The sequence below is a fragment of the Hydra vulgaris genome, chromosome 01 (genome assembly GCF_038396675.1).
Source record: "Hydra vulgaris chromosome 01, alternate assembly HydraT2T_AEP".
Classification (NCBI taxonomy): domain Eukaryota; kingdom Metazoa; phylum Cnidaria; class Hydrozoa; order Anthoathecata; family Hydridae; genus Hydra; species Hydra vulgaris.
This window is the reverse complement of record NC_088920.1, coordinates 28,787,905-28,910,904: the sequence shown is the minus strand read 5'-3', so window position 1 is coordinate 28,910,904 and position 123,000 is coordinate 28,787,905. Positions and strand designations below refer to the sequence as shown.

At 27.8% G+C, this 123,000-nt stretch overlaps 2 protein-coding genes and 2 long non-coding RNA genes across 4 annotated transcripts; 2 read left to right on the top strand and 2 right to left on the bottom strand.

The window, feature by feature from the left end:
* The first annotated feature begins 9,051 nt into the window (after window positions 1-9,051).
* Window positions 9,052-12,481, top strand: LOC136075268 (uncharacterized). The gene is made up of 2 exons (XM_065787851.1): window positions 9,052-11,990; window positions 12,299-12,481. The coding sequence occupies exon 1, from the start codon at window positions 9,263-9,265 to the stop codon at window positions 10,088-10,090; it is 828 nt and encodes a 275-aa protein (XP_065643923.1). The 5' UTR covers window positions 9,052-9,262; the 3' UTR covers window positions 10,091-11,990; window positions 12,299-12,481.
* A 2,340-nt stretch (window positions 12,482-14,821) lies between these two features.
* Window positions 14,822-19,074, bottom strand: LOC136075267 (uncharacterized). The gene is made up of 3 exons (XR_010635786.1): window positions 15,420-19,074; window positions 15,282-15,350; window positions 14,822-15,001 (listed from the first exon to the last, which is right to left on the bottom strand). It is a non-coding gene; the product is annotated as an uncharacterized LOC136075267 (long non-coding RNA).
* A 10,529-nt stretch (window positions 19,075-29,603) lies between these two features.
* LOC100205313 (serine/threonine-protein kinase PAK 3) lies at window positions 29,604-58,266 on the bottom strand. The gene is made up of 15 exons (XM_065787850.1): window positions 57,845-58,266; window positions 55,446-55,534; window positions 54,354-54,516; window positions 50,538-50,680; window positions 46,658-46,727; window positions 46,521-46,577; window positions 46,290-46,353; window positions 43,892-43,940; window positions 43,754-43,795; window positions 37,073-37,168; window positions 36,874-36,966; window positions 36,697-36,796; window positions 36,105-36,301; window positions 35,892-36,029; window positions 29,604-30,348 (listed from the first exon to the last, which is right to left on the bottom strand). The coding sequence occupies exons 1-15, from the start codon at window positions 57,999-58,001 to the stop codon at window positions 30,262-30,264; spliced, it is 1,545 nt and encodes a 514-aa protein (XP_065643922.1). The 5' UTR covers window positions 58,002-58,266; the 3' UTR covers window positions 29,604-30,261.
* Window positions 58,267-59,261: 995 nt separating this feature from the next.
* On the top strand, window positions 59,262-121,563 carry LOC136075266 (uncharacterized). Its single transcript, XR_010635785.1, has 4 exons — window positions 59,262-60,586; window positions 60,858-61,073; window positions 95,067-95,218; window positions 121,369-121,563. It is a non-coding gene; the product is annotated as an uncharacterized LOC136075266 (long non-coding RNA).
* Window positions 121,564-123,000: the final 1,437 nt, after the last annotated feature.

Below are 123,000 nucleotides of genomic sequence, written 5' to 3'. Positions count from 1 at the left end.
TCAGATTTTTTTTTTTTTTATATAAAGAATTACGTCGTTAAATTATACTTTCTCGTTACATCACAATGTAATATATACAAAAAATAGTGTGGTTCAGATTTCTAACTCTTGAGTGAGGGTTGAGTTTCTAACTTACTGCTAGCGGTAAATGTTGTTTTGAGCAGGCGTTGCACAGTGGTTAGCTTGCTTGCCTCAGAAGCTAGAGATCCGTGGTTCAACATCACCTTAGGGAATTTTTTATAATATCGGTAAGGAAGGAGGCATGAAATTCCTTTCAAATGCTCTTTCCGCGGTGCTCTGTGATAAGACCGTAAGGACTTCTTGGAGACCTAAAAAAAATAATAATAATAAAAAAAAATGTATAGATTTGTGTAGATACAAGATAAAATAACTTAATAATTATTATTTTAAACTTTTGTTCATAAATATTTCAAATTTCAAATAAATGAAAAGGAGATAAAATATGAACGACAAAAGAAGGAAAGTTTGGAACTATTATTAGGAACAATATTTATATATTATAATGTGTACTTCATATAAAATTAATTTTTTAGAAACTCGATTATACAAAACACAAAACTATAGAATAAAAATTTAATTTAATATAAATAAATATAAGAATACATTTTTTAAAATATAAAAATAAATTTTTTAAAATATAAGAAATAAATTCTTTAGAAACTTTATTATACAAAACACAAAATTATAGTATAAAAATTGAATATAATAACCAAGAAATATATAGGTACTCACTTATTTACACATTTCTAAACACAAATTTTAGAAAACATATTATTGTTACAATTGTTTATACTTCAGATTTATAAAAATTTAGATCAAGATTAAGAATAAATATGATCAAAAATGTAGTAAAAAAAAATCTATTTAATTTATTTCCATGGTACTACATATAAGCTACTATTCATAAAATCTTTTGTCGTGGTCATTCACTTATCAGGAGAAAGTGTTCTCCAATTGGTATGTTATCTAAAGAGGCTCAAGTAACATCAAACATATTTTTTTTAATTCCGTAAACGTTTTAGTCGTAATATGTCTATTTAAAGTTTACCTCGAGGTAAGATTGTCAAAAATCTGACTTTGACAAAGGAGAATACAGTGCCGAACCTCTAAATAAAGAACTTTTTTACTGTGTTTTCTTTCGTAAAAGCCGGACATCTAACCCCCACCCCGAAGCATTATTCTGACTAAATTAATAAACTAAAGTATTTACAAAAAGCAATTAAATTGCAATGCATTTAAATCAATTTTTTAATATTTTGTTTTGATTATTTATTTAAAATTTTTAAAATTTTAAATTAATTTAAAATGTTTTGTCAGGTCAAATAAAATTTTCCAGTTAAAGTGTCGAGGGGCTTTCTTCTTTGGCTTCTTTGGCTTCTTTAGCTTCTTCGTTGGTTAGGTTCCCTGACATTTCTTCACCCTGTCCGCCACTGACTATAACTAGAAATCGCCCTCTTTTGGGTGTTATACCCCAAACCCGTAGATTCGCTTCTGGCCGGCATGCTATTAGATCTGCTTAGTTTTACTGCTAATTCTTTACAATGGGATAAAAAAGAAAAATTAGTATCAATTTTAATACCTAGATATTTAAATGAGTTAACAGAGTTGATATATTCTGTCAACTTTATCTAAAGTTCATGTGTTTATAGATTTTTATTGGATTTTATTTAAAAATAACGAGGTCAGTTTTATTAGAATCAAGAAAAAGTTAGCACAAAGCCACTGAACTAGATTAGCAAGATCATAGTAAATTTATTTGGTAATTTTTTTAAGGGTCTGTTATTTATTTATTTGTTTATTTATTTATTTTTTAAAGTGTTGTTTATTTGTTTTTTATAGGGGTTCGTTATTTATTCGTTAATTAGCATTAGCAAAGTGGTAAACCATAGCGAACTTAATAGGTGTATTAAGGTCAGTTATGTAAGAAGAAAAAGCAGCGGTCTTAATACTAAACCCTGAGGGACACCATTAAAACATTTTGCAAGAGCAGATTTGACCCATTGTAGAAACAAATGTGTTCTGTTGTGTAAATACACAGTAAACCATTAAAGGGGTATGTCTCTTATTCTATGATATTCTAATTTTTTTTAATAGAATAGAAAGAACTACTGTATCATAAGCTTTTTGTAAACTGACAAATACACCAAATTATTATTAGGAGCATTTCAAATTTTTTTTTTTTCATTGATTTGAGTACTTTATTTGCAATAACTGTAACATATGCTTAATTAAAAACTTATGTGAATATAAAAGTAAATAAATTACAATTGATTGAAAGTTAAAGAAAAAATTCTAGAACAACATTAAGATTAGATTTCAGGAACAACATTCAAAATTAGAGGTTATTACTAAGTTGATAATAAAAATATTGATATATTTTTGAATATAGAAAGCATTTAGAATCAGAAAGCAGGTGTTATTACTTAAGCCATAAGTAATAACACCTGCTTTGATTCATTTTTGAAATTCATTTTCACTGTTCCATACTAGTTTTTTTTTGTATTTCCAATCTTAAGAAACTTTTTCATCAAGTAAGGTCCACGATATTGAATTGAGTATGTAGTTAATTTAGAATTGGTTCCCTTCGGGCATTTGTTTTTGAAAGTTACGTTCTAAATGTCTTTTAAACGTTCTTTATGGAAGAATGTTTAGAAGACGTTTAAAAGACATTTAAAATACATTTAGAACGTAACTTTTAAAAACAAATTCCCGCTGAGATATAAGGACAATTTAGTTGTTATCTGAAAATTTTGTCGGGTATTTATGAACTACTTTGTCAAAATAGAATATAAAAATTTTAGCAAATTATTTAGGATATATTTTTTAGAATATTAGGTATTTTTTAGATATTTTACGATGGAAATATTTTAAAAGATTTTCAAAAGTGTTTTAAAACTGTTACAAAAAGTGTTCTAATACTCCTGTAGGAATAAAAATGATTGAAGTCATCTGCAAAAAGAATAACAATTTTAAAATAATAACAGATGTCTGAAACTCATGCAAGCATAAGTTTTTTTATCATTTGGAAAATTTGCTCAAAAGTGTGTGTAACTTAGATCTACTGTGAACAACTTTGTATATATATAGAAGTCTGTCTGACTGTGAGTAAACAATTTGACTTGTCATCAAAATTTGACTTGATATGTTTGGTTTAAAGACGTAAATAGAAATGTAATTGTAAGTAGAAGTAACAAAATTTGTTAACACCTGTAGTTATTTTACTTATATATAAAAAAATTGCTTAAATATGTCTATATGCATATATAATTTCCATTGTCGATATGATAATATGTAACAGCGTTATATACATGTTATATACGTGTTGTATACGTGTTCTATACGTGTGAATCAATATATTTAAGTACAACTATAGTGTTTGAATATTTATTTATAGATTTAAATGATTAAATAGTAATTATCAAGTGGTTAATTTAATATAATGTATTTAAAGTTTCAACTGTTCACTTTTTCTTCAACATCACTACAAAAAAAATTGAGTTGAAAGTGGCTCAATTTTCTAATCACACCAAAGATCGCTGTGGTAGTCGGCTGCGGCGATGTGCGGCTGCGGCGATGTAAAAAAAGAAGTTTTTTTTGAGGTAGAAAAAGATAAGACAGTAAAGAGGGAAGTGAAGAGGATAAGAAGGTGGTAAAGAAGAGGGACATCTTTCTTGATTTTCATAATATATCTTGCGTGAAGCAAAGAACATTTGTAAAAAAAAAAACGATCAATCGTACCTGACGATCTCCCTCCTTTTTCTTCACAGTACGGACTATTTTACGGATATTTTACGGTACGGATATTTTTCCTGTAAAACGAGACTTTAAGACTCAAAATGCAAAAATAAAGTCAAAAAAAAAAAATTATCAAGAAATGTTGAAGAGTTGTAAGTAACTCTCATAGGCTTTTTTCTTGTTAGAATTAAGTTATTTTAAAGAAGTAATTAAAAAGTATTTAACATTAGTGTTTGAAGCATATTTTTCTTTATATCATTCATCTTATGTAATAAAAACATAAATCTTTTATGTCATAACTCTATAAACTTGTTTATAAATGTTAGGAAAAAAATTAACCAGTGAAACCTTTCTAAGTAATAAGTTATTCCAGTCTTTTTTGAAAAAATCTGATTTTGTAGTAGACGATTCCAAACTTTTCATCGATGACTTTCGTTTAGCATTTAACACGTTTCAAACAAATAAAAGTGCTGGTTTTGATGATGTTAGTGCAAAAGTGATGTGTGAAACCAGTCTTTGATATAATATAATCACCACTTTTCACAATCTTTAATTTTTTCTTAAAAAACTACCAATAAAAACATTTTTATGTATTAACTGCTTTATGTTAAACTCTTGAATATGTAAGAACTAATTTAATACTTATATAGCGCCGGATTGACCTTCTAGAAGGGGATTTGATGGTGAAAGCAGTATTTAATATAAAAGAATCACCACTTTTCGTTATCTTTATTTTTTTCTTGAAAAAATTTTTTCTTTGGTCTTTTTAAAAAACCCCTTTGGTCAACAGATACAACGACTTGTAAATACAACAGTCTTTGTAATTTCGCCTAATAAAAGTGAATAAAATAATAATAACTCAAAACATTTTATTTTCAGGTTAACCATTTTTTAAATTTAATTGTACTTGTTATTATTTCTTTAGTTATTTATGTGCTCTAAAAAGTCCTTATGACAGACGCTCATCGCATAGCATCACGGAGAGCATTTAACCGGGAAGTTTACGCTTTCTTCCTTATCGATGTTGTATGAATCGCCAGATTCATACAACATCGATATACATATATATAAGATACACATATATATTACATTCATAAGATACATAATATACATATACATAAGATATACATAAGATACATATATATAAGATACACATATATATTACACTCATAAGATATTATATATATATACTTAAGTATATATATATACTTAAGTATATATATATAAATACTTATATATATTAAGTATATATATATATATATATATATATATATATATATATATATATATATATATATATATATATATATATATATATATATATATATATATATATATATATATATATATATATATATATATATATATATATATATATATATATATACTTATATAAGCTCATAATCGAAAATATTTATTCAACAAAAAGAAATTTAAAAAAATTAATACCAGAAATAATAAAAATTCAAACTCAAAGAAGATTACTTTTTTTTTCCCCTTTCTCTCATTTAAGAAAAAGAACAAATTTAAATTATTATATTCTATAATAATTTAAATTTATTCTTTTTTTTAAATGATAAATAATAAATTGTTATTAAAATCTATAAATGCTGTAAATCTTTATAATTACTTTGTTATAATATAATTTACTATAATGTATATAAATAAAGACTTTAGACCTTTCCAGACAAATAAAACATGCATTAGTAGATAATTTTCAAATATAATATTTTTATAGATAGTTTTAAAAATAATTCTCTGCTTGTTCATTATTTAAAAGTAATAGTTTTAGTTTTTGTTTAAACTGTTCAAGAGTTGCAAGTGTTTTAATATCATTACTAATTATTTTATTCCATACATTAGGTCCTCTAATAGTTATTGAGTACTTGGTCGACTCATATATAGTTTTGGGTTGAAAAAAGTTGTTACTTGAATATTTAGTCATTTATTTGTGCTGAATGTTATTAAATAATGGTTTTAAGATGAATGGTATTGACAATACCATATATCTTAAAACCATTATTTAATAACATTCAATAACAATCAATATCCCAGTGAAAAATAAAACCGCGTCCCACATGGGTTCCGCGTGGGTTTCGTGTGGGATTGATGGGATTTACGTGGGACGGATTTTCCCATGTGGTATCCGTATGGAAATTTGTCACCTTAAACCCATGTGGGTAATCCCACATGGGTTACATGTGGGAACCATATGGTATTTACACACATGGGAAATCCCACGTGGGTTTCCTGTGGGATTTGCATGGGAATTAATTTGAAAGTTGGAAACTAAAAAAAAAACTTAAAAAAAACTAAAAAAAGAATTTTTAAATCGACATTGCATCGCGTTACGTTTATATTGTGTGAAAATAATTTATATTTATATAGAGAATGGCAAGCAAGTATGTAAGTACCACGAATAATGTTTATCTTTCTTTATAGAAATAAGATTAAGATTTGTGCAAATAGACGTATTATTAGGATAATATAATAGTTATTTGAATTTAGATTTTGAGTAAATTATTTGCAAACAATTAACTGATGCAAGTTGAAATGTTGTCAAAAACCAATCTTGCATGCATGGGACACTGCAGTGTCCCACAAAGAAATGCAGGTTTGAAAGTCAAAGAATTCCCAATTTTCTTTATTAAAAAAAGAAAAAAATAGGATGGAGATGGGTTTCTGTAACTTTTTTTATGCTCCAAAACTTTTAACTTTAGATATAATAAGGTCCTTAAGACTTAAGGCACTTACGAACTACATTGAGGAACAAAAACAGGATATTTACAGAAACTTCAATTTTTAATTTGGAGTACCACAGTGTTATTGGGAATAAAGCCTCTGGGTCCAGTTTTCAGAGTAATATGATCTAAAGTAATGTTTAAATAAAATAATATGCTTTAAAATGCATATAGTTATACATATAACTCCTGATAGTTAACTATATGTATAACTAGTTATACATATAATTTGTTATAAAAACTTATTTTTTAAGGTTATGCTTGAACAAATTAGTACCAATTAATTCAAATTCAAGATTTAGTTAAAGTTCAAGTTAAAGTTCTTATTTATTCATTTTTTTTTTATTAATTTTATATTTATTTGTTCAAATTTATCAGTTAGTACTATTTTTTACAACAGTAAGAATGTTTATCATTGTTGAATGTGATTTTATTAGTAACTCAATTTTATTTTCAACATATTTTGACACCCTTTATCTTTTAAATGATGACAGCTTTACTTTTCTATTGATGTTAAATTTATTACGTTTCAATAACTCAGATTGAATCTTAACTGAATTATTGTAAGCTTTGTAGGGGTTTGTTGTATATCAAATGGTGTTGTAAATAAAGTAAAAGTTATATATGTATGTATATATATATATATATATATATATATATATATATATATATATATATATATATATATATATATATATATATATGGATATATATATATATATATATATATATATATATATATATATATATATATATATATATATATATATATATATATATATATATATATATATATATATATGTATATATATGTATATACATTTATATATATATATATATATATATATATATATATATATATATATATATTTTTTTTAAATGAGAAATAATGCAAATTGATTACTTATTTTACCTAAATCATAGGGTCATCTATGCATAATGATGTTAGATGATGACCCGTTTATTGAACACCTTCACCCTTTATCAAACTCAGTCAATTTTTTGCCATATCCCATTGAAAATGTTGTCAGTTTTTGTTATCATATTATGATGGTATATCTGAATTGTTAATATAATATAAAAAAAATGCATATACCATCAATTTTTTTCTGGTTCAATTATACATTTATTCTCAACAGTACTAAAAGTAAAAAAAAAAAACATAAATTGTTCTTTAGATAAGCAAGCTAATTTCTGAATTTAGATTGTTTTTCCTATGATCCTCTACAGTTTTAAGCAACAAAAGTAAGAAGTTTTTAGACCACATTGTTGGTGTAAATACCTCTAATTTTATGTATAAAATTTTATGTATAACTAGTTATACATATAGTTAACTATCAGGAGTTATATGTATAACTGCATGCATTTTAAAGCATTTTATTTAATTTATATATTACTTTAGATCATATTACTTTGAATACTGGACCCAGAGACTTTATTCCCAATAACACTGTGGTACTCCAGATTAAAAATTGAAAAGTTTCTGTAATTATCCTGTTTTTGTTCCTCAATGTACTTTGTAGGTCCCTTAAGTTTTATGAACCTTATTATATATAAAGTTAAAAGTTTTGGAGCCTAAAAAAAGTTACAGAAACCTCCCTATCTTCCCCCTATTTTAATAATTTTTTTTAATAAAGAAAATTTGACTTTCAAACCAGCATTTCTTTGTGGAACACTGTAGTGTCCCGTGCATGCATGCTTGGTTTTTGACAACATTTGAACTTACATCAGTCAATTGTTTGCAGATAATATACTCAAGAACTATATTCAAATATCATATGAACATGTTAGAGAATGTTCATATGATATTTGAACATCACAAATTTAATAATATTGTTGTAATATGTTATATAAATAATACCATAATAGATTATGATTTGAAAATAAGATAGGATATGAAGGCAATGATCAAAGAATAAATTTACTTATAGAAATTTAGATGTTTGTTTATTAGTTTCAGAATATTATATTATGTGTAACCACGGCCTTCTATAATAACAGGCCTTGACATCGCGCAACAAAGTTGATAAACTGAAGGCCAATTCCTAATACTGTGTTTACATTTTCATCTTTTAACATTAGACGAAAGTTTGTGTTCACACTTTTTTAATAAATCTTTAAAATTTGATTGGTTTATAAATTAGATAGCGCAACTTCAAAACGATAACCTTGTAAGGTTCAAGGCGTTACATTGTAAGGTAATAATATTGTCAAACTAACGGTTGGCTTTTTTAATAATTAAAATGCCTTTAAAATGCTGTGTATCTCTTTGCAAGTCGAACTATCTCAACTACAACAAAAATATCAATTTATACAACTACAACTACAATATCAATTACAACTACAACAAAAATATCAATACTCAACTACAACAAAAATATCAATTTATAAATTCCCCAAGAATCTAGAGGAGAGAAAAAGATGTAGTGAAGCTATCCCAAGAACTGGTTTTATTGTCACAGACTATACAGCAGTATTTCAACTTCATTGGCCAAATGAAGCACCTTTTGAAAGCAAATATGGGAAGCAACGACCTTTAAACCCACCATTTTAAAAATATTCCGCCTAGTTGTTTAGCCACACCAGCAAGTAAAGTTAGAAAAACTGTAACTTCAAGCGGTTTTCGAAGCATTTTACCAGATGAGTTAAATGATTTTCTAAAAGAGGATGAACTTATATTTGATGATATTCAATCTTTGTTAAGTGATAATAACGATGTTATTGTTTTCCAGCTTAATAACAAAAGTTTACACATACAATCGAAAATGTACAAACTTGGTGTTCCATTATTTATTTTAGTAATTTTCAATGATTATTCACTTTTAGCTAACCATAATGGCACAATTTGTAATATTTCATCTTTAGCTGTAAACAAATTAAAGTTAATAAAAACAAAATCATCTTTATTTGAAGCAGTTAGATTTTTAAAAAATAAAGAAAGTTCGCTTCAGTCAAATATTCTATTCGAACACCTTAATGCTATGAGAAAAATTAATGTTGGTGAAGTTTTATATACTTCAGATATTATATGTAGAGCATATGAGTATTTTGTTATGCGACGAAGTTTATATGATTGTTTGTGTATTGACTACAAGTTACCAAGTATAAGGATTTTAACACGATTGACTTCAAAAATAAGCTCAATGGAGGACCTAAGTTTCATAAATAGTGTTTTTATGAATTTAAATACATTGAAAAGAACTTCCATACTACTAATTGATGAGGTCTATGTCAAAGCTTCATTACTTTACCAAAGAGGTGCTTTGTTTGGTCAAGCAGTAAACTACCCTGAAAAGTTAGCTAAAACAATTTTATCATTTATGATTAAATGTCTTTTTGGAGGTCCAGAATTTATATGTAGAGCTCAACCTGTTGCAAATTGTTCTTCTGAATTTCAGTTTGCTCAATGTCAACAAATTGTTGATACGATAAATAATATTGAAAATAGTAAGACACTGGTAATAATTACTGATGGTAACCGTGTAAATCAAAGATTTTTTGGAATGTTTAAAACAGTTGATAGTAAACCATGGTTAACAACATCAGGTATATATTTATTGTATGATTATGTGCATCTCTTAAAATCTATATGAAACAATTGGTTGACAGAAAAGACTGGCGAACTTCAATTTTTGAACAATAAAGAACTGGCTTTGGCTAAGTGGAGTGATTTAGAAACTTTATATAAAACTGAGTGCAATAGTCTTTTTAAACTCTCTAAACTTACAGCTAAATCAGTTTATCCAAAACCAATAGAGAGACAATCTGTAAATTTTTGCTTGTCTGTTTTTTGCGAAGAAACAGTAGCTACATTAAGAACGCATCCAGAGATTGAAAATAAAGCATTTGAAGGTACTGCTGTATTTATTGAAAAAATATATTTTTTTCGAATGTTGTTAATGTCAAAGCACCTGGTGCTGGCATTTGGTTTAGAAATGAATTATGCGGAGAAATCCACTCAGTTGGTGATCAACAGTTACAACTGTTAAGAGATATTGCTGAACTGTCAAATTTTATGAAACCTACAGGTAAGCGTGTAAAACAGCTTACGCTAGATACTAGCAATGCAATAGCGCATTCATGTTATGGCTTTATTGATCTCGTAGAAACTTTGTTGAGTAATGGAGCAAAGTATGTCTTATTAGGTTGGTTTTCAACAGATCCACTTGAAAAAGCTTTTTCTAAGCTTTGACAGGGATCTGGAGGTACTTACTTTATAAATGCTAAATCTGTAATTGAAAAAATTAATATTCAACATACTAAATTGATATTACAACTTGACATTCCTGTTGATGGTATCGATGGTCATACTTGTGACATATGTTTTAGAGATATTTCTACTGATGAAAAAGAACTTCTGGATAATATACATGATCTTGAAAGCTCAGTTAATAAATCTACATTAGTGGCTATAGTTTACATAGCTGGCTATGTGCAAAAAAGCGAAATAAAAATTTATGATGATTCTACCAATTATTATTATAAATATGGAAGTTATCTGTATAGCTTAAACAGAGGCGGACTTGAAATTCTTTCTGATACTCTAGTCTAATGGTTATTATTTTGCTTTTTTTTTTCAAGGTGCTACTGACCCTTTATGCAGAACATTTTGTGTTACTCAGTTTCAGTTCATTGCTGCTAAATATAAATTTAAAATCACAAAAAATCAATGCAGAGTATATTCTAATATTCTGCTAAAGAATTACTCTCTAATTACCACTCCCAAAATACTAAAGCTATCATAATTTATGTGAAAATTAGTTTTGTAATTTGTTATGCTATTTACTTGTTATGTTTTTTATTTTCTCATTAGCCTATATGTCTCAATATGTTTGGATTTGTAAATATTTACCCTGTTGAGATATATTGATAAAACTTTTTTTTTGCTTGAATTCAACTTTTTGATTTTTGGTTGGTGTTTTTTATTGTTGGTGATTTTTATTGTTACCATTTTTAGCAAGAAAAAATTAAAAATACAGTTATCTTTCTAATATATAGATATATACTTTGTTATAGTTCTGCTTGTTATTGATACTATTTAATATTACATAAATATTCTTAATGAAATTTGAAATACGAAAAATATGATTATCTTTTAACAATTTTTTGGTTTTCTTTTTATATTTCCGTCTTTACTAGAGATTATTATTAGAAAACATAGACTGCCATTACACCCTACCTAATATAAAAATATATCAATATAAGTAAAAGTGAAAGTTTAATCGGCCTTCAGTTTTTACGGCATTTTGCGCGATGTCAAGGCCTGTTATTATAGAAGGCCGTGTGTGTGACGAAAAAGTAAAGATACTTTTGCATTCAGTGGCTATTGCACATAAGGTTTATATCATTGAAAAAGTAGGTTTTTACATTTTTGTTTTTGTTTTTTTGTTTAACTACTTATCCTAATTGATCACTTTTTTTCAGGATTCTCCTCATGGGTTCAAGCTCATTACGCATAATATGTGTTCAATTACCCATAATACGTTAGTCATTGTAAGTAATAAATTAGAAAATAATTATTTGTGAAATATTGTAGTCACTAATGACTTCAACCTGGCTAATAATTAAAATTGCTCTCTTTCTCTCTCTCTCTCTCTCTCTCTTTGTCTCTCTCTGTCTCTCTCTGTCTCTCTCTGTCTCTCTCTCTCTCTCTCTCTCTCTCTCTCTCTCTCTCTCTCTCTCTCTCTCTCTCTCTCTCTCTATATATATATATATATATATATATATATATATATATATATATATATATATATATATATATATATATATTTATATTTATATATATATATTTTTTTTTTTAGAAAATGTTTGAAGAAAGTTAGAAGATACTAAAAACCTTGGTATTATGCAAGCCGAAGCGATTTAATTAACTCAATCGACAAAAAACGGCGTGTAAATCGCAAAAGAAAAAATAGTATTTTTAATATTCATTTTGGATGTATTAATTAATAGCATTTATTTTAAAATAAATTCATTTTGCAACACGTTTTTTAATTTTATAAAATTTCGTTATAATAGTTTAAGGTAAATCCCACAGGTTATAAGTGGAAAACATCACATGTAAAAGATCAAAAATGCTACACATTTTGAATACCAAATGGGATAAAGTAGCAAATACCAGATTAAGTTAAGCCTCTCTGAAAGCTTTGATGATTAATTTTAAATAACTATTCAAGTAATTTTTAAATTAAAAGAATTTTAAAAATTATCATAGAAGCATTCGGACTTTCATTTGTCTAGTATTGACTACTTTTATACCATTTGGATTAAAATATGTGTCATTTAAGATCTATAACATGTAGTATTTTCCGCCTATATCCCATGTAGGATTTACCGCATAAAACCCATGTGGGATTTACCATATGAAACCCACATGGGACAAAATAATAATCCCCATATGGGTTACATATGGTAAAAACCCACGCGTATCCCATATGGGATTTACCATATGGAATCCATGTGGGATTTACCATATGAAACCCACATGGGACAAAATAATAATCCCCACATGGGTTACATATGGAAAAAATCCACGCGTATCCCATGTGCGCTTTTTCACTGGGATAACATTCAATAACAATCTAGAAATATTAAATTTGTACCAAATAAATATATATCATTCTCTAATTTTTATGTATAAATCTAATAATAATACAATAGTATTGTTTAACAACGGTCTTGAATGTGAGAGGTGGTGTGCATTTGATAATAATTTGATTTTAAAAAATAGATACGGAAAAAATAAGGAAATTTTTCACACATTGGCATATTTTAATTCGAAGAGGTTTAAAGAGATAAACAACAGACATATAACAGACATACAACAGATAAACATCTCATCTGCATTTAATTTGCTGCACAAACTTAATTTTCACGCCAATTCAAAATGCAATCTATACTTAACATATCGTACACCCAGATAAAGGGTGTCACAAGTCAAAAAGTGTCAAACTGAGAAAATCAGGGTTGAAGTTTTTGGTGTGAGAATTATGTAGACAAACCGGTACATTTCATAAAATTTCAACTTTTAAGTATCATGTTTGTAGAACAAACTCTTATTTAATGAAAAAACACTAAACACGGGCACTTAGAACTATCAGACATGTGGCAGTCTTATTCCACTATGTCATTACAATCGTCAGAGTTAGAGTGCCGTATGTCAAAATCTGGCACTGTAGCTTTAGCAATTTTCTGTAATAATCATTGCTACAGTACTACAACTAGAGCGCGATATTTCAAAATTTTAACCTACTTTTCAAAAAAACATACCTAGTATTAAGAAATAATTCTTGATATTTGCTTTATGACACATTTCTCCATGTATGTATCCATAAAAATCTTACTGTACACCAAAGAAATTTTTTTATATATAAGCAGCTGGCTAACAGTGACAAGGGACAGAGAGCAGTGGCACAAAATTTGGGTGGCCTACGTTCAGCAGTGGAAGGATACAGGCTGACTAAACAATCAACCATTTAAACTTTTGTCCTTTGCGACGGCATCAGCAGTTTCACCCAACCTTAGGTTATCAAAAAAATAGTGATACTGCTCTGGAATCAAACCTGTCTTGCATAAAGACACAAGGTCTTTTTTTTTGTCACTGGTTATAGGGTGGGTGATTCCTTTAGGATAAGCCTTCTTGTTATCTAATATATCCTACCTGCCTAATGACGTGGATATTTTTACAATAACTTTTTTCCACGCACTCTCATCTTTAAACGATGTTTTATAGTGGAACTCGCCCCCAGTGAAAAAGCGCACATGGGATACGCGTGGATTTTTTCCATATGTAACCCATGTGGGGATTATTATTTTGTCCCATGTGGGTTTCATATGGTAAATCCCACATGGATTCCATATGGTAAATCCCATATGGGATACGCGTGGGTTTTTACCATATGTAACCCATATGGGGATTATTATTTTGTCCCATGTGGGTTTCATATGGCAAATCCCACATGGGTTTTATGAGGTAAATCCTACATGGGATATAGGTGGAAAATACTACATGTTATAGATCTTAAATGCCACATATTTTAATCCAAATGGTATAAAAGTAGTCATTACTAGACAAATGAAAGTCCGAATGCTTCTATGATAATTTTTAAAATTCTTTTAATTTAAAAATTACTTAAATAGTAATTTAAAATTAATCATCGAAGCTTTCAGAGAGGCCTAACTTAATCTGGTATTTGGTACTTTATCCCATTTGGTATTCAAAATGTGTAGCATTTTTGATCTTTGACATGTGATGTTTTCCACCTATAACCTATGTGGGATTTACCTTAAACTATTATGACGAAATTTTATAAAATTAAAAAACGTGTTGCAAAATGAATTTATTTTAAAATAAATGCTATTAATCAATACATCCAAACTGAATATTAAAAATATTTTTTCTTTTGCGATTTACACGCCGTTTTTTGTCGATTGAATTAATTAAATCGCTTCGGCTTGCATAATACCAAGGTTTTTAGTATCTTCTAACTTTCTTCAAACATTTTCTAAAAAAAAAAATATAAATACAAATATATATATAAACATAAATATATATATATATATATATATATATATATATATAAAAATATATATATATATATAAATATATATATATATACATATATAAAGAGAGAGAGAAAGAGAGAGAGAGAGAGAAAGAGAGAGAGAGAGAGAGCAATTTTAATAAGGAACCTTATAAGTCGAGCAATTTTAATTGTTAGCCAGGTTGAAGTCATTAATGACTACAATAATTCACAAATAATTATTTCCTAATTTATTACTTACAATGACTAACGTATTATGGGTGATTGAACACATATTATGCGTAATGACCTTGAACCCATGAGGAGAATCCTAAAAAAAAGTGATCAATTAGGATAAGTAGTTAAACAAAAAAACAAAAACAAAAATGTGAAAACCTACTTTTTCAATGATGTAGACGTTGGGTGCAATAGCCACTGGATGCAAAAGTATCTTTACTTTTTCGTCACACATACACGGCCTTCTATAATAACAGGCTTTGACATCGCGCAAAATGCTGTAAAAACTGAAGGCCGAATAAACTTTTACTTTTACTTATTGATATATTTTTATATTAGGTAGGGTGTAATAATAATCTCTAGTAAAGACGGAAATATAAAAAGAAAACCAAAAAATTGTTAAAAGATAATCATATTTTTCGTATTTCAAATTTCATTAAGAATATTTATGTAATATTAAATAGTATCAATAACAAGCAGAACCATATCAAAGTATATATCTATATATTAGAAAGATAACTGTATTTTTAATTTTTTTTGCTAAAAATGGTAACAATAAAAATCACCAACAATAAAAAACACCAACAAAAGTTGATTCAAGCAAAAAAAAAGCTTTATCAATATATCTCAACAGGGTAAATATTTACAAATCCAAACATATTGAGAGACATATAGGCTAATGAGAAAATAAAAAACATTACAAGTAAATAGCATAATAAATTACAAAACTAATTTTCACATAAATTATGATAGCTTTAGTATTTTGGGAGTCATAATTAGTGAGTAATTCTTTAGCAGAATATTAAAATATACTCTGCATTATTTTTTTGTGATTTTAAATTTATATTTAGCAGCAATGAACTGAAACCGAGTAACACAAAGTGTTCTGCATTAAGGGTCAGAAGCACCTTGAAAAAAAAAAGCAAAATATTGACCATTAGAAAAGAGTATCAGAAGGAATTTCAAGTCTGCCTCTGTTTAGGCTATACAGATAACTTCCATATTAATAATAATAATTGGTAGAATTATCATAAATTTTTATTTCGCTTTTTTGCACATAGCCAGCTATGTAAACTATAGCCACTAATGTAGATTTACTAACTGAGCTTTCAAGATCATGTATATTAACCAGAATTTCTTTTTCATCAGTAGAAATATCTCTAAAACATATGTCACAAGTATGACCATTGATACCATCAACAAGAATGTCAAGTTGTAATATCAATTAGTATGTTGAATATTAATTTTTTCAATTACAGATTTAGCGTTTATAAGGTAAGTACCTCCAGATCCCTGTCGAAGCTTAGGAAAAGCTTTTTCAAGTGGATCTGTTGAAAACCAACTAAATAAGACATACTTTGCTCCATTACTCAACAAAGTTTCTACGAGATCAATAAAGCCATAACATGAATGGGCTATTGCATTGCTAGTATCTAGCATAAGCTGTTTTACACGCTTACCTGTAGGTTTCATAAAATTTGACAGTTCAGCAATATCTCATAGCAGTTGTAACTGTTGATCACCAACTGAGTGGATTTCTCCGCATAATTCATTTCTAAACCGAATGCCAGCACCAGGTGCTTTGACATTAACAACATTCGAAAAAAAAAATTTTTTTTCAATAAATACAGCAGTACCTTCAAATGCTTTATTTTCAATCTCTGGATGCGTTCTTAATGCAGCTACTGTTTCTTCGCAAAAAACAGACAAACAAAACTTTACAGTATGTCTTTCTATTGGTTTTGGATAAACTGATTTAGCTGTAAGTTTAGAGAGTTTAAAAAGACTATTGCACTCAGTTTTATATAATGTTTCTAAATCACTCCACTTAGCCAAAGCCAGTTCTTTATTGTTTAAAAATTGAAGTTCGTCAGTCTTTTCTGTCAACCAATTGTTTCGTATAGATTTTAAGAGATGCACATAATCATATAATAAATATATACCTGATGTTGATAACCATGGTTGGTTTACTATCAACTGTTTTAAACATTCCAAAAAATCTTTGATTTACACGGTTACCATCAGTAATTATTACTATTTTCATTATTATTTATCGTATCAACAATTTGTTGACATTGAGCAAACTGAAATTCAGAGGAAAAACTTGAAACAGGTTGAGCTCTACATATAAATTCTGGACCTCCAAAAAGACATTTAATCATAAATGATAAAATTGTTTTAGCTAACTTTTCAGGGTAGTTTATTGCTTGACCAAACAGAGCACCTCTTTGGTAAAGTAATGAAGCTTTGACATAGACCTAATCAATTAGTAGTATGGAAGTTCTTTTCAATGGATTTAAATTCATAAAAATACTATTTATGAAACTTAGGTCCTCCATTGAGCTTATTTTTGAAGTCAATCGTGTTAAAATCCTTATACTTGGTAACTTGTAGTCAATACACAAACAATCATATAAACTTCGTCGCATAACAAAATACTCATATGCTCTACATATAATATCTGAAGTATATAAAACTTCACCAACATTAATTTTTCTCATAGCATTAAGGTGTTCGAATAGAATATTTGACTGAAGCGAACTTTCTTTATTTTTTAAAAATCTAACTGCTTCAAATAAAGATGATTTTGTTTTTATTAACTTTAATTTGTTTACAGCTAAAGATGAAATATTACAAGTTGTGCCATTATGGTTAGCTACAAATGAATAATCATTGAAAATTACTAAAATAAATAATGGAACACCAAGTTTGTACATTTTTGATTGTATTTGTAAACTTTTTTTATTAAGCTGGAAAACAATAACATCGTTATTATCACTTAACAAAGATTGAATATCGTCAAATATAAGTTCATCCTCTTTTAGAAAATCATTTAACTTATCTGGTAAAATGCTTCGAAAACCGCTTGAAGTTACAGTTTTTCTAACTTTACTTGCTGGTGTGGCTAAACAACTAGGCAGAATATTTTTAAAAACAGATGGTGGGTTTAAAGGTCATTGCTTCCCATATTTGCTTTCAAAAGGTGCTTCATTTGGCCAATGCAGTTGACATACTGCTGTATAGTCTGTAACAATAAAACCAGTTCTTGGGATAGCTTCACTACATCTTTTTCTCTCCTCTAGATTCTTTGGGAATTTATAAATTGATATTTTTGTTGTAGTTGAGTATTGATATTTTTGTTGTAGTTGCAATTGATATTGTAGTTGTAGTTGTATAAATTGATATTTTTGTTGTAGTTGAAATAGTTCGACTTGCAAAGAGATACACAGCATTTTAAAGGCATTTTTAAGGCATTTTAATTATTAAAAAAACTTATCATTAGTTTGACAATATTATTACCTTACAATGTTAACGCCTTGAACCTTACAACATTATCGTCTTGAAGTTGCGCTATCTAATTTATAAACCAATCAAATTTTAAAGATTTATTAAACAAGCGTGAACACAAACTTTTGTCTAATGTTAAAAGATGAAAATGCAAACACAGTATTAGGAATTGGCCTTCAGTTTAACAACTTTGTTGTGTAATGTCAAGGCCTGTTATTATAGAAGGCCGCGGTCACACATAATATAATATTCTGAAACTAATAAACAAACATCTAAATCTCTACAAGTAAATTTATTCTTTGATCATTACCTTCATATCCTATCTTATTTTCATATCATAATCTATTATGGTATTATTTAAATAACATATCACAACAATATTATTAAATTTGTGATGTTCAAATATCATATGAACATTCTCTAACATGTTCATATGATATTTGAATATAGTTCTTGAGTATATTATCTGTAAACAATTGACTGATGCAAGTTCAAATGTTTTCAAAAACCAAGCATGCATGCATGGGACACTGCAGTGTCCCACAAAGAAATGCTGGTTTGAAAGTCAAATTTTCTTTATTAAAAAAAAATATTAAAATAGGGGGGAGATAAGGAGGTTTCTGTAACTTTTTTTAGGCTCCAAAACTTTTAACTTTATATATAATAAGGTTCATAAAACTTAAGGGACTTACAAAGTACATTGAGGAACAAAAATAGGAATTTACATAAACTTTTCAATTTTTAATCTGGAGTACCACAGTGTAATTGGGAAAAAAGTCTCTGGGTCCAGTATTCAAAGTAATACGATCTAAAGTAATATATAAATTAAATTAAATGCTTTAAAATGCATGCAGTTATACATATAACTCCTGATAGTTAACTATAAGTATAACTAGTTATACATAAAATTTATTATATAAACTTATTTTTTAAGGTTATGCTTGAACAAATTAGTACCAATTAATTTAAATTCAAGATTTAGTTCAAGTTCAAGTTCTTATTTGTTCATTGTTTTTTCACTATTTTATATTTATTTGTTCAAATTTGTTAACTAGTACTAATTCTTACTACAGTAAGAATATTTATCATTGTTGAACATGATTTTATTAGTAACTTAATTTTAATTTCAACATATTTTGACAACACCCTTTACATTTTAAATGATGACAGCTTTACTTTTCTATTGATGTTAAATTTATTACGTTTCAATAACTCAGATTGAATTTTAACTGAATTATTGTAAGCTTTGTAAGGGTTTGTTGTATATCAAATGGCGTTGTAAATAAAGTAAAAATAATATATATATATATATATATATATATATATATGCATATATATATATATATATATATATATATATATATATATATATATATATATATATTATTTAGACTATGGGATCATCCATAAATAATGCCAGTAGATAGAGGGGCAGTGTGAGTTTAACAATAATTGACAATGGGGAGGGGATGCTGAGACCAAAATAATGTCAATTAAAAAATGGAATTAAAAGAAAAAGTAAAATATTTTATTTAAAAAAAAATTAAAACAATTTATGCTAGCTATGTAATTAATTTATATTAGCTAGCTATGAGCAGGTTTTAGAGGTATTTACACCAACAATGTGGTCTATAAAATTCTTGCTTTTGTTGCTTAAAACTGTAGAGGATCATAGGAAAAACAATTTAAATTCAGAAATTAGCTTGCTTATCTGAAAGAACAATTTATGTTTTTTTTTTTACTTTTAGTACTGTTGAGAATAAATGTATAATTGAACCAGAAAAAAATTGATGGTATATGCATTTTTTATATTATATTAACAATTCAGATATACCATCATAATATGATAGCAAAAAATGACATCATTTTTAATGGGAGATGGCAAAAAAATTGACTGAGTTTGATAGGGTGAAGGGTGAAGGTGTTCAATAAACCGGGTCATCATCTGACATCATTATGCATAGATGACCCTATGATTTAGGTAAAATAAGTTATCAATTTGCCATATTTCTCTTTAGAAAGTGTAAGAAAAAAGCACTGTTATGCTGAGAACCTACCTATTGAGCAAGCTTTGACCACCTATTTTATAAATTTGAGAGACAGAAGTGGAAGTGCAAAGCACAAAAGAACTAATAACAAAGCTCTAAATTGATTTTAACTTTGTAGACTAACATTAATATAGTATTTAGAAATAATAAATGAAGTTTACATGATTTTTATAATTTGTATTTATTTCCATTAATTATCGTTGTCAGTCTCTATTTTATAAAATGAATTAAAAAACTATTTATTTATAATATAATAATAATACATAAATACTAGTTTCCTAATCATCACAATGTTAATGGTATTCGTTTTAAAGTGAAATTTTGTATCAATTTTATTGTTTTTATGTTTTATTTATATATATATATATATATATATATATATATATATATATATATATATATATATATATATATATATATATATATATATATATATATAAATTAGTAAAAAACACTTATCTAACTTTTATCTTCGACTTGAAGTTTCACCATTGCTGGTGAAACTTCAAGTCGAAGAGAAAAGCTGGTGCTGGATCATCAGGAAGAGTTCCTGGTGATCCAGCAATGGATCACTCCACAATGGATCACACTGAGCACTCTTCCTGATGATCCAGCAATGGTGAAACTTCAAGTCGAAGATAAAAGTTAGATAAGTGTTTTTTACTAATTTATTATTGCTCTGTTCTTTAAGAACATTGAGCACTCTATTTGTAAAATACACTAACATAATTTACATATATATATATATATATATATATATATATATATATATATATATATATATATATATATATATATATATATATATATATATATATATATATATATATATATATACATATATATATATATATATATATATATATATACATATATATATATATATATATATATATATATATATATATATATATATATATATATATATATTATTTTTACTTTATTTACAACACCATTTGATATACAACCCCTACGAAGCTTACAATAATTCAGTTAAGATTCAATCTGAGTTATTGAAACGTAATAAATTTAACATCAATAGAAAAGTAAAGCTGTCATCATTTAAAATATAAAGGGTGTTGTCAAAATATGTTGAAAATAAAATTGAGTTACTAATAAAATCACGTTCAACAATGATAAACATTCTTACTGTAGTAAAAAATAGTACTAACTGATAAATTTGAACAAATAAATATAAAATTAACAAAAAAAAAATGAATAAATAAGAACTTTAACTTGAACTTTAAGTAAATCTTGAATTTGAATTAATTGGTACTAATTTGTTCAAGCATAGCCTTAAAAAATAAGTTTTTATAACAAATTATATGTATAACTAGTTATACATATAGTTAACTATCAGGAGTTATATGTATAACTATATGCATTTTAAAGCATATTATTTTATTTAAACATCACTTTAGATCATATTACTTTGAAAACTGGACCCTGAGACTTTATTCTCAATAACACTGTGGTACTCCAGATTAAAAATTAAAAAGTTTCTGTAAATATCCTGTTTTTGTTCGTCAACGTAGTTCGTAAGTCCCTTAAGTCTTAAGGACCTTATTATATCTAAAGTTAAAAGTTTTGGAGCATAAAAAAAGTTACAGAAACCCATCTCCATCCTATTTTTTTCTTTTTTTAATAAAGAAAATTGGAAATTCTTCGACTTTCAAAATTGCATTTTTTTGTGGGACACTGCAGTGTCCCATGCATGCAAGATTGGTTTTTGACAACATTTCAACTTGCATCAGTTGTTTGCAAATAATTTACTCAAGATAAATATTCAAATAACTATTATATTATCCTAATAATAAGTCTATTTGCACAAATCTTAATCTTATTTCTATAAAGAAAGATAAACATTATTCGTGATACTTATATACTTGCTTGCCATTCTCTATATTAATACAAAATATTTTCACACAATGTAAACGTAACGCAATGCTATGTCGATTTAAAAAATTTTTTTTTAGTTTTTTTAAAAAATTTTTTTTTTAGCTTTCAAATTAATTCCCATGCAAATCCAACAGGAAACCCACGTGGGATTTCCCATGTGTGTAAATACCATATGGTTCCCACACGTAACCCATGTGGGATTACCCACATGAGTTTAAGGTGACAAATTTCCATACGGATACCACATGGGAAAAACCGTCCCACGTAAATCCCATCAATCCCACACGGAACCCACGTGTAACCCATGTGGGACGCGGTTTTATTTTTCACTGGGCCAGGACTTAAGATTTCGAATTTTCTAGATATCTGCCCATAAGACCTTTTCTTTTTCATTATTAATATTAAAATTTGTGCCTATCTGCTGGCACAGGTCCTTGATGTCCATTATAGCGCTTGTGGATTTGGAGAAGGCAGGACGGCTTGTAGGTCATAGCATACAGCTATTATAGACCCATCTTTGGATCTCTGCACGTCCCTTTCCTTCTCCAGTCTACAAAAATCTTTGTGTTCATCATGCTTGTCATATTGCTGTTGCAAGATAGTTTTATCTCCAGCCTGTCTATATGACTCACACAATGAACACTGATCTTTTTTTGGGACTAAAAAACCCGATATTGAATTCATTATTGAATATTGTTAAATACATGTAGAATGTCCCACATTCTTTTTTTTTGCCTTTATAATCTCCCAGGTACATGCGATACATAGATGCGATTGTGAGGCTACCATCAATATATTGCCTGCTGGATTGCTTTTGAATATAATGTGATTCGATTTTTGGGAAAGAGAGGATGTGACTCCGAATACAATTTTTTATGTCATCAGACACTGCTGTATGATTGGAGTGACATCCTCTCTTATCCATCTTCAAAGCTCCAGAAGAAAATTTTGTGATTGAGCTTATAATTGTCCCCTCTATTTGAGTTATGTACTTTATATTTGTACATTGGGAACACTTTCTCCATATGTCGGTTAATAAAAAACCCTTTGGAAACTTATATTTTCGACATGCAAAAACTCCTTCAAAATTTTTAGTCTCTCGTCCATGTTCAGGTTGTTGCTGCAAGCCAACCTGCAGCGTGTATCACAGCCTTCCTTGAGACATCGGGCAGGCTTTATCTTCCCAGTCGTCGCTTCATATTGTTCGCCAGCAAACATTTTTGATCTACGTATATTGTCTCTGGCTTTTGGAGTCTTACTCTGGTTGGTCCTGAAAGAAATTTATAATAAAACCTTAGTTAAAAAAAAATTAAAACACTTTTTTTTTTTTGTAAAAATATGTCACTATGTAATATTATGTACCAGAGTTTGTAGATGGCTCAGCATTAGCACCTTGGATTGAGGCCCCTGCTTCAATTTCCAATGGTTCACCCTCAAGTTCAGGAACAATCTGTAACCATAGATAAATCATTAACATCCAAAAATATTTTTTTTGATAAAATATTTAAAAGTAGTTGATAAACGCATGACAAAATAATACATAGTTCAATCTCATGCAAATTGGAAAGATCCCACTGCATAGACAGCCTGTTCTTCAACACCCTCCATAATCTGAAAACAAAATCTATGCAATAACATCGAGGGAAATAAAATAAAATATTGAAAAGCACACGAGAGCAAACTATACATACTTCATTCTCTTCCAAATTGGAAGTCTCCACTACATGGACTCCTTGTTCCCCAACGCTCTCCACATCCTGCGAACAAAATTATGCATGAATATCGAAACATATTTATTCAACAATTATTGATAAATACATGAGAATAAATATTACATGCTTGGTTTTCTTGCAAATTGGAAGTCTCCAGCACGCAGACAGCCTGTTCTTCAATGCCCTCCATAATCTGTAAACATTGAATAATGAATTTTTACTCAAATAGTACTTTGTTGAATGGATATTTGATCTGATTTAATGGATATAATATCAGTGATTTCTGAATCCTTGATCTTTTATAAATACGTATTTACCATCAAAATGAAGATACATCTTTCTGGCATAACGTAGAATAATTAAACGACACCTCGTCGACTTTTAGCTATATGAAAAGAAAAACTAAAAGTGGGCTTACGTTTTTCTGACTATCTAATGCCATTTTTAGCATTTGAACAGCACGACTATTCCCAATAAACATTTTAATTGTTGTCTTTACGAAGTCTTTAATAACAATAAAACTAATATAAACTAAAACTTAATAAACTAATACGTTAAACTATGATCTTAGATAAAAATAGAAAATTACCTAATTTTTTTATAAACTAACACAATCACTTTAAGAATACACTGAGGCATATTCGTTTAGACGCATCAATTTTTTTCTCTCTATCTTAATTTTTTTCTATGTATTGTCAACTGATATGCATGCAAGTTATTATCAAAATAATTGTTGTGTTGTGGGCTAATAAAAATCACAAAATGATTTTTTCTATGTGTCTTTAATAACATGAGAGTATGTTTAATATACAAAAGCACATTTTTTAATTGGAATATATCTATAGACGCAATCAGGTTAATAACGGTAATTATTGATTTTTAATCACTTTTACATAAATAAATTGATAAATTTTAGTGTAATTTGATCTTTTGCTCTGCCAGTATCATTTTTATTGCATTTTACGAAATGCCTAAACAAAAGTATTTGACAGGTGCTGAAAAAATACAAATTTATTTATATCGTGGCTCAGAAATCTCACCAGCACTTTCTATACGAAAAATAGCAAGAAAAATTGGAAGATCTGACCATGTTGTACGAAACTACATTGCAAAAGGTGACAATTACGGTGTAAAAAAAGCAACAAACGGCAACAAAGTATTAACAAATCGGCAAATTAATCGAATTCGCTTCGAAGCAACCAAAAATAAATTGAATGCAACACAAATAAAGGATAAATTATTATTGCCTGTCACCAATAAACATGTTGCACATATTCTACGTACAACACCAAACGTAAAGTGGAAGAAACCACAGAAAAAACCAATATTAAAAAAACACCATAAAATTGCTAGATTACAGTTTGCTAAAAACCGTATGCATTGGACTCATGAGTGGCAAAACGTAATATTTTCAGATGAAAAAAAGTTCAATTTAGATGGTCCAGACTCTTACAGTTGTTATTGGCATGATCTAGGAGGAATAAATGACCCACAAACAAAACGAAATTATGGAGGAGGAAGTTTAATGGTTTGGGGTGGATTTTCTTATTCAGGAAAATTGACTCTGTGTTGTGGTTTACCTAAAATGAACTCGATAAAGTATACAGAAATGTTAGATGATGTTCTCATAACTTATATGGATGAAAATATGGACGATAATGCCATATTTCAGCAAGATAGTGCTGCAATTCACACATCTAGGCATTCTATGAAATGGTTTAGAGACCACAACATCCCGGTTCTCGAATGGCCAGCTTGTAGCCCGGACTTAAATCCAATTGAGAACATGCGGGGAATGCAATCAAGAAAAGTTTATGACGCTAAAGCAGCCGGACACCAATTTAAAACTGATACTGAGTTAAAGTGTAAAATCCTTGAAGCATGGTCCGAGTTGGATCAAACTACACTTCAACGACTAGTGGAGTCAATGAAAGGCAGAATTTTTGAGGTGATCCAGTGTAATGGAGAACATACGCATTACTAATTTCCATCTTTTAATGTCAAAAATATGACTGCGTCTATAGATATACTCCAATTAAAAAATGTACTTTTGTATATCAAAAATGCTCTCATGTTAATAAAGACACATAAAAAAATTTTTTGTGTGATTTTTATTAGCCCACAACACAACAATTATTTTGATAATAACTTGCATGCATATCAGTTGACAATTCATAGAAAAAAATTAAGACAAAGAGAAAAAAATTGATGTGTCTAAACGAATATGCCTCAGTGTAGTTTATATAATATATCCACTAATTACAATGTTTTTTTTTTTTTTAAATAACGCATTAGATCTTGTCTTTTAGTAACTTATATTCACAATAAAAACACAACGAGCACCAAAATACAACAAAACATCAAACGAACCCTGTTGACAACTATGCAACTGTTGAGCAATATAGCGGTACGATACGGGACGCCGCGTCTAATTGCAGTGTTGCAAATAGATAAACTGCCACATTCGGAATTGTGGCAGTCTTAACTATTTCTTTTGGCGTTCATGGGAATATTCAAACTGCTGCATCTGGTGTTATAGCGGGCTATCATTTTTAAGTTTTTAATATTTTTTTCCAACTAAGAGTGCCATTTGTATCTGCCATTTTGTAAACATTCGTTTTACACTTGTGGTATTTTGTCACCATGTACAACATATAACATACTATCAAATGACATTCATTACTCAATATCCATATTTTTTTACTTGTGGCACCCTTGATTTGGGTGTACGATATAAATACATCTTAACGCCCGTATGCACTCAAGTTAATTGTGAACGAGTATTTTGAAAATTAAAAAAATATTAAAAACTGGTTAAAATCAGCCATGAGCCAGTTCCTCTTCAATTCATTACTTCTGATAAGTATTGAAACAGTCATGCTTCCTGATCATAAAACTATTATTGACACCTTAGCAGTTTAAACTCAAATAATTTGGGAACTGTTTACATAACTTATGATTGTGCTGATGTGACAGTTGAAACTGCTTGTGTTTAGTATATTACATAAATGTATAATGCATAATTTATATCGTATTGCCATAGCTCAAACAGTGTAAATTACTAATACTATTATACTTTTTGAGCTATTACTCAATATTTCAGTTTTGGAACATTGTTATAGACATTTGTAATAGTTTTTATTTAAAAAAAAAAAAAATTAAACTAGACTTTCATTTAAGTTTGCTAATTCTAGATGATAAAAATAATAAAAGTTGGGCCCCTTATCCCCTAGTCCGCCACTATACTGATATATTATATATTTTTACAGGACTTATATAACTTTTTGTCGTCACTAAGAATGAAAAAAAAATTTACATGTTAATGTTTTCTTTGATAACCAGTCGAGTACGGTAGCTTATCATACGATATATATGCAAATTTTCCCTGCTGAATCTCAGTTTTCATTTTTTCTCTCAAACCATTTCTTACTACATTTGGTTGAAACCAAATAAAGCTTCATCAATGTAGATACTTTCAAACTTTAATTTAATAGGTTAGTTTTTTAAATTTCTTTAGCTTTTTTTTTCTCGATAGATTCAATATTATTTTTACCATTTTTTTTTACGAGTTCTTGAAAATTTAAGCTTTCTTTTATCTCAAATACATTCTTTTTGAGTCTTTAAACTTTTTTTACACTGTCGATAATATTTATTTCTGCTTTTTGTCGTCGGTAATTCGTTATATTTGCATTTGCACTAATGAGTTTAAGAACAAACTAAAATTAACAAGTAAAATTTTTTTAGAGGTGAAACATTTACAATTACTACTCATGGTAGACCACAAAGTGGACACAAGAAGAGTTTTTCTATAATACGTATTAATGTGTTTTAATACGTCTTAAACACGTCTTGTGCCCACTATGCATTGACTCTTGTAGCTGGGACTACGTCTTGTCGTGCTAGTCGTAATAGAGTTTCATGTGCAATATTTTTCATGTAAGAAATAATATTTTTCATGTAAAAAAGAAGAATTTTATATAAAATTCAAAATTTCATTTAGAATTTTTTATATTGATGAACTTATACATGTTATAATCATTTAAAGGAATTTTGAACTTATTTCTATAGGTTTTTTAAAAGTCACTATAAATGCTTTTAATCCGCATTATAAAACTAGCAACCAATGTAGCAATGTTTTATTTTTATGTTGCAGAAGTAAAATCTAAATACAATGGGAATTTAAGAAAATTAGGTGATCTTCCTAATTTTTAAAACATTAAGTATTCTGTTGCATTTGATTTAAAGCGTACAAACTCAATGTTTATCATTAGAAGCAATGCTGGAAAAATACAGTTTTTTGTGGTGTTAAGATGAGTGTTTTGGTTGGTAAAGGAAAACCAAAATCAAAGATGGCCGATTGTAAAAATATAATTAATTCAAGAGTTTTATATCTTGAAGAGGATTTAGACACAGTTATAGAAAATTTTGTTCCAGTACCTGAGTCGGATACATTAATTAGTTCCAGTACCTGAGTCGCATACATTAATTAGTTACAACTTTTAGAAAACTATTATTAAAACATTGGCCTGGCAGTAAACAATGGTTAAACTTAAGTTACATATATTTTGTAGTGGTTGCATTAATTTGATAGTAAGAATATCAATAGACTTTAGATAGTAAGAATATCAATAGACAAGATAGAATTGATGGTCTTGCTCGTGATGTTGCTGTTTAAGGAAAACTTTATTTATTTCCGGTTATTGAATGTTTCAAGCAATTAAACAAGCTGTCTTTGAAAAAAAAATTATTTGTGATATTAGATATGCTGTTATGGACTTGAAGACGCTCTATGCTAATTTAATGAAATATATCATTCATATTATTACTTTAAAAATATCTCTTTAAATGTATCATGGGAATTTCATATTGAACCATTTCTAAAAAGTACCAATACTGATAATGGAATTTACTCGGAACAAGCAAGTGAACCTGTTCATCATGTGTTCAAAAAGTCACGGATTTAAAACAAGAGACAACAAAACATTTTTTTTTTTGTTCTTTAAACATTTTAGTAAATTGTTGTAAAATAAAATCGTTAACGTAAAAATAATAAAATCATACAATAAGAACTAAGTAAAAGATAAAATAGTTATGCAGGTATTTAATTTTATACTCTGACTATGCTAAGCAATTGTCAAAATTATTGTTATAAAGTACTTTAATAGAACATAAATGTGATCGTTAAGTATTTTATTAAATAGTCGGAAACGTTGGCCCTTGTAGTGTGTTTGCGGGGTAAGGTCTTTTCACAGAGTTTGAAGGTGTTTTCTGTTGTGATTATGCGAAATAAAATATAACGAAAAAAAAAAAAGGATGTGGGAGACTTCAAATCTAGCGGAGGTTACTGGTTTACAGTATTGGAACGCTGTTCCGGCGCGTTTGAGAAGAAAAAAGCACTGGTAATCGTTAAAAAAAATTCCGAATCTTTCTCAACAGTTTTTACAATTTTTATTTTTATCGTAAAAAAAGTGTCGAAAAAAGAAACAAAAGCGTATATACTAATTCTAAATATTGACAATTCACTAGATCAAAAATCTAGTTAACTAAATTTTATATTTCAAGTTCGCAAAATTGTTCTAAAGAAAATTTACTAAAATTAATTTAAATAAAAACATCAAAAAGTATAAAAGAAAAGAATGTGCGAAAAATTAGGCTCTATGCAGCATTTTATAAATTTTTTATCTTTCAACGTTGATTCAAAAATAGAAAATAAAACCGCGCGCAAATTCATCACTAAAACCAATCAAATTTTGAAAATTTATTTTTCAAAAAATTTAAACGGAATTTTTTCAGAAGTAAAAAAGTGCTTTTATTATTGATGAAAAATATAATGAACTATAAAAACAGCGAAGGTATACAAAGCGTTAAAAAAGAACTCAAGTCTGCAATAAAAACGAATGTATGTACAAATTATTATGAATCTTGCATATTGTTGCAATTAATTGCCTGAAATCTAATTTTTAGAATGTCTATCAGTATATTCGTTCCTACTTACAAGATCGTATATGCTTTGATTCTTGCTGCATTACTATGTAAACCAAGAATTACCACATAAAGACTATCCATGTCGTGCTGAAGCTTCTTTGGCTGCCATTATTAATGGTTGAAGACTTGCTAATGGTTTGGCTTGACGCAAAAAGGGATGCTTAAAACAAAGTTTTAAGTTATTACCGGCTATCGCAATAATTGATACACACACAAATTTTACGAGTAAAGATAAAACATTTAAATAAATAGCAACTAAATTCCTATTGCAAAAAAATACTCCATGCATATTTGTAAAAAAGTTTTGAAAACATGCAAACCATGCCTTAAAATTAACAAACCAGTTAAAGTTTCATGATTCTTTTTACTTTCCAAAAGAAACTAATGACAAGATAATTTTTTTTTATTTGAAATATTTTTAAAAATTTTAACACACATACTTTACACTGAGAAATTAACTTGTAGATGCTTTATAATATCGTAATTGTAGAACTTGTAATACCTTTTACACAACTGTTTACATACATACATACACACATACATATAAATACATTCACACACACTGTTTACATACATACATAACTGTATATGGTGTGAAAAATTTGAATCTAATATTTATTAAAAATATTAGATTCGTTATATATTAATGAAATTATATTAGATTCTAATATTTATACTTTATAAAAATCTTCAAGAAAAGTCCAAATCTTCGTCTAAAATGGAAAGTGTAAATTTTACTTAATACCATATCCGCAGTAACAAAATTTCTATTTTTAGCTGCCTAGTATCTGAAAATCAAAATGTCATAATGCGGACGCGTCTAAGGATAAGAAAATCGATGAATAAAAAATTTCAAAACATGAACTGTAAGTGCAACAATGATAAACAATCATCATTATCTTTGATAACCATTATTTTTCTCAAGTTGAAGGAAATAACATCATAATTTATAAAAGTTACATTTTAAAACTTTCCAAACTTCAGTCAATTAACAAGAGCTTTAAAAATAATGCTATTGAAAAACAATCTGGATCTATATCTGTTGAAAAACTGGTCATTGTAAATGTGATTATATATATATATATATATATATATATATATATATATATATATATATATATATATATATATATATATATATATATATATATATATATATATATATATTTTATTATACCAGTCCGATTACACAAGAGCACATAATACCAACTTTAACCTAATCTTAATATATGAATCATATATAACTTATGCAAAGAGTACTGTTAGAACTTAAATTGAGATTCATGTTAAAAAAACCATCTACTAAAACACTTTAATTTATATATATTTTCGTGCCGTTATTTGAGAATTGCGCCGAATGTGATTCTCTTAAATTTGTTGACAAATGAGACAAATAGGAATACTGGTTTTATGCACGTTTGGGATGAAGCTATGGCTTCATGTGGTTCTCAATTGGTTCTTGTGTTGAAGGTGTGTTTGAAGGTGTTTTCTGTTGAGATTCATGTCTGAAGATGTTTTATCTTCAGACATGAACCTCAACAGAAAACATATTGCATTGTACAATGATACATGTACTGGGCTAAATTAAAATATGTAGCTTGCATTGATGCTCATAAATTATTTCAAAGTAAGTTGTTGGAATCGTAATGAAATTATTGATCATAAGTTTTAAACTTCTTTTTAACCATACAATTTTGGTTCCATAGAAATGTATGCCAAAAACAAACTGATTTATTTTTATGAAAATTAGTATGAAAAGGTAATCAATCAACATCATAGTTGCAAAAGCAATGGATAAGAGTTTTTAAAGAAGAGACATGGTTTGTATTGCAAGGAGAAATTACAAGACGACATAATGTTTTCAAACCTTCACTTGATGCCATCTAAAATAGGAAGACCATCATCTCTTGAACAAGTATCTGTTGACAACCTCTACCAGTGCCCAAGGCCAGCTGTTAAAAAAAAAATATACTTGAGCTTCTCCTTACATACCTGATTCATTATTATGAATTTAAAAAAAAAAAATTAACCGGATGTGATACAGAAGAGGAGAGACCATGACCATTTGCTGAGCCGCCTGAAAATTTGTAACATAAAAATGCAAAATGACAAACTTTGTAATTTTGTTTTCTGGAATTTAAAACAAAATGTTTTATTTCTTAGTTAATAAATACTTAATATACTCAATAGTTTTTTTAATTTTATTTGAATTTTAGTTGAAATATTTGAATTATATTAAACATAATGTCATTGAAAAATAAATGTTATCTTTTAATATTTGTGAAATTTACTTAATTCTTGTCATAAGTCTTAAAAATGTTATTAGCTAAATTGCATAGTGGAGTGCATTATTTTTCAAACCTCCTTATTCATAAAAGGGTGGAAAACATCATACAAAATTTTATCACATTAATAACTTCATTTAATCTAGGTCTGATAAGAAAAGATTCAAATCTAATGCCTCAATCTTGCTTGTTTTGAACCACTGAGTAGCTAACTTCAATGTGTGTTTTGGAACCTCATTCTGTTGAAAGGTGAAATTAGAAGATAAATCTGCACTTCTGGTGTTTCCCTTTTTGACATACTGCATATATGTTTAAAAAATAATAAATTAAAAAAAAATTATGCTTAACCTTTAGATATCTGATAGATTGTAGTAATGAATGATAAAATATTACTTTAAACTAATTAAAATTAAAGCTAAACTTTGCATGAGATAAAATAAATACAAATTATGACTCTGATTCCTCAGGCTATTCGTTAACAAACTCATAGATTTGTCAGTTATTGGAATTGTCAGTTATTGGAACTAGCAGTTATTCAAAATTTGCTCTCTTAATGTGATATTTAGTTTTCCTTGACAAAATGCATGAGAAGTTCTTCTTTGAATTTCACTACATTGCATTTCAAAACATAACAAAAAATTTTTTGTAAAAATTTCAAAATGAAAGTTAAGCAAACTTTATTTAACAAACCCAACAGCAAAAAATGTGGCTAGTAAAAACTGCCTGTATTGGTATGTGATTAGAAAAACTGTAGTTAGTAAAAAATGTGGTTAGTAAAAAATAAGTAATAAAAATGTGGTTAGTAAAAACTGCAAAACATTTTTAACACATCTAAAAAACATTTTAACTTGTTTCAATACATTTTTAAGGTGACCACTATTAAAAATCAAAAAAATCATTTTTTTAATTATAAATTTTTTAAGTAATATAGCTATCGAAATTACGAAATTCAAATTAATTTTATGAAAAAAAAAAGCTAACACCATTAAAAATCATTTTTTAATAAAGCGATATAAACTTTTTTATTTTTCTATAGCAATGCTTTGTTTATTCTGATGCTATACAGCTAAAAAGGAAATTATATCATAATTATAGCATATATTTTTAATATAAAACACCAGATGTGGTGATTGAAACTCAGAAACTACTTTTTGTTTGATTGATACTTTTGGTGCATTTGGCTAGATGGGTTTTATTTCCAACTATAGTTGCTGTTTTCTTTATCTCTCTAGATTTGTCCTTTGATTATTTAACATTAGTAATGGTAAATAATGGAAAAAAAAAAAGAAAAAAGAAATAAAATAAAGCATAGTGAAAAACTCTTTAAAGGAATCAAAACTCTTAAAACACCAGAAAAACTTTTACTCTTTAAAGGAAACCAAAGTCAATCAACAAAAAATGCAGCTGAAGAAAATTTGCATGAATTTGCATAAAATTATAACAAGCATACAGTAGTAAATATTAATGTTAATATAACATACACTGCGCAACATAATGATAAGACACCCTAAAAATATTTATAAAACTCTACTACACATTTATATTTAAAAACTAATTTTTATAGTAAATGAGAGCAAAAGGATTACAAGACTAAACATTTAAAAAAATTTATTTTAAAGCTAACTCACATTTTATTAAAAAAAAAAGTTTTTTTTTAGTGCGACAAAATTATAAGACACTTTTGGAAAAAATTCATAAAAATTGTCAATCATATAAAAAAACGTCTCAATTTTAAACAATCAATAGTGGGTACTTTTACCAATTTTTTGAATCACTTCAATCATAGAATCTAGAAGGTAAAGAATCATACAACTTTTTTATGTACGAAATGTCAATTGCATCCCATGCAGATGCAATTGACATTTCATACATAAAATAGATGGATGATTTCAAGTCAGCTAGTAAACTATGTTGTTTACCACCTTCAAACACTATATGTGACAGCTGTGCCCAAGCATTCTCAATAATGTTCAGGTCTGGAGATCTAGCTGGCCACTTCAATGTTTCAATTTTACTGCTGTTGAAATATTCCTTTACTATCTTTGCTGTATGAACGCTAGGATTATCTTGCTGAAAAACAAAATCTATTACAGATACTTCACACCTTAAAAATTCTTGAACAGTTAAAAGATAATCCTAAGCCTTCATTTTTCCATCAATAAAATGAATTTTTGATTAACCATGATACCCAATCACACACCAAATTGTTGTTGACGTTGTTACTGGTTCTTTACGCAAATCATGAAAATAATAATTCCATCTATCCGGCCCATCAAGACAAAATCGTTTTTCATCAGAAAATACTACTTGTTGTCACTCTTCTTTCCATGTTATGTGGTCCTTTGCAAAAGTTATTCGATTGTTAATGTGATTTGTTGTCAAATGTGGTTTTCCCTGAAGTTTTTTGTGCAAAAGGTGAAAAGCATTAGGAATAACTCGCTGAATTATATGTAAATTAGCAATCACACCTGCTTCTGCAGCAATTTGACGTGCAGTTAAGGAAGAATTTAAAGCTTGCCTCAAAAACCTTTGCCTATCACGGTCACTTAATGTTGATGGATGTCCAGGATTTTTTTTTATTCCATACATATGAGGACTATTAACGTAGTTTTTAATCACAGTTTGGCTGCGTCCAACAGCTATAACCATGTAACTAACAGAGTGACCAGTGTTGTTATGGATGTCCTATACCACTTTTATGACAATATGATAATCTGATTCAAAAATTTATAAGTCCAAATATGGTGAAAAATGCCTTATTTTTTGATCTTTAAGTGTTTTTCATTAAAAAAAAAAATTAAAAAAATCTGTTTGGTATATTTTTTTGATTTTAGTACAGGGTCTTCTTTATCGTATTAAAAGTAAATTTAAAAAATTTCAAGTTAATAGCACAAATAGTTTTTGAGATAATCACAGCGCAATGAAATGATTTTGGGGTTTCTGAGACCAAATTTCTGAAATTAAAAAAATTTTAACTTTTTTTTTTTTATTTTGTCAATAAAATTTAATCAATTTCGATGTAAATAATATCCAAAATGTAATTTTTGAAGGATTTGATATAATCAGTGGTCTATTACCTTAAGATATCTAAATCATGCCTTGTCTTTACTGGTTTTATTTTCTTCATTTTCTAGTTTCTTAGTTCCACTTGAAGTGAATGTGTACATGTACCCCACACACAAAAATTATTATATTATAGATAATAACTTTTATATTTTGTTTTATGTGTATAAAGTTTAAGTTTCATAGTGTAAAAATGTTTTAGCTTTATAGTGTGAATACTTTTAGTTTTAGGGTGTACAAAGTTAGGATGCAAAAAGATGTTAAAAAGGTGTCAGTTAAAGAAAAAGTTGTTAATTTACACTCTCTCTCAAACACATATAAGGCATGCATACATCTTGTAAAAAATTAAAATTACCATTAGCAGTTCACGAGCAGCAGGTCGTTTATCAACGTCCATTTCCAATGTTTTGTTAAGAAAATCTCGAAAAACAGGAGATAAACGTTCCGGATGTTGTAGTTCAGGTGTTCCATTTGTAGCAATTAAATATAAAGCCTACAAGTATATAAATATTTTTCAAAACATTTTTTTATAAAATACTTTAATAAAGCAGCATTATTTATAACTCACTCTTAGAGGATTTTCATTTAGATAAGGAGGCTCTCCTTCTATCATTTCAATAGCCATGATGCCTAAACTCCAAATATCAACTTTTGGACCATACTGCTTGCGCGTGACAACTTCTGGAGCCATCCAATAAGGTGTTCCAACCATGGTTGATCTTTTAGATTGCTCTGGCGTAATTGTGGCACAGAAGCCAAAATCAGCTAAAGAAAAAATTCTTTGGTAATAAATAAACCTATTAGTCATACAAAAAAAGAAATTTTGGTTTGTAAATAAGCATAAAAATTGAACAATGAGAATGTGTTTCAACACAAACTATTGTATAAATATGCAGTAGTAGACTGGTGGTAAAACACTCAGCTTACAATCCAGAAGAACAAAATTCAAGTCCACCCTAAGCTTCTAGAAGTACAGCGCTCAACCTGTTTCTATGCACAGCAGCCTTGTCAAAGGTTCATGCTTTGGAGTTTAATGTGAAAAAAGAGTTGCAAACAAATAATTAATCTGCTTTCTTGACTATAGTGGATTTCTATGGAGACTTGGAATAAAAAAAAAAGAAACAGACAAAAAACTTAACTAAAACAACACAGAAACTTACTTAACTTGATACCACCATCAAGCCCAAGAAGTATATTATCACTTTTAATGTCACGATGGATGACACCATTGCCATGTAAAAAGTCTAAAGCTTGCAAGCACTAAAATAATTGTTAAAAGTACAAAAGAAATTTTTAGTAACTTTGTAATAATTTTTAGAAACATAAGCTCCATTTACCTCTCTTGAAACAGAAGCTATCTGACCTTCATCCATACATGTTTCAGTAACAACATCTGTTAAAGATCCTCCAGCTAAGAACTCCATGACAACCTATATGCAAATAAATTGACAAACTATATGCAAGTAAATTACTTAAAAAAAAAAAAGATAAATTAGAAAAAAAATAAATTTATATATTTAATTAATGTGTACAAACCCATAACTCATCTCCAACCAAATAACTGTCAACATAGTTAACAATGTTAGGGTGTTTATTTTCTCTCATAACAAGAATCTCATTAATGATAAGCTCCTATAAAAATTTGGTTGAAAATATTATACACAATATATTTATATATATCTATAAATATATATAAATACATATATCTAAATATGTATATATGTATGTATGTATGTATGTATATATGTATGTATGTATATTTGTATGTTTGTATGTACATATGTACGTATGTATGCAGTGCCGCATTTGTGGCTATGGCGTCCTTAGGCATATGAACAGTCATCGCCACATTATTCTCAAAAGAAGTTTGAAAAAAAAAAACATATTTCCAGTAAAAACTAATTATTGGTTGTTTTTGTTAATTTATTGTTTTCATAAAAACTAAAAATACACTGTGAAAGTAGTAATGAAAACCAGTACTTATGCACAGACATCTAACCCATAAACCATTAAGACCATCTATAGACAGTCATCACTAAAATGTAATACTATTCAAATTTGTTTTTAACCACTAAAGTCATTTTTCATCTATAAAATTTCCTACAAACAACAACATTTTTGAACACGCCCTGACGCATAGTTAGATTGTTTTGGTTATTCTTGTTGAAAATTTTCTAATGACAAAATTCAAGTTATTTCTATTTCAGTAGTTTAAGGGTTAAGTTATGTAATGTGAGTTTTTGTGCTTAGGTTTTTCATGTTAAGACACTCATAAATTGTATTGTTGCTTATTGCATATTGTTGCTTAAAATCTTTGTTGTTTATTTTAAACTAAGCATAGGAATAGTTTAAAAAAATTCAAACTAATTAAAAATTCTGATTATGTAATTAAAATGAATATTTAAAATTTTTTTTCAAAAGTAAAATATAAGCACCCTTAGGCAATTTAGGGTCAGCATTTGGCAACTTTTGCCGACATCAAAATTTTAAAACTTAACTTTATTTGTTATTTCAAATAGATTATAACCGCAAAACGAACGTTTTAATTTATTTTAACTTTTAACAACAAAATAATGACAATAAAAAAGCAAAAAAAAAAAAATATTTTATATAAATTCTAAATAAAATAATGACAATAAAAATGGAAAAAAGCCTGTTTATTATCCGATTTATTAAATTTTTTTGACTTGGTGTTTTTCATTTTAGTTACAATGATAATAATACTTTTGAGAGAAATATATATATATATATATATATATATATATATATATATATATATATATATATATATATATGTATGTATGTATGTATGTATGTATGTATGTATGTATGTATGTATGTATGTATGTATGTATGTATGTATATATATCTAAATATTAATACGGTAATGAATAGTGCGCATATTTACGCCTAATGTTTCGCCTATTGTTCGTATTGTTATTTACGGTTCTGTATTCTGTAAAATACACTATTTCTTAGTTTTTAAGTAGTTTCTAGACTTTTTTATGCGCGGTTACATTTTCCATGCGGTCTTTCAAGTTAAGTCAGCTTGCGAAATTGAGATGATGTACTTTTATTCTCAAGAAGAGTTGATGTTGTTCATTGTTTAAAACAAAAATTTAAATAATCGTTTGTTTGTTGTTGGTTGTTTTTATTTTTCTGTTTTTTTTTTTAGAAGAAGTTAAAACTAAAATGACTGGTAAAAAAATTTTTTTTAGTACAATGTTTCTTTTTTAGTAAAGTGTTTCAGTTTTGTCTTCAGTCTTTTTAGATCATTTTAAGCAAGTATTGTTTCATTTTTTTAGAGCAGTTAGAAAAAGCTGAAGGCCTTTTTAGTAAGTATATAGTGTACAGTAGTTTATCATTTAGATTTTATTTGAGTACAAATGTAGCATTAGCAATTTTATTGTATATAATTTTATCTCAATTTTTATTTTTAGACAGACAGGTAGAACTCAGTAAGGACTTAGATTTTGTAGATTTAAAAACTTCTTTTGAATATTCTTTTAAAGCATTGAATATGTTTTAAATATTTTAATAAATTTTTTCATTTAGGTGTGGTAGCATCATCAGTTCAAATAGTAATGTCTTTTATTTTATTTTACAGCAAATAGTAATGTTTTTTAATTTATTTTAAAAAGAATCAATAAATATTGTTTATTTAAACATAATCATCAGGATAAAATAGATAAGATAGATAAAGTAGCTTTTTTATTTAATATTTTTTTATTTAGTTATAACTTCAGTTGCACCAGCCACAACAGGTAACTTCGTACATTTATTTTAATATACTTGAATTACATTTGTTACTTAACTTTTCAAGCAATAAATATTGTTTATTTCAACATTATCGTCAAGATTATATAAACAAACTTTTTATTTGATAATTTATTTTAGTTGCTTCTGGATCAACTTTAAATAATGGTAACTCATTAATTCATATTTTATTATAGATAAATGTAGATAAAAAAATGTAAGTTGGAAATTTTTGTAGATTTAAAAGCAGTAAGCTTTTTTCTAAAGGTTCTTTCTATTTTTGGATTAAATCCACTATCACTACATTTGTTCTACGTTTATATAATGTACTTTAATAATTTTTGTCATTTGAAAAAAAATATATCAATGTTAAATTACACCAGGTTGTCGAAAATAGTTATAGTTTAATGATAATGTTGTAGACTGTTAGAGCAGATTATAGATCTTTGATCTATTTAATCTATTTAATAACCTACTACCAAAGGGAAAATTTACTATCAGTTGTTTGTTTGTTTTTCTGTTTAGTTGACAACAATGAAGAGAGAGGTAGTATGTTTAAAAGGATTTTTATTTTTTTATAAAGTAACTAAAATGTTTTTTAAAATATTGTTGTTGACTTAAAAGTAAAACAGTAGGTTTTTATATTTTTATACAATAAGCCCAAGAACTTATAGTTCGTGGGCTTAACTAAGGTAATACTTAAAATTATATTGTCAATAATAGAGAAGAAATTTAAAATTCTCAGTAAGACAGCTTCTTATTATTTTATCTCAAGTTAGTTGAATTAAAATTTATTTTCTTTAGTTGATCAAGAGAGAGCTAATAAAGGTATTAGTTACATTAGTTTAGTGAATTTATTTTTAAAAAGTTAAGTAGATATTTTAACGTCTATATATTTAAGTGCTTTTATTGTTTAGACACAGAATTGAAGACTGAAATAAGTCAGTGTTTTTGCTATTAAAATAATTGTTAATAGGAATTTGTTTATTTGCACTGTAACTGGAATTTTAAAACTTCAAGTACTAAAGCTTTATTTTCTTTTTTCTTTTAGGAGAGTTGGAAAAAAAACTAAGTATAAATTATGTGATTAGTATAGTTAAATAAAGCATTTATATCTGTACACTCAGTAGCCCAAGTCAGTTGTCACATTTTAGAAATTGTCCAGGAGAGAGTAAATAGTAATATAATTAGTCTTTATTGGCTTTTTTATTCTTGATGGTTAAATTTATGTTTTATTTAATTTGTCTTATTTAATTTGTCTTGAGGCACATGAAATATAATTTTGACAAAAATAAAAAGTTAAATAAAAAAAGTGAAAAGTCATTTCTGAACTACAGACGTTTTTCCTTTGAACATTGTGGGGACACCAGACCCTTTATATTGACCAAACTTTGTTTCACATTGTTGCAGGAAAACAATCTTTATACCTATGTAGATACTGAAAAAATTAAAAAGGTCTCATACATAACTCATTTTCACAAAAAACTGGATAACTGACCTTTGTCTTCTGAGGTACAGATATTAAAATTTAAAGTTTTTTTTAGTTTTGGTTTAGTTAATAGTTAATTTTAGTTTAGTTTTAATTAGTTTTAGCTTCAGTTATCTTTTATCTTACTTTAGACAACTTTATGGAAGAAATGAGGGGAATAGGTAAAAAAAATTATAGTTAAATATTTATTTATATGTAAATATAATTCTATCAATTATTCTGAGGTATATTTTTTGTCTTTAGTGTCTGGTAGAAGCATAACTGGTAGGGCTGTGTTTTAAATTTTATATATTTTTTACGGAGAAATATGTGCAATAGTTGAAAGAATTATTTAATATAAATATGACATTTTTAAACTGTTTGCATTTTACTCATATTTTTATTAAAATTAAATTTCTCACAAGTTTAACTTTTTTTAATTTAATTTTTTTTTAATTTATTTTTAGCATCCTCTTCATCCTGTGAAAATGGTGAGGTTATGCTTTATATTTTGATTAAAAAAAATTGTAAATATTTTTAAATTTTATTATATCCTTCTATTTGTAATTTTAGAGTCGTTAACATTTGAGGAATACAAAAGATATTGCTCCCAACACCCAGGGCCTCTCTCGGAGAGGTCCTTCAATAAGTGGCAAAGTAATGGCGGTATGGATGAGCCATCCTTCAAATGGAGGGCTCATCCATACTTAAATTAACTTAAATATAGTTAAATTGATTCACTACCCAATCATCATAATATGATGCTACATTCTATTTGTTAAAAATAATTAATTGGTAGTTTAATTTATTGAAAACACTGCTTTTAAAATTTACTATAAGCCAAGACTATTTAGCTATATAAATGCAATTTATTTATATTTATTTGATTTTTTATCTTTAATGTTTTTTATTTGGCTCCTTGAAGCATTTTTTTTTTCTTTTTAATTAAAATACTTTAAATCTATTGTAATGTCTTTTAAATATAACTAAAGTTTACTAAAAGCCAACGTGAAATAACGTCATAAAACAACACCGACAAGTTGCATCATGACAGCAGTTTAAGTATGACAACAGGCTACCGAAAAGCAGGTAAATTGAATTCCAGTTGTTTTTTTTGCTTTGTTTTGTTTTTCTTTTATGTCTACTTATCTGTTACAATTTTTATTTTAGGTTTGTCATATGACGCATTAATGCAATATAAAAGATCAAAGTTTACATATTTTTTACAATTTGTAATACACATTAGGGCAGAGCGATTTTGAAAATTTTTGAAATTTGATTTGCCTGAGCAGCAAATCAATATCTTTTGGTGAAAAAAGAACCTTACTCTTTTTTTTTTAGTTTAGATGAGTTCTTGAGGTTCCTCTTTGGATTCTAAATTTTTGATGGGTCCTAAATTGTTTAAATTTTTTTTCTCTAAACTATATCAACTTGATACTTAAAAGAAGCAAAATAATATACTGATTTTGAAAATAATAGTTGTTTTTATTAAAAAAATTAAAATTAAAAAAGTAGAGTTGTTTTTTTCATCAAAAACCCCCGTCCTCAACAAAACGGGGGTTTTAAGGTATATTTTTGCAAGTATTTTTTTTACTAAAAAATTTTTCTAATAAAATTATTATTTATGAAACAAGCATTTTTTTCTGCTTTTTTTGAGTCCAAGGTTGATATGGTTTAGAAAAAAAAAATTCAAAAATATTAGGACCTGTCAAGAATTTAAATTCCAAAGAGGACCCTCAAGATCTCATCAAAATCAAAAAATATTTTTTTACTTTTATCTTATAATTAATAGACATTGATTCGTGTCTCAGTAATATTGGTTTTTAAACTCTTTTTTTTTTGCTATGAAAATCGCTCCACCCTAATACACATGTTTGATTGTAAATCGACTTTTTTTTGTTTGAAACATATTTGTACTCGATTGCTTAGTTATTTATAATAAATTTATTTAGTTGTGTGCATATATCGTTTTAAAGACAATTTCCTTTTTTAAAGAAACATGTATCAAGGGGATACCAAAAAATTAATAACTCATAAATAAATTACGTTCACTTCATATTAATCTTATTAATTAAAGTTCATGTTAAAAAAAATATAACAAGAATTTAGCTTTAATCTTTCGTCAATTTAAGACATGATGAAGTGTTATTATTTTGTGTCAGTAAAAACGTATTGTGTTGAACTTAGTAATGTCTAGGAAAATGGTTCGGCCATACACTGATATGACCTATGTCAGTTGTAAATTACTCAAATAATGTTAAATAATTGGTAAATTAATTTATTTTAATTTTACAGATGGTTTAATTTTTTAATTTGAAGGCGTTTTTCTTACAGGGTATTAGTTAAGGTTTCGCAACTTTAAATTGTGGAAAACAGCCACTATAAATTAAGTAACAGACCGACTGTAACCCGTATTACGGGTTGCTTTCTGCTAGTATATATATATATATATATATATATATATATATATATATATATATATATATATATATATATATATATATATATTTATATATATATATATATATATTTATATATATATATATTTATATATATATATAAAAATATCTTTAATTCATATTTACCTACCTATATCATAGGGCAAGTTATTTTGAGGAGATTACTCTTTTCTTCAACCCTCGGAATAAGGAAAAATGTTAAAAAAGCTGTTAGAGGTCGGTATCATATTGGCATAAAAAAGTTGACTCAAAGGTGTTACCATAAAACATAGAAACAAGGTCAGCGATTTTTTGGCAACCTTTAACACTTTAAGGTAGGTAGTTAGGCTGGCATTGCCGAATGCCAACTTTAATTCTGAGAAATGTTTCTTAGTATGTTTTTTTTTGGTAACATAAACCTTGAATGTCGCTGCACAGAGAAACAGTTGAGATAAAGGTTATTTAATGCTTAGTAAAACAGAATTCATAGATAATTCAACACAATGGTGAAAAAAAAAATAAATTAACATAAAAAATACTTAGAAAGCATATTACTTTTTTAGGCTGTTGGGACAGATTCATCTGTTTAATTGCCACCTATTTAAAAAAAAATTGAGAAAAAATTAAAAATAAATAAAATAATAAATTAAATTGTAAAGATATTTAAGTATTTATATTGTATATTATTTTTACCTCATTTCCTGTAGCAACTTCTATTGCTGTAAACACAACACCTGAAGCACTAAAAAAAGTCGATCAACAATTAATATTCTTATTTTTAAATCCTAAACTTAAAATGAGATTTGAATCACATTTTTATTCCTAAATTTCGCTTTGCGTGTGGGTGTGTAAACTTTATTCATTAACTCAAAATTTTTTCCAAAATTTATTTAAACTAGAAGTAAAAAGTTATGATTTATTTTGGTTTTTTAATCTAGTAAAACCAATGCTCTCCCTTTCACCGCAAAGTTTTACTACAATTTACTTACTTTTTTAGTATAACATTATTATGCTATCATTTCATTCATTAAGCAGTTTAAGTTTAGATATCAATAAATGTTAAACTTTCATATTTCAACCGATCTAAAAAATTTTTTGGCTTGGTTATCCTTTATTTATTGAACACCTGTCTGCTTAGGGGTCGTCCACTAATTATGTCACGCAACTTTTGACTACTTCTGACTCTTTCCCCTCATCACAAAATTGTAACTCTTTAGTAACAAGTCCCATACAAATCGTCACAAAACCACTAACCCCTCCCCCTCTTAGAGAGTGATGTAATTTATGAATAACCCCTTATCTCACTTGAATATCTGTTTGTCAAAAATCAAAACTTTAGTTCATTTTTTCTTAACTTAAAGGATCTTAAATGTTAACTCTACCAAAATAGATGTACTTAAATCAAAAGATTGCATGCATTATTGAATTTGTTGTACCATGTTTTTGGTTGTTTTTTTGGTTGTTATTATTTAAGAACTTGCATCGCAATTTTTTATTCAAGTAAAAATAAAAAAAACTTTCTTATAAAAAAGTCAAACTTTGTTATATTGTTTGTAATTAGTGTTAACAAGCTTTGAAATATTGTAATAAATTATTTAAAATGAAATGAATAAGAATAATATTTTATAAAAATGTAAATTACATGATTTCATAAATATCACTTTTAAATCAAATACAATTGTAGAAATGTCATATTAAAACATCTCTAACTTAGTATAAAAAGGTGTGTTCAAGAAGTAAGGTGACCTAACATTTTTATAAAAAAAAATGTATTTATTGTTTATTATTCAAGTCAGCCCCTTCAAAGTAACCCTTCTCCTCTTTAGGATGTAATACACTATTGCTAATGCTTTTTCCAATCTTGAAGAAATTCTATTTAACACTCTACAGTATAGCTTTGAGTTCTTCCAGCAATGCCGTATTTATTTGTATTTATCGTATTTATCAATTTCACAAGTTATGGTGAGTGACATGATTTGTTTTTCCACAATTCCAGACCTTTTTTCTTCTATTGATTTTTGTAAATGGCGCATAACTTCAGAATAAAACTTCTTATTGACTGTACAACCTTATGGTACAAACTCCTTATAAACTACACCACAATATTTAAAGAAAACAGGGAGCAAAACCTTGATATTTAATAGAAATTAGTGTGCTTTTTATTGGTAATGGCTCTCCTGGTTATTTCCATTGGAACAATAGTTTCAACATCATAATTATATTCCCATAATATGCTAGTTATGTTTTAAGCAAATCAAGATTAACATTTATGTCATTCAAAAGGTCCTGGGTAAAACACATGCAGCAGCTCCTCTGGTCCAAAATAAGTAACTTTGCAACTAACTTTTCCTTATACTCAAAATATCCTTATATTTGCATGACATGAGCCAACCAATGTTATGCTTTAAAAGAGATTAACCATATCTCAAGATAGAGCACATAACTCTATTTTTCGTGCAAAATTTGATGCAAAATCATTGATCTATTTTTATTTTTTTTACACCAGATAATTGCCAAGCACACTAAAGCACATTTAATATTTCACCAAGCACACTAAAGCACATCTAAACAAACAATATGCAGTTTTTGAAACTGTAAACAAATGTTTGGGACATGTGTACCAACACAAAAATTCTTTCTTAAAATCTGAGAAAATTGCTTAACTTTTTAAACACACCTCATTATATTCACATATATTTTTAATTGAAAAATATCAAATAAAGTATTATGTAATTGATAAAGGTCTGAAGGATTAAAACATTTATTTTCAAACGAAATTAATTTACTTTAAACCATATTATTTTATATATATAAAAAAAATCTTAAGAAACAACAACAGCACAAAATATAAATTGAAAGAAATAACAAAACAGATCAAAATGAATACATTTTATTTATGTTCTAAAGTAATGCAGTCATCTGTATATGTGGGCAGTTCTCAAATTTATTTGATGCAGTCACAGTAAACCATCTGCAATTTAGTCAAATAAAATGACTGTTGTTTGATTCAAAGAACATCAGATGGATCTTTGAATGGTTCAAAGGGTACCAAATAAAAGTATGAAACAAAAAAAATATATTCAATACATACCCTTGACCAATTTTCTCAAATTTTGAATATTTTTTATTAGGATCACCTACAGTAACAATGGTCCCTAAAAGTTTTATACAAAAATAAGTTCATAATCTTAATTTATTAATATAAATGTTAATTTAATTATAAGCATACACGTTAATTTAATAATGTATATATGTATATATTACTTTTACTACTGCATGTATATTTAAGCATGTTTTTTATTAAATTCAAAAATAAACTTACTGAGCTTAGCCATAATTTCTTCATCTGTCATTTTACGCCTCTTTACACCTTTTGATGCTAATTTCAAAAACATTTTTTTTTCACAATTTATCATAATTTAATAAAATATTTAATAGCCCAATATATGTTAATTTTACCATCTGTTTCTGAGTTTGTTGGAGATAATGGTTTAACTCCTGACCCTGCAAGTTGATCTGCTGTTATAAACTAAGAAAATAATAATAATAATAATTTAAACATAAACCTGTTAATATAAAAAATTATAGAAAGATCTTGCAAATTCTAGAAACAATACTATATACAGGGAGAAATCATAAAACTTTTTTTATGTATGCCCTATAGTGATAAGTCTCATTAATACAGTAGCAGTGTCTCATTCCACATACAACTGTCATATTTCAAAAATATTGAATTTGAATATTAGGGGCAGATTTTTTAAAATTAATGTATAAAAGATATTTATAATCTGGTAGCCATTTTAACTTTTGATATTAAAAACTATATATTTTAACATGAAGTTGTTTTAAACTTTTTATTTTTTTAAATTTTAAAATCTTTGATAAAACTTAACTTTAGTTTGTATATTTTTAAATAAAAAAATGTACTTTTCAACTGTGAAGATACAACAATTATAACAAATGTAATTTTATACAAATAAAGTTTTATATTTTTTAATTTGAAAATATTTAGCAAAAACAATTTTGTTGAAATGATTACCTAATATTGAAAATGAATTAAAAGTTTTTTTGTTTTAAAAAAAGAAAAGATCTGTTGGTCAGATATACCAAACATGAAAGGAAGGGCAAGGAATTTAGTATCAAAACAAACTTTTTAAACTTTGTCTAGCTCAAACACTTACATATTTAGAGAGGCCTCTGCAATTTCAGATTTACCATATAATTAAACACTATCAAGTGCCTGTTTACCCTCACCAAATAAATAAAATCATAGATAATGAACTAATAATTCACTTTGATATTAGCCTACTACAATATAAACTATAGCTATGTTTATATAGAACAAGTTCAAAGTGCTTTCTGGGGACATTGCCAAATAATGTTTACTGTTGCAACTTATGTCAAAGGCTTAATAGTTGCTTATATTACTAAATGCAAAACATGTCAGTGTTTTTTCTTTAAAAAAAATAAAATTATTTTCCTTAAATAACTCAATATTTACAGCATTTTAATTTAACTTAGAGAAATGCAAATGACTAGTTGAAACTGTTTTTAAAGGCTTACAAGACTCATTCAAACATGCAAAGAGTAATGATTAGGACTGATCTCCCCTCCACTCACTTCAAATATTTAATGAAATTCTTAAACTTTTGTCAAGAGACTTTCAATATTTTAACTCTTGATTAGAATTTTTTTTTGCTAGTCTATTGAAAAGAAGCAATGGATGGAGTAAGGAGAACTCTGGAAAGCATAGCATTGTAAAAACTTAAAGCAAGAGAAGGTGTTAATCATTACTCTATTGTTAGCTATGTGATGTTTTATTGTTAACAGAAAAGGCTAAAGACTAAATTTTAGGCATTTATAAAGAATTTTACCACTTTCAGAAAACTAAAAAAACAAACAATCATTATTTGATATAATGACTGATTGAGCTTATTAAAATCTGTCTTTAATATTGCAATTTGATAAAGATATTTTTCACACATTTTTTTTAAAAAATCAATTATTTTTTTTATATTTAAATTGTCAAAAGAAAAGCTAAAAAATTTGTAAAGTTCATATAGATTCTTTTGGTATTGCTAAAATATACCTTGAAAATACTAAAAATTCAATGTCATTTGTTAGTATAATATTTTTTCATGACCGCAACTTTATGGTTGACCCTTATATAGAAACACAAAGAAAAAAGAATAAGAAAAAACAATTAAAATATATTTAATACAACTTGTTCTTAAAAATCAAACCACATTTTCATTTCTTTATTCAATTTATATTTAAAATACTCTCAAGTTGTTGAAAGTTTTATAAAAAATACAAATAGACTTGAATAAGTTGCTTTTATTGCGGCTGTTTACTAATTTCATTTTTGCATAGAGATGCATTATATAACATCAAAGTTAGTATAAATCATCTAGAAAGTATTATGTGACTGGTAGGTACACACAAATATATATATAAAAAAGGCTACAAACAAAGATATTAGGTTTATTGGGTATACCTTGTCTATTTATTAACTCTTAACAATTGAAATGTCATGACTGGAAAAAAAAGAATGCACAAGTAAATGTTTTAAAAAAACTGAAGAAAAAAAAACTTTTGTTTTGCCAGTGTATTTTGTTATCTGTCAAATATTTAATTTTTTTTTTTTTTATAGCTAATTGTTATTGCAATAATTTAGATCTTCCTATATTTATGAACAGTAATGTATTCAATGAGTCATCTACCCTTTATCTCCTAGGACTAACTCTTACTTCCGATCTTTCTTGGAAACAGTATATCAAATCCATTGCAAAATTAGCATCTGCTAAGGTTGCATCTTTATATCGAGCTCAACACTTTCTTACTCAGGATTCTATTCTTTATCTCTATAAATCTCAAATTTGTCCTTGTATGGATTACTGTTGCCATATATGGGGTGATCTTCTAATGATGCCCTTTCTCTTTTAGACAAGGTGCAAAAACGCAAATAAACATAGTTGGACCCGCTCTTGCAGCCAACCTCCAACCAATATCACATCGTCGTAACGTTGCTTCTCTTTCTTTTTTCTACAAATACTATAATGGACACTGCTCTAAAGAGCTAGCATCTCTTGTGCCATCTATTAAAATTCATTCTTATGTTACTTGTAATTCTATTGTCTCACCCTTTTCGTAAGTGCTCCAAAAACTCTTATTTGTCTAGTTTTTTTCCTCGAACATCAGTTCTTTGGAACTCGCTTCCTTCATCTTGCTTTCTTGATTCATACAATTTGCAATCTTTTCAGTCGCCTGTCAATCGTTATCTTGCTCTACAAACTTCATCTTTTCTCTTCCAATAACTTCCAACTCTTATAGTGGTTGCTTACAGCCTTGTTGGAAGTGAAGATGTGAAAAAAAAAAAAATTTAAATATATATCAATCTTGTTGAAGCACAATTTTATCTGATTGTTCAGGTTTCTATATTTCAGAGTTAAAGGTTTGCGAAAGTGAAAAAAACTTACTACTTAGTACAAGCATCTCTTAATTAATCCTTGGTACTTGGTACTAAGCATCATGGATAGTGATATACACTTAATACTTTTTGTTTTGTTTTATATTGCTTGAGACCATGATCCTGAAAGGCAAATACTATTTTATGATTAAAATATTTTATTTTAAATATTACCAAAGCCAATCACACAAACACTCTTAGCACACAAAACTTTCATGGATTTTTATTGAACACCTAAATAACAGCAACTATTTATTTTCATTACTTTTTGTTTTAAACTTTTTTAAATATAAAAATAACATTCAATATATATATATATATATATATATATATATATATATATATATATATATATATATATATATATATATATATATATACATATATGTATATATATATATATACATATATGTATATATATACATATATGTATATATATATATATATATATGTATATATATATATGTATATATATACATATATATATATGTATATATATATATATATATATATATATATATATATATATATATATATATATATATATATATATATATATATACATATACACACACAATATTATACTCAATACATATGCTGTGTTTAATTTTTTAGAAAAAGAAGAAAAAAACAAAGAATAATGAAAGAAAAGATCACTGCCTCATGCCAAACCCTCAGTTGTTGTACAGCACTCCATTGCGGGTCAGGCTATTTGATAGTAAATGTACTGAAACCCATATATTTTATATACATATAAAATATGTATAATATATATATATATATATGTTGTGTATATAAATATACACAACAGGTACCCAGCTAGAGTAACAAAACTATCTTCTAAAAGCATTTATAATATTTATTATTTACCCTAGATTTAGTATGCTCAGGTCGTGTTGGCAGAGCAGGTGGACCATCTCCTTTTCCTTGGTCCACTTTCACATTATTAACTTTAGGTCGATCCTCCAATGGACCATCTTCAGGAATTCTTGCTGATTTAGGACCAAATGTTGCTATAAGTAAAAAAAAGATTTGTAGGTGTTTGCTAATTATAATAAAACTTTTTTGCATGGCTTAGTTTGAAATATTTAAAAGAAATTTAAAAAAATTTATTTAAAAATTTGATTTGCATTTGTTTAAAAAACTTTTTGAAAAAAAAAACATTATTGTAACTGAGCAAAAAAGGTCACAGCTTTCCCAGGGAGATGCATGCAGTTTTTCATCTTATTTGTCTACAAAAAAGTTTTTTATTTAGACAACTTGGTAACAGCCGTTTGCAAGTTTTATTATGTTTAGTCTTTAAATATTTTGCCGAAAAAACTTAGCATTTCCTACAAAGTATTGACAAAAACAAAGAAAGTGAAACTAACAAAATAAGAACTTAAAATCAATTTCAATAGGAAAAAAAAAAAAAATGAAAAAATCAATAATTTAAATAATCTGTGTACTGTTTATTTTTGTTTTTTTAGGGTGGTTGTTACTAGATATATTATTTAAAAATATATACTTTTTTGGAATACATACACTTAATACATTAACATTTATCATTCACAACCAGACTCAAAAATCAGTTACTTTAGTGGAACACATACAGCTGCAGGAGCCTCAGAGAAGGGAAAAAATTAGAGTAAGAATTATTAAAAGGTTTTGGACAGATGTCCAGTATAAAATTTAAGCAAAAATTTATTTTAATAATTTTTATGTTCATTTCACTAATAACATAGTAGACCAAAAGAGAGGGAACAGGTTGAACTAAGTGCACTGAGCCGAAAGTTAAAAAAAAACAGGTATCCAAAATTACAAAGCGCTACAAGATTGGGGATAAAAATTGTACAGGAATAGAAAGATAGTATGAAACAATTAAGGCTATGTGAAAAATGTGTAGAAGGCATTAAAAACTATGTATATGTGTGTGTGTGTGTTACTCAGAAAATACACTGAGAGGCTTGAATGGTTTAAGAAATCTGAATGTGAACATTCTGTTTTGTATCATTCAAAAATATGCAGCAGAAAGATTTTTTATATACAAAAAAAGAAAAGATAAATGGCAACAAAGCAAACATATGAGCAGCAGGATTTAAAAAAACAATGAAAAATTGGATAGTGACAGGATTCAAACCACGCCCATTTTGCATATGAAGTAAACACCTTATCCAAATAAGCTAAATTTGCATATACTGACAAACAATCAAATTTAATTTATAATTGATATAAGTGATAAAATTTATATAAGTGATGCAGAAAGTAAAGCCTATGAGATAAATATGTATATATGCATACATGAACAAACCAACATATGAATGCATATAAACATACACGCATGCATTACGTAGATGTATTCATATAGGGACAATATATATTTGTTACATACATTAAAACTATACAAATATATTTTACAAATAGATAAGAATTTATATTTTTGCCTTTCTCTTCAAAAAAACAAATAAAATATAGGAAAATTAGTCTTTTAAATGTCAACTTGAAACTGTTTTTTTGTTTTTTTGTCTTTGCCTTGCCCTATTTCATTGCTGAAAATAACAACTACACTAAAGAAACAAAAATAAAAACAGTGCACAAATGATTTAAATTATTAATTTTATTTTTTATTTTTTTCTATTTAATTTTCTATTTTATTTAATATAATTTCCTATTTTGTTAGTTTTGCTTTGTTTGTTTTTGAAACTTAATTTTTTCCACTAAGTATTAAAATGCTTAATATAATAAAACTTGCAAACAACAGTGACCAAGTTGTCTAAATAAAAAACTTATGCGTGCACAAATGAGATAAAAAACTAAACACACTCCTGGGAAGGCTTGGTAGTACAGTAGACAAAAAAAAAATTCATTATAGCAGAAAAAATATAATCATTTCAATTAATTTTTTTTAATTTTATTTTATATCATAATTTAATTGTTTAGATTAAAAATTTAATTAAAATAAATTTTAATCAAAAATTATAATTATAATAAACTAGAATTGCAAATACTTTAGCTTATATGTCTTAACATCATGTCTATTAAACCATATATTCATATCAACTATCAGAGGTATTTTACTTACAGAAATGAATTATTTATAGAAAGAAAAGAAAGTTTGACTTAAAAAAATTATTTTTCAAAAATCATTTTCCATTTGCATCTAATATATTGTCATAAGTGTAAGTACTGGCATTAGCAGTACGTTTCAATTAAGATATATTTCAAAAATCCAGTAATATCACTAATGATATTCTATTTTAGTGAAGATTAAGCTTGGGAGTTATTATGACAGACAACATATTTGACATCATAGCTATTAATACTAATATAGCTTTAATTCTTTGCGTATGTAGATTTCATTTTAAAATATTTTAGCATTCGAAAATTATGACCATATAAAGTTTAAACCCCCTTCAATTTGAGGAGGTTGCAAATTTTATATGGTAATAATTTTTAAACGCTAATAGATAATACTATGAAACTTAAAATTTATCGATGAATATAAGTCTAGTTAAGAATAGAAAAAAAAATACTTCATCAACTTGTTGCTCTCACGTTTAGGGCAGGGGGGGGGGGGGAATTTTGGGGCTTTTTTGTTCCCAGCCTCCAATCATCGCAATTTTTTGCAAACCCTCATTATTTGACATAAGTATAAACATATAAATGTTTGGAGTTTGCTCCATGTCTGGAAGTTACCTATCTCGAACACCAAAAAAATCTTTCTACGCCTATGTCTGCATTGTTTAATATTTTGATAAACATTAGCAAAGTTTTTTTGAAAATTAAGAGCTAAAGAGCAAGTGATCATCTGATTAAATATAATTTCCTAAATAAATTTAATTAACACATAAATTAAAATTAGAAAAAACATCAATATTAAACATTGCAATATAAAACAATTTTACTTTGTTGAAAAATAGTAAAACAATTACTATAAACAGAATAAGTATTTGTTTAAAATGTTCTTCTTTTAAAAGTTTCAAAAATTCAATAACTTATTACCAACGAAAAAAAAAGTTTCACAAACGTTTTTCTGACAACTAATATAGCATAAGAAAAATTCAATAATTCATTATCAACAAAAATTGTTTGGTATTCTGACAGCTAACATAATATAAAAAAAATTTATTATCAACAAAAATCTTTAATATTCTGACAACGAGCATAATATAAAAAAGTCAAAAAATATAAAGAAACAATTAAACAACAAAATACAAAGCGTAACAAAGTGTAACAAAGCGTAAAACGTAACAAAGCGTAAAATGTAACAAAGCGTAAAAACGCAACAAAGAAATTATCAAAAGCAATTTATATGCAAGAAACAAAAATAAACTACATATCTTTTGATTTAAATGATGTACATTTAAATCAAAGTACTTACTTTCAACTGGAGGATCTAAACTATAAGGGTTTTGCTCGAGTCTAAAACTAGACTTTTTTTTTTTTTTTTTGTTATTCACCTCCTCAAGGCCGAGAAGGCTACTACAGATGAGGAGGCTACTTATTAGTGGTTATAACCCTCTCTCAACTCTATAACTCCGAAACACGAACCTTAAGGAACAAGGCCGATGGGCGGAGAAACAAGTTGAGCGCGGTACTTAGGTAAAAACTCGAGGAACTCTATTAGCATCAATTACTTTTTATGATCAGGACTGGTTAAAAATGAGCGAAAATAGGTTAAAAATTAAAAAAAAAATACACACTTACGACTAACAGATTTATTAAAGTTCATAAATTTGTCATCTACTTGATTTTTTGTGCTAGAGTCATAAAACTTTAAAACATCAATCACAGCTTGAGGATTCTGTTTTTGTTCTTGTTGTGTTATGTTTGAGACAGAAAGAAGTTTTGCCCATGAATCAGGCATGCCCTAAATAAATTTCACTTACTATTCAATAAAAAAATTTTTTTTTTAATTCTTTATAAACATTTTTTATATTTGTTGCAATCTATAATGATACTTGATGATACTAAAATGACTTTAATATAGGAAATTTTGTATAAAATCACAACAAATATAAAAATCAATTTGGGAGATCAAACATCATTTCAAGCGCTGATATTAAAAATAGAATTTTAATAAAGTCTAGTAAAAAAGTAACTCTATGTAATAATTATAAAATATAATATATATATTAAAAATTTGTATATGTGACTGAACTATATCCTTTTAAAAATTGAAGCTACTTTGTTACTTTAAAATGACAGATGGCCTTGTTAAAATAAAAATTAAAAAATTTTATTTATAAAAAGTGCTACTAGACTAAAGTAATAAAGACTAATTATGATAAAACAATTATTTATATGCCTAGATATTAGTAATTACTTGATTAGAGTAACCAGAAATAATTAAAATAAAAATATTTTAAAATTCTGTAATGTTTCCCATATTTGTTATAAATTTTATTGTTCTTTTTTAAATAGTGCATAATAATTTTTTACACATATTAAAATGCTAAATAATAATTATGTAAGCAGCTTAACTATAAAAACAGTTTATTAAATACATAAATTTAAAATCAACAAAATCAATTTCAAAATTAGCTTAATTACAGTAAAAAAATTTCTTGAACTGATTTTCAGCTTAATCTTATATATTAGAAATAATGTAATTTATTTTCTTTATCAAAACTTTTGCTTAGTTTTTGCAGCTTTTAAATGTTTGTTTTTGTTTTCAAATAATATACAACTCTTAAAATACTATACTGAACAATTAAAAAAATTACAGAAAATTCTAAAGTTAAATAGTTTGAAAATTATAAGAAAAATGTTTTAAATAAAAAAAAAATTCTTGCTTACTGTGAAATCTCCAGTTACTGGATCAAACCCTACATGGATGGTATGTGAAAATTGTGTTGGCAATGATATTTCTGGCTTCTTCTTGATGGCTGTAATAAAACATTATTAAAAAAATATAAAACAACTATCTATATCAAATATAACAAAGAATAAAGATATAAGTACGTTGAAATTAAACTTACTTCATTCAGAATGAAACAAACATAATCACTATTTTAAAATCATTTATAAACTTATTTAGATCTGACATACTATTTCTGATACTGTTGTTATGGAAACTTCATTAAATATAACTTGAAATAAAACTCTATTTATATAAACTCAGGCTTACAAGACTTTCCTTACAAGAAATTGTCAACAATTGACATCTTTAAAGATAATTAACAAGTAAAGCAATTTATTAACTTTATTTCAGAGCTTACTTTATTATTTAACCAAACTAAAAATGTTACATTTACATTTTTTTTTAAAGTTGCAATTACATTTTTTTAAACTTAAAAAAATATTATATAAAAAGAGTTTTTCCAAAAGTACATTTTATTCATTAACAGGCTTGCATCAGAGTTTAATGTTTAATTACTTTACAATATAAAATCTTATTACACGACAAAAAATTTTTAAAAATCAACAGCAATTATAATTATAATTGAAGACAACTTTTTATTAAAAACCTTTATAGTATATACATAAAATTGGCAAATAAAGTTTAGCACCAAATAATTAAACTATTCCTCTAACTATAACTGGTCAGATTTTTCTTTTCAACTTAAGGTGAGGTTTATTCCAATGCTAGTTGAAGGAAATATTTTCATTGAGTAATGCAGAATCTCGGTCATATAAAAATGCCATGCCAAACTTATTTTTAGTGAGAAACTTAAAGTGCTTTGAAATTTATTAATGTACTTTGCTGGCAACAATTTCGTTTCAATAATCTCTCATATTTGACAAAATGTCAATGACATTAGGAGAAACTTTGATTCCAGGTAGTGTTATGTTTCACTGTAAAACAAGCAAGCATGACAAAAACAATCAAATAGGTTTGATGCAAGTTTGACAAATTCTTGCACATGAGTTAACCTGATATGTTGGTATACTTGCATCCAGATACAAACTGTGTCGACAGACATCTTATAACTTTTCAGAAATATTCCTGCTCAGGTTAAATGATGAAACCAGAGCAGTTAAGGTATATCTAATATAAATAGTAATCATACTGTAGATAACTGGGAAATTGCCTTCAAAAAAGTTTAACTGGTCAGATTTCAAACTGAATAAAGCCACTTTATAGTTTATTACTTGAAGAGTTAAAAAGTTCATGTTATTTCAAAAGTCAACTAAATAATAGTTCATTAATAAAAAAAAATATGAAAGTGAGAATTAAGCACACAAGTAGTAATCTAGAATACATCAAAGATAAATCACAAAAAGGGATGCCAGACATGTAATGTTGATAATATATTGACCTGTAAATATTGCTCAACCAGACAGAAATTTTGAAGACTAAATACCTGTACTCATTGAACATAACAAGCTGTGTGTTGCTTTCTAGAATCTTAAAATTTATATCTTTGCGTAAATATTTTGGCATCACTTGCATCACATAATATAAATAGACATATTAATAACATTACATATTACATATTGCAGGAGCTTTAGTATATACATAAGCTAAGAACTTAGTATTAGGCAAGGATAATAAGAATCATTTTATAATAGAAGAATCATTCTATAGTCAGGAGGAAATATTTTTGGCAGCAAAACAATGTTTTTTTTCCATTAGTTATTCTTTTTTTTTCTTTGTCAAAAAAGATTGTTTTGCTTGAAGTTGGCATTCAAGTGCACAAAATATAAAATAGTAATGCCAATATTAATCCACTAAAATAAGTGTACATTATTCTTTCTCTCTCTTTGAGTGTGCCTTTATATATATATATATATATATATATACATATATATATATATATATATATATATATATATATATATATATATATATATATATATATATATATATATATATATAATATATATATATATATAAAATATATATATATATTATATATAAAATATATATATATATACCAATATTTGAAAAAATTTTCCAAATAAAAGGCTTATATTTGATTTAAATTTACACTGTACTCATTTTTTGCAAGCTTAAGATTTCAAAATAAACGCTTATAATAAGCGTTAATTTCGAAAACTTAAGTTTCCAAAAAATGAGTACAGTGTAAATTTAATTCTTTTTTTAAATTAATATTATACACACACCTACAACTTATTATTACATAATATAATATAACGAAAAAAAAATATCCCATAAAAATAACGAAGTATATATAAAATTAATTAAGTAAGAGTGTAAATAATGCAAAATATTAGTATGTAATTATACATACTTTGTGTAAAGATTTTGTTGAAACCTTTTTTTTTTCTTTCATCTTGTATTGGTGCTATGGGCAACGGTTTGCTACCAGCTTGAACAAATTCATTAGGATTTTTTTGAGAAGCATGCCTAACTGGAGGGGCTGGAGCCCTTTCGTCTTCTCCGTCCATATTTTATGCACAAAACTTTTTTCTGCTAACAATTTTGAAGTTTTACTGAACAAAAATAAATCGCTTAAAAACCCATAGCTAATAATAATAATATTTATATTTCTAAATAATGCTTCAAAAGAAATGTGATAAACAAAGCAGTGAGCTCAGTATGCTGATCTGGTCAATTGAACACTCCCAATAAGAGGAATGGTTCGAGATGTAATTAACCGTTTTGGCGCGCCATTATGGCCGTTTATTTCTTTTGCAAGCATTTCACGCGTATGAATCGATAAGATCGGATTACATTAGATATCCATTTATCGTTGTCAATTCTAAAATCTTAGAATGTTAATAAATTAAATAAATCAATAATAATTAAGCATAATTTAATAATAATAGTAATATTAGATAAATATTCGAAATTTATAAAATTTTTGTATAAGCATTTTTTTTTTAATCTCTAAAGTTTTATTTGTTTATGCCAAGTTATATATATTTCTGATAAGCTTTTATAGATGAAACACAGAGTAAAATGAAATATATATATATATATATATATATATATATATATATATATATATATATATATATATATATATATATATATATATATATTTATATATATTTATATTTTTAATACGCATAGATAGCTATTTTTTACAAAGTTTTGTTTGCGTCAATCCTCCCCTCTGATGCCAATTAAAATGTGCCCCTCCCCTTTTTATTATTTTTGACGATTATTAAAAAATTCATAGATTTAAAAACCGTTCACTTATTATATCTTTGTTAAAGCTTATTCATCAATTGATTACTCATGTGTTGTAAAAAGATTCGAGCATAACATTGTCAGATGATATCGCAACTACTTTGTTTTACATTAGAAACGATAATAACGAGAATTTACATTTGAAACGAGAATAAAGCTATTTCAACAAATTATTACTTTTTAAGATAAGAAATTTAATTACATGACAGCAACACGTATTTGGTTTTATTATTTATTCTAAAACGACAACAATCTTAAATAACATAATTTCTTTACAAAAATAACAAACTTAAAAAGTTGACGTTGTCATTTAATTATATCTATAAATATTAAAATATATTGTATTATAACAACTATGCTATTTCTATTGCTATTTATAGTGTGATAATGTAAAGTATATATATATATAAACATATATATATTTATATATATATATATATATATATATATATATATATATATATATATATATATATATATATATATCTTTATAATAATAAAAGTGGTATTTACTTGTCTTCACTATAAATAATAACATCATTTAAAATACAAAAACATGCTTATGTATATAAATCAAATAACAGAAACAAATATTTTTTGTTTGTTTTTGTTTTTTGTTTTCAACAATTTCACTTCAAACAAAGCTGCAAGCAATCACTAACTACGTTAAACGCTAAAAAGCAAGAAAACGATTGACAGAAGTCTTAAAAAAGCGTCAATTGTATACGTAATTATGAGTTAGGAAAACATGAAGATGGCGGAGAATTACGAAGTACAGATGTTGCACGAAGAAAAAACTATGAATTAAACTATTTTGAAAAATAAGACGCAATTTTTGCAAGAGATGCAACTTTATTACAATAATACGGAGGCACAAGCTAAGCAGATAAAACTGGTTCATTTTCGAACTATGTCTAAAAAAGAGATAGTATCGTTAAAAAAACCAACTTAAATAGAAAAACTGAATATATAGCCCAAAGAAGATTGGAACCAAGCATCAGTTTTAAGATTTTTTTGATATGGTGGATGCAGACAATCTAGTTAGGGCAAGGGTGCCAATTAGACCATCTTGTAAAAGGGAGAGGATAATTTTTTTGGTTTCGTGATTTGTAAGCAGGCAATCCCAAAAGACACAAAATTTTTCTGATTAATTTTTATTAGAAAAATTAGAATCTATCTAATTTATAGATTATGCTATGCATTGATATACCAACAACCCAATTTAAAATGTGCAACTTTTAAATAGCTTTCCTTCTTTTGTTTCAGTTTTCTAAAAAAATTATACTGAATTAAATTTTTAGAATTAGAAAAAAATTTATTTTCAAAAAATCTTAGAAAAAGAGTAGGAGATGTAATTGTACCCATCGTCCCCTTATGCCGTCCGCCTTTGGGACAACAGTATTTTATAAAATAACAAATAAGCGATTTATAGGGAAGTACAATAAAAAAAGCCAATTTAAGCAGATGTTAACTTTGCAATGCATTGTGTATACGGTTGATTAATTTGTAAATGACAATCCGAAAGACTTAAAGTAAATGGTTCAGTATCTTTGTTGATCAGTTTAAGAATACTAATGATAATCTGATAATTATGAGCAGTAAATGATTCTAACTCTGTAAACTAATAAAAACTAGTTTTGCTCGTGCCTCCGTTTCATTGTAATAAAGTTGCATCTCTTGCAAAAGTTGCATCTCATTTTTTAAAATAGTTTAATTCATAGGTTGAAATTCACCAGCCACTGCAAGCCCCAAGCTGTCACAGAAGCAAAATCAGATTCATGATTTGACTACTTGTTCTAAGCATTTATGATTTCTAATTGTAAAGCTTTTTTCTTTGGTAAAATGTTTAATAAAACTTAAAAAAGATATCTTATAAAAATAAGTTTATTAGATTAATATGATATCAAGCAACTGTAGTCATAAGTCTGCAATTAAATTTTGTTTACTAATTGTAGACGTCCGAAAGAAGTATTTTAAAAGTCTTTAACATGTTAAAATGTAAATTTGAATGAAAAGTTTAATCAGTATAAAAGTTTGTAAATTTTTAAATGGTCCTTGTCATAAATTAGTCATATAATTGTCATAAAAAAACAATCTTATTATTTTAGACATTTACGACAAGAAATAGAAATACAACGACAAGGAATAAAAATACATTTATGGGACTATAGTGCAAGAAGACACAAAACTTCATCACAAAAGTCATTTTCGGTTGTCATGGTGAAAGTGATTTTGTCTTGTCATAATAAAAGACATTTTTGTGTTGTTTTTGAAGAATTTTTTTTTTTATAAAAACAGTATGAATAGAGAAAAGGAACCTAAAGGTAAGTTTTAATTCAGTATTGGCTTGAAGGTACGTTTAAAAGATGTCTAAAACACGTCTTGTGCCAATAAGGTATAAATACAATGTCGTTAGCTTAGAGGGTACAAAATGAACTCTGAGATTCCAAACAAACTGCCGCCCCCTACTTCTGCCTAACAATTTTGAATATTTATCCCTCCTAAACGGAAGATTTTTAGTTGTACTAATAGCGTATTTTTCTACAATTATCATTACTACTATTGTATTTGTTAAATATTTCTCTAAACAAAAAAAACATTGTTAAAGTAATATTTAAATGCAGAGGCCATCAAATAAAATGTTTTTAAAAACCTTTATGTATTTAACCTTTATGTATAAAAATATTATGTATATTATGTATAAAAATAACCTTTATGTATAAAAAATTTTTATGTATTTAAACGATACCGTGCTGATACAGTGTTTGTTATCAGTTTTTTTAGTTAAACACAATTCTTTAACAATATGTCATCAATTAAATATTTATATAAAACTTTTTGTATTTGATTTAGTTTTTGATAAATGAGGAAATTTTTTACCAAAATACTTAAAACAACCTTTTTAGACAAAGCTTTTCAAAACTGTTTCATTATATGAAATGGTAATAGAAGTATCTTTTTAGAGTCTTTTAAAATTTTTTAGAAAAAGTCCATTTTGCCAGATGCCAACATTTTTCTAATTTTAAAATATCGATTTTTTGTAAATCTAAAAAACGTTTTAATCTACACCCCAAGCGGCACATCTAGTTTCACATTCGGAATTAAAACCCGTACAGAGACGCGTTCTTCGTGACTTCGGCGTCAACTAAAAAACACGTTGATTTCACGAAAGTTTTACTCAGGTTCAGCCTGTGTCTTATGAGATTTTATAGTAAAATTTAAATGTTGCGTGCTTCTTTTACTGGTTCTGCATTCGCTACAGAAACTTAGTATAATATTCTTAGAAAATTGTTAGTATTTTTATACTTTTTAAAATAAAAATAACTTTTTTTTTAATAGAATCACTTTATTTTTTATTCAAGACACTGCTAATCACTATTACACCATCGTGTGCACAGAAGCAGGTTTTTCTATGATCATGTTCATTTATTTACTTCCATGATGATATTTCCACTCTACATCAATCTGCTGTTTTGAAAGTTAGTAATAAGTTGCAAGACTCATATTAAACTTAAAACAGCATTGTCTATTTAATCTTTTTCATACTTTAATGGGAATGTAGTGACACCATATCATTATGGCAACAAGAAAGTGGAACGCATTGTCATTTCCCTACAGTCAATGGAACTGTTGTTTATGGATATTGACCTCAAACCACTATATTCTATTGAAACCACCAAAAAGAAGTACTTTTAAGAAAGTAAACATAGTTAGAGCGTAATATTTTTCAAAAGTTATTCCTTGTCATTTATGACACTTGCTCCGTTAATGCATATAATACCTTGTATTTTTAACTTTATGCATAATTTAATGAATAATAACATTTTATTTAAAATAGAACTGGAGTTTTAATGTTTGAGTTATTTAACAGACCTAGTTTTATATACTTAACAGTTAAAACTTTTTATTATGGGTTAATGCTCATAACTTGGACTTTGTTTAGAAAAAAAAAAGATAATTTTCTAGTTTAATTTTTCTTAGACCATCAAAATCACTTTCTCTAACTGATTTTAAGTTTATAAGGAAATATAAAGCTGGGAATCCGTAATTAAGAAAGTTATTCAAAATCCTGCATTAAAAGTTGTATCCGCTTTCTGTACAATCTTGGAGAGATAATTATAGTCTACAAGTTAGGTTTGTTTCATTTAAACTTAATTTTTCAACAGCAACAATATGTACAAGGGCGCATCTAGGAAAGAAATGAGGAGGGGGGGGGGTGAGTTATTAAAAGCTGTCGACTGCTTATTAGAAAAAAAGTCTGCCAACTGAAACTTGTGATATGCCAAATCACCGGCTATGTTCCTTAAGAAGCCGACTATAATTTAAAAATAGCCTTCTTTGGGGTATCCCATCCAGCACACACCCCTCTTAAAGTCACCCCTGGATATGTGTACAAGCAATAAAACGTACACACAGTATAGGGTAAAGGAAGGTATGTTCGTAATAAATTAACTAGATGTGTAATTACAAAGTCAATTTCAGTAATTTTACTTAATTACTTTAACTGTTTGATGTACATAGAGTAAAGTTACTAGAATCTATGCAGTTTTGGGATTTTAAGTCATTTGATAAGTTTTTATAAAAGCTCAAAAGTCATTGAGAAAAGTTAGGTAATTTTGTGATATGATATTTAATTTCGTGATAGTGGTTAGGTAATTTCGTGAATACACAATAATATTTAAATTTTTCTTTATTAATTAAGTATAACATCTGGTATAATATAACAAAAAATATCAACACTTGTTTTGAATTCATAACTATTCAATCAGACTTTAAGTTCATAAAATATAAATATAGTCAGGCTTATAAGTTAACAAAATTATAATAATACTTTCATTACTTTATATTTATATATAAAAAAAATATACTTTTAACATAGGTAGCTTAGAAAATAAAATAACAGACCTACAAAAAACTCTTAATATAATAACTATAATATTAACCATACTTATATCTGATTAACTTATTTTTCTAAATCACATTCTTGTTGATAACATGTATCACACATAAATACTTCACCAATGTCCTCATATGTTTGACAACTCTCATGATAAGGTACTAAACAATAGGAACACTGCACCCATTTTTTTTAATGCCACTTTTTTTAAATGCATTTTCTATATTTTTTTTAGAAAAGCTTTTAATAAATGCTGGATTCAATATTGTATGAAAAGTTGTCCGATTTGGTTTTTCTCCAGGATTTTCCCTCATAAAGTCATTTAAGCTAGTGGCCCAGTTTGACTTAAGTGGCTTGTATATTCCTACATCTAGTGGTTGCAAAAATATTTGCAGATTCGTATAGAGAAAGATATTATTATCATTTAACTATATAGTTATATCGTGCTTAAAACAATTTTTAATGTCATTATATTTAATAAAAGAAACATGATTAAAAATGTAAATTCATTTGAGGTGAAAACGTTAAGAAAATGTGTAACTGCGATAAGGAATCATAAGTTATAGGAAGTTAATAAAAAAACAAAAGTTTTACCATTAAATCAAGCATCTTTTCTAGTTTAATATTTGATAAAAATAATTTACTTACCTTAAAACACAAGTCTGGAAATAAAAATGTTGGACAAGTACTCCAAACAAATGTGCTGAACGCACGTTAAATAATGCTAAAGAATGTACAAACTGATAGTAAACAATTGACGTATCACACGCACCCAACGACTATTTGTGAATCGACAGTAGTACCCCGGGGTACCATTTGACGCAATTTCGATGTTTTTGACTAATAGGTATGTTCGCTACAAATGCCGAGCGAAATATCACGAAATTACATATATCACGAACATACCTTCCTTTACCCTACGTTTTATTGCTTGTTTTTCCAGGTTATGCATTGCTTTTCTGCACAATTTTAATATTACTATTTTACCCAAACTGGAGCTGTCAACAAAATTGTCATATCCTCACTCAGCAAAGGTGGACTAATTTATGTCACACTCGTCTTATTTCTAATTTCTGAAGAATAACCATTATTGTCTGAAACCGCATAGTTTAAAATGAGGAAAGAACAGGGGCATTTCTAGAAATAAAATGAGAGATACAAATCTTTAAAAAGAGTCCACAATTTTTTAACAAAAAACAAGGTTCTCGAAACTAAAAATTGCCCGATTAAATTGGGTTAAATGTTCGACTAACTGGCTATATTCCTCAAAAAATCTTAAAATTACCCCTGGGAAAGAATCCATTCAGAAAAATCTTTAAACTTTAAAGATTAAATTCTTACCCAGAGAGCACTCCAAACTATAGACATTCGATGTAACCAGGCTAAAGTAACAAAGAATTTATAATTTACGTCACGAATTTTTTTTTTTTTTTTTTTACTTTTTTCACAGTAATTAATGTTTTTGTGCTTTTTAAACTCATAGCATAAAGTTTAAACTAAAGGTGGTAGTTAGGGGTAATAGTTACTAAGGGTGGTAGTTAAGTTTTAGTTTAATCAAATTAGTCAATTTAATTTTTAGGTCGCTAAAATAAGTCGACAAACTTTATATTTAAACTTAAATTTAATGTTTTAAAGTAATCTTTAAGTGTAACTAAAATCAGTCTGCTTAAACGAGATTTAATAATAAAAAAACTCAAAAATCTAAGATATAAAACTTTTTCAAACTAGGGTAATTTACTTGGTTGGTTTACTTAATCAGTTGAATACTATTTTGTCGTTTTTAACGCACTTTTTTAATTATAATTCTTAGGGTCCAAACAAATCAAATTTATAACGCTAAAAACCATATAAGGAAATACTTTCACATATGATATGTTGCTATCTATTTTGCGCAAAGTTCAAATCGAAGTTTGAAAAAATTCGTAAATTAAAATAAAAGTTAAATAATTATAAAATATCAGACAAAGTATCGTTTTATACTTTCATTATATTTATCATTAAAATTATACGTCCACCCGCAATAAAAATAAATAAAATTTTAATTGATAATTATTTCTACTTCAAAAGTTCAACTTCATCTCAATATAAATTAGTTAAAAAAGATACTAATCCTTTTTGAACTTTTTTCGAACTTTTTGACATTTCGTACATTCGATTTAAACAAAAAACAAACCTTTTAAACGTTTTACTTTCTACCAACATAAGACAGCAAGCAATAATGAAAATTAAAAGACTTCTACCGTTATTTATTTTTTTCGTTATTCTCTTTTCGTTATTTTCGTTTCGTTATTTTCTTATCGCTATTTTTCTATGACATGCTACTCATCGTTATTCTTACTTTCGACGTTATTGTTTCGCGATTATGTTTAAGATGGTAATCTAGAATATTTTTTCATTTTTTACTCGAGTACGTTTTAGATCTGTAACTATTAAATTGATTACATCCAATGTTTCTTCCTCAATTTAGTAATATTCTTAAGTAGTATTTGTTGTTTCTTCAATCGAATGAGTATCGTTTTAATTTCGTTTTGACAAGATGAAAAGCCTGAACTGGTTTTGATATCCTAACCATTTAAAGAGTTTTTTTCAACCACAGTCTTTTCTTTTAATGCATCCACAGTTATTCCTTTTTGGTCACCCATAGGCTTTTTAACCTTTTTTTAAATTTGAATATTGGAGTTCCATTTTCAATGGAAGAAAACATATTTTTGTTAATAGTTCAAACAACTCGATTTTTTATAAAAACTTTTAAAAAATTGTTCACAATAACTATTATCTTGTGTACAGTGGGAAGCGAATGCTAAGTTATTACTTAAAAAATGTTGGATTAAAAAAACGAACGAATTTAATGAAAATTAATACAGTTAAATCAATTAAAAAACATTTCTCAAAGTGTGTTGTATTGTTATATTATGTAAATCAATATTATTTATGACGATTAGACAATGTAAACAATTTTTTTTTGCACTAAGTGAAATTTCTGTTAATGAATTTAATAATAACAAATTTGTTTGTAAATTAATTCGCTTAAAAAGCAGCTGATATTTTACACAGTATACCTAATTAATTATTAAATTTTTATTTAACGAACTTTTAAAGAAAAACAAAATGGATAGTTGAATAAACTATACTTTTAACTAATAAATACAGAAATAATAAAAATGTTTAAGCGTCTATTATTACAATTCGGGATTGCAATCCCGCACACTTTTTAATCCCGCGGGATCCACGCGGAAATTTTTAATTTTTGTGCCAATCCCGCGCGGGATAGGTAGATTTCTTAAGCACTTAATAAAAGGCAAAATGACAGTTGCATTTTTCTTTCAAGTATTTCAGAAAAAAATATACTCAACTTATTAAATTGAAAAGATGAGGTAAATAAAGCCAAAAAACACAATTCATTTGTAAATCAATATACTTAATCTCAAAAATTAGGTTCTCGTGACTTCTGGAGAATCTTTAACAGCATCTACAACAAAAGTAAATCTGTTATTCCACTTCTCTTGTATGGTTCAGATTTTGTCACCTCACCTAAAGACATCATCTCTTGATGCCACTAGTCGATGCCACTAGTTCTGTCTGATATAGCCGACAAACAGGATGATCTGTTGCTTGACATTTGTACCACTCCAACTTCAATATCTAAACTGATTTTCTGCTTAGACTATTCCACAGTTTGTGGTCCGAATAACATACCTGTTATAGTCTTGCAGAAGTGTTTTCTGGAGCTGGTAGATTTCTTATACACTTTATAAAAGGCAAAATGAAAATTGTATTTTTCTTTCAAGTATTTCAGAAAAATATACTTAACTTATTAAATTGATAAGATAAAGTAAATAAAGCCAAAAATCACAATTCATTTGTAAATCAATATAATTCTTAACATTTAATGAACAAAAAGATAAGCCAAAATACGTAGAACATCTTTTAGCTTTACATAGAACGTCTTTTAGCTTTATTTATTTTTTAAAATATCAAATATGAGAAAATCATTGTAAGAAATGCGCTCTTAAGAAGACCCTCCTTAAAGTATCATCACTTAATCTACTCCTCAAAGGATTGCATATATAACCAGCAGCTGAAAAAGCTTGCTCGGCCTCTACGCTTGTTGGTGGTATGGTCATCAAGTAACTATACGCTATATCTAGAAACTTGCCTCTTACTCCGTTACTTTCATAGGCAGACATTTCCTGCTTCAATAATTTATCAGTCTAAAGAATCTAAATTTGGTATCTCCTTTACATTTTCTGTCCAGCTTTTCTTGTCTTTCTGTATTTGATTTTCCAATTCTTTTTTCAGCGATAGAATTGTAGGAGTAAGTGTTTGGAAAATGTTAATAGAATCTACAGCTTCTTTTTCTTCGAGTTCATTTTCTTCGTCTTCATTTCTTTCAATTGTATAAATTCTTATCAATATTTTTTTTTATAATTGACGCATAACGGTTTTCTTTGGCATTGAAAAAGTATTTTCATTTTTTTTTAACTTCTTGTTCATATTTTTTAGGATTTTGTAAGTAAACGAGTAGTCCATTTAAATTCTTATTACGACGTTGTGTAAACCTCTCACAAAGTGCCGCGGCTAAATCTATGCTCAAAAGCGATGATTGCTTTTGTAATTTATCTAACATAAATTGAAAAGTTGTTTCCGCAGTGACAAGATTCGATTCTCCCCTGCATAATAGTTCGAGACCAAGTTTTAGTGGTGCCAGACAAATAATTAAGTTATTGATTTAGGACCATTCTTCTTGGGTGAAACAAATTTCTGACCCATCAATTAAGCCTTTTTCAATACACACTTTTAGTCTATGAAATCTTTCTAACATATCGAACATACTGTTCCACCTAGTTTTACAATCAAGAATCAACTTAAACTTTTTCCCGTGTTCTTGTAGGATATACTTCTGTAAATATGTATCATTTTTGACAGGAGAGTTTTTAAATATTTTCACAACCTTTCTCACTTTTTTCATAAGATCTTTGTAATTGCTAACCAATTCAGCAGATAGCCGGTCCATAATTATTGTCAAACCATATTCTTTATTTATAACTTCATCATCATCAGTGTTACCATATTCATCTTTTTCTTCACAATTTTCATATGTAGTAAGCGATTCTTCGACTTCTCCGTTGTTTTTTTTGAATAAGATATCAATAGCTGCAAGTTGTATTCCATGAGCATAGCATAGTTGTTGATAGCAAGACATCATTTTATCGACTTTCACCATCACACTTGCTCCATCAGTGGTTATGGCGATAATGTCTTTTTTGGGGTCAATATCGAAGCTATTTAGCCTTCGTGCAACTAACTTGACGCAATATTTTGCATTACGCCATCCATGGATTCGAATTAATCCAAGATTTCGCCTCCATATGTACATTTAAGTTTAAATATCTCTGACTATTTTGTAATGCCCATTCGTCAAACGTTATTGAAAACTTTTGATTTTACTTTTTTAGTGATACGAATTTTTGCATTTTATCGGCTTTTACAGAATCTGAGAATTTAATTGCCGTCGATCATATTGTATTAGGTAAAGTAAGGAGCCGGAAACTACTCTTTAAAAACAAATACCGCAAATCTCAAGATGTGCAAAACTATTAAATGTAAAGCCACCTTTAGCACCCATGCGCGATACCATTTTTTTTATAGAAATTTCTTTTACGAAAAACGTGTCAATTGTTCTGACGTTTTTTCGATAGAATTACTTTTTCGTCTTCGCAGTCGATGTATACTTTAGGCTCTAGTTCAACTGATTCATGCTGTTTTGAAGTTGAAGCTCTGTCTTGTTGTAAAACGTTTGATTTTAAATCGGTGCCATGTTTAGTTTTTAAATGGATTAATAACCCTTTAGTTGATCTTTGACTAATTTTTAAAATAACCGAACATAACATGCACTTCGCATTTTTTTCTTTATCATTTTTTTAAAAATAGTTCCATATAGATTTAATTTGCGACATGCTTAGTTGGTACTTTTGTTTTAAAATCTTGATGTAAATAATTTTTAAAGTCTTTTTAAAAAGCATATTTTTTATTATTATGCACGCACGTTTTCAATTTCACGTTTTCAACATACTCATTAACAAAAATTTCAACATACTCATTGGCGAAAATTTCAACATAATCATTAACTAAGCAAAAAAAAAATTTGAACAAGTTTGACTAATGTTTTGCTGAATAATTGTTTATTTTTGAATGATTTTTTTATATTTATAGCTTAGAAAAATATTTTAATAGCTGAAGATATATATATATATATATATATATATATATATATATATATATATATATATATATATATATATATATATATATATACATATATATATATATGTATATATATATATATATGTATATATATATATATATATATATATATATATATATATATATATATATATATATATATATATATATATATATATATATATTAGAAGTAAAAATAAAAATGTTGACAAACTTAGACAGTTTCTGATAAGTTGCTATTACTTATTTAATAAATAACATATCGTTTCTCAGACAGTTAATAAAACATTTCAAGTAATCCTGACTCAGTATCATCGTATCTGAACATTGTATAGAAGTTTTTCAGTAAACACTTCATTATGCATTGTATGACTAGTAAATTTTTAAATGGACTTTTTTAAAGTATGTCTCGCATGCTCTAAATTAATGCGGGATCCCGCTATGCGGGCTTGCAATCCCTAGTTACAATCTTGTTATCGGTCACTGAAAATAACTGGGTTTTTAAAAAATTAAATAAAGACCGTATTATTGTCTCGTAAAATCGTCGGTATGTTTTCTAAAGGAAATTCGAAAATAATTCTGCATAAATTAGTCATATTTAAATAAAAAGGTTCAATCTATTTTTATTTTTTATAAATTGATTAACATTTAATGTCACATAAAATGTTTTATAATTTGTAAATTAATTTTATTATAAATTGAAAAAATCCAGTTAAAACCTTTAAATATAAATCACTTTTCATTGAAATTTAAAAGAGTATTAAGGGATTGTCCTTAAATTACACAACGCCCGTTGTTCTCAATTACAACATCCGCTATTCTTAATTACTACGCCCGCTATTCTCTGATTATAAAATCTCGTATTTTATCTCAAAAATTAGTTTCTCGTGGCTTCTGGAGAATCTTTAACAGCATCTACAACAAGGGTAAATCTGTTATTCCATTTCTCCTGTATGGTTCAGATTTTGTCACCTCACCTAAAGACATCATCTCATGATGCCACCAGTTGAGTTCTGCCTGATATAGCCGACAAACAGGTTGATCTGTTGCTTGACATTTGTATCACTTCAACTTCAATATCTAAACTGATTTTCTGCTTAGACTATTCCACAGCTTGTGGTCCGAAAAACATACCTATTATAGTATTGCAAAAATGTTTCCTGGAGCTGTTGTCTATATTATCGAAAGTGTTTAACAAGTGCTTCTCAGTCTTGTTTCAGTTAAGATGAGTAAAAGTCGACAATCTTCATCTTTTCTCTTCCAGTAACTTCCAACTCTAATAGTGGTTGATATATATATATATATATATATATATATATATATATATATATATATATATATATATATATATATATATATATATATATATATATATATATATATATATATATATATATATAATAAGATATAAACAAAGAACAAATATAAATAAAATTTTTAACAAAATTTACAAAAACAACAGACTAAAATATAAACAATAATATAAAATTATTATATTTTAATAGAAAACCACAAAATACTCAACTTCACTACCAATGCGATAAATGCCGTTAGAAAAAACTCTATTAAAAATACAACAAGTCGCTAAAATTTGTACTTATTGGTAGTGTTGTGACCAAAACTAAAAATTGTAATTAACTTAACTAAAAAAACCGTAACTAAAATTACCCGACTAACTTTTTAGTCTAACTAAAATTAGTCGACTAACTTTTTAGTCTAACTAAATTTAGTCGACTAACTTTTTAGCGTAACTAAAATTAGTCAACTAACTTTTTAGCGTAACTAAAATTAGTCGACTAACTTTTTAGCGTAAATAAATTACTAGACCAACTTTTTAGTCTAACTAAGTTTAGTCGACAAACTTTTTCGTCTAGTTAAATTTAGTCGACTAACTTTTTCGTCTAACTAAATTTAGTCGACTAACTTTTTAGTCTAACTGAATTTAGTCGACTAACTTTTTAGTCTAACTAAATTTAGTCGACTAAGTTTTTAATTTGCGAAAAATATATTCTTACTTTTACCCAAAAAATACTTTTTAAAAATCTTGTTATGTGTTAGTTGTGAAGTGGTTTGAGCGCCATTTTTTTAATAACAAATTGCTGTAAGTTACAATTTAGATCTCCACGGCATCTTTTTCAAAGTTGATTTTCAGAGTTTTTCAAGTTTTTGGAGAAGACTTTTTTTTCTCAAGTTTGCGAGATATACACTTGGAGTTTTGTAATAGTAAAAAAACTGTATCCAATTACTCCCCCCTTATTACTAAGTACTTGTTTTAACTTTCAATGAAAAGCGGATTAAATCTGGATTTTTTCAATTTTTAATTAAAATGAATCATAAACTATTAGAAAAAAAAATGGTGCCATATTTTTGAAAGGTGTTGTATGCAGAAGCTTTTTCGGATTTCTTTTATATAATACCAGCAATCATTTTTTGAAGTAATAATACCTAATTTATTTTGTTCTACACTCATAAAACGCAGTTTTTACAGTGACGACAATATGATTGTAATTGTTACGCAACTAATGTTTTTTATTATTTCTATATAGTGTAATTGAATATATATCTTGTTCAACTCTCAATTTTTTTTTTTTTTTAATTATTATTAAAATGCTAATAACTAATTACGTATTCGGTATAAAATATCAGCTGTTTTTGGCGGAGTTGTTCTATTAACAAACCAATTTTTATTTAATTCAATAAAAGAAAATGTGGGACAATACTAGGTACAAACAAAACATTTTTATTACCTAATTGTTACAAATTATATTACGTATTTTAAATTTCTTAAAAACAATAAATTTTAATGAATGTCTTTAAGTTGATTTATTTGTCTTAATTCATATTATGTTCATATAATTTCTCAACACAACAAAATTTAAGGAATATCTTAACTGACACCTCAAAGTAATAGTTTCCCGCTATATATTAGATAAATCGTTATTCTCAAAAATATATTTAAATTTACTTTAAGAAATTGCATTTTTAAACCATGTCGAAAAATAATACGTTTTCTCCAATTGAATATGCTGCTCCAATGTTTGATTTAAAGAAAAGATTGGATAAAAGAAAGACTATAGATGAACAAAACCCTGCAAATCATAACGATAGCAAAACAAGTTCAAGTTTTTCATCCGGTCAAACAGAAATTGAAGTTGATACTCAGTCCATTAAAGAAGCAGCTAAAACTACATACGAATATTACTCAATCGAGGAGGAAACATCAAAATGGATATGCAATCAATGTAATAGTAACAGTCCTAAAAAGTACTCTTGTAAAACATCAAAGAGTATATTAGATTACCATTTCGAACATGATCACGAAATAATAACGCCGAAATAAAAACGAACTATGAGTGGCTTGTCAAAAGAAGTTAGTGATAAGATTGAAAGAGCACTTTTAATTTTCATTATTGCCTGTTGTCTTCCATTTATGTTGGTAGAAAGTAATGCATTTAAAGAATTTGTTTTGTGTTTAAATCCAAAGTATAAAGTGCCTTGCCGAAAAAAGTTAAGATCTCTTTTAGCTATATCTAGAAAAAGTTGAACTTTTGAAATCAAAATTATTATCAGTTAAAGTTTTATCTATTACTACTGACGGATGGACGTCCTGTCAAAACTATAGTTACATATCTGCAACTACACATTTCATTTCTGACAAAACAAATTTCATCAGTTTTTGTTTGGGCTTTGCATACCTTAATGGCCGCCATGATGCAGATAATTTAAAAGAGGCTTTGCTAAAAATCGTAGAAAAGTTTAAAGTAGATGATAAAATAACGAGTATAGTATCAGACAACGCCAGTAACGTACGCAACTGTCTAAATTCTTTAAAAGTTTGTTTAAACATTCAACCAATAAGATGCATGGGACATGTTTTCCAATTAGTTGTTAAAAATGTCATAGATTTAGTTGAAGAAGGTGAAAAAGATAGTTCGTCTAAATTCTTTTTCATTGCAAGAACATTAACTAAGTGCAGGAAAGTTGTTACATCTTTCAATCATTCTTCTCAACTTAATGATTTATTAGAGGAAAGTCAAACACGACAAGGTGTCGAAAAAAATCACATACTTCATTTGATTCAAGATGTGAAAACTCGTTGGCTCTTTACGTTTCTCATGGCAGAGCGAATGCCTAAGCTTCACTCCTACGTAAAAGATATCTTTAATTCGAAACAACAATACAAAGATATGAGAAAATATTTACTCGATGAAGATGAAATGGTTAACTTAAAAAAAACGGTAAATGCTTTATTAAGCTTTAATCAAGTAAGTGTTTTACTATCTGGCGATAGGTATGCAACGTGTTCTTTAATAATTCCAAGTATAAAGTACCTTGAGAAGCAGCTGAGTAAGAATAAAAGTGAAACTCCTCCTTTGATTGTAATATTGAAATTACATTTGTTAGAATCTTTACAAACTTACAAAGATTCATATGAATTAGAGAATAATTCCTTTTTATTGTGTGCCACTTTTTTGGATCCAAATTATAAAAGTTTTCAATTCTTTGAAAAGTACGAAAAAAAGAAATATTTAAAAATTGTGAAAGAATTTTTGCCAGATTTTTATTTCGCAAAAAGAGTTGGTGAAATAATTCCAATTAAAAAGGTGACAAAGGAATCAAAAAAATTTAAGTTGTCATTTGAGGATGAAGAAGATGATTCCGGAAGTGATAGTGACAAAAATGTAACCTTAGATTTAAAAAACGAAATCAGTGAATATATAAGATTGTCAGTGCACGAACAAAATGTTTTAGAGTTTTGGCATCAAAATCAATATGTTTTTCCAATATTGTATGGATTTCAACGATGATTTTATGTACACCTGCTACCAGTGCACCAAGTGAGCGCCTTTTTTCTGACGCATTAAACAATTTGTATGCTAAGCGAAACAGGATGACGGCTGAATGTTTTCAAATGTTGATGTTTTTGTACGAAAATTTGGAATTTTGTAATTTGGTTTAAAATTGGTGCAATTTAATCAATGTAATAAGGAAATATCTTGTTGTAATAATTATTTTTGAATTTATTTTATTGTTCTTAAATAAAAACTCTTAAATTTAGAACTTGAACTGTTTTGTTTTAAAAACAATCAAACAAGGTTGCAACATGTTTAAAAAATGATTTTATAAAGTTGTTGCTCTCATGTTGTTGTACCCCAGAAACTTGAGGGCTTTTATGTTTCCAGGCTACAATCATCGCAATTTTTTGCAAAGTATCATTATCCGATTTTCAATTTTTTTTTTGAAAAATCAATTGCTTAATTAGACTATAAAACTAAGTGAAAAATATGAACGTTGCAAGTCTTCCCGATTCTATGTTATTTAAGTTTAAGTTTTTTTACATTTGTAAATGTATTTTACATTTTCATGTATTAATTACGACCCACCCAAGTTTATATTTCATAATGAATGATTTCATTAACCTTACCTTTTCTTTATAATTCTAAAAAAATGGCGTCTTAAATGCGGTTTATTTAAGTTGATATTTCAAACTTACTTTTTAAATAAGATTGCTTCTAGTTAACTTTAGATCTTACTTTTCACGCTAAAACTCTTATTTTCTAAAAAACTATCTACTTCAGCTTGAAGCAATTTAAAGGCAAAAATTGCTGCAGCCTAGTATACAGCCATTTTAATATAATTAAATGAGTTTATATACGACTAAAAATTAAATTTTTGATACCAAAAAAAATACATTATTTTGGGAAAAATATATCGTAACTTAATTTTTTTTTAACAAAAAGTGAAAATGTACTTTAAAATGATAGATACTCTGCATTTTTTAAGTAATTAAAAAGTGATAAGAAATTTTCTGGTTTGATAAAGCGACCGCAGCCATTTAACAGAATGTTTATCTTATTTTAGAGTAATTCCACGTCAAAACAACCAATTTTTTTTTTTAATGCAACCCTATGTCCTTGGATTTTTTTTATATTTTTACCATAGTTAGTACATTATAAAATAAGATAAATCCCAAAATTTCAAGGTCTAACTCCCAACGGTTCGTGAGTAATGGTTGTTTTAATTTTGGCTATTATTATTGATTTGGTCATTTTCCGCCATTTTTAAACTTACATTTCTCCTTATAAAACCAAGTCTATAAACATTTGAGTTCTTAAAATAAGTAACTTAATTAATTTCTAGGTGAGGAATTTCAATATATAAATAAAAAACTCATTTTATAATTAAAAAGTACCTAAATATCAATTATAAATGTTGAAATAATGGACACCTGCCCCAGTAAAATTTTTAGGTGTTCAGTAAATTTTTTAAGCTTAAAATTTCAAATTAGTTCATTGTATGTTTGAAGTACATTGTGTGAAAAAATCATTTCTGCCAAATACACAGTTTAAAAATTAAATGAAGAATATTACAAAAAAAGCAAATATAGCATATTTCGCTTATCGTAGTATTCAAAATAAATAAAAATGATGCATACTTGAATTGATATACAATTTTTTATAATATATTCATTAAAAATTATTGATTTACAAATATATAACTATTAATTTTGTTAAAATCTTTTTTTGAAAGTTCATATTTGTTTGATATTATTTTTGGTGCACTTATTAATGTTGTTACATTAATAAGTGCACCAAAATGTTATTGGTGATTGGTATCCAACAATAATCATCCCTTTTCGGCCAGAAAAACTGTTCAGATGGACCGTGTGGATGCATAAACTTTATTTTTATATCATTATATTCTTCATCTTTTTCTTCAATTACTGCAATTCACCAAAACGAGTCATATGTACATGCGTAATATTTATATTTCTGCATTAGCTCAAAATTTATTAAATTTTGAGCTAATGCAGATAACAGATAAATTTTGGTAACTTGACTTTTTAGTTATATTAATAGATTTTGGATTTATATCGTTACTAGTTTTTTTAAATAACATAGATGTTTTCAAAACTGGTATGCAATGGTGAAATCCTCGACTCCCTGGTATTGTTTTTCCCTTCTCAAATCGTTTATTTTATGTAGCTCTAACATTAACCATAGTTACTTTATCAATTTTAAAGAATTTTATTGTGAGCGCTTTTTTAGTGCAAAACTCAAACATCGATTCTTAGTATTTGATTTTTCTTTGGACTTTTTCTTGCTGCTGTTCGTTTTACTGCATCACCTATTGCATCACAAGAAGATTTGCCAAGACTGGTTGCAAAAAATATCCATTCAGCTTTCAATAAAAAATCTTCTGAGTGATGGCATAGATTTTGAAAATTTTTATACTGTCCTCCACATCCATCAGAAAAGTAATACAATTTGAAAATTAAAGAAGGGTTTCTTTGATATAATTACATAAAATATATTTGAAATCAAATTACCTTTTATTAATTTTTTTTTTATGCACTTTATAAACATTACAACAATTGCCATTTTTCTTTTCAAATCTTTTTCCAAAGTAGTGAAAATGGTGATTACAAATGCTGAATAGTTCTTCACAACAACGCAACTCAGTTCTCCATAAAATGTTTTGACGAGTATCAGTGTCTAGGTCATGTAGTAAAAAAATCTCTTTATTTCTAGAATATGAGGTTTTATGGCATTCTGAGTTAAAAACTTTACCAATATCACGTGAAATCATTTTGATAATGAATTAAAAAATGCTATACTTGCAAATTTAAAAATGCACAAGTATTAATTACATTATTTATGTAGAACTAATTGCAACATTTAAATTAGATGAATATGTCTGAATTTAGCAATTCAACTTTGGTAATTGGAAAAGACAAGGAAACAAGGAAACAAAAAGAAAATAAAAAAAACACATTAAAAAAACTTTCATAACTTGAGAACCACTTAGATTTAGATAGGAATTATCATTTTTTTCTAAAGTACTTTGGCGAAAATTAAAAAAAAATCAGAGAATTTAGAGTTGTATGGCCTCGTTGTTTTGAAATGGAATTACTCTTAGGAAAAGAAATAAAAACTGCACGTTTAATTCAGGAGCGGATCCACGATATTTCGGTGTTTGAGTTAAATAACTTCCAGGTAAGTTCTATATTCCAAACCTTTGAATGTTCATACTTATGTCATTTAAAGATGTTTTGCAAAAATTTGCGCTGCGAAGAACCTGGGAACAAAAATACCCTAAAAATTAGAAATCTAAAACGTGGGGGAAATTAATTTTTTGAAATATGAATTCTAATATCCTAAACTAGGTAGAAATTTCTTTAAGGTAATAAAATTTCATTGAAAAATAATGATTTGTTTAGAAATTATACCTAATAAAACAACCTCCTTGTTTTGAGGGGGTTGTAAACTTTAGATGGTTATACCTTCTGAATGCCAAATGATTTTTTGACTAAATTTTAAAAATATGTACAGTTTTTAGTCTTATTAAAGTAAGTAATTTTTCTGTTTGGAAAAATCAATTCCCTTCACGTTTGGGCAGATGATTTCTACTTTTTAGGGTATTTTTGTTCCCAGGCTCTTTGAAAGTTATTTAACTCAAACACCAAAAAATCGTGGTCCGCCCCTGCAATTATATATACATTTTTACTACAAAAGTAAAATATTTACAAAACTATGTATTTGGCATAAATGATTTTTTCACACAATGTTCTTCAAACATACAATGACCTAATTTGAAATTTTGAGCTTAAAAAATTTACCGCACACCTAAAAATTTTACAGTGGCAGGTGTCCATTATTTTAACATTTATAATTGATATTTAGGTACTTTTTAATTATAAAATGAGTTTTATATTTATATATTTAAATTCCTCACTTTGAGATTAACTAAGTCACTTATTTTTAGAGTTCACACATTTAAAGGCTTTGTTTTATAAAGAGAAATGTAAAATTAAAAATGGCGGAAAATGACCAAATCAATAATAGTAGCTAAAATTAAAACAACCATTACTCACGAACCGTTGAGAGTTAGACCTTGAAATTTTGGGATTTATCTTATTTTATAATGTACTAACTATGGTAAAAATATATAAAAAAATCCAAAGACATAGGGTTGCATGGCCTGGTTGTTTTGACATGGATAACTCTTTACAGTTATTAAAAACGATTTAATTGCGGAGGTTGCATTTTTAAATGCGGACGATGAGCTTCTCGGTAAATGCTATTAAATGCTTTGCATTTTAAAAACTCTATTAATACGTTTAACATTTGGTATGCATTTTAGAATAAATAAATTGCCGAAGCTTAAATGAACTTAAATTGTAACAAACATAACCTAAATACGCCAACCAATTTAAGCGCAATTCCGTGCTTATTTGTCCGTACGTTGAAAAAATGAGAAAATGATAAAGTTTTAATTATGAATGTAATGATAGCGTTGAATATATAAGCTTTCGTATTAAATGTCAAGCTTGTTGAGAAAAATGATGGAAGTTAGCGTTAATAAATGGTACTTTTTATCGCTGATATGAAATTAAATATTTAGAGACTAAGTATATTCGCTAGTATACAGGGCGGAGGAAGGGGGGGAGGTGGTAAGTTGAAAACTGCCGTAAGAATATTTGCCGTTTAAAAATTATACTTGCTGAGTATAAGAATATATATATCGATTGCTGAGATTTGCTAATAATTATAATAACATCTTAATTTGCCGAATGATCAAACTAAATATCGGTAATAGCATGACCTATAAGAGATGGACGTGCAACTTATTTTTTTTTTTTTGCGAACCATGCTCATTGCGCATTGTTACAAATCTTTTGTTTTAAACAATAGAAATTAAATTATAAAGTCTGTCGGATTCATCGAAAACTTTTGGTCTCGTCTAACCAGTTACATCAACTTCCTTTTAGTTATTCAAGATAACAGCAATAGATAGCGATTCCACGGCTCAACGAACAACTCTCTTATATCTTTTTGTATGCTTAAGCAAACACCTTGAGGTTTATTGCATCAATTAGTGTTACTCAACCTCTTCCCAGCCATATATTGAAAGTACTATGGTTTATATGGCTTCATTTAAATTTTATCCATATCTTAAGACCACTTTTAAGAAAAAAGTTCGAAGCGGGAACGTTTTTTTAAAACAAAGCTTTTAGAGGTTGGGATTCCTTAGTACCAAATCACATCCAATTTTATAAAACTTTCCGTATGTTATAAAAAAGAGATGACGAATCTAATGGAATGTGGGCACTTTTTAACTTTTATACATAAATTTTTAGTTCTTAGCGTTTCAAAACTTCAAGGTTTATTTTTATAGAAAAAAAAAGTGTTTTTTAAAAGTGTCCAGGTGGAAATTGCAAGTTTACTCTTTCCTCTTTTTATAACAAGTATTTATTTATGTTTTCTTGAAGAATAGGTTCTAAGGATTTGTATATAGAAATTATGTATATATATATAACTATATTCCTTCGCATATTTTATGACGTTTTTTGTTTTGATTTTGCGTGACATAATGCAAATTTTCGGTGTCATAACAATGCAAATTTTCCATACTTAAGCCCTATACCTTTCGTCAAAAAATCATCAGTTATTGCACTACAAAAAATTCAATAACTTTAGATCCGCTTAACTTCAAAGGCCGAATGACCCCTCTGTTTTTAAGTCAAGTCAAGCTCTATACAATGATATAAGTTACATATGTTTATTTGAATTATAAAAAAATTGTCTGGAATGGCTACAATAGAATCAGGTTTAAAGCTTAATTTTATATAGCTAGATATTCTTAATATTTTAAGAAATAACACTGATAATAATATAGAAATTGAGATCATTTACTTAACTACTTTAGTACATTTATAACTAGAGATATAACAAATAATACAAAATATCAACTAGTTTTGTAGCTACTTAGAGAATATTGGTTTCATGTCCAGGGAACTACACCATCTACTATATTGCTGTAGACTTATTGTTTATGAATATTATAGAATTTTCTATTTTTATATTTAACAACAGAAATATATACAGTTAAGGATAAATAACTCATACATAAAATGAATGTAAATACAATAAAGAAAAAAATAATTTGTCACAGTTTTAAAGAATTTAGCAAAGCCAATTTATGGCAAACCGCAAGATAACTCATACAACTATGTATTTAATATCAACATAGCATGATTTACCAGCTATATGTAAACTAATTTTTATTTGACAAAAAAAAAAAAGGGGTTATTATGTGCCTTTTATGACAAATGAAATAGTATATGAAATATGAAAAACGAAAACATGAAATATCTGGCTACATTTTGTAAGATGATTATAAACTTGAATAACTTTTTAAAAGGTTTTGCATTATCAAACGAGTTATAAAAAAGCCCTTCAGAAAATACACCTACTATAAAAAACGATACTCAGTGGAATATATATTATGGAGCTTATAGTAGTCTTAGAGTAGTCGAGGCAAAAAATGGCGACATATCGGAAATAATACTCAAAAAATACACAAAACTAAGGCTGGTAAATGAAGGACCAAGGAGTTGCATAAAACCAGACCTTGACTAAAAATTTTATTTAAGCATTTTTACTTTTCGCTTTACTTTTTTTATTCATTTTAAAATTATCCTTACAGATCTAATTTATTACTGATGGAACTTTGTTAACACAAAAAAAAATTCCCAAATTTACAAATGTTTATCTTGGAAAAATGATGAAAATCTGTTTATGCCGACAACTGATTTCCTTTTCCTTGGTATAATTTGTTTAGTAATTTGTCAACACGTGAAGTAGTTACTTATCCTGAACAGTCTTATTAAACAAATGCTATAAAATTTAAACTAATACCACGTGATCAGAATTTCTGTTTAAAAACTAAGGGCAGCCATTTTAATAGATTTTTTTGTTGACGGGTGAAAATTTAGAGTTTGTCGGAAACTCGCATGGCTCGCTGATTTCTGCGGCCTCTTTGATGTAAAACAATAGGTTGCACGTCCATCTCTTATAGTTCCATGGTAATAGATAGTGAGTGTCATACCCCCAACACCACCTTCCCTTCTCGCTGGCTCCAATACTATATATCACTAATATGAAAATGAAAATTTATAGGCAATGTATAATAAAATCCAATTTTATGAATATTACTTATCTGGGATAATTTTTCCTATGTTGCTATTTTAAATATTTGAAATAGGGTTGTTAACCGAAAGATTTCAAAGATTTCTGGGAAAAAACCTTTCAAAAGGGTATATACAATTAGTATATACTTTTATTCGTAACGAATATATAGAAGCATTAAAATTTGTCAAAGTAACTTTCGCAAATAATACTTCTGAAAATTAGACTTTCGCAAGTTGCTATTTCAAATAATGCTCTTCCAAAACTGCCAAAAGTTTCACTTTCGGAAGTAGCACTTGAGAAATGAGCGCTTTCGATAACTACGTTTCGAAATCTATAAAGGAAGTTTATGAGCCTAACTGCAAGAAATGTGAAAATAAAATATCTGTATATACTGTTTGTAATGAAACTTTATCTTCAGTATAGCAACATATTAAATTTTTACTAGTTTGTTTTTTCAAATAATGATCAAAAAATTTATCTCGAAAGGAAAATTTTCGATAAATCCACTTGAAGAACGGTCACTTACGGAAGGAAACTTGAAATTCGTCATAAAAACAAGATTGAAATGTTCCATTTAAAAAAATCCGTTCAATGAACTAGGTAGTTAAATGCTCATTAGTAATGAGCATGATATTATTTTTAACTGATATTATTTTAAAAAATAATATCAGTTTTTACTTCATAAAAATTTTTATGAAGTAAAAAACTGATATTATTTTTTATTTGAGTCCTTTTGGTAGGTTCCTAAAATCTTCTTTCGAAATGAATCGATTTGCATTTTTCTTTTCGCTTGAGATTCTTGCGAAAATTTTATTTTTCGTGTATTGCTTTACCAGCGGCGTGGGCAGGATTTTTTTGATGTTTCAGATATGGCACTTTTAGGCATCGTGCGAACTCATAACTCAAGAATGTTTTTAAGTCAAATGAAAATGTTTCTCAAAAAAATCGCAGTGATTGGAGCGTGAGAACAAAAATACCCCAACAAGTTCGCTTTCCCAACCCCGAATTAGACGTTAAATTAAACTGCAGAATGTTAATTAAACGTTCAAAGGGTGCCTTTTTTAGATTCCGTGCCCATTGAGTATTTATAAACAGTTGCAACAACCGCATTGGTAGTTGTCTCAGAGCTGGAAAAATAATCAAATTTGATTTAATACGTTACGAATTTGATTTGACTGGCCCCTATGAACAATAATTGGGGCAATCAGCCGCCACAATAATGTGCCATCATGTGTGAAAATTTCATGGCATGGGTTATTCAGTTTTTAGTACTAAATCTTATTTTAATCGACTAATTTTAGTTACGCTAAAAAGTTAGTCGACTAAATTCAGTTAGACTAAAAGTTAGTCGACTAAATTTAGTTAGACTAAAAAGTTAGTCGACTAGTTTTAGTTAGACTAAAAAGTTAGTCGACTAAATTTAGTTAGAATAAAACTAACCTTAACTCCCACCCCTACTTATTGGATAAGTAAACCAAGTCGATAAGATCTGAAACTGTTATCCCTATTTTCAAAAAATCTGTAAAGCGTTCTAACTTGTATAACTACTGTCCCATTAGTCTATTTTCTATCAAAAGCAATTAAATCTTTAATTAACAAACATTTAACCAATAACTATAAATCAATTCCATTTAAATTTAAAAGAGTATTTAGGGAATTTAAAAGAATTTAAAATTTAGGGATTGTCCATAAATTACACAACGCTAAACTTATTTAAAAATAGAAGCAGGAGATCTTTTACGAGGCAACGTTACAACGATGTGATAATGGTTTGAGGTTGGCTATAAGAGCAGGTGAAACTATGTTTACAATTCATTTTTGTCCCTTGTCTAAAAGAGAAAGAGCTTCATTGGAAGATCCCCCCCCCCCCCTCAGAAATGGCAAAAGAATTCCATACAAGGATAGATTTGAGATTTATAGAGATAAAGAATAGAATTTTCAGTAAGAAAGTAGCGAGCACATAAAAGAAATGCAACCTTAGCAGATGCTAATTTCGCAATAAATTTGATATATGGTTTCCAAGAAAGATCAGATGTAAGAGTTAATCCTAAAAGATAAATGGTAGATGACTCATCGAATACATTACCATTCATAAATATGGAAAGATCTAGATTATTGCGATAACCATTAGCTGAAAAAATTGAGTTTTATCTGAGTTAAAGTTCACCAGCTACTGGGAGCCCCATGCTGAACCAGAATTGAGATCCTTTTTAAGCTCAAATGCCCCCTCCAAGCAATCAGAGAGTGCTGGCAAGAATAAATAATAGTATCATCAGCAAACAATGTCACCTTAGATGTGAGAATATCTGGAAGATCGTTAATGTAAATTAAAAAGAAATATAGGGCTAAGGGTTGAACCTTGAGGAACCCCTGAAGTTACAGGATAAGAAAAAGAGTGCTGTCCATCGAGGACAACTTTTATCTACAATTGGTAAGGAAGGATTTAATAATCTTAAATAGGTTACCTGATAAACCTTAAGAAAAGAGCTCATGGAGAGCATACCAAACTTTATCAAAGACTTTATTTGTTTAAATGTCGAGAGCGATGGCCTTAGCCTCTTCAAATCTATCTAATGCACGATAATACCTATCAGTTATTACCGTTAATAAATCAGCAGTAGAGCGAGAAGATTGAAGTCCATAATGATGATCAGAAAGTAAGTTATTAGATTCAAGATAAGGGATTAAGTCTTTGTTGAATAAAGATTCAAAAACCTTGCTTCTGAAAGGAAGAAGACTAATGGGACAATATTGGACGAGTCAGATTACTCTCCTGAATTATTGAAAATAGAGATAATATATACCGCTTTCGAGCAGGCTGGAAAACAAGACTCTAATAAGCACTTGTTAAATAGTTTTTAAACAGACTATAGCAAGTATGTGGACTTGATCACAAGCTGTAGAAGAGTCTAGGACAGAAAATTATTTTAGATACAGAAGCTGGATTATATGAACATCAAGAAACAGATAAATTTGTTTGTTGGCTATATTAGGTAGAACGCAACAAGTGGAATCATGGTATGATATTGATGAGAAGTTTTTAGCAAACAATTCAGCTCTGTCTTAAGGCGAGGTGATAAAATCTGAATCATACAAGATAGTGGAATAACAGATTTACCCTTGTTATAGATCCAGTTAAAAATTCTCCAGAAGTCACGAGAGCCTAATTATTGAGATGAAATACAAGATTTTGCAACCTGAGAAAAGCGGGCATTGGCGTTAGACATAGTAAACAGAAGTCTGTTTTCTGAAGCATTGTTTTGCTGATAGATATAAAAGTAATGGTTACAATTGGAAATTGCAGCAGCACAATGAGAGAAAAACCATGGAGAAGAGTGAGACTTAATATGAAATTGTCGAGAGTGATTAAAGGTTTCCATGCCAGCCTAAATCCAAGAAGTTACGTAAGAAGCACATTTTTCAGCAGGAAGACGAAAGATTCCTACCCAAGGGCCATCACAAAGAAAACCACCGAATGAGTCCCAGTGAGCTTTAAGTAATTGTAAGAGGTGTGATGAAAAAGGGATTCTGATGATGAAGAAGAACAAGATAATAGTTTTAGAGAGATCAAAGCGTGATCAGAAGCACCTTAAAGTGAATGTGGAGAAACTTAGCACTGTCTAGGATCAGAAACAAGACATAAATCGAGTAAAAAAGTTAAACGATCTGGATTGTCTGGAAAGCGAGTTTGAAAGTTGACTATTTGTGTTAGAGTTTGAGAAATGCAAAAGTTGTGGACCTTAAGGCCTGCAGAGTTACTGACACTAGAGCCGATTCATTCAGTGTTAAAAGCATTAAAGTCACCAACAACAACGATACTGACTGAAAGTTAAAGAGAAAGGGCATAGTTAACTTGATTAGAAATAACATCAAAAAGAGTGCAGTCTTGAGATGAAGGAGAACAATATAGAATAAAGAAAAAGACAATAGAGTGAAGTGGTGCTAAACAAAAGCACATAAAAGAATAGTCTGTGGATTTAAACCTAGTTTTCCGACAAATGGGCGAATTCTTACAAAAGTATATGCCCAGACCAAGCATATTGGAGTCTTTACGAATTAATGGAAGATAACAATCAACAATAAGGTCACGTGATGAGACAGCTTAACTCAAATTAGTCTCACAGAGAGCAAGTAGGTCTTCTGAACTTTGCAAGAGATAAGACTTAACAGAAGAAAAGTTACTTTGAAGACCACAAATATTAGTCAATGATAGATTTAGAGAAATAAAAACAATGTTTTTTTATGTTTCATAGTTTTTGGTACTTTAGTCATCTTTAAATTTGTTAATGAACTTGACTCAAAGCACAGATAGTACTCAGTACACCATTTATAGTCTAAGCATTTGCATCATAACTATTAGTAAACCCTAAGCTGTAACAAAGGGCTCCAAATGCGGCCTCGACTATGCACACCAAAAGTACGAACAGGGACACTATCCATGCATAACATGGCACTGTTAGTACTTTGGTATTTTACAGCCGTTAATGGAATCAGCCTCTGTGAGAGCTACCACAGAGTTCGGCGAAACCTGAGTTTTAGAGCTGTACCCTTATTAGGAGATAATAGAATGAGTTGCCTAGTCATAAAAACAAAGACAGTAGCAAAACCCATGCATTTAGTCAAGAAGATCCAGCATTCAACATCCTAAACTAAAAACAATGTATTATAAATTCATCTAAACTAGTCTAATAGATGAAGAAGGGGTGCAAGGTTGGCCAATAGATAGAATCTATTTACCCCTTGAGTCTTTGCCTAGGAGGCCTTCTACAAAACAGAAGCCAGATGCGTTTAACATCTGCCAAAGATAAGTATTTTTATCGAGACACCATTTCTAGCCTTTACTTCACTAAGTGTTTAGATTGAATATAGTTTTATTATTATATCTTAAAGTCGCAACTCTATTTGTTGCAAGCCATTTTGAATCATAGGGGAGAAGGGGGCGCATTAGGACGCTTTTTGAAAAAGATACTACAGCTTTCCCATTGTTTGAAAAAATGTCCTTTAAAAGATAATTTAGTTACTAATTCTTAAGAAAAATGCAAAACCCAGCTATTTCGAATAAAAACTCTGTAGCCCAAACAGCACATTTTTTTGAAAATATTAAAGTTTAGTCTTAAAGAGTATGAATTTGGGTAACTGATAAAATTTGCATTCATTTACAAAAAAAAGTTCTTGGGGCCTTCCCGGGCCCTCAAAAAGAAAAAAAAAATTGCGCCAACTTCCCCCACCACGGGGTAAGTTGGCGCAAACTATAAAAATGATTAATAATGTATTATTAAGTGCAGAATTAACAGAAATTTTTTTACTATTAATTTTGGCAACAAATTTAAGCCCAAAATTTAATATTAGTTTTAGCTGGTACCAAATATTAGTACGTATAACAGCCGAAACAGTATCCCACTTTTTGATCTATGAAAAAAAAACTAAAAAAATTTTTTTTTTACTTTTTTTGTAAGAGTAAAGTTTTTTCAATATTGTTAAAAATTAAAAAAAAAAAAAAAATTAGTTTTATAAAAATATGTATTTTTTTCCATAGTAAATGCTATGAGCCAACTTACCCTGTGAAAATTTTGTCAACTTACTACGAAAGCCTTTTTTTCAATAAACAATCTATAGATCTTGAAAAACGACAACTTTGAAAAAAAGTCTGACTGGATATAGTAATTGTGACGATCAGCTATTTTCTTTGTAAAGTAAAAAGGAAGCGATGTTCCAAAAGTTACGTTTTTGTCCAAAAAACACATAAACTTTAATATCTCCCACGCGCATGCGCGAAACCTGACTATACTATGGTGAATGATGAAATGGTCAAATAGGAAGGTTCTATGTCATTTATTTTACTTTCTGATGAAAGGCTCTGAAGATAAAAACGCAATTCGTCAACTTAACCCTGCGGCCAACTAGCCCCGGTCTCCCCTAATTATAAACAGAACTGAAAGAATTATTACCAATAACAGAATTCTTATAAAGATCTCAATCCATTAAATAATTTTATGGTATATTATATTCAAACAAACTAAAATAAAAATACTATTCAATCAATCTCATAAATATAAAAATATTAACTTTGAAAAATAACAAAGTAAAGAGTGTGAATGTAAATTGAATTGAGATAAACATGAATAAAAGTTTTCTCGTAACCCAATTGAAAATTGCGAAATCTGAAAATTGATTGCGAAATCTTTCACATTTCTTTTTTATAGTTGTGCATCATTAAACTTTGTTTAATTTTTTAATTTTTAATGATTTAATTTGCCCATAAGATTGTTATGAAACGAGCAGTCTAAATGTGTCTTATGAAATTGTCCAACGCTGCCTCAACGCTGATTTCAGAATATATTCCACAACATTTTTGTAAAAATATAATGTCTTATAATTGAACTTTTTATTTATATTGTAGATCATTTCCTATTATTCCCTACATATTGTAGATTGTCCCTTTCACTAAAAATGTAAAAAAAATAAGTTCAATGAAGAAGTAATTTCCTCAAGAAATTCTTACGTTTAATAGTTGAAGAAATTAGAAAATCTAAATGTCTTCCTGACAAAAATCCTGTGTCGGTTATGCGCGAAAGTATTTCCAATCGGCTAACATATTTAACTTGGTTGATGAGTTTGTATTTTTTAAAATTTTTGAATTGTTCTAAACTACCCCTGCTTTTAACTGCCTCTTTCTCGTCTATACTTTAAAACCGCTGCACACTAATTAATGTTAAACAACTACCACATACCAATTACTGAAAATTACTTTAACAGTCAGTTTTTATTTAATTAAAAATTACCTTTAACATAACAGTCAATTTTTTTTGTAGCAAGCTACATAAAAATTGGCTGTTATACTAAAAGTAATTTTTTAATTAAAAAAAAGTATTTTTAAATTTTGTCCACTAATTTTGATTATGATTTCTTTCAGTTAAGTTTGTAACAATTTTTAGTTTTGGTCAGGGGTGGCGCCAGCATTTTTTGGTCTTCGAGATATCTAACTTCCAGACATGAAGCAAACTCCAAACATTTATATATTTATACTTATGTCAAATATGGATGGTTTGCATAAAATTGAGATGATTGGAGCCTGGAAACAAAAAACCCCAAAATTTTAGTCCTTGGTTTTGGTCATTACTGAATGATAAACACTAAAAATCAAGTAATTTTAAAAGTGAAGTAACTTTAATAAACACTAAAATACGAAGTAATTTTAACTGGAAGAAAACAAACAGCATTTAACAAAAATAAAGTTCTTGTGACGATTGATTTTATAACCTTTTGTAATCTTGGAAATTTTTGCCACTTTTTTATTGAAATATTTGTTCATTTAAAATAAAAATAAACTTATTTTACACTTATTGTAATAATAAGTTTTAATTTTAAGTTTTACTTTTTAATATAAAAAACTTTATTTTTTAAGTTTACTTTTATTATTAAAAATAATTAAGTATACTTTTTATGGCAGATACGACCTTTTTATTACTATTATCGGAATTCCCACTCCAAAGGAAAATTATTAAAAATATTTTTTTAACGTTTACCTTTGTTATCAAAATTGTATTTTAAAAATGGGCTAATAATTTTTTTAAATTGTATGCAATGTTTTGTATTATTATAAATTTATAATAAATTTGTAAAATAACAATTTACGTACATTGAGTTCTCAAAATTTCATATAAAGGTAACCATATAGCTTTATCTTTACATAAGATTTTGCATATTTATCTACCTTTATATATCTTCATGTACATGTTATATTACAAAGGTAACAGATATATACCATGAACTCGACACATATTTTGTAATTGTTCGGCCCAACCTTCAAAAACAAAAATCAAGTAAGAAATTTGACTTTCTTGAAAACAAATATCTTTCTTGTTATCAATTGAACAAATATCTTATAGTTGTTTTTATTTTTATTTTTTATTTATATTTTCTCTGTTCTAACATAAAATAAAGTTTTTACAACTTCTTAATATAAAAAATAAATAACTAAAGCAGACAGAGGCTCAAAAAAGATGAGGGTGTCTATACGCCATCCCATTCTTTTCGTAGAACCTCTTTAACGAAATTTCAAAAGAATATCATAATACGTTATAATATACCTAATAAAACTTCAATAAAATATCGCAATAAAATGTGAAGTGCGCTGATAAGATTGCAACAAACAAAAAGTAAAGCAAGAATCAAGAAAAATTATTCAGAGTAACTTTAACCATAAACGTTTCTTACATTTTAAAAATTTCTTTTTTTTGTTATAAACTTGAATTATTTGTTAAACAAGACACTGACCAAAATAAAGTGAAACAAGTTGTGTGGGCATTACGGCATTACTAGTAATGTAGCAATTTACGTTATTGAATCCATTAGAAAATCTCTATTTTATTTAATATTTTCTTTTAAGCATAGCTCTTTTCCTAATAAATTAAAAGCTGTTAAAGTGCCTAATTACCGATTGCAATATCTAATTACCGATTGCAATGTCTAATTACCGATTGCAATATCTAATTACCTTCCAGTTTCAATTATAGCTATATTTTCTATGATTTATGAAAATGTAATTTATAATCGAATATATACATACTTAACTTTAAACAAACATATAATTTTTAAATTGATTTTTATATGTTTAAATTGATTTTTATGTTTAAATTGATTTTTATATTTAAATTATTTTTTATGCTAAATTGTTTTTTATGTTTGTTTAAAGTATGTTTATATTAGATTATCAATTACATTTTCATAAATCTTAGAAAATACAGTAATAATTGAAATTGGAAGGTAATTATACATTGCAATCGGTAATTAGACATTGACAATCGCTAATTAAACACTGAGCATGCTTTTATTAAACTTAGTAACGACTATTTCAAATTTTTTGATAAAGATAAGGACGTAGTAGGTGTATTTATTAACTTTCAAAGGCAGTTATTACAAAGGATTTACGAATTTTACTATCAAAATTAAAACGTCACCAAATAATTAAAACATTATGTCACCAACGGTTTTATGTATAAATGGTTAAAAAATTACTTAAGTAATAATTTACCCGATTCATCATTAATAAGGAGGCATTTATCATTAATAAGGAGACGTTTATCATTAATAAGGAGAGTTTTCTGGATATTAAGTGTGGAGTCCACCAGGGATTATTCTCAGTGCTATTGCTAATTTTAATATACATGATATGTATAGGGCGTCATCTATAGTATCTTCAATGTCTGTTGATGATGCAACTTTTTTTACAATCATATTAATTTAAAATCAATGTCTACAACAATGAATACTAAATTGGAAGACTTTAACTTTTGGTTTAGAACAAACTAACTTTAAACTGTGAAAAAACCGACTACATTTTATTTCATAAAACATGTCTATTAATAAAGTTTCCATTAAAAGTTGCTCATTAATCACTTAATACCAAAACGAGATAAAATACATAGTTTCTTGATGTGCATATAGATAAAAATTTTATCAATAAATACCTATAATATCAATAAATGACTTAATACAAAAACGAGATAAAATACATAGTTTCTTGATGTGCATATAGATAAAAATTTTATCAATAAATACCCATTGACATGCGGGTACCGTATGGGGTCCATACGGGTCGTCAACTGGGTCCCGTATGGAAGACCAACGGTATCCCGCCGGATCTTGGCCGCGGTTTCCATATGGGCCCGTATGGGTATACCCGCTGGGTATACCGTACGGGTCCCAGTCAAATCCCGTACTTTAAAACCGTAAGGGGCCCATTTGGGTTTGCATATGGGAAACCCGTCGAACCTTGGCCGCGTTTTTCCTCTGGGGCCCATATGGGTAGGCTCGCCGGGTATCCCGTAAGTCTCCCACGAGGTTTACCCATTGCAAATCTTGAAAAACTACGTTTAAATGTTTAAAATTTACAGAAAAAGCAAATTTATATATAACTTGATTGGTTTATTTAAAAAAAAAACAAATTAAAATTACAGTCGAAATTAAGCAAACTTTTAAACGAATCTTTAATCGTGTATCGAATGCTTTCACGGTTATCTTGAGAATTGGAAGCTTTTCCATTGTTGTTTAAGCGACTTCTTTGATAACTTCTTTACACTATATCTCGTTTCAATATGACCTTTAAAAAAATTAAAATTAACTGTTACTCTTAAATTTTATAGGTTGCATAAATTATTTTTAATATGTTATAAAACTCTTACGATTTCTCTTAAAACTCTTCAGATAAAAAATGTAATTTTCGCCATCGAATGTAGAAAAATATAATCTTTAATTTTATAATCGACATTTATTTGAACGTTTTAAAATGTACTTCTAATAAATAAGCTTGTGATTCATATATTAAATTGATAACATTCCTTTAGTTACTTATAAATAAATTATATATAACTATTATATAAATATAACTTTATATCTATATTGAATATAATTAATATATTTTATTATAATTTAATATATACTGTTTAATATAATTTAATATATACTGAATATAATTTAATATATACTGTTTCTAACTTTATATATATATTGTATATATATATATATATATTGTATATATATATATATTGTATATATATATATATATTGTATATATATATATATTGTATATATATATATATATTGTATATATATATATATATTGTATATATATATATATATATATATATATATATATATATATATATATATATATATATATATATATATATATATATATATATATATATATATATATATATATATATATATATATTTATATAGTTCAGGAGTCTAGAGTCATAGCATGCCATGACACGAGCAATCAGCTGACAGCACACAGGCAGAATTTCATTGACAAGTGCCATTTTGCAGCGGACAAAACAAGTGCAACTTTTTTGGTTTGTTTCATTTTCTTAAGTCTGGTCCGTGTCAACGTCAGGGAAGTTTTTTAATAATTAAAGGAAGTATCCAGAAGTTTCCAGAAGCATGCAGAAGCTTCCAGAAGTTTCCAGAAGAAGCATCTGGAAGCATCCAGTAGCATCCAGAAACATTCAGAAGCATCCAGAAGCATCGAAAAGAAGCATCTAGAATCTTCCAGAACATGTTCACACGGGTTCATTTTACTATATAAGAGACATGTAAATCGACATGTAATTCAGTCAGTATATGGAAGTTAATCAGTCAGTATTATCAAGACAGTTTATCGAAGTGAGTTTTATCAAAGTGTTTTATCAAAGAACATCAATACAAGAAGCGAAATACAACAAGCGTTTCATTACATCAATACAGTCCACATCCAACCAAGACGTTGTGTTCCACAGAGCTTTATTGTATCATCACAAGTTAAATGTAACATGGTAAGCCTTGAGAAGCGTGAATTTTTATTTTTATGACTTCAAGTGCAAAAATGGCTCCTGACAGTCTTGGATTGGAACTAAGAAAGAAAATTATTGGCAATTACGTAAGTGGAATGTCACAAAAAAGTATTTGTGATAAATATCGCGTGAAAAAATGGACTGTATCAAGACTATGTTCCAAATATCGTTCTACGGGGAAGTTGGCAGCAGATAACAAAGGTGGAATCCTCTCTAGAAGTGGCGTTCCACCACTTCTAGAGAGGATTCTATGATCATCAGATCCGTCAAGAAGGATCCCTGGATATCATCAGTCGAGATACAAAAGCAATTAGAGCTGTCTGTATCGGACCGAACAATGAGACGACATGCTGTTGAAGCCGGATTGTTTTCTCGACGCCCTGCAGAGAAACTGCTGATTTCACTAAAAAACCAAAAGAAAAGACTCCTGTTTGCTACACCACATATTGACTGGAATGTGCAGAAATGGCGAACTGTCCTGTTCAGTGATGAATCGAAGTTCAACATCATTGGGAGTGATGGCATTTGCTGTGTACGTCGACCGGCTGGAAAACGCCTCGATTTACGTTACTGCCATAAGACCGTGAAGCATGGTCTAGGGGTGTTTTTCTGCTAACGGTCTAGGTCAAATACATCGAAACAATGGAATAATGGACCGTTTCATGTATAAAAATATTCTGAAAGATGTTATGTTACCTCATGCTGAATGGAATATGCCAATAAAATGGGTTTTTCAGCAAGACAACAATCCGAAACACACTGCAAAAGTAGTCAAGCAGTGGTTTCAAGACAACCACCTATCGGTGATGGATTGGCCGCCTCAATCTCCGGATCTCAACCCTATCGAGAACTTGTGGGAGATTATCAACCGCAGAATTAATCGTGAAGGTGTTCGTAATAAAGATCAACTGTTTGAACAAATCCAAAAGGCCTGGGCAGCGATTCCACAAAGCTTCATTGATCACCTGATCGAATCTATGCCTCGAAGATGCAAGGCTGTGATCGACAACAAAGGATTCGCCACGAAATATTCATAGCGAAATACAGCTTGGTCAACATTTTGTCGAGTTGCACTTGTTTTGTCCAGAAGGAAATCAACTTTTTTTAATACTTTTGATTAATTTATTAATTTTCGTGTACAAATAATGAACTTTGTGATGAATAAAACTTGAAGAACTTTGTCTCTAAACAGTTACATAGTTATTTCTCTAAATTGAAAAAATGCAGCACTTTTATATAAAGAAACTAAATTAGCATTATTTGGTTGCACTCGTTTTGTCCAATACTGTATATATATATATATATATTATATATATATATATATATATATATATATATATATATATATCTTATACTGCTGATTTAGATGAGCAGTGTGGCATCATACTGAAATAGCCTGCTGCCAGGGGCTAATAATTTTTAAATGCAATCTTTAAAATAGAGCGAAACTTTTTTTATTCCACATTAAGATTTCATCAATTAAGACTCATCAGAAACCTTATATAACAGTGCCATGGCTACTAGATCCAAGCACCCCTCCTTCATAAGGGCCCAAAATTTCTTAAAAATTTTTCCAATAGATAACACAAAATATTAAAAAAACTCCTTACATTTGTAAAAGAGCCCCTAAATTTGCAAATGAGCCCCCTAGGCTTTTATATATATATATATATATATATATATATATATATATATATATATATATATATATATATATATATATATATATATATAAATATATATATATATATATATATATATATATATATATATATATATATATATCAGGGTGTAAACTAGCCCTGTGGAGTCCCATCAATAAGTATTCCCAAATGCTCATAAAATTAAAAAAATAAAGTCCTTTAGAAAAAAAGTGGTGTTGTTGGCCGTGCTTATCAAGTCTTACTGCAAAGTCTATTTCAAGTCGTACATGTGCTTTGTCAAATAAGTTTTTTCAAAATATTGAGAAGCCGTTTGCGTCAGATACATACAAAATTTTGATCAATGCGAGTATTAGGGTAAGTCTTTTAGTTATTGTTTTTCTTTTTTTGTTTGGTAGTTTATATCAATTGAATTAGGTGATTACATCGACCATTATCTTTTTTTACTTATTGGCATCGACTAAAATCTTTTATTACTTATCTACGATTTTTTCTTGACTTTTTAAAAAAAACCCTGCTGAAATATAAGTTAAATACAAAAAATGTTTTATGATTATAACAAACAGGTACTAGAAACTTATTGAACAAAGAAAATAGATTCTTTTACTGAACTGCTCGCTTGTATTAAAAGAAATCCATGTTCATAAATGCCCACCAGTGAAAAAGAAATATATATTTAAAAGAATACTCTTAAAATGAAAGCGGCAATGGTATATTAGAGTTAGAATAAAATCAAATATATAACTCTTAATAATAATTAATATATACTGATTAAAATAATATAAAAATATATAATTCTTAATAATCAAAGTTTAATTTACCGTGTCATCGTGAAGCTAATTTAACTTTGTGTTGATTTCAAATTCATCTTAGATAAATGTTACAGTATTTTTTATTTGGAGTAGAAAAGGAAAGAAGAAAATAAAAAGACTCCACAAACACACTTTAATCTCGGCTGGGTTGGGAGGGGGGGGGGGAGGAGGGACTGGTGAGATTAGGAAATATTTGACAAATTCCCAATTTCATCAAAACCCTTAATCAAATTTATTCCTGGTTTACACCCTGTATATATATATATATATATATATATATATATATATATATATATATATATATATATATATATATATATATATATATATATATATATATATATATATAGTCCCTGGCCAAAAAATTTAATTTAGGCTTTATTTTGATTTATAAAATTATTTTAACAAATTACAATTGTTATCTAATTTGTCAACTAAAGGCATACTTATTTTATATTTATTGAAGAAAAAATATTACCAAATTTCAATGAAACATAATTTATTCAAAAGAGTTTTATATAAGTCAAACAACAAAAACAACACAAGTTTTAATTTAATCACTCAGTTTTAAAATTTTTTGAGCTGGCTCCTTGTAAGAGCGTGGAGTGTTTAGCTTTGAATAATTATTTAAAAAAATATTTGACAAAATTTTACAACTTTTCATACACTTATTATTCTTGAAATAACCCAAAAAAAAATTGTTGATTGATTGAAAGTAGTATGATAAGGAATGCAAACAAACTGGCAAAGTCATATCCAGTGCAATAAAAAGTATATAACAAAAGAAAGTAAATTGACTTAAAATGTCAGTTGGCTTTGTTAAACACCTCTTTCTAAGTCTAAGAGATAAGCACCATACTCATTACAATATGAATATGTATCAGTGTCAAGATCTTCATAACCAATCTTAAATTGAAGGTAACCAGCAATGTATACTAAAGCCATTTTAACAGAGTCAGTTAAACTAGACTCTAATATTTTTAAAGAATCAAATATTTCACTTTCCTTTTGTGTTAGTTGCCTCTGACAGTTCATGCAAGTATGACCAACATGAAGCTCACGAAAGTCTGAATCATATTGTAAAAGTAGTTTTGAGTGCTCAATTTTAGTTTTTTCTAAAACTTGTTGAACGGAAATAAAATAAGCACCACCAGCACCTTGACGTAAATTACTAAATGCCTTTTCAATAGGGTCAGATGTAAAGTCACCAAGTTTTACAAATTCGTGTGATGTACTTAACAAATATTTTGCTAACTCAACTAGTCCTTTTAAGGTATGGACTATTGCTTTAGATGTTTCAACAGACAATGTTTTAATTCTATTTTTTCCATTATGGCAATCCATATCTTCACAGATTTGTGATAATGAAAGTATCTGTTGCAGACGAAGATCATCAGTCGAATTTATGACAGAGCGCAATGGGTCTCTTAACCTTTTATCACCCAGTTTGTGAACATTAATAATTTTCCATGCGTCTATAAACATTTTTAGAAATACAACAGTTCTTTTAACATTGGTTTGGTCTATTTTAGGATGTGTTGATAAGGCAGAAAGAGTTCATCACAAAAAACTCTCAAACACAAAGAAACATTTTGTCGCTCAACAGGTTTTGGAAAGATAGAAGCTGTATTTAAACATGAAAGAGTCACAAGTGTCTTACTTTCTAAGTTGTAAAGGTTCTTAAGATCACTCCACCTTGCAATTAAATTATCATCATCATCCTTAAATTGGATTTCTTGTGTTTTTTCAGTAATCCAATTATTTCTTATGTTTTTCCATATATGAACATAATCGTAAAGTAAAAAAATGTTATTTTTAGTCAGCCATGGTTTCTCTTCTAAAGTTTCAAAAAGAGAGAAAAACTTTACATTGACTTTATTATTGTCACATATAATCGCAACACAACTTCCATTTGCATTTGAAATTGATCCAAGTATAGAATCAACTACTTCATACTGAAAATCTGAATCAAGACAACATACTGGAATCATGCATACTATAAAAGTGGGTCCACCAAAAAGACATTTAATCATAACAGCTAATATTGTTTTTGCTAATTTGTCTGGTTGATTAACAGATTTCCCAAAAAGTTCTCCACCGTGATAAGTTAATGAAGCTTTAACATATACTTCATCAACTATTAAAATGCACTGTCGTTGCCGGTTAGTAAGTTTGCAAAAAACATGCAAAATAAATTCATCATTGTTTAATTTTGAAGCTTTTGATGTCAATTTTTGTAGAGTAGAAACACTGGGAAGCTGATAATCATTTTGAATTCGCTTATAAAGTGCTCTTGAAACAGAAAAATATTCAAAAGCTCGAATAGTGTTTGAAGAATACAGTGTATCTCCAATACTTAAGACTTTCATAGAAGATAAACTTTCTACAATAACTTGTTTTTTTATCGATAACTCAATATTAGTCAAATATCTCATAGCTTCAGCCAAATTCGACCATTTGTCTAAAATAGTTACATGATTTTTCGACAAACTTGTTACATAGCCTAAGCATCCACAATGATACGTCTCATATTTTAATTTAGAAGAAAGATTTAGTATGAACCTATAAAAAATCAAATAAGAAAATCAGTAACAATTAATTAAATTTTTTTTTATAAATTTATAATAATTTAAAGAAAGCTTATCTTACTTTGGTAAACCACAGTAAAAATCAGTTGATTGAAAACAAATTTTTTCATCACATTTGTAGACAACTATACACTTTAATAAATCTTTTGGGATTTTTTTTTTGGTAATGAATAATCGCATCATTGAAATTCAAAGAGTCCATCGCTTTAAAAGTTTCAAGTTGATCAGCTTGTACACTTCTTGCACCAGAAGTTGATGAAGTTGTAATTCTTGACTTTGGAGGTGCAGTTGGTACAAGGCTGGACTTAACACAATTAAAAATAGAAGGTGGAGAAGAGGGTCTTTCCTTACCATAAACATTTATTTTTTTGAAATTTATAGGCCAATGTTCAGAACATACAACAGTGTATTTGCTATCAGGAATGTTGCTTCTTGGAATAACAGATAGCCACTTTCTACGATCTTCTGGATCTTTTGGTAATCTGTAAACAGCACACTTTTTTTTATCTGTTAAATAATTAGTAGAGCAATTCGCAACACAACACTTTAAAGGCATAATAAGTCTCAATAAATATTTTTTCTTCTTCCAATTTTAAGCAACTATATTTAACCTTCGGCAAATATTTGTGAGTTAATCGGCCTCCAGTTATTTTTACGGTTTGCACAATTAATAGGCCTGTGTTTTAGATAGCCGTGCATTATACCAGTTTATATGCAGTACATTCACATTTAAACATAGATGTGATGGATTTTTATGTAGGAAATTTATTATACAATTCGTGTTTGTATGTATTTTCCATACATGGTATTACAGTGTGAGTCAATTAGTACATTAATGCGTACAAGTCGAAAGCTGCTCCAGTTGCGCTCATGGTGGCTTCAGTTGCGGACATATTTATCTGAAGTGTTAATTTATCTAGCAGTTTTACAGTACATATTACGCATTTAACTGTTTATTTTGTGTGCAATGTTTATAAATAATAATAAGTTTGAACACTTTAAGCATGGGTAAAAAAGCCGATCTTGCACCACGCAAAAAAGCTAAAATAAAGGCCCTTGTGAATGCTAAAGTACTTTCAAATCGCGAAATATCACGAAGATTGGAGATATCTGAAGCTAGTATACGACGCATAAAACAGAAAATCGAGTCAGGGGAAGAATTGATCCCAAAACGAAAGAAAAAATGCGGCAGAAAGCCTATTTTCACTCCAAGGGCAGAAAGATCTTTAAAGAAAATTTGCCTTGAAAACAGATTTGCTACCACAAAACTGATAACATTGCAACTCCAAGGTGTTAATGTGAATGCTTCTGAACGCACTGTTCGAAGAAAATTAATAGATTTAGATTTTAAGGCCTGCTGCCCTGCCAGGAAGCCCAACTTAACACCTGCAATAAAAGCAAAGCGTCTGACGTGTGCCAAACAGTTCCGTGATAAAGACCTGGACTTCTGGAGATCGGTAAGTTGTAACTATTTCTTTACAATTTCTTCACAAATAATGCATTTAACCTTTTTCTATGATGACAGAAGACCAGTACAAATGTTTAGTGTTTTTTGTTGCTATTTTTGACAGGTCTGCTTCAGTGATGAAAGCACATTTGAAATTTTGCAGAACAAAGCTCAGTTTGTGCGTTGTCGTCACGGAGAAAAATTTCATCCTGACTGTGTTGTTCAGACTGCAAAGCACTCTACAAAAGTGATGATTTGGTCAGTCATCAGCAGCAAAGGCACTGGACGTCTGTACGTGGTAAATGGTACGATGAAGTAAGATCAGTAGAAAAATGTCTTGCAAAATTGGTTGATTCCGCAGCTCCAAGAATGGTTTCCAAATCGGGAACCATTCACTTTTATGCAAGATGGAGCTCCCTGCTATACAGCTCTATCTGTCAAAGCTTTTTTGGCAGAGCAAAATATTCCTCTGTTGGATTGGCTGGGTAATAGCCCGGATCTAAACCCCATAGAAAACGTTTGGGAGTTGATGAAAAGTGGCTAAAGATGTCATTACAAACAAACCTCAACTCATAGAAAGAATAATTTACGTCTGGAATCATCATTCTCAAATGTAAGAGATGGTACAGCCCTGCATTGACAGCATGCCGCGCAGAATTAAAGCTCTTCTAGCAGCTAAAGGTGGCTCAACAAAATATTGACATTTAAGTATATTTATGTCCGTTTTCTTTAAAGAGTCAATAAAAACATATTGTTCTTTCATAATGTTTTATTTGTAATATAATATAGATAATCAAATGGATAAGCAAAAAACATATATTGCACCTGGTAAATACACTGTATGGTATCACAAGATAATTTCCATTTTTCATAAAATTTTCTAGTGCATCTAATAATTTGGCCAGGGACTGTATATATATATATATATATATATATATATATATATATATATATATATATATATATATATATATATATATATATATATATATACAGGCTTGGACGGGAATGGCGTGCGATTACGCGCTTTGTTTGACCACACACATAAAAAAAAATTTATATAATTTGACCACGGTTGCTTAGACGTTTTTGACAATATGAAGTTAGGTTTTTTTAAAGCAGTTGAGAAATGCGTTAAAAAAATATTAACAAAACTAAATTAAAAGGAACATTAAATAAATATAAAAAAAAAAGAATATTAACGAAAAAGATAAAAAAAACTTTAACTAAACTAAAAAAAATCGAACTCGAGGCGATAGTTATTTTAAGTTACGCTTTTACGTTTCAAATAATTAACTTTTATCTTCAGTGATGTTTTATAAAAGTTTTAGAAACGCGTTTACAAATCACTTTTAACGACCATTTAATAAATAAACAAGAGTATTATATATATTATTTAATTATATATATATATATATATATATATATATATATATATATATATATATATATATATATATATATATATATATATATATATATATATATATATACCAAATATTTAATAACTAAATCTATTTTAAAGTCTTTTTAAAATAGTAATTTTCAATCGTTTCAAGCAATGATTAGTAAAAAAAAAAAAAGAAATTAGAAATAGTTCTTACTAAGCGAATTCTTTCAATTATTACATTATTACAATGCAATGTTATAATTTCATAAACAAAAGAAATTAGGTTATTAAAGCGTTTCGCAGCGAGTGGAAGATTTGTACAGATTAAAAATTAAATATAAGTTTAAGTATTGAAGGTTTTAAAAATGGCATCGGCGGCAAAAATAATTAAATTTAATAAGCCAATATCAAAGAGCTTAAAAACATTTCTGTTGTGGGGGAAAGAGGAATTTATCGGTTACACTGAAGAAAACGGATTAGTTATCAAAATATGGTGTAAGGTTTGCGCAAGAAACAAGTTTGCTATTTTAAGTGATTGTTCAGTTAGAGGAGTAATGGTTGGTTCTTTGAAGGCGTTTATTGAGGGAACTAGTGTGGTAACAAAACATCAGGTAAGATTAAAATTAAAAGCTCATTTGAATTTGCAAATACAGTAAATAATTTCAACTAAGTTTTTACTTACTTTATTCACAAATATTTAGTACAATATTTTTCCCGCGATAATTTATAAATTTGTCTTTATATTAAGTTTTTAATTTTTAAATTTTGATTTTTAAAATAGGTTGATTGTCATCTTGAAGGTCATATCCATAAACTGGCGCTGGAAATCGATAAGAGAAACCCAACTGAAGAAACTGGAATAGGCCACATTATAAATCCAGATAACCAGAACTCTTTATATAATAAGCAAAACATTCGTGAAGCGTATTTTAAGATGATAAAAACAGCATACGAAATGGCTTTAAAACCAAGCATGCCCCATAGTCATTTTGAAGTACTTATCAAATGCCAAAGACTTAATGGTGTGCAACTTGTAGAAGGAAAAGACCACAATCGAGCAGGTAATTCATTTTTTAAATTAATTTGATATTATTTAAGAAATTAACAAAGATCAAATAAATTTTCATTTATATTTAGCACGTCAATTTATCTCCTGCATCGCTAATGCCATTAAAGAAAAAATTGCTAAAATTGTTAAAGAGAAAAACTTTTTCTCCATACTTTCTGATGGCTCTCAAGCACGAAAAACAAAGGATGAGAAAGAGTTGGTTCTTGTTCGTGTTGAACGAGATGGCATACCTGCTTATCTCGTAGTATCTTTACTAGAGATGAACAGTTTGGGTGGTGTGAACGCTAATACCATTAAAAAGGGTATTGACAGCATTTTTAATGAATCAGGAAATATTCCTTTAACTGCAGATGCATATAAAAATAAACTTGTCAGCGCTACTTCTGACGGAGCTAGCGTTAACTTAGGCATGTATAATGGGGTCTTAACTCAAATGAAAAACAACAGAACATGGCTAGTTAAAATGCACTGCGTGAACCACCGTTTGGAACTGGCAATTAAAGATAGTGCAAGAAATATTGTTCAATATAGAGATTGTGATCAATTTTATACTACCATATTCCATTTATTTCGCAATTCTGGAAAATTAAAAAGTGAAGTTAAAAAAGCAGCAGAGGCACTAAATATTACATATTACACCTTGCCCAAAATATCAGGAACGCGCTTTGTTAGTCACAGAAGACGAGGATTGACAAGATTGGTACATAACTGGCCTGCAATTATTGTAGGCTTTGACAACGCACTTGTCAATCGCAATACCACAGCAGAAATGCGCGCTAAACTTTTCGGAATCTCCAAACGTTTGCATGACTACCGACTGTTATGCATGTTTTGCGGTTACTTAGACGTCTTAGAGAAATTGAGCCCGTTATCATTGGTTTTCGAAAAAAAAACGTTGATGGTGCACGAGGTAAAACCAGCCATAGATCTAACTAAGGATTACTTGGTTGAATTAAGTAATGAAACAATAGACGATATACTTGATTCATATTTACTAAAATTTAGAATCAAGTACAAAGATGATACAACTACTCTTGTTTCTTCTTATTTCAAAGATGGACACGAGTTAAAAAAAACAAATGCAGAATTTGTTGACATTGAGCTTTACGATATGACTAACATTAACATTGATAGTATTAATGCTGCTATAGAAGTTAGAAAAACTGCAGTTAACATCATTAAACCATTAATAGACGATAGATTTAGTTCGTTGTCAAACACGGTCTTTGAATCAATGAGTTGGTTGGATCCCCAATTTTGGACAGCAGACAATATGTACGGCGATGCTAGCATCTCTTTATTAATAAGGGAATTTAAAATTCCTTTAGAATACGCAGGATTAAAAGTTGAAATGGTTCTCTCTGAATGGAATGCTTTTAAATTATTAATAAACACAGAGTATAAAGGAGTTACAACGGCGCTGCTATGGAAGAAAATTTTTGTTTATTATAGAAAAACTTTCCCAAACCTTCTTCTTCTTGTTGAACTAATAATGTGCATTTCTTGCTCAAACTTGTCTGTGGAACGGATTTTCAGTATACTAACCCTGATACTAAGTGATCGTCGTTTAAAAATGAGCAATCAGACAATGGAAGACGCAATATTGATAGCCGGGAATGATCCAAATTTTACCGTAGAAGAACGAGATGATATTTTGAATAGTGCCCTCAATATATACCTAAATAAACGCAGGGGGGTTCGCCTTGAATCAATGGAGGGCACTGATGCTGCACTAGAAACAATCGATAGTTCCGACGAAAGCTCCATTGACGACGAATATAGCTCAACATCTGAATCGGACTATTAAAGTTATTGTATTTGTCTTCTCAATTCCGTTTTTTTTAATCCAACAAAATACATTAAAAAAAATCAGAGCTTTTACATTTATCATAAAATATACATGCATGTCGTCCCATAAAGGCTGTCACAACAAATATTATTTATAAGTAAAAGATCAACTCTCTTCCGCGGATATTTTCATTCAAAAATAAAACACTATAATACTTTTAAAATCACTGCGCGAGAGTGCAAATAATTTCTAACTTCTACCTATTAGTTCAACTGAGCGTGACGTCTATTTTTGTCGACTTCTTATACAATAAAAAAAAAATTCAAATAACATTCTTGGATATTTTAAATACAAAGTGTCCACTTTTAAGAATCATTGCAAGTAACTAATCGATTTATTTGAAAATGTTTTATATATCATATTTTATTATTAAAGTTTAAAAAAATAGTAATAGTATTTAAAAATCTTCACGTAATATAAAAGTTTTTAAAAAGATCAACGATCAACTTGAAATACAATAAAAAGTTATTTCTAACGCTATTTTAAACAGTTTTTTATCGACTCATTTCTAAAACTTAAAAGCAACCGTGGTTATATTTTCAAAAATATATATAATATGCGTGGTCAAACCAAGCGCGTGATCGCACGCCATTCCCGTCCAAGCCTGTATATATATACATATATATATATATATATATATATATATATATATATATATATATATATATATATATATATATATATATATATATATATATATATATATATATATAGTGGGTTGCATAAATATAGTCAGTTGATTTTTAATATGATTTTTTTTATGTTTTTTGAAAATTTAAAGCAAACAAAAAAGTTAATTTAAATTGTTTTAAATTTTAATAACAGTGGTTTTATAAACAAAATAAGAAAAAAAGTTTTATCAAAAGAAAAAATTTAAGATTTTTCTTTTTAAAAAAAATTTTTACACATGCACGAAAACGTCTAGGCATATATTCAACTAGTCAGATGTATAATTCTCTTGGAAATTCTTTTTAACGCCTGCTATAACTGCGCAACACTGGCTATGCTCTCTTTGACCAATCTTTTGTCTATCCAAGCCCAAATGTTCTCGATGGGATTAAGATCCGGTGAATGATCTGGCCAAGGCATAACTGTAATGTTTTTCCAATCAAGCTACTCTTTAACCAAGATAGCAGTGTGAGCCGTAGCGCCATCATGCTGAAAAATCTATTTTTGTCGTCTTTCGTAAAAAGCTCTGGCTGTTGGCAAAAGTTTACTTTCTAGGGTCTCTTTGTAGTTGTACTGGTTAATTCTGCCGTTATAAATGTTGTATGACTCTGTTCCTTTATGGGAGAAGCACCCCCATATTCCAACTGATCCTCTTCCGCCTTGTATCCTTGGTACACAAAAACACTCTTTGAACTTTTCACTAGCCGCCTCTTGATGATTAATCTTGACTTGCAATTTATCACCTCAAAATTTGTTGCTGAAAATAACTTTGGACCAGTCTTCTACAGACCAGTGAAGTCTTTCTCTACACCACTTTAATCTTTTTAGGCAATCTGAGACACGCAAAAGTGGTTTTCGAACAGCGAGATAACAATCTAACACTTTCTTGTTTAGGCATCTTTGTACAGTTCTTCTACTAACACTAACGTTACCAGGCGTATTTGTGAACCCTTTAGCAAGTTTGTGGTAAGAAATTTTTGGGTCTTGTCTAACCTTTTGATAGAGATAACTTAAATCTCTTAAAGTTAGCTTTAAAGGCCTACCAAGCCTTGGTAAATCTTTGACATTATTATGTAGCTCGTGGTTTTTCAACATCGTTTGTACACATTTAAGTGAAACATTGCACATTTGAGCTATTTCTCATTGGCTTTTTGTTTTATCTTTTAGCAGACCTACAATTTGCCATCGCACCTTGTCTGAAACAGCTTTTCTGCCCATTTTTGTCTTTTTACTTTACCAAATAGTTACCAATGCAAATAACTCAAGATATAAAAATAATAATTTTATTTTATTTTTGCAAGAACATTTATTTAGTTCAAAAAAAATCAACCACCATATTTTAGATAATTTGGATAACATTTCGTTGAGATATTTCAACTTAAGTCGTTAAATTTTAGTTGACTCTATATTTTTGCTACATTAGAAATTCAGGTATGTTCTAATTAAATTAATAATTACTCAAGACTGGTTAACCTAACGAGTTCCAATTATATACCATTCGATAAAGAACCAATTAATTAAGACATTTAATACGTTTTTAATCATACTAATCAGTTGGTTTAAAAGATAATTGTGAAAAAAACAAAAATTTTACACAAGCAAATAGCGACTCAATATTCATGCAACCCATTGTGTGTGTGTGTGTGTGTGTGCATATATATATATATATATATATATATATATATATATATATATATATATATATATATATATATATATATCAGGCCTTGTTAAGAAGCGTTCAGCAGCTCGCATTTTGCTTGCGAAAAGGCGATTTGCCTACGCGTTCAGCAGTTTTGCGCTACGCAAAAACTTGTACCTTTTAGAATATTTAAATTATCTTTTGATTATCGTTAACGTGACGATTCAGAAGAAATAGTCGTAAGTAAAAGCATTTAACCGCAATTGTAAACTAATAGATTTTTTTGTTTCAAAATTTTTTTTTTGTTATTAAAGATTAGTTAAAAAAAAATAAAGTGTTTTAAGTTTTATCTTAAGGAATTAAATATATAAATTCCTTTTAAATATAAAAATTATTTTTAGTCATAATAGTTTAAAAAATGCACGATTTATTTTGATGTAAATATTTTATTAATAAGATATTTTGTTTATTGTTAATTCAATAACGTAAAGTTTAAATGACGTTCATTTAATTTATGAAAATAAATTATGATCAAGAATATGTTATCGGTAACTGATAAATAACAAAAAAAACCTCTATTGTTTAAAAACATTATTAAAAAAAGTTCACAAATTAAATAAGAAAAAATTTATTAACAGTTAATAAAATAACCAAAAACCAAATGTAAAATCATAAGAAAATAAACAAACATTTTACGTTTCATGAAAATAATATTTTTTTCAAAATAAAATTTAGTTCATATTTGAAAAAAATAATAAAAATGATTTTTTTAATAAGAACTTAGATTTTATTTGTAACTTTTGTTATAGTAAGAAAAAAACAAACTGTTTGTATGATTTTTAACGCGTTAATAAAATAACTTTAATTACAATGCGCTACTTGAAAAGACGCTAGTGACGCAATATAACTTCTAACGATGCAAAATATATTTGCTGAGTTGAGTTACTTAGAAATGTGTTATGCGTTTTCGCTACGCAGCGAAATCTTGTAACAAGGCCTGATATATATATATATATATATATATATATATATATATATATATATATATATATATATTTAAAATAACTAAAAAGCTTCAAATTCCTTAAACATAACCTATTCATCACAGGATTCGTACGCTTTTTAAAACCTTTTTAACTAAACCTTTTTTTTTGTAATTTTAAAACAATTATTACCTTCATTAGCTGAAACAAAACATTCTAAACCCTGATAATTTTAAATTGTAAACAGTATCTCAATGCAATGGTTACTGATCCATCAAAATTAGGAATACTAAACTTCTGTTTATATCCTTGTACGTGTTTATTTGATAAACACGTACAAGGATAACCCTTTGTTCTTTGAACAAACTTTTTTAATTGATCTGAAAAAGTTTTGTATTTGAACAAGGGACATCTACCAAGTACTATTTCCTATATGTATTAAAGAACAAACATTGTAAAATAGTTGATCCTTACTATAAAGTTCACAAAATAAGTTAGTAACTGACAAGCAAAATCAACATTTTTTCAACAAAATAAATATTATAAAATTAGAAATGATACTGAAAGTTCTAAAAAGTTTGAATAGATTTTTGGCAAAATCATCCCCCTTCAACAACCGGCCCAGTGTATATTTTAAAAAATCAGTTCAGTTGATTTCTATTTTTTAACATATAATTAAGACCTTGGTTTTCAAGAAAATTTTCTTGGAATGTAACGACATATCTGAAACAATCCGCCAGATAAAGTATTGACTGTAATCTGAGGCAATTTACAACATTTGGGCCATTTAACCATAAGTTGATGAGTCTTTGCATACCCTTAGGCATACTAAATGCATAAAGTCTAAAGGAAACTTTGTCACCACGTCAAAATTTAATACACATGTTAAAATTTAACACACCGCTAAGATGTTTGGAATGCTTTTGATGACGAAAATCTGAATCAGCGCTTAAAATTGATGAAATATGTGGGAGTATTATCTTACCCGCCACTCTCCTTTCTGAACACAATGCTTACATCAGTTATAACCATTGTGCCCCTAATACACTTGCAAATGCTCTAGCTGGTGCATCACATATGATAACAGCAAGATGGATTTCATACTCAATATTTTAATAGATAAAACCATCTTTTGGAAGAATTTTAAACTATACCAAAAAATTATGTAGATAATCAAAAAATGGAATTAGGTTTTTGGGCACCACTTTTTAAACAAATTTCTAAAAAATCCAATTTGGGTCGCCCAAAATTGCGAGTCCTTGGCCTAGGATCTGATAGCAACATTTATAAACGGCATTTAAAATTTTTTACATGTATGTTGAAATTTTGTTACTATTTTAGATTTTCATTTAATAATTTCCTACATGTTCTCTTAATATAAAATAGTTATGGAGTATTATTCTCTTTTACTAACAGCTATCAAGCTGATTGAACTGACTTGATCAGCTTCAGCTTTAATTTAAGCTAATGAGTTTACAGCTGAAGATAAAACATCAGCTGCAGCCCCTAACTTACAGACAACATAGTTAATGTGATGTATATACTTTATCATAATACAAGTCTCTTTTTTATACTTGAATACTTATTTTTTTATTTAAATTTTTATTTGTTTTTTTTTCAATAAGTGTTTTTTTATAATATATAATGCTTAAGAAAATATTGACTTTTGCGGAATATTCTTTAGATAAAAATAATATTTTCTTACATTACTCTAATTATGATAATAAACAAAGGTAATATTTACTCCAATCATTATATTTGTCCCCCAAAGTTCATGCAATTCTATTATACACAAGTCACTCACTAATTCTAAAAAAAAAAATTATTACCATTATTATTATAATTATATTTACTAACCTGTCATAACTAATATTTATCAAAAATACACTCTGGTTGTTGAAGTCACTTTTACTCATATCAGTACGCAAATACTGTTAACAGTCAGAGTGCACCAAGCAAAATTATTCTTAAACAAGTATTATAAGTATTTAAAAGTATAAGTATTGTAAGTATAAGTTATTATTAATAATAATAACTTATATATAAATTAATATATAATTTTATATATATATATATATATATATAAAATATTATATATAATAATTATATTATATATAATATATTACATATATTATATTAATTACATTATTTATAACACAGGTCAACAAAAAAAAGTCCCTAATATTGTCGAAAAAAAAGTTATTCAAAAGTATGTCAACCTGGGTCTCAAAAGAAGCGTATTTTCATTGAGATTTTAGAAAAAATAAATATTTTTCCTTAAAATTTATTGACAAAAAAATTATGTGAAAAAATGCTAAAGAGTCTTAAAAAAAAGTCAACAGAATGTTATTCACCAAAAATACACAAAATACTTATTTTTATTACAAATGAATAACATTTTTAAAATCTCTATGAAAATACGCTTCTTTTGAGACCCAGGTTGACATACTTTTGAATAACTTTTTTTTCGACAATATTTGGGACTTTACCCTAAATACTTAAGATTTGAACCTAAATATCTTTACAATTAACCTGATGGTAAAAAAAGAGTTGCATATTTGAAATCAAAATGAGAAATGCTGTACAAAAAACAAATTGTTTGCTCGGCACCAGAAAAAAAATTTTTTTTTGTTGACCTGTGTAATAATTTGTAATAAAATATAATTATAAATAACTTATATATAAATAATATATAAATTATACATAATAATATTATGTATATTATGATATTATTGTTAATATTACAATTTTAAATCAAAGTCAAAAAATATCAATGATTGAAAAATGAGGTAGATGCGTAACAATAAAGCCATTTTTTGCATTTATATGTAAACACTTAATATTTATATCTCACGGTGGGTATACTTCGTTAACATCAGTCATTTTGCTTGCATAAAATATAGAAAAATCAATGAAAAAGAGTGGATCTGTAAAAACGATTTAAAAGCTTTAAATTCCCTAAATATAACCAATCCATCACAACATTCACCTGTTTGCTCTATTTAAATGTTTCTGACTAAACCAAAGTTTTGATTCAACTCAAAGCAGTTATCACCATCACTATAGTGATGTTTAGTGATGATTAGTACTAATACTTATGATGATTAGTACTAACAGAAATAAAACTTTATATTTTGATTATTTTAAAAATGCAAACAGTGTCTCAATGGAATAGTTTAATAGTTACTGGAACATATGTTAAACATATATGTTAAACTTTGTAAATTTATTTTTAAAAAATATAAAAAAAATTCTTTTATAATGGTAATAAATGAAATTTTAAAACAATATCATTTTAATGGAGTTTTACAGTGAAAAAATACATCGAAAAAAAAATTTCTCTTTAATTACATTGTAAATATAATGTATACAAAAAATATAATGCATAAAAGTAAAACTTTTAAATATATCTCACGCACAATTCGAATTATAAATAGCAACCATCGAGTAAGTTTTGTTATGATTTTTTTAATTATCAGATTTTGGGAAGACAAGTCTTTTGGGAATCTTATGGGAAACCCGTCAAATCCCCAGATTCTTCGGCCCTAATAAAAAAACAGATAAAACCCAATCAAGCAAATTTGCTTGATTTTTTTACCATATGGTGCCCGTCCGGAAACCAAAACACTTAACCGTTATAATCCCATAACCCGTAAAATCCTGTATGCCCAGACAAAAACCATACGCTTCCCGTCTGTCAATGTTGGCTGGGTTTCAGATTAGGTACATTGAATTAAAAGTATTATTTAAAACTACAATGGAAGTGTTAAAAAAGAGCTCGATCTGCTCAAAGAGTATTTTAACCAAAAAATAGAGAAGAAAATTTACAAACTTGAGAAAACAAGAAACAGCGACGCTTAGAAATCACGCGGCTAACGGAAACTAACAAAAAGTTAGAAACTAACATAAAAAATTATTCATTACGAAAATTATTCATCGAACGCAAGCCTCAACGTAAATGAATGGTCTAAAGTAGTAAAAAGAAACATCACAAAACCCATGAAGCAGTCGTGAATGCCGCCATCAATGAAACAATAGAAAGAAAAAAAAAGAGCAAAGAAAATTTGTAATCTACGGGTGCACAAATCAAATAATGAAAAAAAGAAGACAAACCAAAAGTAGACAATATTTTCAAAGAGATTGAGGTAAGTGAATTAAATTTTAAGTTCATATAGAGACTAAGTCTGTACCTATCTTATTAGGTCTGAGCGAGAAATTAGAGAGAAATCCAGTACTAAAAGCCCCAAGAAAGTTAAAAAATAATCAATAAATTAAAACATACATTCATCAGCCCGGACTTAACTGAAGCACAGAGATTTGAAGACTATCAACTTATAATGAAAAGAAACGAACAATAGCAGAAAAGAAAATGACCCCTTTCGATATGCATTAAGTGGAAAAAAACTCTTTAAATTTAGCATCAAAGTACAAATCCAATAAATTGAAATGTATATACACCAATCCAACATCCTTAAAAAACAAAGCAGAAAATTTCAAATTATTAGTAAATGAATGTGAACCAAATGTAGTTGGTATAAATGAATCTTGGTTTAAAACAAATTCTGTAGCTAACATAAAAAACTAAAATAATTAAGAAAACAGAGCAAACTGTCGAATAGGTCGAGGCAAATTTTCTATATTGGTTATTGGTTAACGTCATACGAACCAGTTAATGAAGTTTTTAGTAATAGTTAGCTTAGAGCAAGTGTGGCCGGTAATAATTATTGGAAAGTCAAAATACCAAATAGGTTACTTATAAAGGCCAAACAATTTTACAGACTTAACTGATATAAAAAAAAATATTTAGCAAAAATAAACAATTATGTAATCAAATATGGTTTCAAAGAGTTGTGAATTATGGGAGATATTAACTTCCCAAATATAAAATGGTCTGACGGATATGCTACATCAATAGGTAACAGTATTATCTCAATCGAATATCAGTTCAACGAAATGATAAACGATGAATATTTCATTCAACATTTAAACATACTAACTTTTTAGCGAACAAATTTATTATCAAACACCACTTTATATTTAGTTTTCGCAGCTGAATCTGAATTTTCACAGACTGCATAACAAGTCTTGAAAGATTAATTTTGTTTGGTAATGTTTTAAAAGGGCATCATTTATAATATTTTGACTTAATTTTAGCTGACGCTTTGAAGAATAAAGAAAACAACTATATTTTCAACTATGAAAAAGCTGATTATGAATAAATGACAAATGAAATAGCAGGTGTCGACTAAAATAATTATTTGTGAGACTACCCAGCTCAAATGTACGATACTTAAGCAATCTTTGCAATAGTTTACACAAAATCAAAGTTCATAAACGCAAACAGAAAAAATAAAAAAAGATACACCATGAATAAACATTGATTTAAAACAACTTTTCAAAAAAAAAAGATCTTGAGGTCTTGCACAAACTGTGCAGCAAAATCGTAAAAAAAAACTTTCATTAAAGAATATAAACAAATTAAAAAACAAGTAATACTGAAAACCAAGCAAGCTCGAATTTATTTAGGAAACAACATTATTGAAAAAACAATCAAAATATTTTTTTTAAATTTGCTTATGGTAAATAAAATAGTAAAAAAAAGTTAAAAAATCAATAAAAACAATGATGGATTAAGAACAACGAATGATTCAACTTATATCGCTGAAACACTAGACGAACAATTTTTCAGTGTATGAAACTAAAAGAACAATTGTTTCAGTGTAAACGAACAATTTTTCAGTGAACAAATAGTAAAATTACTTAGAAACTTAGAAACAGATAAAGTCTGCGGTCCAGATATGTTTCATGCAAGTATACTGAAAAACTGTGCTTAAGAAATTGCTGCACCATTTAAGACTGATATTCCAAAAATTAATTGAGGCTAGAGGAGAATATCGAAGAATATTGTAGAGATTTGAATCTGGTAAACTTTTAAAATCAATTGAATCTAGTGAACTTTTAAAATAATGGCTATCAGCAAACTTATATCCGCTACAAAAAGAAATGCGATAAACTTAAACCCAGTAGTTATGGACCGGTATCTCTAACATCTATTCCATGCAAAATACTTGAAAGAATAATTTAAAAAATAGAAAACCATCCATATATAAATAATCTAGTATAAAAGTCAACATGGGTTTTTCAAAGCAAAATCTTGCACTACAAATTTGCTAGTAAAATTAGACTATATCTCATTTGCCCTGGCAAATTTTATTATTATTAGCATTTTGCAAAAGTGAGTAAAAACTGAAAATATTTTTTCTACATAGATGTTAGTTTTTAGCGGTGCGCAGTGTGTCATTTTGACAATCTAGAAGGAAAAACCGAATTCAAATATAAACTATAATTTTATAAACTATATATTTATAAACTATAATTTTTCCTTTTTTTTATTGTATAATAATAGGCAAAATAATCATAAAATACAAAATAAAACAAAATTAGTAATTTATTTTATTTTCAAAAAAAATTTCGAAAAAAGAAAATAGACATTTTTGTGTTGAAATTTTTTATTTACATTTAAATAAAAAAATACAAATTTAATCAAATCAAATAAATCAATAAACAAGGTTTTTCTAAATAATGGTTTTGGTGCCCCCTATACCACAGGAAATTTGTACTAGCACCAATAAATACAAAAGAAACCTCAAATGTTTAAACTCTGTTTCGTAAAGCTTTATTTATATTGATTTTGTTCTAACCCGTTGCATCTAACCCGTTGCAAACTTTATATAAATAAAGCTTCCTGCTAACTTCATAAAGTTGACAAAAACAAAAGAGCGTTCTTTATTTCTTGAAGTTTTTATATCTTCTTGAGGTTAACATAACAACTTGGCCCCTTCAACTTTGTGGCATACAAGATGTAGCTTGCTCGTGAATTCATTAGTACTGTAAAGTGGAGAGATTAGCATTAACAATTAGTGCAAGCGTTTTTTCCGACGACAATAATGCTGATTACTTTAGAAATAACTTTCGTGCCTTTTTTAAATTTGTTCATTATTTTGGAAATAAAATTGAAATTTCTTTAAAAATTGAAGCTGAATTACTTTTTTTTCTTCCTTTTTTAGCTTATTTTTAATGGTCATACTTAGCTCTTGGCTACTTTGTTCCAAGAGATATTGCACTTTTTATGATGATGTATTTTTGAGCTTTAAAACCGCAAGTGCCAAAAGTTTTTGTGACACCCTTTTGGTAGGTACTCGGATCACTTTGGAATATAAGATCAGCAAACATAATGTTTTTGCTTATCCAAATATAGTAGACGCCCATGAAGAGTTGCTGATGTCTTCCTGTGTTCCTGTGAAAGCAGCATCAGACACTCCAGCGTCTTCTTTTTTTCTTATAATGCAATTCATTATTGCATCAAACTTAAAATATATTGAGGTTTGTACCCATATATTAGAAAAAAGCTGGTATACTGTATATACTGTAAATATCTGGTATACCGAAGGAGACATTTTGTAAAAAAGAAGAAATATATTTGTTGCGCAAATATGCGCAGAAAGTTTTTTTTGTTTCAATAACTTATAGGCATAAAGTCTAATTTCCTTATAACTATGCAATCATATTCAGTAATATTATATGGTAAAAATCAGAAAAAAACTTGCAAAATAACATTGAATTTGATTACAAATTACTCACTTTTTGATTAAATTCTACAAGTCAGTAAAAGGCATTTGTTATAATACAAAAGCCATACTAGTAAGAGACAATTGTATAAATCCTTATTTAAAAATAAAACAGTTTAAAATAAAAGTTTCAGATTTCCAACGTTCACGATTACAGGTGTCAAATTATTGTTAAAAAATCTATTCCACGATTTTAAAAATGTGCACATGTGCAGAAGAATTATTAGGGCGCTGCATTAATTGAAATTTTAAATAAAATCTGGTTTAGTCTTTAAACACCATGGTCTATCTGCTATCGGAATATAAAATTAAAAAAAAAACTTTGAGATATATTCAAAAATCATTTTTTTCTCCTAGATTGTTAAAATAACACACGATGCGACGTGCCCCAAGGATCAGTTTTAGGAGCTTTGTTATTCATGATATAAAGTGCTGGTCAAAATTATAGCACAACCTATTAAATGAAGATTTTCATGTAAAAATTTTGCATGCATTAATCACATTGTTGAGATGTACTATATTTTTGAAATGTGTTTACATTAGTCATTTAAAATGTGCATATAAAATTAAAAATTTTGTTCATTCTTCATCTTAGAAATGAACAATTTTTCACATATATACAAAAAAAGTTGGTCAAATTTATAGCACATTCACATTGATACATAATTTTACCAGTGTGATGATTAAATGCATTGATGCATTGATGTGTATGATATTTTATTTATTTACTAGCATCATTGTTAATTATTTAAAATAGCAAATCTTATAATTTTTCAAAGTTTTTTCAGTAATTTTAAAGTTAAAACAAAATTTATGCAATGGTTCGCAAAGCAGTGAGCTCTAAGCGGCGGCAACTTGTAAAAAACTTATTTCAACAGCAATTTAAGATTGCTGATAATGTTAAACATGCTAAAACTTCCTGAAAATTTGTCTATAATGTTGCTGATAAAATTAAATTAAGTTTACCAATGAAAAATCATCAATCATCAAAAACAGATCAAGGATGTCGTAGGTGCACTAATTCTACAAAAGACCATTAAATAGTGACACTTGCTAAAAAAAATCGTACTGATCCAAGTAGAAAAATTGCCATAGAGATGAATGCTGCAAAAGAAAAAACCATTAGTGCAAGAATAGTTCGTCGTCGTTTGTTAGAAAAAGGGTTGAAAAGTTACACACAGAAACGATGTTGTTATCAAAATGAGACTCAGAAAAAGATAAGACTCACTTGGTGTAAAAACTATGTTGCTCGGGCTCGAAATCAATGGCATCATGTGGTATTCATAAGTAGAAAGAATCGTAAGTTTGTATGTTGTCTTCTTAATGAAAAAGATTTACTAATTAATTTTACAACAAGAGCACAAGCAGTTGGCGGAACTATTTTTGTATGGGGATGTTTTTCTGCAAATGGAATAGGTTTATAGAAGTTTTACAAAGGTCGTTTGAATGCTTCTTGTTATTTAGAAGTTATTGATGAATTACCTGACTATATGGAAACTCTTTTTGATTCTGAACTGAAAATTGTTATTTTATGCAAGACAACGCACCGTGTCACAAAGCAAAAAAACTCTGGAATGGTTTTCAACAAAGAATATTTGGCTCCTAGAATGTTCACCCACTTTACTAGATGCAAACCCGATTTAAATAATCTTGGGTAAATTATTTACCAAAAACTCAAAAATTTAGAAACAAGACTTCAATTGATCTTTGCATTAAATTGGTAAATTCTGTTCTAGATCATATTTCTCAAATTTTTAGAGCTAAAAGATCCAACATTTCTTCATATTACATTAAGTTCTAATGTTTTTTTCAATCTAAAATTAGTACTATATGCTATAATATTGATCAGCTTACTTTTCTGTATTATTCCTAAGTGAACTTTAAAACATCTTAACTTTAAATGTATTTTCAATTTTCATTCATTTTTGTAAAAAATAAAATGTCATTCTTCAGATAAAAATAATTATAACTTTTCATTCAACCCTTCATTAAATTTTTATCATTTAATTTTTATTTTACATTTGTACTATAATTTTGACCAGTACTTTATATAAATAACCTACCAGTACTTATGAAAAATGAATTAAAATGTATGCAAATGACACCAAAATAATAGCAAAAGTCGGGAGAGAAGAAGAATCAAAATTTAATTAGATTTGGATAATGTAATCAAATGATGTAATCAAATGATCTAATCAAATGATGCAATCAAATGGCTACTAAACTTCAACGTAGACAAGTGTGTAGTGATGCATTTTGGTTATCAATCCAAAAGTCGAGTACAAAATTGGAGATCTAAAACTAACAGAATCTAAGAAAGAGATTTATGTTTACATTTATCAAATGATTTTAAAATGAAAAACCCATATTGACATGTGCAAATCAAAATCTAATGCAGTAATAAGCATAACAAGAAATATTTTCAACTAAAATATAAAATGACTTAAAAGACTTTAAAATGATTAGAATATCTAACTTTGATCAAACCAGTAATAAAATTTGCAGCACCAGTATGGTTGTCATACCTAAAAGGTGATATTGAGCAAGTGGAAAGAATCGAACACAGAGTAACAAGATTACTACCAGCCTTTAAAAAATTTTTTACAAAGAAAGATTAAAAATATCAAAACATAACTACTCTTGAAAAAAGAAAGAGAGATGATCTTACACAATTATTTAAGATTTTTAATAAATATAAAAAAGTAAAACTCTTAAAAAAGTCAGTATTCTTAAATAGCAGAAGAACTCAAGAAAGTGCTATGAGAAATAACAAGATGTAACCCAAGACACAATTTTCTAACAAATATGGAGCAATCTTAAAAAAGAAACAGTTTAAGTAGAAAATATTGATAAATCAACGCTGAAATAGATTTAACAATAACCGATTTGAAGTGATTGGAAAAAAGAAACAAACATGCATGGTTTTCCAGTTACCGCTAAAAAAAACTACTATAACTGCTACTAACTAATAAATATTTTATATAAATTTTTAAAAAATATTTATATAAAGTTTTAAAAATATTTATATTATATTATATAAAGTTTATTTCTTGATTTTTGTTCAAGAAAAAAACTTTACTTTAGTCTAACCCATAATAATCTTTCACATGCTAATATAGCATGGACTAGTTGGTCTTTTAGTGGACTACGTAAAAAATAAATTAGTCAAACTACAAAACTTGCGAGTGTATCTGATTTTTTAGATGCCTAGTATTATAAACTAGAGAATTCAAGTTAAATTTAAAATGTAAATACCTACTTGTATATTTATTTCCACAAATTTACCTCTTTTATTTCTAAATAAACTAGAATATCACAAATTTGTGAATCACTTGATTCAACACTTAATTAGGGAAATGCTAAACCTATTTGAGGTAAAATAAAATGAATAACGACTAACTTGTTTGTACCAACTACATAAAAACAGAGCATTTCAAATAAAAAAACTCAATAAAAATTAATTATGAAATCAATAAATAGAAATGAGAAGTTGAAGGTAATAAATGCAAGTGTTCAAATTTAGGCAAATAACGCCTTTATTTGAACACTTTCATTTATTTTGGAAATAAAATGAACTATGGCTATATTTTGCATTTTTATTGTAAAACGTCTCATATTTGACATTTCAAGAGATTTTGAAAGTTAACCCTCAAGAAAAGCACGTGCACCGCTGGTTTAAATCTTTATTGCGTCTTTTTTTTTCTGTGATCTAATTTCGTCTTTACTCATGTGAATATATATTGCTACATTGATTGCACCGGATAATTTATACTGCAATTGGTTATACGGTTTTTTGTGCTTAATGCGATGGTATTTAAAATGCAAATAACAAAATAAACTTACAGGCTCGTGCATAAAAGTTTTTGGGGAGTTATTTTTGAAAAAATAAGAGCAGTTTAGGATAGCATTTAAAAAACTCGATCAATTTTTATAAAAAAACTTGCGTGAACAATGAGAACTTGGTTAAATAGGGAGATCAATCGCACCGACAACCCTTCCCCCCTCCCCTTCACGTTGCGGGTATAAGTTATCTTTTAGTTGTTGCAAGCATGATACTGCAGTAATATAATAAAATAATAAAATACTCAAAAGTTTCTTTGATTGGAACTATAAAGTTTTTCATATATCTCTCGGCATTATGTTGATCTTCAAATAATATATAGCATCCAAGTCTTGCATAATTTATGCAGGTCTATTTGCCTGCACTGCTACTGCTTTGCTTAGTTTATTTTTATGTGCAATTCAAATCAAATTCTTATGGTGATTACTATTACATAATTGAAAATGTTTGCATACCTCAACATTTATTTCGTCGGAGAATATAACATTCTGCCACTTGCAATCGAGCCATTTTTATGTTGAATACACCAAGCAATCCTATTTTTTTGTTGAAGGAAGAAAAAAACATTAAAGAAGAAGAAAAATAGAAATAAATAGTCTTGGCTTCTTGCATGCAGATTGCCACATAATTATTTCTTTGAAAAATTCTTCTAACAGTTTTTGTACTCATTTTTTCTTGAATTATTAAACGTTCATTTCGTTTATCAGATCGTCACCCATCCTTTATGTCACTTATTTCAATATAACTTTTTAAAATACGAACAACAGCCTGTGCACGAACAACAGCCTGTGCACGAACAACAGCCTGTGCACGAACAACAGCCTGTGCACGAACAACAGCCTGTGCAGTATTTAGCTTTTTGCCAATTTTATGACGAGTCTTTGATTTTGAAGAAAAAAAACTCATTACGTGCTTTTTCAGATATTCGCGACCGTCATTTTGAAACTTAATGCAGTCTTTTTGCTCATTTAGTAATTTATTTTATTTTTATTTCAAAAAATAAGAAAGTTTTAATTAAAATTAAAAAATATAAATAAATGAAAATAAAACAAAAATTATCAAAGAAAGTTGTCAATATATTACATAAATTTAAAGAATAAACCCAGCAAACATTTTATCGCGGAATTTCAGTGGACTTATAGGGATTTTGAGCGGTCCATTGTAGTTTTGCTCATCGGATTCTTAGTGGACCTGTATAGGTAACCACCAAACGTGGTAAACCGATGACTAATCACTATATAACATGTTGGAAATTTATTAGCTGGCCAGTTACAGCGTATGCCACTTATGGTTCTCTATGTAACCAATGAGCAAAGTTCCAATGAACCGCTTAAAATATTTATACAGGTCCACGGCAAACCCACTGCGAAAATGTTTGCTAGGAAACAGCAAGCTTTAACTTTGATCAACATCAAAAATAAAAATGTGTAAAAAATATTTTACAATATTGTATTGTAGAAAATGTTCTATTATTTTGCGTACAAACTAAATTTTGAGAAAACAATTTGTCAATTAAATTGTAAAAACAGTACTTATTAATAAGCACAATTAAAATAATGTGTATATATGTTAAAATATTGAAAAAATGTGTGTAAGTACAATTTTTCACATGTATTTTACAGCTCTTTTTCTCCAATGTAAATATAAATAGTTTAAAACCTCTAACTTAAAATTATATACTTTCTATAATTTATCACACAATTGCTTTTCTTCACATCCTTCTCGGTACTCCACACCCTCCTCTGTACTCCACAACCTCGTGTAAAAGAGAAAAATGCTGCCACTTCAATTTGTGGTTCAGGTAATATACAGTAAAGGTGGAAAATTTAAGGATACGGACATTTTTTGCATCAAAAATACGGAAAAAATTATATAAACTAACGTGACTGTGTAAAACTGTGTTAAAAACCCGAAACTTATGGAATACGGTTATTTTCCGTAACTTATCAACAACAACTGAAACATCAGTAACAAAACTGAAACATTATTTACAAAACAATATTTAGGGTATTTCTTCCAGATTATATCATTTAACGGCTTGCTATTCTTTTTGTATAAAATTAAGTAAGCACTTTTTACATATTTCTTTATAGCTTAAATTTTTAAATTTAAGCAATAAAGAAATATGCGAGAATTGCGAGAATATTCTTTATTGGTGATGGTATTAATTTGGGGGCAAAATTGGTAACGTATGTTCATACCTTTAATATCAGAGTTGTAATAAAGCACAATATATATATATTTAAGCTAAATTTTTTCTGATTGCCATTTCAAAGTAATTTTGTAAAAAGTTAAGTTTTTTGTTGGTTAATCTTTCTTTTCCTGCTGCTTGTTTTTAATCGCATAGGGTAAACCGGAGCACATTAGTCTGCTTCTTTTTTTTTATGTGTAATTTTATAGCGTATCGAGTTTTATTTCATTTTTTTATTGAAAAAATTGACAAGACCCTAGACTACCATAAAAACATTATTTTCATAATTGGTTTTTAATACATTCTATAATAATTTTGTTAGCTTACGTCTGATGGGTCAACGTGCCCCGCTATCAGGGTAAGTCGGTCCAGGGTTTTTTAATTTGTCACAATTTTAGGTGCCCAAGAAGTCGTTACGGTCTTTTCACAGATCACCGCGGAACAGCATTTGAAAAGAAGTTCACGCCTCCTATGCCGATGTTATAAAACATGCCAAGAGGTGGCGTTGAACCACGGATTTTTAGCTTCTGAGGCAAGCGGGCAAACCACTGCACTACGGCTGTTTAAAAACTGGAGCAAATTTAATTTTTTCATTAACTTCTTTTTATATATATATTCTTCTTTTTATATAGTTTTGTGTTTTATTTTATTTTATTTTTTTAAAAATTCATAATTACAATTTAATGTGTGTCGGCCCATAGTTACCCTCTAAATATTGAACGTAAAAAAAACGTAAAATGCATATTTATTTAATTCTTATTATTTACCCCAAGTTTGTCTTTTAATTTTTTACCCCAAGTTTGTCTTTTAATTTTTCAAATCATTTCAAAACACAAAAGATTATTATCCGAATAAAAATAGCTATTTAATAAAAAAATTAAATTGTTTAGGATCGGTTTTAAAATATGGCTAAAGTGCCCCATTAGAATTGGGCCAACCTGCCCCGTCGTAATGTTTAAAGTATAAATTTTATTTATAAACCATTATATACTAAAATAATCCTTAAACTACAAACTTAAATTTAAAAATAATAATTTAGGATCATGCATTACTGTCGAACATTGAACATGAGCATATTAACGTCAAATAAACTATTCAAAATTTACTTTGATGTATCAAAAATCCTTAAAACGGCTCCACACTTTTAATAATGGTCCGAAAAATACGAATTTTTTGAAAAGAGGGTTTAATTACCAACCTTGGCCTAGATTTCCAGCTTGCTAAAGCGCTCTCCGCATCCAAGAGGGTTGAATTACTACCAATTTTGGCCTAGATTCCCAGTTTGCTAAAGCCCATAGTTTTTGAATAAACTTGACTAGGCTAACCTGCCATGACAGTTTTAAACAGTCAAAGAGAATTTATTTTGTAAGTCAAAGAAATTATTATACGATGTTTGAAAAGCTTTTCCACGATAAATGCCTACGATTCTAAATTGATTATAAACTCAACTTTGAATGAGATTTCCCTAAAACATAGTGGTTTATTGAAAGTATTGTAGCCTAACTATGGTTTTATTCTTTGAAGTTTCAAAGAGTTTGGAGGACAGTTCATATTTTCTTTTAAACATAAACAAGATGTGTGTTAGCTTGAAAATATTTGAGACGTTAAGTATATGTCAAAAAAGGTTATAAGGAACAGCTAAACAAATCCAAACAGCATTTTTAGTTTGTTGATAATACTTTTTGGTCTAGTGTAATTAGTACTTGCATAATATGATGCTGCAGTAAGGTAAGTAGCGATGTACAAAAGATAAATATTGAGGACTTAAAATTTAAAAGTAGTTAAATTCATGCCAATTGCGCTCATAATTGCGTAATAAGTTGAATGTTTTTTTGAAACCAAATAACTTACAGTACAACATATCTTACAGTACAACATATCTTACTGTACAACATATTGTTTTCAGTTAAATGGTTATACAGTCAATTGAACATTAAACTTTACCTTATTTAAGTGGCTGATTGAAAATACGAAACTAGAATGTTTCAATTATATTTAAAACTAATTTTAATATATTAACGCTAAATTTA

Bases quoted from the DNA above. Each gene is read 5' to 3' on its own strand.
- LOC136075268 (XM_065787851.1), top strand. From the start codon at position 9,263: ATGTACAAACTTGGTGTTCCATTATTTATTTTAGTAATTTTCAATGAT.
- LOC100205313 (XM_065787850.1), bottom strand. From the start codon at position 58,001: ATGGACGGAGAAGACGAAAGGGCTCCAGCCCCTCCAGTTAGGCATGCT. The intron at 46,354-46,520 runs GTAAGTTTATTT...TAAAACTTTTAG, and splicing joins AGAAATTATGGCTAAGCTCA to GGACCATTGTTACTGTAGGT. The intron at 36,302-36,696 runs GTAAGTTTCTGT...TTTTTTCTTTAG, and splicing joins TGATGGTGGTATCAAGTTAA to CTGATTTTGGCTTCTGTGCC.